General features: G+C 42.3%; 2 protein-coding genes across 3 annotated transcripts; both read left to right on the forward strand.

The window, feature by feature from the left end:
- Positions 1–57,253: 57,253 nt before the first annotated feature.
- Positions 57,254–107,510, forward strand: LOC119649512 (b(0,+)-type amino acid transporter 1-like). 2 transcript variants are annotated; one of them, XM_038051685.1, is made up of 6 exons: positions 57,254–57,456; positions 95,589–95,718; positions 101,469–101,939; positions 106,287–106,557; positions 106,625–107,268; positions 107,328–107,510. In XM_038051685.1, the coding sequence occupies exons 2-6, from the start codon at positions 95,715–95,717 to the stop codon at positions 107,393–107,395; spliced, it is 1,458 nt and encodes a 485-aa protein (XP_037907613.1). In that variant the 5' UTR covers positions 57,254–57,456; positions 95,589–95,714; the 3' UTR covers positions 107,396–107,510. The 2 variants fall into 2 exon arrangements, with proteins under 2 accessions (XP_037907613.1, XP_037907612.1); XM_038051684.1 differs by lacking the exon at positions 57,254–57,456 and adding an exon at positions 81,387–81,851.
- A 4,886-nt stretch (positions 107,511–112,396) lies between these two features.
- Positions 112,397–122,772, forward strand: LOC119648154 (nitric oxide synthase-interacting protein homolog). Its single transcript, XM_038049725.1, has 4 exons — positions 112,397–112,498; positions 121,633–122,373; positions 122,445–122,553; positions 122,617–122,772. Exons 2-4 carry the CDS (start codon positions 121,658–121,660, stop codon positions 122,686–122,688), a joined length of 897 nt encoding a protein of 298 aa, XP_037905653.1. The 5' UTR covers positions 112,397–112,498; positions 121,633–121,657; the 3' UTR covers positions 122,689–122,772.
- The last annotated feature ends 21,407 nt before the right edge of the window (positions 122,773–144,179 follow it).

The following is a 144,179-nucleotide window of genomic DNA, read 5'->3' on the forward strand; positions in this document are numbered from 1 at the left end:
ATATTCAAATTTTCTTATCGAGGATGGCCCAAAACTTTTCGACCGTATTGAGATCCGGGCTCCGCGTTGGAGTTTTCAACTGACTTGGCGCGTTATTTAACAACCATTCCTTTGCGATAAGTGTTTGATATGCCTCGGATGTTAAGCTTTATTGACGGTTGATTTGCATACCTAGGATGTCGCGAAAATGAGACTCCTTCAAAAAATTTTTTTTGTGAGAAGCGATCGGCGGGAAATTTGTAGTTTAGTGTTTTGCTTTTGAATCGTTACATATTAAAGGATGATTGAATTCCTTTGGAAGGATTGTCTCAATTTTAAGATAATAATGAAACTGCCCTTAATCGACTTTAAGTTACGATTCTGAAGTCAAAGAGTATTTAAAGTATCTTTTAATTAAATTTGGGGATAACATAGGAGTCATTTTAGAATACAGACAGTCCTCGTACTTACGGTATGTTAGATAAACGACGTAAGTCGAAACATATTTTTTCATATGTTTACATGTAAAACTCAGGGTTCTCCAAATTTGCAAAGGCTACGGAAAGTTTTTTAGTGTAAGTTCTTTTTCAGAGTTACTAATAGAAGTAGTTATTTTTTGTGACTCGATTGCTTCCTCTTGTACTTGTGCCTCCAAACTCATCGATATTCGGTTGATCTGTAGGTGAAGAACTTTCAGATGGCTTAGAAAATGTGGGCATAACTTTTTCCAAACTCCTTTTAAATTGTTGGGTGTCACCTCATCCCATGAAGCAGCAATATTTTTTACGCATTACAAGATATTATAACTTTTCCAAAAATCTTAGTTCCATGCCATCTTTTTCATTAGCCTTTACAGCCTGTGAAAAAGTTCTCTTGAGATAATAGGTCTTAAAAGACGCTATAATTCCTTGATCCATCGGCTTTGTTTTGAGGACCGATATCGGCAATACGCACAGGATGCCCCGGAGCATTGTCCAAAATAAGTAAAGTTTTATAAGCCAAATCATTGTTTAAACAGTACTGTTTCACTTGAGGTATAAAATGCTTAGTAAACCATTCTTCAAAAAGTATTTATCTAACCCATGCCTTCGGATTAGCCTTCCATATAACTGGAAGAGTACTCTTCACGTAATTTTTAAGAGCTGGAGAATTTTCAGACCTATAAATCAAAAGGGGTTTCAATTTAATCACCTTCAACATTCGAACCCAACAACAACGTCAAACGATCTTTGCCCGTTTCAAACCCAGCCATAGACTTTTTTCCTGCGATATAAAATTACGAGAAGGCATTTTTTTCAACAAACAAGTTGGGAAACCGGAAGCTGGAAAGGTTTTGTGTATTTCTTAGTACGTAGCACGTAAATATATGCATATCTTATGTGAGAGTATCCACTTCGGGTGATATTGACATTCATAGTCTTAAATTTTCAAAGAAGCAACAACTTTGACGTATAACTTTGTTAGTAATAGTACGATGGTAGTTAGTAAGATCGTGGTCTATATTATAGCCTACATTACTGCAAAATTTCGTTGTGCTAGGATAAACTTAAGGGAGGTTTTGCAGCCAATTACTAAAAATTATGGTAATATACTATTATTAAAATTATTTGAATCGATATCGGTATGGAAGGTATTTCGGAACCCAGCTACCATATAGTGGCAGTCTTCTGATTTTTTTCAGATTTTTTGGTTGGGTTGTTTCTGAGAATGGCCTCCTTAAACAAATGATTTGACGTAAAAGGATGTAACTCACTGTATACGTGGGCGTTCACAGTTTCTACCTTTCTACCAAATGTCAATCGCTGTAAACGTCTCGGAGAAGAATGCGTGTGACGGACAGACAGACAGACAGTAAACCAATTTTGTTTTACACAAAACCTTAAAAACCAGTTTCGTCCACGTTAAAAATTTATTTAGGCAAATAGTCTCCACTTTGGATAATTCCCTTTAATATTCCAGGAAAACTCTGAGCGGCCAAATGATTGGCACTACAGTGAGCGCAATTTCTATAGGCACACCCAATTTTTTTCAATTTTGAGATGAAATTCATGTTAAAACAAAGTATTATATTCAAAGTAAAGTGGACACATTTATTTTAAATTATAATACAAACAAAAAATAACGAAATAAATATTATTCTTAAAAAAATTAACAAAAAATAGCATTTCAGTGCGCAATTTCCATAACACTTTTACCAATCGAATAAAAGACATCAATCAAACTTTAGTATTTTGTTTTTGCACCATTATTTCTTATTATTTGAAATATTCTGTTTGGCATTGAATTAATAAGGGTTTTTAGTACATTATCATCGATTTCCCCCCAGCACTCTAATATTTTCTTTTTTAATTCAGCGACTGAGCTAAACTGCCGCCCATTTGCATAAACTCTTCTGGGGATAGTATTCCCCAAAGGTTTTCGATTGGGTTTATGTCGGGACTACGGGAGGGCCACTCCATTATTTTATTGTTTGTTATTTTTCTCGTCTAAATATGGGACAAGAATAACCTCTAACAAATCGGTGTAAATGTCTGAGTTCATTTTTGTGGGTACTATCCCAAGACGAAGTTTTCCATGATAGGAGAAAGCACCCCAAATCATTAAACTTCCACCACCAAAGTTTCTGCTCATACGCGGAGGGTTATCTTTTCGTAGGTCGTGCCAGTAACAACTAAACCCATCGGGGCCATCTAAATTGAATTTCTTTTCATCAGAAAAGATAACTGTTTTCCATTCATCTTCCCATTTCATATGTTTCCGTGCAAAATCTAACCGGGCGGTTTTATGGAACTGTGTTAGGTGCGAAGCTTTCGCGGGTTTCTTGTATTTTAAATTGATATCGGCCTGCAAAATTTGCTGAACACGCCTCTTTTTGATGGGAAGATTCAGTTTGGAAACAATTTCAGCCGGACTTAATTTATTTTTCGTCGCTTCATCCTTAATTTGTGTGATGAGTTGGAAACATTTTTTGTTTCCTTTCGGGTGCTTTCGGGCGGCGTATTTTTCCTCTAATTTGAAAAAATTTCGGGTAACATTTAATGATCTGCCGATTTCCTTTGCTATAGCTCGCATACTGCATCCCAGATTCTTCATAGTGGGTGCTTTTACTCGTTCTGTTTCAGTTAATACTTTTCCACGTGGCATACTGTTGTTGCTATATAAAACAATAATATAAGACTATGGATTTTAACCTATATAACATTAAACAATACTATTACTAATAACACACCGTTTTTTGTACGAAAAGCCCCCTCTAAACAACACACTATACATTTTTTTCGTATGCACTTATAGAAATTGCGCAGTTGAAAACGGATTTTCACCATAAAAACATAGAAATTAGCACAACTAATCAGCTGATCACATTGCAAATGTCAAAACGCCTTCCCAGCAAACTCGAGAACAGATATTAATGCAAGTGGTCATGATACAGCAAGCGTTCTTTGTGCCTTCCTTGAAAATTATTAAAAATGCCATAGCACCTATAGAAATTGCGCTCACTGTAGCAGCTTCTCCTTGCACTCGAATGCTATGTAACGAATATCGCGTTTTAAGGCACATGAACCATCCGCGACTAGCAGGAAAAGATTTTATTTCTTCACTACTATTCTCGCTACGTTTATTTTGCAGTGTGTTGGTGATACTCATCGCCTTATTTTGATTTTGAATCCAAGTGTACAGGAGTTTTTCCATTTCACAAATTAAAGAATTTCTTTTTCGTATAATAGCGCTGTTTAAAAAGACGGAAGGTTAGGAGTTATTCCTACACCGCGCCCCGTCGCACAGTGCTTCGAATGTATGATGACAGTGGACAAAAATCCGAAACTTTGTAATCTTATAGGAAATTTTGAGCTGAACAAAAAAGTTCTTATAAACATGGGGTCGCAAATGCTTTCTTAGAGAGTTATAGTGTAATTTGTCTGAAAAACGCTTGTTTTTCCTGTAGGAAACGTCAATTGTTCATTTAACCTTTCTATCGTATCAATCTCCTCCAAGAAAAAAAGGTATTTATTGACCACAAATGAATTTTTAATTGATTCAGTACTGGTATTGCTGAAAATTAAAAAAAAAAATGTTCAAGCATGAAGTTTTGGTAAATAAAAGTACCTAATTATTGGCAACAATATATTTTAAATTTTCAACTACATAATATAATTAAAAAAAACAAAACAAAGAATAAAAATTATCGAAAAAATCATTATTAAAAAAACAATATACCAAAGAAACAAGATCGGATAAATATACAGTCGAACCTGGATATAAGGAATTGCAAGGGAAACTCACTTAAATTCCTTATAAACAAGTTTTCCATTTATCCAGTTTTCCTTATACAGAGGCTTTCAGCAAAAAATTCCTTTTATCCAGGTTTTTAAAATCACCTGGTGTATTTAGTATTACAGCAACTTTGAGTTTTCATTTAAATACAAATAAATAATCCGCATGATAAATAAAATTAAAAAGAGTATATCAATATCAAAGATTCTTTATTTCATAAGTCGTCACTGTAATCAGTCGAATACATAAATGGAATAAGTGTCTATCTCATAGATATTAAGTTTTGAAAAAATCAAATATTTTTGTTTGTTTATCAGTGACCACATTTTCAACGTTTCTTTCAAGAGCGATAATATTTTCGAATATCTTTGGTTCGGTTTCACGCTGTTCAAAAAATTTTGTTAAAGTATGCAGTGCCTCTAACGCTTCCCTCTTCTTTACAAGTTTTATTTCAAGAGTATCGCCGTGATGAAGATCACACTATCGTTTTCATTGGTGTCACACATTTGGAGGGTGCTCACAATGTCGTCGACTGTTTGCTCTCCTGTAACCTCGATATTTTCATCGACGTTTACATAATCTTCGAAGCTAGGTACCCTCTCACCGGCATTGGAAGTTAATTCAGACCACTCTTGGAATGAAGGCCGTAACTCCTCATGTGAAGAGTCCCATTCGGAATATTGGGGCTCTTGTAAACCATTTATCCTGAACCCTGCTTTCCTAAAACAGTTAGCTATAGTGGTCTGGGTTACAGATAACCATGCTTTTTTCACAAATCTCATTGCGATGAGAACGTTTATTTCCAAGCTACCGTTGCTTTCGAGATTTGTTAAAATATGGCGAACAACCTCCCGACGATAATTAATTTTAAAATTTTGAATCACTCCCTGATCTAGGGGCTGCAGCTTGCTGGTGGAGTTTGGAGGTAGGTAGACAACTTTTATGTGTTGTAGTTCATCTGAGCTGTAATGGGCAGTACAATTATCGATAAAAAGTAAAATTTTCCTATTTTCGAGGCGCATCTGAATATCGATTTTCTTAAGCCATTCCGAAAAAAGTGCTGCAGTCATCCATGCTTTGCTATTGTTTTTGTATTCAACAGGAAGAGTTATCACGCCTAAAACAGAAAAAAATCTATAGTATTTTAACTATCGACTCATAACCTTTATTCTGTTAATGTCATTTATACAGTAACAGCGAACGAAGAATCTTTTACTCACCTGCAAAACATCTGGGTTTCCTTGACTTGCCGATAAGAAAAACGGGTAATTTCTCAGTGCCAGTCATGTTCGCACATAAAAGAATAGTGACACGTTCCTTGCTGTACTTCCCACCATGACACGAAATTCCCTTAAAGGTAAAGGTCTTATCTGGCAAGCATTTAAAAAAGAGCCCTGTTTCGTCTGCATTGAAAATGTCGTTAGGAGAATAATCTCCCAGCAAAGCGGGAAGATCGTTTATCCACTGGCTACATGCGTTGATGTCTACAGCACCACTTTCACCAGAAATTTTTTTAAAAATAAGATCATTTCTTTTTTTAAAGCCATCCAACCAACCGTTGCTGGCGCAAAAACCTCCAATCGTCAACTTCCTAGCAAATTCTTCAGCTTTTTCTTTCAAAATCTGTCCATTTACAGGTACATTCTTGCTTTGGCACTGTTTCAACCACTCCACTAAACACTGTTCCAGATTCGGATATTCCGAATTACGATTTCTTTTTATTTTGCCATGTCCTTCAGAACACTCTTGTTTGATTTTGTCGCTTTCTTTTAAAATACGACACAATGTCGACAGCGGCACGAAATATTCCGCAGATATTGCATTCCGAGTTTTTCCGTTTTCAAACTCCTTTATCAATTTCAATTTCTCACTTAAACTTAAATTTTTTCTCTTGTTTTCGGACATGACAGCCTTTTATTATTAAAAGAAACAAAAGTTATAGCGGCAAAGGAACAGTAAAAGGTTTAATTTGCAAGTGAAAGAATCGTCACCACTATCACCGAGTTTCAAATTAAACTTTGAATAAACAAAAAATTTCAAAACGTGTCAATAGAAAATTGCACGATTCTAAGAAAAAAAAAAGACCTTCCCTTTTTGTCGTTCAGGGGAAAATTCCATATATAGAGGTCATGACAACTGAATAACATAAAAATTTCCATTTATAGAGGCTCCGGAAAAAAAATGAATTCCTTATAAAGAGGTTTTCTATTCCATATATAGAAGTTCGAAAAATTGAAAAATGTTATTTTTTCTTTGAAAATTGAAGGTGCACGAAAAAATGTTCCATTTAAAGAAGTTTTCCTTATATCCAAGTTCCTTATATCCAGGTTCGACTGTATATATACCTTCTGTTCAAAATTGAACCGGACTGTGCAAATAAAACGACAACAATTAATTATTCTTCAATATTTATTTTATCCCCTTCAAAATAATCACCATCGGAATTAATACACATTTTCCAACGTCTTTTCCAATCTTCAAAACACTTTTTGTATGCTGATTTTGTAATGGCCTTTAGCTCCCTCTGCGAATTTTCTTTTATAACTTCAACTGTCTCAAAATGTTTTCCACGAAGCGCCAATTTAAGTTTGGGAAATAGGAAAAAGTCGCAAGGAGCCATATCGGGCGAGTATGGTGCTTGTAGGACGACATTGACGTTATTTTTTTTCAAATAGTCACATACAAGCGCTGATGTGTGGGCCAGTGCATTGTCGTGATGCAGAAACCACGAATTGTCCTTCCATAATTCTGGCCTCTTTCGGCGAATATTTTCCCGTAAACGCTTCAGAACACTCAAATAATATTGTGCATTTACTGATTGACCTTCGGGAAGAAACTCCGAGTGCAAGACACCTTGACTATCGAAAAAAACAGTTAACATCACTTTAACCTTCGACCGACTTTGGCGTGGTCTCTTGGGTTTCGGCTCATCTGGATAGCGCCACTCCGAAGATTGTTGAGTAGTTTCAACATCATACTCGTACACCCAAGTCTCGTCACCAGTAATGATGTGCTGAATGTCCCTATCATCCATAGAAAGCATCTCTTCAGCCACAGTTTTCCGACGTTGTTTTTGAAGAGAATCCAGCAGTTTTGGCACAAGCCGCGCGGTAACCCGACGCATCCCCAAAATATCATGTAAAATGCTGTACGCCGATCCAATCGATATGCCAAGTTCACTAGCTATTTCCCTTACGGTCACTCGACGATTTTCGGATACAATTTTCTTTACTTTTTCGATGTTTTCGTCATTTACCGATGTCGCTGGACGGGAAGCATGGGCCAAGTTCTCAATAGATGTACGGCCCTCTCTAAACGATTTATACCAGCTAAATACCTGCGTACGCGATAGAGCACATCCACCATAGTTATTTTGCAGCATTTTTAATGCGTCTGGACAAGACATTCCGTTTATAAAACAATTTTTTAAACACACTCTTTGTTCAAGTTTTTTATCCATAATGAAATTCGCAAAAATATTTCGCCGCCTACTTTTTGCTAAGCGATTACAAAGAAATGACGTTGCAGATCACACTAAAAATTGACAACTAAAATCATTGCAGTCTTAGATCTCTTCATAAAAAAAAAATTAAACAATACGTCAACAACGGTTAATTTAAATGATACAGTCCGGTTCAATTTTGAACAGAAGGTATACATATCGGAATTCGATATAGAATCGGACGGAGAGTCAGATTTTTCAGACACAGATTAGTAACTAATCTGAGTCTGAAAAATTTTTGTCCAAGAAATCTGATTCTCCGTTCGATTCTAAATCAAATTCTGCAAGAGATCGATTTACTTCTGATTCTGTCAAATTCGGATTAACGGAAATAGGTACTAAATATTCCTCGATACATGAGTTAATTTCAGTGACTTTTTTTTTCTGTTTATGTCTTTCAGACGCGATATAAGGATCGGACATCAGCAATAAATTATTGATTAAATCAGTGCACATATTGATCCTTGAGGATTTTCGGGTGTGATGTAATCGATTGTGACGGACTATTTTGTGTAACGCTTCTAAAGCATCTTCCGACAAATGCCCTATTGGCATAACAAATGACTCTATTATGTCGGATCCGTGTATAAGAAGTTTGTGAAGGCTGCTGGGCATGTAGTACCATCCATATAGCGATAAAGCTAATTCATGGGTAGACCTCAGCAATAGTCGGAACTTATCAATATTAATGAATCTACCTAGAGCAAGTACTCTTAATATTATGGATAAGTTCCTTACGAGTTCGACGTCAATTCCGGTGATTTGAGAAGTTAAGACTGGATTTGAAAAAAATCTCCTCGCAGTATTCCCATCATTTGATGAGCCATAACCTTGTTTAGGTGTATCCACTATAAGTCCCATTTTATCTTTGAACTCTTTCCTAATTCTTACCTTCTCAGCTTCTAAAAGCTTTTTTTTCTCCTCCCCTTTGGCTTGCCACGATTTAAATGACAACCTGTACGCTATGTGAAGAAGGCATTCCATCGATCTTATATATGCATGGAGGGATGACAACCCGAAACGAAAATGCTCTCTGTTAGGGGGTTTCTCATCTATGTTAATGGAATTCATATCTTTTGGTTTGGCCCCACAAATAAAACATCTCGCTGATGCATTAGTATCCGTTAAAACATTACAAACACTTCCGTCAACCATCGTCATTAGAAGAACAAAACTCACGACCAGGGTATGGGTTTTAACAAACAATTTATGGTTGACGAGATTTTCTATTTGTGTCCTTATATGATTTTCTTCACTTATTATTACAGATGAACAATCTTTCGTGAAAATAAATTTAATTGGCCTGCAATAAAATGTTGATCCCGGATGATCGTTTTGCCACAAAACTTCACTAGATTCAAAGTCAACTAGCTTCAAAGGGACGAGTGCTATTAAAAAGAGGTATTCATCGGTGCTCTCATTGTCGAGAAACCTTTGTTTGTACAAACTGTGCCCGCCACTGCCATCGAAACCCCATTTACATATTAAATTAGCACGTATATTTCTATCAAGGTCAAGTAATGTCGAATCTACGGTGTTATTTAACAATTCTTGTAATGGTACACTTGCTGATACGTCTGTAATGTTAATGATCTTAGGCAAAAAATTGTTTTTCTCTTTTCGGAGTGAGTAGAGACTAGGGAAAAAGTTTTCGTTGACATTATTCACAACACTTCTAAGGACATTATACTTCTTGTCAGAAAGGTCAAGGTCTAACTTTAATATTAGCGCTGCAGTCCCCGGTAAAACTTCAGGGTTGCTCTTCTGTTCCTTTGTGTTCTGTGCAGTTGAAGCGAACTGAAGTTCCTCCGCCGAATAATTTTCTACCAAATGCTGCACTCGTCTCCTCTTCGTTCTGGCACAACACTCTTCAAATGACTTTTTCGGCCGGCCACGCACTAAAGTGCTTGAATTTGCTTGCACACCCGTATGTCGGCATACATTTGGTGACATACTCAGGAAAAGTGAGGGGAGTATCCAAAAACCCCTGATTCTTGGCTAAAAACAAGGTCCGATACCCTTTGCAGGAATCATACTTCTTTTGAAGCTCAAGGGAAGTTAATCGGGCCCATTTTGAGAGGTCATCACAAAGTTCCAAATTCCACTTATCTCGAACCAAAGACAAAATTGCCATAGCTTTATCCTGTTTGGGAACGGAGACCCATTTTTCAAAAATGTCCCTCATCAGGATTCTTGAGTTTTTTTCTGAAAATGGGGAAAAAAAATTCTTTAAGGAAAGTCTTGGAAAAATTTGATGTCACACAACGTTTCAGCATGAATCAAAGAAACTTTTTATGCTAAAATCCCAGAACCGCGTTCTGAAGTTTAAAAAACTTTGTCGTTTTAATGCTAGTTTATTATTACTTTGATTCGATCAAAAATGTATATACATACCTTCTGCTAGCTCGCACATAGTTTCCTGGCGCTTTTGTAACGAAAGAGAAGGAATAAAACTCACCACTGTTGTTAAACTGCTTCTTCATTAATCCGTTTCACCGTTGTTTTACAAATATTAACATATATAGGCGAATATTTTCGGTTCAACCAATGTTGTTTTTCTCGCCTTTGAACCTCACAGAGTAATACCCCAAACAAAGAATCCGCAGAATAAAAAGTCGATTTTTTGATTTTTGTCCATTACTCGAAGCACTGTGCGCCGGCTCCACGAACATTGACAAGTCAATTCTCCTATGCCGGAAATCGAAACAATTGACGTATGCTTGAGGAATAGTCTCAAAACATTATTCGATGTAACTTGAAACGACGTAAGTCGAGGACTGTCTGTATTTAATTAAACTACTAATCGAGACCTTTCATTTGATACCCGACATGACTATATTCGGTGAAAAAACAAATGCGCAATCGCCTTTGCATATATGAGGAACCCCCCTTAAGTTCCGTATAGAACGCACTGCATGCAATCATAGAAGTCGATTTTATTTGATTATCTTTATTATGATACAGAAGAGCCATTCTTGGCAGCTGTTTCTTAAAGATAACTTCTTTCAGATATTGGCCAAACTGCAGTTGAGATGGTCCATTCTGAAGTTCAATTGTTCAATGATGCGTTCCAGCATATTGAATGGTATTGGCCAATGACTCGGATAATTTTGACCTCCAATGCCTCAGTCGTAGCCGGCTTAAGCATGAAGACTTTGGACTTTACGTAGTCTCAGAGGAAAAAGTCTAGAGATATGAAGCCACATGATCTAGGCGGCCATTCATTCGCCCGAAGGGTGAAATGAATTGCTCGCCGAATCGTTCCCCGAGCAAAGCCGTAGTTCACGAGCTGTATGTATCTACGTATACTATTTATAGAATCTATCTGAAGGGCCTAACAATAAGTTATATAATCTTACAATGCTATTCTGGACACCACTCGCCAATGAGTTTCTAATTTTATCAAATATTTTTTCCTGATTTCCTGAACAAGAAGATCTCGTCCTCCAGCAAAGGAATGTTTGACCTCGAATCTAACAAATGATGGGGACCCACTATGTGTCATTTGTAATAACTTGTCAAAAAAGATCATCCTAGTTGCGGCAATTGTAAAAAGTACGAAGATCAACTCGACCATGATGTCAAGGATTCTTTTATTGAATATTTTCCAGGATCTAACTAGAGTTCACTGCATAGGCACTCAGTTGGGTCAGCTAAGGAAGGTGGTTCGAAAAACTGTCAAAGAAGTTGTCAGGAGCTGTTTTATAAAAAAAGATGGAAAAGTTGTTTTGGTTAGAAGGAGCAGTGCATTGTAGCTGTTGGAGTTGGGATATTTATCTAAGAGAATACATTGTTAGGCCGCTTTTTGTGCATTGAAATATATCCATTAGGTGGTATAGAGGTATCTGCCAATCACGAAGGACTAAGATTCACCAGAGGTTGAGAGATGGGCTTGACAGTAAGAATAAACGATGTTTGTATCCTGGATCGGGGAGGAGAGAGCCAGTTAATACCGTGAATAGTAGTAAAATTAAGATCTGAGATGATTAGGTTTTATTTGAAACCAAAGTAACTTCACCAAATCAAAGTAATTTTAGCGCTGGAACGGATGGTCTTTTTCTATATTGATTTTGATTGTGTACTTTGACACAACCGTTCGAAAATGTGGCTTGATTATAGAATCATTGAAAAGAATTCGTCGATCGAAAGATTTTTCAAAGTGCTGCCAACGTTATTAGTACCGAAAAAGGAATGTGATGGTCACGTGAAAACAGGGGTTGTTATCGGCAAGATAGTTTAAATGAGCGGATTGGAACGGGAGGCGTGAAAACCATTTTGAGTGTTCTTCGACATTGCGAAGTAAAGTCTATGTTTTGTATATTTTATCTAATATCCAGATGTTTTCTGGGTTTGTTTTGTGCCTGGATCCGTTCGTTTTTATGCAAAAGTATCGGTGAATATCGCCGAATTTATTTGTGCGGGATAACTGAGAACTAAGAGGGTCTTAATTATCATATTAAAGTTAGTATAGGATAGTTAGTAGGAGTAGTTTTAGTAATACATAGTTTAAGTAAGGAGTTAAAGACTCATAAAAGATAGTATTGAACTGACACATATTTAAGATTAAAGACAAACAAGTTATTAATATGAATGAAAATTTGGATGACTTCGTGTGTCTTTAGTCCTGTTAGCTCTTGGGAGCATTACAACGATACAAGTCAGGCGGCAGATGTTAGCGGCTCTCCTTATATGCTCACAGCTGCAGGACGTGATCCAAACATTTTGGATGAGGGAGTTGGATTTTGAAGAGTGGAGGTGTTTTTTTCGTTTGTGGAAAGCAAGCGTCTTCACATTTTGTCGCACTTTTGGAATGCAGTTTGCTTTTTAAGAAGGATATTTGAGGAATGTGGTGATGCTGTTCCTATTCTTGTCAGCCGAATTTTCAGCTAGAAAAGCGTTCGGTTCGGTCATTTAGGCATATTAATTTCTCATCCAAAAATGCTTGGATCAAATGGGAGGAGGGAACAATAGACTAAGAGCTGATTTAACTCAGCGACAACTAATCAGCTTTCATAATCAAAAGTTGGTTAATTAATATTTGTAAATAACACACTAATTTAAGTTTAGGCCATATTTATGTAGATATTTGTTCAATTCCCATGTTTCATCGTGGGAAAACTGAAATCTATGCGGGGCTCCTCTAGGGTAGGGCAGGCTAGTTTGTTTTTAAAGGAAAATCTACGAGATTATTCCAATTTAAGTCCAAAGATTAAGAACGGACTATGTCGGTACTAAGACAAATCGCTTTTTGATGTTGAAAACAAAATAAGGACTCCTACTTCATTGAAGATGTGTAGCGGTTCACAAGCTATTCCGAAATAAGACCCTGGTTTGCTTGCCGTCCCTGTTATCCGCATTGGAGATATTAAGTGGCCATCAATCAGGTTAGAATCCTCTCTTGGTTGTGGGGATTTGTATGTTGCTGTGGCTTGATAGCTTACACAGTCAAATTTATCGCAATGAAAAAAACATATAGCACACACTGACTGTGCTAAGTGGCTCATGTGAACTCTGGGGAAAGGCTGCACATACACGTATAGCATTTCCTGTCTTTTGTCCATTTCGAATTAGACAATTTTTTTACTAGATTTATTGGCGAAAATATCTAGTTTTACATACGTTGCAAGCTTTTCAAATGTTCAAATTATTTGAAGTCGATAAAGTTTAAACTAGTTGAAGTCCTTCAATTGTTTGGGATGAAAAAGTCAATGATTCTTTCATTTAGAGTGGCTCAAAATTATATGTTGGAATACGATGAAACATATTTCATTCCATTTCGGATAAATGGAAACACAGTTTTGGTAGATGGGACTATGCTCCATTAATCCATTACTAAGCTCAGGGGGACCACATGTGACCCACAATTGGCAAAAAAGACGAAGATGACGGTTTTGCTCAAGGCATAAATCAGGACGAAACCGTTTGCACTTCTACGTTTTTCGATTCTGTCAATGAAAACCAAACAAACATTGAAATCATAACTGACTGAGAAACTACCTAACAGTTGCAGTTCTTTTCCTTGAATGGCGTGACAGGCCAAATCGGCCCTTGTCCTCCAGGATAGACTTTCTCCAGCCACTTCGATCCTTTCATCGCGTCTTCGCGTTGGTGTGCCTTTCAAAACCCTGTTGCCCATTGCAATTTTCTTAGCTTTACCACCATCGATACTACTGGGTCATCACCGAGCTGGTACAACTCATGGTTGTATCTAATTCGCTAGTCAGTTCATCTTCTGCCGGTCAAAGTATTCGACGTAGAACCTTATGTTCAAATGTGTCAGCACAGGTCATATTATGGTCTTGTAGATTAGGATCCTATTTGTCCTTTTACTTTGCATTATCCATAGGACTAAGTAGTATGACTCGTTGGTCAACATTATTCGTCGCTGAACTTCGTCCTTTTTCTATGTTTACTCTTAGGTACACAAGGTTGTCCATGTTTTCAAAATTGAAGTCGCGTATTGTCAAGCTTTGTCGTATTGGCGCCTGTCTTCTTGATTGGGTCATGATTTTCGTTTTCTTTTCATTAATTCTTAGGCCGACTTCTTGCGCTACTGCATTTAGTTGTAGGAACGCTTCCTTGGCATCTGGAATTGAGCGTGCCATGATGTTTATGTCATCAATGAATTCCACTATTTGCGAAGATTTCTAGAGCAATGTTTCCGTGCTACCTAACTTCAGCATTACGTTAGCTCGACAACATCTTTACATGGGATTCAGTCCTAGTCATCGTCAGTTCTACCATTCGTACCAGCTTTTCTGGTAGGCGGAACGTGCGCATAATATGATATGTATACTACTTCTCGTTTGATGCTATCATACACTTGAAGGAATCGACCAAGAGCGGATACACATCAATATTGAGCTCGGAGCACATACCTAGTAGTTGTTTGATCGTGAAAATTTGGTCCATCTTGGATCGTCCTTTTCGAAAACCACATTGGTATTCATCAATTAATTTGTCTGTATTTGGCTCTAAAACTTGCAGTAAAATCTAAGGACTAAATTAACATTACTAAAGGTTTAAAATGAGGGAAATACAGTATTTACATGCTATTTTGGAGGGAAAGAAAATCCTTCATTTGTTTAATAAAATTTTAGGTGGGAGAAGCGCTGGGATCAAGGCAGCGCGTAGGATGAGATGTCTTCAGGTAAGGGTTAAGGATTAGAAGCTGGAGAGGCACTAAGAATGGATAGGCTTTGAAAATAGAAAGTGGGAGCAATTACTGGTGTAGAAGCCTACCTTATTATGACGATCGAAGCGGTTTTGCAATTGTAGCGATAAGAAGAGTCGGAAAACAAATGAGTTCACTTTGCAAAACCTGAATGACAAGCGGAGTGGGGTGTATCTGACATTTGGTTAGGAAGTTGACGGGGAAGGGTAGCGTGGATTTCGGGGAGTTTTGCAGGAACTGTGTAGTATTTTGAATGGTTTTCGTTTTTGCCGGAGCGCTGTATTTCCATACGGGGTCAAAAACTTAGGTCACTGGGTGATACCGGGTACCATAATCGCTTTAGGGACGAAAAGCGTGTTTAGCCAAGTGTTCAAGCTGATTGGCGAATTTGAATTTTTCTGATTCGCCTGAATGTATCTGGGTTCAGTCCGATGCTAGCGAGGCGTTCGCGAAGCTAGTCGTTATACAGGGTTCAAATTCATTGGCTGATTGACTTGTCAAATTTGTGGATTTTTTCAATAAGGTGGGAGGACTCTCATGAGTATCTATTTTTAAACGGTCTCCGCTGTAGGACCTTTTTCTATTTAACGTTCTTGAGACTTTAATTGAAAGGTGAAATGAGATTACGATAGTTGAGGAGGCAAGTAAAATCAGCTCATTTTGTACTTTCTGAGTTATTCCAGTATATTGGCGAATTGTGCGGTCGATGATGTATGCCATTGGATATCACACTGTTGGAGGGGAATAGATGTGAAATGAGTCTCGATTTAGGGATCTGGTTTATGTTTCCAATTCATCTTTTAGAAATCTGGAACTGAGGATGAAGTGGCACGGATGGCTCCATCAGGGTGTTGCACGTTAGGGATTACAGCATAAGCACGTTAATAAATGGGACTGTTTCCAGGAAAGGATAGGTGCCAGAATGGCGATTAACAATAATGCAACTCCGATAATGAAGCGGCCCGAGTAGGAGTGACAATAACCCTAATTGAAGGTGAGGAGCGTTGGACTAAAGTGGACCTCGTTGATGTCAGGATGATTGTTCGCTAGAAAACGGTGAAGACTCCCTATTCTGGTTCGACCATGCGTTAATTAAGACGGACGTCTGGCGTTGAGGTCTCCACTCATTAAATACTAAGTTTTATCTTGTGCTTGTGGGAGGCATATAAGAAGTGGATCCGTTGGAAATCGAGACCGTTTAGGGACTGCCCAGGGACAGTAAACGGCGGCAACGACGATCAAAGACGATTGAGTTTCAAAAGAAATAAAGGTGACTTCGAGTGATTTGAAGTTTTTGGCGGGTGGAAATCGCCGATCAGCCATGGAGTAGGATTTGATTCCGAGTGGTTAATGCGGGAAAAGTTGAAGTTTTGGAAACTGTGCTTGTGCTTATCGAGCAATTTACGGAGGTGAACATTGTGGGGTCCGTGTTCGTCAATAAATAACTAACGTTCCTGCGAGCTTGGCTAATGTTGGAGTTGATACTCAACTTGATAGTCCTATCGTCCATTGATGCAAGTCAGAATATGATTCATCACGATAAATATCTGAGGCGATTTCTTGGCGGATTCCAAAAAATTGAATTGGATACATTCATGGGGTTTTGTAAGTAAGCAGAAAAGATGCGAAAGCCCCGATGGGGTGGGTGGTGTTCACTTTTAAGCATTTTTCTTCCGCCTTTTCATTCACACGATTGAGGGAAAAGACACGGAAAATGTCTTCTTCAACTTATCTGAAATCGTTGAGAGGTATTACTACAACGAATGGTTTAATTTTACTAAGTTAACCTTCATATTTTTGAGATTTGCCGGGAATTGCTTTGGCGAAACAAACAATTGGGTGAGAGTTGGGGTTGGTTAGAAATAGTGCGATTTTCACTAAACTTGCTAAGATGCTCTATATCATAGCCTATATTCATAAGGGGGAGTTCTGCAGTCAATTATACAAAATTATATTAGTATACTATAATTAGCTTTATCTGCGGATGGTATTTTGAAGTATTGGTATCATTAAGTGTCAGCTTCCTGATTATTTTCAGGTTCGTCGGTTGGGCAGGTTCTGAGAATTCTGGTGAAAAAAAATTTCTGAATCACACGCAACTGGGAAAAGTGCTTCCGCTTTCTGTGGCACTTGCTTGACGAAGACGTCAGCTTACTCTTTCTGTCGATCAGCTTCTCTCTGGTGGTAATTTCCCTTGCTTTTCGTGTATTGTCATATTTGTGATACCATCTCTCTATGTAATATTTATTGAAAATTCCTTAATTATTTGCTGGTGACATATTGGGGATAATAATAACTATTCCCAATTCTTTGTGACAAGCTGAATTATTATGTGGTTTGTCGGATTTTTATGTCAATTCCGATTTCTATGTTAATACGCTTCATGATTCCGTATGATCCGTACCTTTATTAAATGATGTTTTGTGATCAAGACGTATGTCCACGATAGTCATCTCAGTTCCGGTACTTCTGAAAAATGTTTTTGGAATCAAGACTGGCACTCATAAGTTTCATATTTGCAATCAACAAGAGATTTCTTGGAAGTGGGAGTGGTTAGCTGCTACTACAACGAGGTTGGGCATTTCGTTATCTTACTGTTGTAAGGTTACCCTCTCCAAACCGTCGTTCAAGTAGTTGGTAGCCGAAAACTCTTAACTGACTGCAATAATGTTAAGTCCTTCACCACTCTGAGCAAGTTCAATATTGTCATATCCGCTACCCGCTAATTCCACTCTGTAACCTTTATCTCCATCTTTTCAGACTCGGGGGTAACTGATTACATTAAGCAAGGCGTGGCGTTTCTCTTTTTTATTTTTTCACTTTTGCTTAAATCTGGTATTGTATTATGAAGCAAGAGTCACTGGCATCCTCACCGAATATTTCAAACAGCTTAAATGCCTCAGTTGCGTTGTTCTGACTATCACTCACGGACAATATTTTCTATTTTTGATTAAAATTGTGTTCAAACTTCCGCTTTAGGAAGTGTATCTTGAGCGCTCTACACGGGAGGGACATTCCATTGCAACTAATAGCTGTTATCAGAGCGACATATGACGTCAAAATATCACGTACCGAGGTAAGCTCTCAGAAGGTTTTGAGTTCCAAAGTGGAGTCCCTCAAGGTTGCATCTTGTCACCGATATTATTTCTTCTTGTTATCGGTGACATTCTCTATGTTGCCTGGGCTGGACGACGTGGAATGCTTGAATGGTGGACTATCATATCTCCTCAAACACTCCGACTACGGTGGTGACATCTGCTTGCTCTTTCACCGGTCGTAGACCTTGACCAAATGGTTCTGACAAGTAGAGTTGAATTGAAGATAAATACTAACAAAACCGAGGTTCTCAGTCTGACGAGCCATGACACACTTGCTATCTGCATTAATGGGGGAATATCATAATCGTTGACCAATTTATATGTCTGAAAAGCGTTTTTTTCTGCTGGCGTTGACGTCGAACTTTATGCAGCTTGACGAAATAACAGCGTATTCATTTGCAGATATATGTGTATACTTCGGCGACTATTTGTCGATTTCTTCAGTGCTTCGGTTCGAACCCAAAAGATGTCGAATTTTTATTTCGATTATATTAGCTTCTTTGAGATGCTCTATTTAGGTTTTGGAAATGTTACTATCCCAACACTAATATTAAGTTGGGGCAATTCTGCGCCAACGTTCTCTCTGTGCTACTACATGGGGAGTACATAGCAAGTGATCCCCACTGTAATTCAAAAACTCCAAACCTTCGTTCACATTTATCTGTGAAGTGCCTATCCCCATGGCCTCTGGTCTGATACAATTTCGTACGAAGAACTTTCTTGACGTGTAGGCCAGCGACCCGGAGGCACGTTGATCAATTGCAATGGATAAGTTACGCATCAAGGGGGCCGTCAAATTTGGGCATCTAAAAAAATCTATTTTCGTTTGTGTTGCATGTTTTGATTCTCGACGTTATCAGAAATAGGCCATTTGGAGGATTTTGTGAAATACACTTTCCTTCGTGGGTATATGGAACTTGAGACAACCGCCTCGGATTATTTTAAGCACATAAGTGACATCTCCACGGGAAAACAAGCCGCAGGACAATGGGTTATTATATGCATCCTGGAGACTTCTGGAGGTAGCTAAAACACATTTCCAGAAACCATCAGCATGGGTATGGTTGATGTACTGATATGGATATGAAATATAGTATGACTGGATACCGTCGGTTTAAACTTAGGCTGGTCTGAAGACTTTTTTGCTTGAGTCCGCCATTTACTTAATGCACGCATCACTATTTTTTGAACAAATATCCAATTTAAAAAAAAATGTCGGGTGATTTCGTTAGGCAACTGCTACTTCACCTTTGTCACCCTTAAGAAGCAGTGGCTACAGATGATATTGGCTCCGAATATATTCACTCAAAAACTCGTCCTGGATATGAATTAGATCAACCGAATTTCTTCGGTTAAATTTTAGCTGATAGAGTGGCGCCCTTCCGTTAGTAAGAAAGGGTAAGTTGTTCCTGAAAATCAGTTCTGTGTGCAATCAAGTAGGTAGAAAACTCAAAGCCACTCGTATTCTCAAACAAAAAAGTTGCTATTAGACAATTATTTAATTTCATCCGTTTTCAAACACTAAAATGATTATGAACCGCTTTTTTTGTCTTCCCCATAAATTGTATTTTTACCTAGCGGATCGACTCAAGCAATTGCCAAATTTTTTTATGGTAAACATACGCTACAGCCCATAACGTTGATTGTTTTTGTAGGTACAATCGACATTTCGAGCTAATGTTCGGGTAGCGCTGATGCTGTTCTGAAAGAAACAAGAAATATTTCAGTGTTAAATGTGTGCCGGAAAAACGTCACTGAAAAATTATTTTTCGGTGGTGTTCTTCGTGTAGAAAGTGACAGTCAGATTGCGCAGTTCGCGTTTTCGGCTGTAGATTTCCTAGTGTACTTTGTGTTTGTTTGAGTGATATCACACTAAATTTTCGTTGTCTTTTGGAGATTTTTGTCCGGTCCTTTTTTTGGCATTGGATAGTTGTTATTCGCGACAAGCCTTAATTCGTCGTTTTTTCTAAAGAATTCAGTTATGGAATTCAAATTAAATGGAAGGTGTAGCAGTAGATTGTTATCATCAGGTCACCTGTTCATCGTTATAGGAGAAAGAACTCCAAAATATAATAATTCAGCACCGTATCACATTCTCCCATGACAGTAGGGGAGACCGGGGCAAGACGTGACATTTTGACTTTGTGAATTTTTCCTGATTAAACTGTTAGGAATAGAAAAAAAACAATTACTATTTTTTTTCAATGCTTCAACTCTCTACTTTACACGAAAAAATTGTATGTGTCTTTCCTCTGATATTTATCACGAATTACCTCGATACTGGGGCAAATTGTGACAGTGATTGGGGCAATTCGTGACACTATTATTTAGATAATTAATTGTTGTACCCAAATCTAGCATGTTCCAATGACTTTATGAATTTTATTCCAATTTTACAATGGTAATGTACTGAAAAAACATATATATTGACCAAATTTTACGCTTTTTTTTTTAACGAAAAATGTTTTGGTCATTATCAGATATGTCGTACGTTGTTTACAAACTGACTGATTTTCGAAAGCCTCCTTCCTCACATTCTTGATTTTCCTGAACTTTTTTGCTTCGTCTTCTATCAGTGCATTTATTTCGGTGGAGTCAGTCAGAATTGCAGTCTCTTTGCGTTTTGGATCTTTTTTGTGTCCTTTCCCTCACCCGCTGAGACATTCGATACATTGCTTTTGGTTGACGCCATTGATCGTGATCGGTCTTCTTCACTCCATGTTCTGTCAGTGACACGCTGGGCGATAAATTCGGCAAACTGTTATATGATTGTGTTGACAAAACTAGAGAGCTTCAATAGAGATATGAGATAGGCAAAATTAGAGAGCTTCAATAGAGATATCCTAAATGAGAAGCACTAAATTTGTTGCTGAAGCCTGAGGGTGGTGTCGAACATGTCTCAAAAACAACAAAAAATCAGAAGTAATCGTCCAACCACTCTCGATAAAGTTTGAAGTCGGGACACGGAAGCTGGACGCTTCGGTTATTAAAGGTTTTGTGTATTTCTTCTATAAATACATTAGACGTTGAGTACGCATTTTGCCCCATTAGTACGTAATATATGCATATATTATGTCAGAGTAATCACTTTCGAATGATTTTGACATTCATAGTCTCGACTTTTCAAAGAAGCGACGACTTTGACCTACACTCCTTTTCAAAATTATAACCGCATGATTTACTGAGTAAATTTTTTTATTATGAAAAGATGTGAAAATAACCAAACTTAAATTAAATTCGAAAATGTATAAAAACAAACATAATGTAACAAAAATGAAACCTAAAAATAGCAATTAAGCTTAAAAAATGTGTAAAAACATAACAAATTGAGAAAAAAAGTAAAATTGTCCTTTTTCATAATTATAACCGCATTAATTACCTCGTTACATAAAAAATAAATAAAACAATAATGGGCAGACCTAACTCATGGCTTAATAATCGATAGTGTTTCCTCCCTTTTTAATCACTTCGAAGATTCGATTAGGCATCGAATGAATGTATTTTGAGAGCATTTGTGGTGTCAACTCATGCCATGCTCTTTCAGCTCATTTCTGGAAGAATATTCTTTATCCTGGAAGTCTCCAGACATTCTCTATAGGATTCAAGTCTGGTGAGCAGGCTGGCCATTCAAGTGTGGCTATGGAATTCGCTTCCAACCAGGCTTTAGTGGACCTACTTACGTGTACGCTGGCATTATCTTGCTGGAAAATTACTTCATTGCCCTCAAAAGAGTTTATAAAAGGTAGGAGATTATCCTGCAGAACATTCTGGTACTCCTGGCTATTCATTCTCGCCGATGTAAATGCTAGACGCACTGTACCTTTACTACAAAGGGCTCCCCAGACCATAACTGTTCCACCTCCGAAATTCCTTCTGGACAGATATCGTGGTTCCTTACGCAAATCTCGCCAGTAGCCATCAAAACCATCCGGACCATCTAAGTTAAATTTTTTCTCATCAAAGAAAATTACCTAATCAAAAATAAAAGATAATTTTGCTGAAAACATCCGCCAACAAAAAGGTTATACCTGATCCCAATGTCGTGACATGTTATTTCGGGCGAATTCCAGTCGAGCATCCTTATGATGCTGCTGTAATCGTGGTGCTTTCCTCATTTTTTTCCCGTACGAGATTAGGATTTCGATTTATTTCCCGCCATATGGTCGGAATCGATACAGAAAGCTTACATTCGTTCCTTATGCCTCTTAAACTGTTCGTGGAATTTGAAGTCGCTTTGCTTATGGAACGTCGATCTCTATCGGAAAGCACTCTAGGTCTTCCTTTTCGCTTTTTAGTACCGTAATTGTCCACATTATTTAAATAATTACGAACTACTCGATCCGATCTGCCTATTGACCTATTGACGCTATTTCGCGTTTTGATATATCTTCTTTAAATAAGGCACTAATTTGCCCTTTTTCATAATCGGTAAGCTTAACCCCTCGTGGCATATTTAAAAAAAATTAATCAATGAGCAGAATCGATCAAAAGAAACTAACAATTTTACAAAAATATGTTTTTTCAGCAGCCTACAAACAGTATCAGTCGCGCGCGGTTATACTTTTGAAATAGCACAAAACCGGTTTTCTGTGAAATATTTCTGAACGGTTGCGACTAACACCGTTAGTCGGTATATTTCGAACAACAGACTATTACACTAACTGCTGAAAAAATGAGACAGCTGCATCTACAGTATGCAAAATTCGTATTCGTACACCCATTTTTTTACCTATTATTTGTTATTTTTAAGTCAAATATAACATTAAGAGATAAATAAATTGTATATTATTATAGCAAATGAAGAGGTTAATTCATGTACATAATAACAAGTATAAAATATATTTTAAACTTAATAATAAAAACAGTAATTCATATAAAACTCAAAACAAAATTCGTATTCGTACACCTACAGACTTCAAAAAATGTGCTAGAAATATAGTGTTAGTACTTCGTGGGAAATCCTTTTTGTTTTATTATTGCTCTAAGCCTATTTGGCATTGATTGAACTAATTTTTGGGTTAAGTTCAATGAAATATTTTGCCATTCGGTCTGCAAGGCAGTTTTCAGGTCTTCTTTATTCCTAATACTGTAATTTTTTAGATTCTTCTTGAAAATAGACCATAAATTTTCTATTGGGTTAACGTCAGGACTCTGTGGAGGCGTGTTTAAACACTTTCGACAATTGTAGAGTAGCCAAAGCCGCGTGTGAAGTGCCGTATGCTTCGGATCATTGTCCTGTTGAAAGATATACTTCCTACGAATTCCTAAATTTTGTGCACTCTGATGTAAATTAGTTTTAAGAATTTGCACATATTGCTTCGCGTTCATTATTCCATCAATAAAATGCAAGTTTCCAACACCAGAAGCTGCAAAACATCCCCAAATCATCAACGAACCACCTCCATGCTTAAATGTAGGAAGCATGTTTTTTGGATATAGCCTCGTATTTTTTTCTCGCCATATACGAACCCGTCCGTCCGACAACTTTAGATTAATTTTGCACTCGTCTGAAAAAATTACTCGTTTCCAATAACGAAAATCCTTGTTTAGATATCTTTTTGCAAAGTTTAACCGTTTTCTTCTATTGACATTATTGATAAATGGCTTAGAAGCGGGAGTCCGGCTCTGTATACCGAATCAACGCAAATAATTCCGAACATTTTGGGGTGTAATTTTAATTTGGTACTGGTTTTGCAAAAGTCCTGCTAATTTCACTGCACTTATCGTGTTATCCTGTCGAACAACACGCCGAACAAAGGATTGGTGTCTCCTTGACAAAATTAATCTGTTTCCATTTCTTTTTTTCTTCTCGATTCTACCAGACGAATTGTAAATCTTTACTACAGATTGAATTGTCGAGTGACTCCTATGCATAATTTTTGCAATTTGTCTCAAGGATTTACCATCCTTGTATAGCTGTATCACTATCTTACGATCACTGTTCGAAAATTCACTACCTTTTCGACTCATTTGGAAAATTTGTTAGAGAATTAACTCTTTATTTGTAATTCCCAAAACACTTTAGCTCGAACTGTCAACCACACTTTTTCAAGAATTTACCGTTAGAATTTTACAGTGCAAAATGATTAATATAGTACAGGGATTGAGTTCAAGCCGCTAGTCGGGGTGTACGAATACGAATTTTGCTTCGATTGAATTTGGAAATTGTTCTCTTGAACAAACGGATGTAAATAAAATTTAAGATTAATGTTCTATAACAACTACATACATATTTATGTAAAAAATTGTTATATAAGATTGAATGAATTTTCCTTCATTTCTCAGAAATAACCCAAAAACCCGCAAAATATAGGGTGTACGAATACGAATTTTGCATACTGTATATCGAGAACTATAGAACTTAGAATTTTGCCGTGCGGTTATAATTTTGAAAAGGAGTGTATTATTACTTCGTTAGTAATAGTGCGATTTTCACCACGATTTTCAAACTGCAAAACTTGGTGGTGTTAATATGAACTTAGGGGGGGTTTGCAGCCAATTACTAAAAATTTCTATTAACTTAATTTTAAAGGATATCGGTATGTAGAGTGTTTCGGATCCTAGGCATCATATAGTTGGCAGCCTCTTGTTTTTTAAGGTTTTGTGCGACAGAATGTAGTCACATATCAGATGAAAGGGCTTAATTAGTACATTTTGAAACTGGTCTCATATTTGATATTGGATGAAACGTTGGGGAGTGAGGACTCAAAATATGACCCACAAAAAGTGTAACAGGATAACCGAAAAATCTGAAAAGAATCACAGTGGTATGTCTAAATGAAATCTAGCCTCCAAAATCAATCCCGTTCCGATATCTGCATAAATAAAGTTAATAATAGTACATTAGCATATTTTTGAAATTTTGCCGGAAACCCCTCTTAAGTTCATGCTGGAACTACAAAATTTTGCCCTTGCCACGGGAGTTCCTCTCTCTGCTAAGGTGATTCTTCCAATTTGCTTAAAGCCTTTGCGGCTTACAATTCTACAGGCAATGTGTACTGTGGCAAGACCAGTTTTGTCCATATTGTAGATGGATTGAGGAGGATAGTCTATTCGATTGTACGTGTTTTGTAGATTTTGTGAAAAATTATTGACAGTCACTCTATTGAAGCGTGAGGTTCGGGCACGACTCGATGCTTCCAAAATGCAATCGATCAATGCCCGTTCCTCATCGCCATTGAATATCTGGAATATGTTAAAAATTCTTTATTTTCTTCTTACAAATTTTGAAATGGCTTAATTTCTTTAGAATCATTATGTTTCATCATTTAAAAAATCTCTGACGTCAATCCGGGTAGATTGACTTACATTTTCAGGATGAGTAGCCTCACAGTAGCGGCGTAATGACATTCGACCAACGCCAAACTCCTTCGTGGCATTTCTTACTGCGCGCATGGCATCCTCAGTAGTGATCTTCCACACATAATTTCGCACTGTTAGAACCTTAGACATCAGAGTGAAATTATGCGGTGTTTCCAACGATTAATTAATAGAAGTAATGAAAACTTGTTGTTTCTTTTCCGTTGGTGTAGGTATTTTATTCTTGCAAATACCGATATTTCGGGAACCACTTGTTCCCTTCATCAGTGCAAACAAGTTTGTTTGTTGTTCCCGAAATATCGGTATTTGCAAGAATAAAATACCTACACCAACGGAAAAGAAACAACAAGTTTTCATTACTTCTACCTTAGACATGATTAAAAAATCGGAGATTTTAAAATTTTACTGACATATGAAAACACTTGTTATGCCACCAACAACATACATTGGCAGATGTGCGGGTCAAACTTCATTCCAACCTAGGAGGCCACTGGAACCACCTACAGGATTTTTTTCAGACTTTTAGCCCGCCATTGTGATATTGCGTCATGAGACGGAGTGTAGTATCCGTGGTTTCGCAGCATGCCGATTATTTCCTTTCGTTTTGGTCTTGTGTTGGGTTAACGTGAAAATCCACTTATACATAACACTTTTCCTACTGTTGAACATCCTTTAGAAACTCGATTTTCCTCTTTTTCAAATTTCGAATTCTCTATCTTTCTAGGCTACTCAAGACGCTAATATATTTTAAAAACTCATTTATAATTGATTTTTATTTCCTCTTGAAATTTTTATCACAAAACCCCGTCGCTTTTGAATTTCCCGAAACCTTAAAACCGATTTAAACACTATTTTATTGACATACATAAATTTTCATATTCCAAAAATGATCATTGTCCTTTTTATTGTTACATTCCATGTAAATTGCATGTCCTGGTCATATACACCACATGCCCATGTAGTGTGCCAGCAAATACACTTTGCTTAGCGACATCGTCTCAAGCAATCACAAAGAGTTTATGTATATAACCATTGTTACGAAGTAGCTGAACGCATGTGGTCTGGGATTTTTGCAGGGGTGCGTATGAAGGGGATTGCTTGGAAAAGTACTGCTGGGTCTTTCGCTACTCTTTTTAGATTTTTTTTTTCACTGAGAAGTAGAGGAGAAGTTGATCGGCAGGTGGTCTTCTGTGACTGAGGTGTGCATCGTTGGGTGTTTTATTATTTAATATTTTTTTTTGTGTTTCTAATTTCGAATGAAATTATTTTCATTCGTTATTTTATCGGCCCAGATTCACTGATCTGGTCGAAACGTAATTCTGAGGTTGAGAATATGTGAGGACAATATTGTAAATAATTTTTTCGAATTTTTTGTGCTTCCATTTTGGAGTGTTTGGTCTAGGTCTAGGCAATCTGTCGAGGAGAAAGAGGAAATACATTTATTAATTTAATAGTGTGAGGTCGCGAAAATGCACCGAAATTGGTAATAGGAAAAGTGAAACGAAGAGACAACGTCTATAGTTACCAAATCAATAAGTATTTACTAAAAGGTTTGTACAAAATGGTATTTTCTATTGCGTATTTCGACGACTACTTGTCGATTTCTGCAATGCTTGGATTTTTTGAAGTGTTGATTTGTGAGTCATTTGAGGTGGCTCTTGTCATGAAACCTGGAATGACCTGAGAGCATATGTTCCAAGAGGAACAGGACACGTTCTCGGGTCGGTTGTTTGCGGTTGGCCCCCTTGTGGGAATTTTATGTTGACTTTGTTGTTGCGCCCATATCGCGGGCAGACCTCCTTTGTAGGCTCAAGCGTATAGTTGCGCTTTACAACTCGTGGGCTTCCTCGGTCGCATATTTCTTCGCTGTGCCAGTCGCGGCAGGGCTCTGATACACGATTAGTACTCACGTTAAACTTCCAGGGTAGGATGGAAGATAAAAGAAGGAATGATTGACAGTGGGTACTTTCGACAAAACCGTAAAGAAAACTTCGAACGTTGGGCTGAAATAAGCCTGGAGTTGGCACGCGACCAATTACGAGACGGTTGAATGAATCCGTGGCGCTTGGTAAATATGTAAGTGTGGAGGCAGTTGTACACTTATTGCACTAGTTTGCTCGGTTGATGTATTTCTAGCCCACTAACTATGCGAAAAATGTTTAAAAAAATCCATCGTGGCTAGTTTAAAAAATATTTAATTAATAGGAAAGAAAAAATACAAAAATTACGTGAAATTTAAAATGAAAAAACATTGAATTATTGATTTGATCCTTCCTATGATTTTCTTGATCTGATTCTTTCAAAATATAGCAGCTATGTATATATGGTTGCCATTTACCCCTTGGCTGGGTATAGCGCGTCTCAGCACACGTTCGTGGTATCTGAAAAGCACTTCAGCTTCCCCCACGACTTTCAGAGACGCTTGCACTCTTTCTCTACTGTTCTGCGCCAAGTGCCCTTGGGACGACTCATCCATCGGCCATCTTGGGAGAGTGGATCTCACTGCATGGTGTAGCCAGCAATGAATTGTCATCCCTCCTTAACATGTGGTCTATCCTCTGCCACTTTCGCCTTTCGATCGCATTGCGTACAAGTGGCGGACCAAGTTTTTCGTTTGAAATAGTATTGATATAATATATAATACGGCACAGACAGGTGTTGACGAAGGCTTGGAATTTTTGAGTAACTGTGGAGCTCACTTTCCATATGCTACTCCCATATAACAACACAAAACGAACATTAACACAGAAAACTCTCAAGTTGATTTTAGCGTTGAGACAACTGCATTTCCAGATTTTAGACCAGGCAGCGAAAGCGGATCTAGCGCTGTTAATGCGTCGAGCAACATCGAGTTCGGTGCCACCTTCGGCAGAAATCACGCTTCCTTGATATACAAATTGATCAACGCCTTCGATGCTCTGCACGCTAATGCACATAGAGAGAGTGCGATAATCCGTTTGACGGGTAGCAACTATGGTCTCCTAATATACATTCGTCCCAGAAACCTTTGACTCTATCGAGGGTCTGATTTAACTTTTATCCGTTGTAAGCAGTGTAGCCAGTTTTTGTTGTTGTTGAGAAAGTGAAAGGTTTTGACAGTAAAGTTGTTCAATTTTATACCTTCCTAGTAGTCTATTCCAGCTTAAGGTATGGTTGCGCTAGATAGACATTCTTTAGATCAACAACGGCAGCGGTGGCTACCTGTTTACGGGCTTTTTTGACAACAATTTCGTTCAGGACGTTATTGATGCAATGTAATGTGGACTTGCCGTCCTGGAGGGCGTAAGAGTGTAAGGAGAAAATATTATTTGCCATGAATGTTGAGCTTCTGGTCTTAACTACACTGTTGACAATTTTAATAGGGAGATTGGGTGAATGTTTTGGATATTGCTATGGGTTTTCTTAGGTCTTGAGACCGGCATAGGGCGGATTTCTCTCTATTTAACTGGTGTGCTGTTCTGAATCCAGTAGGCTTTTTTTGAGTTAAGGAAAGCGGTTTTGGGACTAGCAAGAATCATTTTTGAGGTGACAAAGACATTAGGTTGTCAGTATCCGTAGCTGAGGAGTTGGATTTTCAAGGAGCTCTTGTTAGGTCAATGGTGAGGTAGTAACTTCATTAAAAGAAGGAGGATGGTAAATATTATTGTTTGTATTATTGGTGATATGTTTGAGAAAGGCTCCACATTGATGTTAGTCCCAAGTGTCTCGGTCTTCTTTGTTTATGAAAAAGAGTGTTAACTTAGAGAGACAGTTGCAGAGTGCAGTGTTGAAGCCGTCTTTATTGATTTCCTCGCAGTTGTTGTTCAACGTAGACCTTTTGGCTTTGAATACTTCGGCTTTTCAAATGGTTTCATACCTCCTGTATGCCTCTTGATTAGACAGTGAGCTTAGGGTCCTGAGGTTATTTTTTGTCGTGTTTTTTGTCGAAGTGTTTTTTTAGTTCCGGGGCCCCCACCCGTTTTTGTGTGTAGCTTCGTGCTTCTGGAAAGTAGTGTTATGGGATTCTAGCCGCAACTGGATAATCCCGATTTACTGATTAGAGCAGCGTGGCGCGCTATAGCTCTAGCCAGGTGCGGTGGTAAACGCGGGATCAGGGGCGAATAGCTGAATAATTTTGACTCGACTTCCAGTACAGCGTGGGCGCTATAACACTGGCCTGACCCGTCGAGAAGCTGGAAAAACTAAGAAGCTATCCTCCTTATTCCTATCCTGGAGAAGCTGAAAAGTTATTCTCTTTTTGAGCAGCAAGGAAACTGTTTTGGCGCAGTTGGATATAGAATGAATTTTATTTGTAAATTCTCGGCCTTATATACAATTTGAAATGCTAAAACTAATTATTTTGTGGTTGTTTATGGAAACAGAATTTAGAAGGGGTAGTTCCTAGGTTTTGTTTTGGTTTAATTATAGACCCCCATTAGTATTTTTTGGCTACCCCAAATTTTGTTGTAGCCATCGCGAGGGAGTCCTCGCCAATGACGAAACTGTTGATGCTGCGAACGATAGTTTTTTATTCTGACGCCTGAATAGGTCTTCACTGGAAAGCCCGAACGTTAGGATAAGCCCGTCTGAACTCATGTTGTCACTCTGAAAGTGACAGTATGACTTTCGATCTGGACTGCGCAGGTTCACCACGTTTAAAACTTCAGTACCAATAAATAATAATCTTCACCGACAGATCAGTTATGGAAAACGGATCGGGCGTAGGGGTGTTCTCAGCAAATTCGATTATCGAACTGGCTCGACCTCTCGGAAAAATGATGATCACATTTCAGGCGGAGATATATGCCATTTTATTGGCAGAAGAAGAAGATTTGCGGCAAAAATGGAGCAACGGGTAGCATTGTCAGCACTAAACAGCAACGACATATCAAACAAGTTGGTGTGCAGTTGTCAGGTGCTGTTAAAACTGGGCTGACTGAACGAAAGATTCCTGATGTGGGTTTCAGGGAACTCAAACATCGCTGGTAATGAGGAAGCTGACAGACTGGCTCGCCAAGGTTCGGAATCCACAATGTTGGGGCCAGAACTAGCTTTTGGTATCGGGCCTTCTACTGTCAAGTCTACTCTGAAGGGGTAAATGGCAAGGATTCACGTAGCTGAATGGAGAAATTTGAACTTCTGCCGGCAGACAAAAATCTTTGTGAAGGAATCCGAGGCCGCTAGAGCGGCATTTTTGTTATCTCTTAAGAAGTGGGACATGAAAGCCCCTTAAGCTACCACATGGAAAAAATCGGAGTGGTGGTCTCGGCCATATGCAGCCAATTCGAGAATGAACTTTCAAACCTTCCTTTTCAAAAGGTTATATCATTGAAAAACGTCTTCCAAATCGATATGATTTTCATTAATCATGTCTATAATTTTCTTTCAAAGCTCCAGTGTTTGGCTAATCAACTGTTTTGTTTAGGGGGGATTTGTCCCTCAGGGTTTGTCAAGCATCTACAGTGAGCGCAATTTCTATAGGCACACCCAATTTTTTTCAATTTTGAGATGAAATTCATGTTAAAACAAAATATTATATTCAAAGTAAAGTGGACACATTTATTTTAAATTATAATACAAACAAAAAATAACGAAATAAATATTATTCTTAAAAAAATTAACAAAAAATAGCATTTCAGTGCGCAATTTCCATAGGTGCACTTTCATTGTAACACTTTTACCAATCGAATAAAAGACATCAATCTGTTTGTTTTTGCACCATTATTTCTTATTATTTGAAATATTCTGTTGGGCATTGAATTAATAAGGGTTTTTAGTATATTATCATCGATTTCCCCCCAGCACTCTAATATTTTCTTTTTTAATTCAGCGACTGAGCTAAACTGCCGCCCATTTGCATAAACCCTTCTGGATAGTATTCCCCAAAGGTTTTCGATTGGGTTTATGTCGGGACTACGGGAGGGCCACTCCATTATTTTTATATTTTTAGAATCTAGGTAAGATTTTGTGAATCGGGAAGCATGGACGGCGGCGTTATCTTGTTGGAAAATAAAATCTATGTTATTTTTCTCGTCTAAATATGGGACAAGAATAACCTCTAACAAATCGGTGTAAATGTCTGAGTTCATTTTTGTGGGTACTATCCCAAGACGAAGTTTTCCATGATAGGAGAAAGCACCCCAAATCATTAAACTTCCACCACCAAAGTTTCTGCTCATACGCGGAGGGTTATCTTTTCGTAGGTCGTGCCAGTAACAACTAAACCCATCGGGGCCATCTAAATTGAATTTCTTTTCATCAGAAAAGAACTGTTTTCCATTCATCTTCCCATTTCATATGTTTCCGTGCAAAATCTAACCGGGCGGTTTTATGGCACTGTGTTAGGTGCGGAGCTTTCGCGGGTTTCTTGTATTTTAAATTGATATCGGCCTGCAAAATTTGCTGAACACGCCTCTTTTTGATGGGAAGATTCAGTTTGGAAACAATTTCAGCCGGACTTAATTTATTTTTCGTCGCTTCATCCTTAATTTGTGTGATGAGCCTGTTTCCAACTTTTTTGTTTCCTTTCGGGTGCTTTCGGGCGGCGTATTTTTCCCCTAATTTGAAAAAATTTCGGATAACATTTAATGATCTGCCGATTTCCTTTGCTATAGCTCGCATACTGCATCCCAGATTCTTCATAGTGGCTGCTTTTACTCGTTCTGTTTCATTTAATACTTTTCCACGTGGCATACTGTTGTTGCTATATAAAACAATAATATAAGACTATGGATTTTAACCTATATAACATTAAACAATACTATTACTAATAACACATCGTTTTTTGTACGAAAAGCCCCCTCTAAACAACACACTATAAATTTTTTTTCGTATGCACTTATAGAAATTGCGCAGTTGAAAACGAATTTTCACCATAAAAACATGGAAATTAGCACAACTAATCAGCTGATCACATTGCAAATGTCAAAACGCCTTCCCAGCAAACCCGAGAACAGATATTAATGCAAGTGGTCATGATACAGCAAGCGTTCTTTGTGCCTTCCTTGAAAATTATTAAAAATGCCATAGCACCTATAGAAATTGCGCTCACTGTACTCTATTCTCCAGTGTATTCCTGGTGAAGTTCACATGCTTTGTCTGCCTAAACCGCAAACACCACAAGACCATTAGACCACTACCCTCTATTGCAGCTTCTTATGGAAATCGTCGCGGGATACACTATGGAAAATAATTGACCTGGACAATCCACAATGAGCAAGTGGCTTATCTAAAACTGTTGTTTGCAAGACATGCTACAACTTCAGCTCGCGTAGAAACTTCTTGGCATCGACCAATGTTTTTTTTTTTTTTTTTTTTCATGAACGTCTATCGTGAAAACTCGTTCTGGAGGGACGGTCGATTACCTTGAACGGTCTTTCGTAAGGAGGTTCCCAGGAGCCTTCGCGCACGACCAACGGAACTTGGAGAAACATTTTCCACGGTTTTGATGTACCGCTGGTATTGGGTGTACCGTCTCATCTGAATTCGAAATTTTTTTGAGAAATCGCTGATGATTTGTGGTTCGTTTTCCGCTAACAAAAATTATCTCGACATGCGCAATGGAGTTTTGGCAATATTTTAACCAATTTAGCACTAAATTGAAATTCGTATATTTAAAACACGACAAATTTACTTTATTTAACTTTATGACAAGATGCGCGTACATTACTTGCTCACTTATTGAAATTCGTGTGTACGCCGCCGCGGTTGGAAACAGAAGAGCCCGGCTTATTTCCATGCGGTCCTTACTGCCCCAACCAACGGCATTTTTCCACCGCTAATTCTCCACTCCCCCGGTGCGTTCCGAAAATGAGCGAGTGGAGAGTTCCGCGCCATCTACTCGTCCGCATCCGCAACATTCGAAATAAATTTCGAATGCTGCAGATCTTGCCGCGCCACAGAGTTTCGTATATTAGTTTCACGGTTTTCCTTGAAAGCGTGACTAAGTCTTTATTGACAGTGATTCTTAGTGTCTTCCTTGAAAGCGTGACTAAGTCTTTATTGAAAGTGATTTTTGAACTTCCTTGAAAGCGTTCCTTTGTTTTCCTTAATAGAATTCCTAACCCCTAGGAGTACTGTAGGTAGTACGCTTACCTAGTCCTGATTCCTGGCTTCGCATATTATCTCCTTGATTGGCCTCTGCCATCCCACGAGAACGTCGCTCGAGGTAGGATGATAGACCATGTTCGCTTCTTTTCACAACCAACCAGCCTCGTGAGCGCCTTAAATAATGCTGCCTCAAACTGCGATACATGATGGCTGGTTATTGTTATCGGAAGTTCACGAGGTGATGTGACAATTTGGTGTGAGTTTAGTGTGCTCCCTGATTTTCCTTAATTGACGTGGCAGATAGCATCGCGTCAAACCGTTAATGTCTTTGGACATACAGAGCCAGAGATAATTTCGATGGATCTGTCTGGCTCGACCACCCAAATATGCTGCGCCGTAGATTATATAGAAAATACGAAGACTCCGTTTCAGATAAAATTTTCGAAGTTGTATCTCGTAACACTTCCCGGTCCCCGCTCTAATCTCCAGGCACACAATATAACTCCTTAGAGAATTCTATGAATTATGAAGTCTAATTGGCGCACTTGCCTCGGACTTTTTCTTTAAACGCATATACCAGCAGCTTTTGACCGTTCTAAGGATTACTCTTTGCCTTCACCTGAATCTCTAAAATATTTGTCAGCGCTGTAGATCGCCTGTAGCTCGCGATTATGACCTGCTTTAAGCTGCCTAAGTCTTGCGAACTTTTAGAGAAGTTTGAAGACCGCACGAAAATGCTGTTCAATTTCGTCCTGAATTTCTGAGGTGACAAGTACATCGTCACTGTATGAAAAATCGCATTGTAGTCCTCTAAGGGTGGTGTTAGTGTAGCGTTGGATCATCAGCGCCACGTTTTTCAGGCCGAACGTCATACCTTTAAATTCAAATAAACTGCAGGGTTTGAGGCTCGTATGTGATCCAACATCATAAAAATATTGCACCCGTGAAGATTGCTCATAAAGTCTTGGATTGTTACCTCATTCAGTCGGCCAAAAATGCCGCAAGGGCACCAACCTGCTTCCTTCTTAAGGGCTAGGTGCAGTGGACTACTGCATTGGTTATTTGAGGGCCGACAGATGCCTCAAGTCACCATGTTTTCAAATTCCGCCTCAATCTCATGTAGTTTTTTGGATTGAGCCTGCACCCACATTGTCACGTCCAGGAACGAACGGAGATTCGTTGTGCTGTGTGATAAAAGCAGAGGTGTTCCGCGGACGGTCATGGGTCTAACATGCTGCCTAGAACCCAAACAGGATATATGATGGATCACCTGATGCAGCAACTCTGCGGGCTACTTCTGAATTGCGTCATATTTGGGCTGCTCAGCAGCCGTTTGTTGCACTATTGCAATTGTTGATGGTGCTGGATTTCGACAAGGCGGTCCGTGTATTTCGCCAACCTGTCCAAATCCTCCTCTTTGTCCACTAGTGTTAGATCACATCGCTCGAATTCGGCCAGCTGTTCCGTATTAAGTACAGTCAAAACGGCGCTTGAACCGACGAAGTTGCGTAAATTCTTTAGATAATACGAAAGATTTTTGCCCACGCCATATTCATGTAGTAGTCGTCTGAACCGCGTTTCCTCTGTCTCTTCAAGCATCATCAGCTTTTGATCGCCTGATAGGAGTTCATCCTCGCTGGGTCCCCGTCAATAGGTGCAATAGTCGGTAAGAGCTCTGGCTCTGCGTATTGGGCCAAAAACTCGAACTTCGTTTGTTCATCCATCTTTCCACTAATACTAAACGCAGCTTTCATCTGCATAAACCAAAGGCAATCATCGGCTTTGTAAAAGGCCGTAGGATTAATAATCCTCCACCTGCACTTCCAATCGTTCATCGGATCCCTGTCGTCCACAGAAGGTGCTCTGATTCGATTAACTGCTACGCATGTCCTCCAACTATTGCTAGAGGAGTCTGATGCGCTCTTCAGTAACATAAACTATCTACTTAAATCCTCGTAGCAGGGACTAGTGGTGTCTTGTTGAAGTGTCATTTTTTGTACGGGGCACCCTAACCTCAATTTTAGATTAGTTTTTTTCCGATGCTTGTAAAGTCATTGTAAAATTTAAACACGTCGCGTCTCCTTTTTATAAATACATTTTATTTAGCCTATAAGTCCTTATTTTGGGAGCTATTAACTCCCTCCCTCCGCGGGTTTCAGCACCAATTGTAGGGACTCAAGTCGTCTTGATTCGCTTGATTGTTCCATAGCTCATTTTCGGGTGGTTGACGACTGTGCCGAATGATGTTTCGTTGATGGTGGTGTTGTCTTGTGGTCAACTAGTGCCTACGAGAAATATATAGCTATTAAAAGGCATTGACGATTGTTCGCCAGGATATCGATCCTTGCCTGCTATCGCGCATATTGCTTCATCGAATGTTGTTCGATAACCGAAAAGTGTTCGTAATGCGCTTAGTCAGTAGACAACCCCAACATTTTTTCTGTATTATTTTTTCTCTGGACTAACCCCCGCAAATTGAGGATGCATATACTAAGCCCAGGTTAACAGCCTTGGAAACAACGAGGCTGCTGCTTCGTCTTGGACCACCTATGCATGGTTGGCAATCCTCTTTTTAAACTGTTAGGATGAGAGTCCGGGATTGCATCACCTTGGCATCAATGCGGTCACCAAAGCTGTCAACCACACTATTCCTAAAGTTGACACACTATCCTCTTTTTTCCTGCCAAGAACAAAATTCCTCAGCCAAGCAGCCTGCTTTGCCGCGCTGGAGAGCTACAACGATAAATTTACCTTCCTTTGTCGAAACTTAACGACTCAAATTTAAAATTTGAAAGTTTATTTAGTTTCGAATTAGTCCCAGTAGTTATTTCCTTCTTTTGGATATCGGCACCCGCTTTGCCTTCCCCATTAATTTTCCAATGCTGCATGTTGCCTTTGAGTAAATGTAAGGGAATCTCTTTTGTTTTCCAGGTTTTCTTGGCCATAGTTACCTCATCTTCAATTACCTCCTTTTTTGTCTCATCAAATGTTCCATTGTATTTTCGTTTTCTCCATTCATCTTCGCGGTGCTGAAAATGGATACTTTTTGAAGTTTATCCCACTTAGCGGACCATGTACCTGTGATGGATTATGGAGGTGAAAGGGCCCATTTTTGGACTCCATAAATGGAGGTTATTGGGATGCTTCGTTTGGTGTCCTTATTCATATTAATTCGTGCAAGAAAAGAAGGCTCATCTCCATTGTTTTCCAATTTTGTAATTTGACTCTATAATCAAAAAATGACTGACGGTTTCGTCCAGGGCAGAGGCAACTCATCAGACGCCGCCTCACCTCTGCCCTGGGAGCAACGTGATCTGGCGTTTTAGTCCAATATAACTCGCAACCTTGCCGTGTTTTTGCGATGATAAAAGGGGGCATTTTTCCACCTGTTGGCACTTTCGGTCACGCTGCTCCCAGGGCAGAGGGGAGGCAGCGTCTGATGAGCTGCCTCTGCCCTGGACGAAACCATCAGTCATTTTTTGATTTTTAATGCTTGGGGTGCTATGCTCCAAACTAGGGATCCGTGGACTAGAAAACGTGGGAGTAAGTTGCTCCTCATTTAGCCCGGTCCACCATCAAGTTGATGTGGACTTAGGATCCCGCATATCCTAAACAACTACCTGACTATAACTTCCTTTCATTTTCCTTTATCATAAATCAGTTATTGTCGCTTTATATAGCCTTAATTTGATCTCTTATTTTGATTTATAATGCGGAATTTTGATTTTTATTAGTTTAATCTCACGTGAAGTTTGATTTGTTATGAGGTGCAATCGGTGCAGTTGATTGATAACATTCTTGAGTGCACGATATTTCTTATCTCATTAATATATGGTTAGTCTTCAATATTCTTTATCTTAGCCTCTTGTTGCATTGGATTGAGATATTGCCCCGTAATCATCGATATAATGCCGAGGTGTCCTTGGTCTCTGAAAGACGTCTCTGCATCAAATAAGGGGTTTGTTGACATCTTTGGATGCATCACGGATATGTGAAGTGTTTAAAGTGGATAGTTTACATGTAACTCGCCTGGCAAGACCCTTATCCTTTCTTCGTATTTATTCAACGATCTGTGATACCTTATCGTTTGCATTTTCCGTCAACTTCATCCCTTGGGAAAGAATTTTCTGGCTTATTTGTTCGTGCAAAATATCTTATGGTAATATGTGGCCTCTTACGATATTTTCAGGACGGCCCCATTCGTGGGGCCAAGCACTAAAATCGGTAGATTTTATTGTTGGGTTGTAGCAACTTACATCGGGCGCTCGTCTCCCTCCTCCATCAATTCGAATTCCTCTAGCTTGAGATTCGCTAATTTCTTCATCCTTCTAAATTACTGATCGAACCGGCGGTACTAAGGCTGTCGTCATAGGAAATTCTACCTAAAAAACATGTAATAATTTTTCCTCTCAAGAGCTTTAGGTTTCACAAAGTTGGGTTTAGTTGGCGAAAAATTACACTGCTTAGTACACATATAATCGTTTTTTTTCTAGAAGGATTAGCAACTCTCTCATGAGAGCTTGTAATGCTAAGAGTGGAAATAGGAGATCAGGTCGATCATCCTGAGTGGCCGATAACGACCTAGAGGGCAGAGCTACCCCAAAAATCTGAACAAATTGGCTAAATTGACCGTGAAGGTCCGCCCACAAAGATTGAAGCTCTATCAAAGTGCTCGGTCGACACGTTCTTACACGCCTCTGTGCTAGCCAAGCTCAGTAATGTGGGGGGGGGGGGGGGGGGGGGCGCTTTGATCCCTCACGCTTCATTACTAAAAACGAACGTGTCTGTTCCGATGCGTGGGTCCGCAACGGATTCTAAACTCGACACTAATTAGGATTTCGCGACGGCCTATCGAATGAAAAACAGAACGCAAACTAAATTGGAAAATAGAAAAGAGAAAAAAAAACCGGCTCGACCGCGCGCGTGGAGCCGTAAGTCTCCGGACCCGAGTGCCGCGATCAAGAAGGGGAAGATCCACGACGGATCACCGTCTCAATTGCTGTCTCTTCCGCCTCAGATCTTGTACGAGGCGCGGCCTCTGAGGTTCCCACCCTTCCTCGACATCCTCCGGCCAGTTATTCATTTAGAGGATGTCCCTTTAATAGCAATTCTGCGGGAATAAGGAGGAACGAAGGGGAGGAAGTCCTCAAACTACGTTCAGATTATCCAGTCATCATTATTCAAGCATTCAATACATGTTAAAACAAAAATTATTACAAAAAAAAAGGAAATGAAAATAAAGATAACTAAAAGGTAAAACTTACAAGAAAAGAATAAAATAAAATAAAAATCATAAAAATCAGGCCAGTTATTAACTTTGAGGATGTCCCTTTGTCTGTCGCTCCCAAAACTTCCTATTTCCTTCCTTCGATCCAAAAACTTCTCTTTTCTCTGCCTTCGATCCCAAAACTTCTTTGTCCTCTGCCTTCGATTCCAAAACTTCTTTGTCCTCTGCCTTCGATTCCAAAAAAAACTCCTTATTTCGCTCTGTCCTCCAACAAAGGCCAAGCACTACTCCCCGTTCTTTTTCACTGCACCACTTCACTTCCCGCTACATCGCCTCTCTCACTCGCCAGGCAATGTTGCGGCAACATGCGGATGCGGCAAATCATTCGCCTCTTGTCAAGATCAATTCATGCAATCTGCGGCGAACATTAAGGCAATTGCATACTATTAAATGCATTGTTTAAGCAAATTAATTAAGAAAGAGCCGAATGAGATTCCGCTCCCGTCGCGCAGCCGCGGTCACTACAAGCTAGCGAAAGGATAACCGAGAAACAATGCAAAGTTGATCATCTTGTGGTGCAGCAGGATTATCAACATTCGAAATTTATCTGAGTGTAATTATGAAGAACTTGTTAGCACTGATGAAGGGAACAAGTGGCTCCCGAAATATCGGTTTTTGCAAGAATAAATACCCACACCAACGAAAAAGAAACAAGTTTTTTATTATTTCAGATTCGAAATTTATTTCGAATGTTGTTAATGCAAGCGGATAGATGACGCCGCCCGGCGCTCTCGGTGGTTTATTCGAACACACCACGAGAGGGCAAAGCCAGCGATGAAAAGTTCCGTTGTTGGGAGACAAAGGAACCGCATGAAAAACCAACGGATCTCTTCTGATCCAAACACGCTGAAAAGAACACGTTGTGCGATAATTTTAACAAAAAGTAAAAAAATAAAGTTTTTTTTTTACTTTCTTACTCGCAATAGTGGACTTCTTCCTATTTCTCTATATTTTCGTTAACAAGTTGATCACATCGGCCAATGCCAATTCGACATAGAAGCATCAGAAACTGTTACTTCAGCAACGCTGCCAAGAATTTCATCGACATGGGTGCCGGCGTGATTGTTGAGGATTATCGAGGTGAAGTAGGAGTTGTCCTGTTCAATCATTCCGATAAGTAAAAGTGGTGCGCAGGCTTAGAATTCAATAGCACTATCAAGGTCTTTCATCTTAAAGTACTGGCAGAGTTGTTCTTTCAGTTTTGTCAACTTGTCTTCATCTCGGTAGAAAATAAGGATATTGTCCACGTAAATAGCTAAGAGCTGAGCTTGCATGGGTCCATTTTTGATTTTATGAATTTCATCTCTCTCAATTTGGAATCTAGGACGATATTCCATTATCGTCTGCGTGCTTGCCTAAGACGATAAATTCCTTCATTAATTTGCACACGTGTCCGGCGCCATCATTGTATTCTTTCAGTTGATCCACATATGTCTCTACGCCTGCTTCCTTGAAGAAACGCAGTAACTGCATCCATCTGGTGAACTTTGACTTTTTTTGAGCCTGCTAATGCTAAGAATCTCACGCTGGTGTAACGCACTACAAAAGAAAAGGTTTTTGTATAATCCACTCCATACCTTTGAGTGAATCTTTTTGCCACAAATCTAGTCTTGGCTTTGATAGGCTTCTTAGTGTTCTTCCGCTTATAGACCTATCGACTGTCCTCAGGAGGAGGAGAAAGCAAAAAACTTATCCTTAGTTTAAATCTACATAAAGTAGGGAAGTTAAAAGAACCAAGATGTTCTGCATTATAATTTCGGCCTAGAAAGCCTAGGAATCGGGGAATGAAAGTAGACTTCGAGCTCTGCCAAGGGCACGTTGAAAACGTCTGCACTAAGTGTGTTATACTGTGGCGCGGCAGGATTCGCGGCATTCGAATGTTGCGAATACCAGCGGACAGATGACGTCACCGGCGCTCTCCACTCAGTTCAGATCTCGCTACATGAGTGAAGAGCGGAGTAGGTGACGGAAAATGTCATATTTTTTGATGCGCTCTCCAATACGACGCAGGACGGCAGGTGATCTCGGCAGCGGCGGAGCAGTCCATCAGACCCGAGGAAAGTTTAAAGAATGTGCATAGATCCAGATAGGATCTACGCTGTTGTAAGAAGGAAAGGTTTAGAAAGCGGAGGCGGGAGGGGTAGTCCACACGAGGGAAGCTTTTCTTAAAAAAGAGGGAACGGGTGAATTTACGTTGCACATTTTCAAGGGTAAGACAATCACAGTTACGGGAATTGAAGAGAGCTAGAGAGGGTTGGATGGAGTCAAAATCAAAGGAGGAGCGAAGTATAAGGCCTCGAAATTTTGCAGCTCGATTGATGACATCGAGACAATGGGCGTCAAAGTGGAGCTTATTGTTGAAAGTGACTCCGAGGTCTTGAGTGGAATTTAAGCAGGATAAGGAATGAAACACAAACACGAACAAGAATAAGGATAGGAGAATACAACTTTGAGACCGTTGACAATTTCTCCTATCTAGGGTCGAAAATCACAATCGATAACTACGATGATGAAATCCGCGCACGGTTGTTGTCAGCCAACAAAGCTTATTTCAGCTTACAAAGACTGTTCCGCTCGAAACGTCTCACCATAATGTCAAAGCTCTTACTGTACAAGACTATGATCTTGCCAGTCCTCATGTATTCCTCGGAAACTTGGGTTCTTAGCAAGAAAAATTGCGAACTCTTGGCCACGTTCGAGAGAAGAATCCTCCGAAGAATTTTTGGCCCCCTACATGAGGATGGACGATTCCGTAGCCTACACAATGACGAAATCTATGAGCGATACCATGACCGTCCGGTTGTGGATAAAATCCGGCTCAATAGGTTACGGTGGGCGGGTCACTTAATCCGTATGAATGAAGATGATCCCACCCGGAAAGTCTATAAGGGCAATATCTATGGTAGGAAAAGAAGACGAGGCGGACCCTGCCTAAGATGGAGCGATGGCGTGGGCCAGGACGCCAGACAGCTTTTAGGGATATCGAATTGGTGGACCTCGGCGCAAAACCGGGATGTCTGGAGTTCCTTATTAAGGCAGGCCTAGACCGGATATCGGTTGTTACGCCGTTGATGATGATGATGAAGGAATGTCCGTTAAGAGAGTAGGAGAAAGAAGTGGGTCAGGATTTTAGGGAGTAGCACCATAGAGTGACACTTTTTGACGTTTAGCGCTAAACCAATAGTCGAGCACCAACGAACCAGAGTGTTCAGGTTAGATTAAAGGGAAACACAGTCCATAGGCGACGATATAGCGGAAAACAGCTTAAGTTCGTTTGCATAGAGCGAACAGGGACAAGGAGGGGAGGAAGGTGTTGTCAGTGTCCCCATTTATTTTTTGAATGAATTTGTGTCGAAGCTATCATAATCAATCGTTTAACCGCTTCTCGATAAATTATGCATCACTACTGATTGTTAGTGCGCTTCTTTGCACTTCGTAGCAAAGGTATCCTTTTGTCCATACCTAGTGAAAATCAACTTCTATGAGCATTTATCAAATTTCTTTGATTTGTTTTTGCCTAAAACCATTACTTCGCAACTAAATCTCTTTAAATTGGACAAATTTACCTTTTCTTTAGTGAGCATTTCTTCGAAAACCTTTCCAGTTGAGGTTGCTTTAGCCCAGTAACATGTTGGTAGGTTGGCATCAAACATCATACATCGAGCCTTCTCAACTAAAGTTCTGTTTCACCCCCTCTCCAAGTTGTTAGAAGTCACAGACTTCGTATCCCCCCTCGACTTTCAGTAATCAGGGTGTGTCCGAGGCACAGATTTTGGAGGCTTTTAGCGGCACGAAATTTAAACACTTCTTTTGTTGTTACAAAACTGTCACCATAATATATTCTATCAATTCTCAACCATATATGTACTACATTCCTATGCTACTTAAGTTCATATATGTAGCGTTACAATTTTTTACGTTTACTCGGGTCAGCGGACATGACTTTTCTCTTGACACAAAAACTGACATTCCTGACATTTTATTCGCTCCAATCACATTTCAGTAAGTCAGCTGTTTCTGCGGCCATTGAATGCAGCGGTGGAGGTGAATTCATGTTGGCGCCTAGGTTCGCGCCTCCGATGTGCCGCCATAGCCTCATTAGATTCATGTTTATCCAAGAAATTTGTGGAAGACTCACTCTCCACTTCAGTGGAAAATCTGCACCCGGTGTCTATGGCGTGGTCAGCCAGAGAGGATACTACAGCAAATCCTTTGCGGAGAAGGGAGAGAGGCAGATAGTAATTGTGATTTAAGTTTCGGCGCATAATGAGACCTGAGCCTCGGGATGCTCTTCTAGATCCTACAGCACCTTAGGGAAGGAATTTCTTCCCCTTCTTCAGTGCGACCGCAGGCTCGGATCTCGGAAATAATTCAATCAGTAAGGCACAAACACTATCACGCCATATACGCATAGGTTATCCGTTGACCTTGATGCCCGTTATGTCGTGATTTCGTTTCCCGCTATATATCCGGCAGACTCTTCCCCAAGAGTTATCACTACGCTCGCCGACGAAACGCCTCCAGTCTTCCTCTTATGATTGCCTCAACAAGAGGAGGCCATATAAACACTCTGGGTGCAACGAATACACACGTGGTCCTTCGCTTTGCAGTCGGCGACCCTATGATCAAAACCCAATCATCTGAAACACGTGAAGAGCATTTCATGTGATCTAGCACAATAGCTACACAACTTAACATACACTCGTTCAGCAGATATTAATCTATCGGCTTTGATTCTTGCTCCACTCCCTCTTCCGATTCTTCCTACCTGAATCACTAGCGGCACTCATGTCGAAATCGGACAGGTGCACACTTTCCCCGAAACTACCCTAATACACTACTCTTTTCTTCTTCCTCTGTGCGTCCGACAAAGGACTTTTGAGCGCACTCTGTAGGTTAACCATTTTCATGGTGATTTACAACCGTTGCATAGAGACTATAAGTTTTTCGCATACATCAAAATTGTTGCACAGTGGTTCATTTCAGTGCCATAATTCACCGCTTGATTGTTGAACATAAATTTTCTTTTGGTAAACCCGGGCTTTGTGCAAGCCAGTCCATGGTTGATATGGCCTCATCCTCGAACTCCTGCTGAACAAATCGCGAGTTATGATATGCCGCGTTGTCTTGCTAGAAAGTTGCCTTTAAATAAACTGACAGGAGGTTTTCCAGGTATGGTTGAAGGTTCTCTGACAGCAAATTTCGGTTGGCTAAACTGTCAAGGTTCCCCTTGACCTTGACAACCCCCATACCATAACACTATCGCCACCAACTTCTGTACCTAGGATCCAAATCTTTATTGGGAGGAGGTCGCACATAGCTTAGTTTACTGGGGGGAGTCGCAGCTCCGAACACTCAGGTCATTATGTCGCATATAAATTTTGCTATCAGGTCTGCATTAGTTGAACTATGATTCGTCACTCCAAATCACGGACGAACGGTTAAATTTTTCTTTTTTTTTAATCTTTGACATCCTCTGAGGTTGCTCTTCTAAGGTTGATGCATGGTGGTCCTTGCAGAAATAAAAATTTACTTGGAAGTAGCGTTTGTGAAAATAGCAAATACTAAATTTTTATTTGTCTATTTAATTCATTTCCTATCTTTTTTCAATTGAACATGGAATAGTCATGTCGAATAGATTTTAAATAGTTTAGAAATTTAGCACTTAAATGGAAAAAATGGAGATACTAATTATTTTTCTAGCTGTGGTTTGAATTATAAATATTTATGTTCAATATTTGGACCTGGACCTGGATCCTGAGTCTTTAAGGTATATGTTAGCCAATCAAATTAAAATAATTGGAAGATTTTTTCTCTGTGGGCTTATACTTTTATTTTGATGATGTATCGTATTTCCGGAGCCATAAATCCAACAGCGGAAAAATCTACTAATTATTTTGTTTTATACATGCTTCATTTATACATGTTTCAAAGTATAGTAGATATGTACCTAGTAACAACGATAAATATTTATATTTATATTATATAGCTTATTTATAAATTAAATATACTTTTATGGATTATTAATCAATTAAATTACTTATTATGAATGCAAAATCATGTTCTGAAAATGCAAAATTCGAAAGTACAGATTGTTTTGGAAAAAAGTGAACCTATAATAAAGACCAAATATATTTTTATAAATAAAAGTGTTTTTTTCATTTGATAAGTGGTAAAAGATTTATCATCATCAACGGCGTAACAACCGGTATCTGGTCTAGGCCTGCCTTAATAAGGAACTCCAGACTTTCCGGTTTTGGGCCGAGGTCCACCAATTCGATATCCCTCCCCCATCGCTACATCTCAGGCAGGGTCTGCCTCGTCTTCTTTTTCTACCATAGATATTGCTCTTATAGACTCTCCAGGTGGGATCATCCTCATTTATACGGATTAAGTGACACGCCCACCGTAACCTATTGAGCCGGATTTTATCCACAACCTAACGGTAATGGTATCGCTCATAGATTTCGTCGTTATGTAGGCTACGGAATCGTCCATCCTCATGTAGGGGGCCACAAATTCTTCGGAGAATCCCTCTCTCGAACGCGCCCAAGAATCCGCAATTTTTGTTGCTAAGAACTTAAGTATCCTTGAAATACATGAGGACCGGCAGTTTGTAGGTCTCGGGTCGTTTTTCCCATGATGTCGATATCGTCAACATAGGCCAGTAGTTGGGTCGGCTTAAAGAGGATCGTAGTCCTCGCATTTACCTCAGCATCACGGATCACTTTCTCCAGGGTCAGGTTAAAGAGAAAGCATGGTAGGGCATCCCCTTGTCATGGACCATTGTCGATGTCGAATGGTCTAGAGAGTGATCCTGCTGCTTTTATCTGGCCTCGCACATTGATCAGCGTCAGCCTAGTCAGTCTTATCAATTTCGTCGGGACACCGAATTTTCTCATGGCCGTGTTTGAAAGATAGTGCAACTGATGTCCATATTCCAACAGTTTTTCGATCGCTTGCCGCAGAGAGAGAAAATCTGATCTGTTGCTGATTTGCCTGGAGTGAAGCCTCTTTCGTATGGGCCAATGATGTCCTGGGCGTATAGGGCTATCCGGCCTAGCAAGACAGCGGAGAATATCTTATAGATGGTGCTCAGCAACGTGATACCTCTATAATTGCTGCACTGTGTGATATCTTCCTTTTTATGTTTGAGGCAGATGCCTCTTTGCTAGTTGCCAGGCACCCACACCTTGAGCACAACTTGATGAACCACTTGGTGTAATTGGTCGCCTCCATATTTAACCAATTCGGCTATAATTCCATCGGCTCCTGGCGACTTATAATTTTTAAGCCGATGAATTGCACGGACTGTTTCTTTTATACTTCTATATATAATCTCCTCTCTAAACTCTCATTACTCAACTTCCCAACCTCATTCATCTCCTGGCTTTCCTCCTATCTCTCATACCGTTCCTGTAAAGTTTCTTTTCATGGTTATTCATCTCGTTCCTTCTAGCGTTTCCCAGGGCTCTATACTTGGCCCCCTACTCTTCCTGTTTTTATGAATGACATCGCCTCCATCCTCTCCTGCCCGTATTTGCTTTACGCAGATGACCTTAAATTGTTCGCCTCTGTTTCGTTTCCGCTGGACTGTGCTCTCCTGCAGTTCGACCTTGATAATTTGGTTCGTTGGTGCTCAGTCAACAAGCTGAGACTGAATATCAGCAAGTGCCACGGGATGTGCTTTTTGCTTAAACTCTCCAATTTCCTTTTCCTATTTTTTTAGTGGACAACTCCTTTCCTCCTTCCAAGAACTGGGTGTGATAAACTTACGATAAACTTGGTTTCGATTTCCACTTTGTTTGACATCATCAATAGAGTTTCCAAAATGTCTGGGTTTATCGTACGTTTCTCCTCCGACATTACCTCAATTCAGCCGTCCGTAACACTCTTCAATTTCCTTGTCAGAAACATCCTTGAATGCTGTGTAGTCTGGTCCCCCTTCCGCATCCGTGACTGTCGCACTCTTGAAGTTGTACGCAAATTCACCCGGACCCACTTTTATAAAAAGCACTTTACCCGGGTAGACTATCCGTCGCGACTCCGCACCCTTAATCTCCCCTCCCTGCAGCAACGCCGTATCTTCCTTGATATGTGTACTATTTTCAAATTTTGCAACTGCTTGATGGACTGCTCTGCCTACTCGGATATTACTTTCCGCACCGCCTCGCATAACACACGTAGTGTAGACATTTTTGAAGTACTCTTCGCGGAGGTCGAGATTTACTTCCATTCCCCCATCTCAAGGCTATATCGGTCCTACAACGCCCTACAGTTTGGGTCCTATGGCTCTGTCTCCTTCCCTAGTTTTAAGCGTAAGGTAAGTCATTTACTTGCTCCTCCTTCTGAGGACAATATGTAATAAAGAATTTGTTTTCTGTGTATTGTCTTCTCATTAAATAAATAAATTTACTTGGTGGTGACAGTCCTTGTCCGTCATCTTCAGTTGGCGGGACCTCCAACTTGCCGATATTTTGGTTGTTAAGAAGTTCATGAAAATACTCAACCCATCGCTCCAATATGCCCATTCTGTCGGAAATCGGGTTTCCCTCTTTGTCTTGGCATGATGAGCATCGAGGTTTGTAAGGCTTAATTCTGCTGACTCGTTGGTAAAACTTCCGCGCCTGGTGCTTTTTTTTCCTGTACTTTTTGAGTTCACAGATTTGTTCCAAGCCTCCCTTTTTCCGTTTGTGAAGTCGCTTTTCCGCTCGACGAAGTTCGTAATAGGTATCTGCATGTGCCCGCGTTCTTGGAGAGTGCAGCATTGCCCGGAATGCAGGATTTTTTGTTCCGTCGCTAACTTACATTAATCGTTGAACCAGTCGTTTCGACTTTTTTTGCGACTGGGGCCAGAAATGTTTGTGGCCATGTTGACAATTATCAAGGTTGAGAGATGCAAACGTTCGATGAGCACGTGGCTAATATGGCTGAAAGTAGTCCCGACTGGAGAGAAACATGTATGTTTGTGGACCGCTTTCCGCCTAAACCAGGTACTTCCAACAACCATTTCGTGCGACACTGCTACTTTGATAATCCGCAGTACGCAGTAGTAATCTCCAAATATGGTTTTGATATTACACCTGGGGCAGGCTTCGAGGGTCCACTTTACTGTCTTGTAAGAGATATCTTTCTCCGATTCTGCATTTAAATTAGGCTCATTTAAAACTCCTGGGCATTAGGAAAGGCAAGTAAATTTTTTTTCCTAGGTTGGTAGAACTGTCTGTAACCTTTGCCAGGCGTCTGTTTGTCAGAAGGTTTAATAATCTCTGAGTCACGCGTGTTTTTGTAAACAACCAAAAGGATATTTTTCGATTTTTACAATGGGTGATTTTGTTGAGCAAAGAATTTGCATCAAATTTTGTTTGCGGAATGAATATTCTTGTGCGGACACATTGAAAACATTGCGGAAGGCCTTTGGTGATCAAACTATGGCACAAAAAATGTTTATAAGTGGTACAACGAGTTCAAAGCGGGCCGAGAACGCTTTAGAGACGAACCGCGCTCTGGACGACCATCAACGTCTACCGACGAGCGCCACGTCGAAAAATCAAAGGTTTGGGGCTTGAAAATCGTCAATTGACAATTAGAGACCTCGTTGATAGTGTTGGAATATCATTCGGCTCAGCCTAAACCATTGTGAAGGATGTTTTGTGTCTCAAACGCGTCAAGTCCCGATTGGTGCCAAAATCGTCCAGTTTTTTGGAATTTTTTGCATTGGTTCTTTTTGGCAAAAACTCGACTCACATCATTTCGCAACCATGATTTGGCTTCGTGCGACTTCTGACTAACAAACTCAAAAGGCCAATGCGGGGACGCGCTTTTGACACGATTGAGGAGATAAAAACCGAATCGAAGAAAGTCTTGAAGGCTATACCGAAAAAAAGCTATTCCCACATTGCTTCCTACAGGGTACTGTAATCCTGTAGTGTACCGTTACGGTATTGAATGAAGTGCTCTAACACACTTCAAGGCCCTGATCCAATATGGATTGTTGTGCCAATGATTAATAATAATGATAATCGTTGGCGCAACAATCCATATTGGATCAGGGCCTTGAAGTGTGTTAGAGCCAACGATTATTATTATATTTTGAAATTTGGCTCGCAAAGGCAGAATACACAGCCGTTTGCTTTTCAAAGTCAATAACAGCAGGCTTCATTTTTTGGTTGATAAGAAAACCCGAACCCGCACACATAGCTTACGGATAGTCACTATAATATATGTAGTGGCTGTTCTGTGTGCTAAACTGGTCCCTGTCCAGCGTATCTTTTTCAACACTGTTACACCAAACCTATATTGAGATAGGGTAACGACTAGTTGTTTATCAGCTCCTTTTCTGTTCAAGAACCTCACGTTCCATGAGAAGTGTTTTAATAGAAATCTGCAGAGTTAAAATAGGATTTGAGATAGGTGTCTCGATACACACTTCATGCCTCTCAGTGGACATAAATCATGCTGGAGTGTCAAACTAGGAACCAATTCTTCCTGGAGATACCGCAGGGTATTAGCTACCCTTAGGAATCTACTTCTATTTGATGATTTTGGGTATACAGGACACGTAAAGGTTTTCTTCTCACCGAGAAAAAATTTAATTGGAAATTAAGGGTCGCCCATGACTGTGTTCCCGACAACGTCTTCATTTCTGCATGTCTTTTCCAATCCAACGCCCTTATTAACACTCATAGTAACTTCCGATTAGACTGCATCTGTTTTGGATGTTCGTGTCAGCCAAGATCAATTCATTTGCGGAAAATGATATCCATTCTCCTCGGAAACGGCTGACTCAAGGTCGTTACTGACCGTTCCTCAGTCGCTTAGGAAGACGATTTCTAAATAAAAAAAAGAACAATTGCCGAATTAGCAGTGACCATGAGTTCTTGTGTAGGCTGGGATGCAATGCTCAAACAGCATGAACACAAACTGATAAAGATTGTTGTCCTGAAATTGTTACGGCGGTACTTCCAGAAGGTGTCTTGAGATCTAAGTTTCGTAGATACCTAGTTCTCGAGAGACGATTGAAGATACCATCAATCAACGACAGTGGATACAAATGTGTAGTAATGAAAGTTATTCTGCTCAAATAGATATTTTCGATATAGTTTTGAGAGAAGCTGTTGCCCCAATCGATATGGGATTCTAGCGAAAGAATCGCCTTCGATGACAATCGATCACTTGCTAAGTCGATGAGAAGCCATTTGAAGGGCGGCCAAAATAACGATGGATGGCTTCGAATGTTAAATTTAATTTCCACTACATCTGGACCATGGCTTTGGCTTTGGATGGCGAGGTCAAGTTTTTCTTTTACATACGCTTTCCCTCAGGTTGCTTCGCAGGTTCTAATATACGCCTATTAATCCGGCATTATTGAATCTCCCTTTGAAATACTGGCAGCGTAGAGCGGCTAAATCATACTGCTCGCAGCGTTCCAATTTCGACAATCGACCAGCGCTCGATGAAACACATTCGCCTCCTGAACATGGTCATATCACATGCTCCTTTGATTCACTAGATAATTTGAGTGACCTCCTTCATGGTATGTCGTCCTGGTATATCTCTTCTATTATGGTCTCCAAAGACGCATATTTGCCATTACTCAAAACTGATAAATATACACTTTCTTTGGTAGTCACTGACAGTGAAGCGCTTCCTAAATGGTAGCTCGACGCGATTTTCATTTACGTGCACTAGCTCCACTAACGATCCTAGGTGTCTGCGGAAAGTGTTTATGTTCGACGAATGGTATGAGCAGGACACGTTCTTTGACATTCGTCATGCATTACATCCTCCCTCTCTCTGCAACCATTTTCGCAATTTTTGCTAATAGTGCCCAGATGTCTATATTCCTTACATTGCTTATGGATTTCCAATCCAGAAGCGGGCACCGTCCAAACCTAGTCATCTACTGCATCGTTTCTCTGCTACTTGTTCGTTAAGCCGGCAAATGATACAATCTATTTTCACTCCTCCAGTTCTTCCTGTAGTAGGCTGATAAAGGTAGTCGGTTGCACTAAAAGACCCTATTGAGGCTTGTATTACTGACTCCTCTAATCTGGTTAGCTCGAATTTTATCTACAAAACTTCGCAGAGCAAGTTCTTTGTAGCGATTTCATCAATATTTTTGAGTTCAGTGATGAATTCCTGCATGGTAGCCCTTCTACTTTCTTCGCATCCTAAGAAATCTCTAAGCTAAGATCATAACGAATCTAAATACGGTCTTAGATTTTTTAAGGTCCTTTCCAGAGACTTCCTTTCTAAGATCTAATACGGTTGATATTTTCTCCTAGATTGACTAGGTTTCTTATTTACCTCTCTTTTGCTTTTTTAAGTTTTTGTTTAAAAGCAAAAACCTCTGAGTGCCTCCCTGTCCTATTTACATCTTGGAAACGGTTATATTTGTTAAGATGAAAATTGGTATAAAAATAAAATAAATAAAATAAAAACGATGAAGGGGTTTTTTTCCGAATGTTGAGGTCTGGGTTAGTGCTTTACTGAGTAGTTCTTAAACTTAATATTTGTTGGGGAATGAGGGGTTAAATAGTTCAAATTTCAAGTAAAATAGGATTCATTCTCAGAAACTCAACCCAAAAATCTCAAAAAACAAAAAATCTTGATGACGCTTCGATGCTCTTCAAAATATTCATATGAAATTATTATAATAACAGGCTATTGCTACATTTACATAAAATTTTGGAAGTCTACACACGGTCATCCTATTATTGGAAAGTACAATATACAGCATGATATTGGAAATGTTAATGGGAGTCGTGCTATTATTTACAAAGTTATAATTGATCAATGTTATTTATTCCTTGAGAGGTATATCTTTTTGGGAGTGGATCCGTTTTACCTCTCGAAAAATTGTCACCTGGCTGGTTAATTCTATGGTTTTCATAGCCTCTTTTCAGGCTTCTTCTGCCATGATTTTGCGTCTCTTCAAAACGCACTTGCGCCCCCTGGTTTATCTTCCAGCTCAATGTTTTCATGTTTCTTTCAGCCTGAACTATCCTCCACATCAGCTTAACATTTCCTATCATAGTCCATGAATCATCATCATCAACGGCGCAACAACTGGTATCCGGTCTAGGCCTGCCTTAATAAGGAACCCCAGATATTCCGGTTTTGCGCCGAGGTCTGGCGTCCTGACCTACGCCATCGCTCCATCTCAGGCGGAGTTTGCCTCATATTCTTTTTCTCACCCATAGTGTGAGTGACCCGCTCACCGCAGCCTGTTGAGCCGAATTTTATCCACAGCCAGCCAGTCGTGATATCGCTCATAGTCTTCGTCGTTATGTAGGCTACGGAATCGTCCATCCTCATGTGGGGGGCCAACAATTTTTCGGAGGATTCTTCTCTCGAACGCGGCCAAGAGTTCGTATTTTTCTTTGCTAAGAACCTGTCTCCGAGGAATACATAAGCACTGGCAGGATCAGTCTTGTACAGTACGAGCTTTGACCCTATGGTGAGACGTTTCGAGCGAAACAGTTTTTGTACGCTAAAATAGGCTCTGTTGGCTGCCAACAGCCGTGCACGAATTTCATCATCATAGCTGTTATCGGTTGTGATTTTCGACCCTAGATAGGAGACATTTTCAACGGTCTCAAAGTTGTAGTCTCTTATCTTCGCCTCTCGCATTTACATCGCCATCGCGAATCACTTTCTCCAGGGTCAAGTTGAAGAGGACGCATGATAGGGCATCCCCTTTCCTTAGATCGTTGTTGATGTTGAATGGTCTCGAGAGTGATCCTGCAGCTTTTATCTGGCCTCGCACATTGGTGAGGGTCAGCCTAGTCAGTCTTATCAATTACGTTGCGATACCGAATTCTCTCATGGCCGTGTACAGTTTTATCCTGCCTATGCTATCATAGGCGGCTTTAAAGTCGATGAATAGATGGTGCACCTGGTATCCACATTCCAATAGTTTTTCCATCGCTTGCCGCAGAGGAAATCTGGTCTGTTGCTGATTCGCCTGGAGTGAAGCCTCTTTGATATGGGCCAATGATGTTCTGTGCGCATGGGGCTATCCGGCCTAGCAAGATAGCGGAGAATATCTTATAGATGGTACTCAGCAACGTGATACCTCTATGATTGCTGCACTGTGTGATATCTCCGTTTTTATGTATGGGACAGATAATGCCTCATCGCAAGTCGTCAGGCATTGATTCTCTGCCCCATACTTTGACCATCAGTTGATGAACCACTTGGTGTAATTGGTCGCCTCCATATTTAACCAATTCGGCTGTAATTCCATCGGCTCCTGGCGACTTATGATTTTAAGCCGATGAATTGCACGGTCTGTTTCTTCTGTACTTGGTGGTGGCAGTATTTGTCCGTTGTCTTCAGTTGGCGGGACCTCCAACTTACCGATGTTCTGGTTGTTCAGTAGTTCATCAAAGTACTTAACCCATCGCTCCAATATGCCCATTCTGTCAGAAATCAGATTTCCCTCTTTGTCTCGGCAGGATGAGCCTCGAGGTGTATAAGGCTTCATCCTGCTGACTTGTTGGTAAAACCTGCCGTTCCGATTCTTTTTGCGGCTGGGCCAAGTATGTTTGTTTTCGGATTTATGATAACGTTCTTCAAGTGGTTGTGAAGATTGTTTGTTGATGCTTCATCTCCAGGATCTCTGTTGACTGCAGTTATTGCGGCTTCCATTTCCCTCTTATAGGTGTTAGGGAGGGCTGTGCTGTTGATGGTTTCAGTGTTAACTCTCACTTGATTGTCAGAGGGGATTCTAGGTGGTGTTATTCAAGCTCGGAGTATCATGCCAACGAGATTGTGATTCGAGTCTTTATTGGCCCCCCTATATGTTCTGACATTCATCAAGGCTGAGAGGTGGCGGCGTTCGATCAACACATGGTCAATTTGGTTGAAAGTGGTCTCGTCTGGAGAGGCCCACGTATGTTTGTGGACCGCTTTCAACGTAAACCAGGTACTTCCAACAACCATTTCGTGTGACCCTGCTAATTGAATAATCCGCAGTCCGTTATCATTTGTTTTTTCGTGTAAGCTATGGGAGCCAACGTATTGCCTGAATACGGGCCCCTTCCCTACTTGGCTGTTAAAATCCCCAAGTATGATTTTAATATCATATCTGGGACAGGCTTCGAGGGTTCGTTCTACTGCCTCGTAGAAGGTATCCTTCTCCGACTTTGCAGTCTCCTCTGTAGGGGCGTGAAGGTTAATAAGACTTATATTTCTAAATTTGCCTCGCAAGCGCGTATTGCATGTCCCCAGCGGTCACCACGTGGAGGTGGAGATAGGGTTTGGTAGTAGAGCTGTTGGTGTTGGTTCAGCAGGCATTTCCCAGGTTTTATGCTGCATCGTGGGTACGAATCCACGTTTCGCCCTGAGACCTATACTACCCTTTGTCGTCCACCCTTTGAATAATCAATCGTTGTCTCGGCAGGATGAGCCTCGAGGTGTATAAGGCTTCATCCTGCTGACTTGTTGGTAAAACCTGCCGTTCCGATTCTTTTTGCGGCTGGGCCAAGTATGTTTGTTTTCGGATTTATGATAACGTTCTTCAAGTGGTTGTGAAGATTGTTTGTTGATGCTTCATCTCCAGGATCTCTGTTGACTGCAGTTATTGCGGCTTCCATTTCCCTCTTATAGGTGTTAGGGAGGGCTGTGCTGTTGATGGTTTCAGTGTTAACTCTCACTTGATTGTCAGAGGGGATTCTAGGTGGTGTTATTCAAGCTCGGAGTATCATGCCAACGAGATTGTGATTCGAGTCTTTATTGGCCCCCCTATATGTTCTGACATTCATCAAGGCTGAGAGGTGGCGGCGTTCGATCAACACATGGTCAATTTGGTTGAAAGTGGTCTCGTCTGGAGAGGCCCACGTATGTTTGTGGACCGCTTTCAACGTAAACCAGGTACTTCCAACAACCATTTCGTGTGACCCTGCTAATTGAATAATCCGCAGTCCGTTATCATTTGTTTTTTCGTGTAAGCTATGGGAGCCAACGTATTGCCTGAATACGGGCCCCTTCCCTACTTGGCTGTTAAAATCCCCAAGTATGATTTTAATATCATATCTGGGACAGGCTTCGAGGGTTCGTTCTACTGCCTCGTAGAAGGTATCCTTCTCCGACTTTGCAGTCTCCTCTGTAGGGGCGTGAAGGTTAATAAGACTTATATTTCTAAATTTGCCTCGCAAGCGCGTATTGCATGTCCCCAGCGGTCACCACGTGGAGGTGGAGATAGGGTTTGGTAGTAGAGCTGTTGGTGTTGGTTCAGCAGGCATTTCCCAGGTTTTATGCTGCATCGTGGGTACGAATCCACGTTTCGCCCTGAGACCTATACTACCCTTTGTCGTCCACCCTTTGAATAATCAATCGTTGGAAACACCGCATAATCCACTGCCAGTGTGGTCCTGGCAAGGATGATGTCAAACGTGGGAGGACCACGGTATGTTTCCAGGTTGCTTATAGCTAGGGTAGTGTGTTCGATCCTGCTTTATGCAGCTCCAGTTTGGGGAAAGGCATTGCAGGTTGCATGTAACGCTAACAAACTGAGTTCAGTCTAGAAAAGAACAGCCCTAAGGGTGTGCTCGGCATTCAGGACTGTCTCAGATGATGCAGCATTCGGCATCTCTGGAATGATGCACATTGACATCTTGGCAGATGAGATGACGAATATATATAATGCGAAGTCTATCTTTCCTTTAAAGCAGACGAAGAACGCCGAAAGGGAGAGATCTCTAAATAGATGGCAAGAGCGTTGGGAATGCTCGGGAAAGTGTCGGTGGACACACAGGCTCATCCCTACCATCAAGGAGTGGTTGGAGAGACTCAGTTTCTCACGGGGCATGGAGGGTATCGCCAGTACCTGTTCAGGTTTAAACTAGATACCTAACCCGATTATCCAAACTGCGATGGAGTCGGGGGTGGTTTTAGTGGGTAAGAATCCTACACGCTGGCGTGTCCAGGCTAGTGTCTTTTGAAGATTTCCACCTCTTCAAAAAAAAGACAGACAGATGGACGGACAGACAGACATTGAACCGATTTTTTTGCAAACAAAACCTTAAAAAGAACAATTGCTGGATTAGCAGCAGAGCTCAGACAGCGTTAACACAAACTGATAAAGATTGTTGTCCTGAAACTGTTAAAGCAGTACTTCCAGGAGGTGTCTTGAGATGTAAGTTTCGTAGAGGACCTAGTTTTCGGGAGATGATTGAAAATACCATCAATCAGCGACAGTAGATACAAATCTTTAGCAATGAAAGTTATTCTGCTTAAATAGATATTTTCGATATAGTTTTGAGAGAGAAAAAAGTAACTGAAGCGTTTATGCCTCTAACTGTGGTCTTTATTCAGATTGTTCATAGTTGAACGGTTCCCAACTTCGTATGCTCAATATTGAGGACATTTGGAAACATTTCACTTTCCTATGAAAGTGAAGCGAGTTTCTTGATCCACATCCGAGGGACAGGCGTTCCAGCTTTTCTCCTAGCTATATGTATTTTTGTAAATCTTTGTGTTTGTCCTGCCAGTTAGTATCATTTCCTTAGCACTAGTTACAAAAGCAATGAAGTGAAATGTTTTCTCATTGAACAAATGAAGCACAGAAAGGAGCGATTAAGAAGTACTTCCACTTCACTTATCAATATATGATCTCTCATTCACATGAAGCATGTTACCAACGTATCATTCCATGAAGTATATACATATGTGGGTACACCACGTCACAAATGAAATTGAATTAGTTGGATTCATATAAATTCCAGACGAAATAGACCCTTGGTCGGATCTGAATACTGAAATTGTCAATTGAAAATTTGAAAGGCGACATCTAAAATTAAACATTCAATATCACGTTTCTGAAAGGCGATCACTTTTGTTTGCCGAAATGCCATGCTCATGGGTTATTCAATCGCCTCAATTACTTTGGTGAATCAAAAAAGCGTAGACATACGCATGCCGTATTCTTGTGAGTGGATAGGAAGGCGTTCAACCGTGCCGGCGAAGTTAAGTCGAATTTTATGAGGAGGACTCAATTGCAACAATAGGCGGGCTCTTGGAATTTTGGTAAGTAACATTATCAAGATGAAATATATGTTGTTCTGAAGACTCCTCTTGAAATGGGGTTAATAGTTATCCTCTTTCAAGGGTGGGACTCTAAACTTTCATTCAAAGTTAATCTTAGTTCTCTTAACATTTATAAATTGTGAATATAATAAATAATATTCTTTCAGCTTTTCTCAAAACCCAAAAAATATTATTTAATTTAATAAATCTCGAGCATGAGTTAACATCTTTTTCGATGGATGTAGTGCCGGCCGTTGATATCAATTAGTGGCTGAGTCTCGATCCACTCTTAAGAGCCGGCGAAGTTTCGGAGGGGGTTGTTGGGAAATTCTCAACATGGGAAAGCTTCGGTTGCATGGGAACTTGTGCAAAACAGTCCAAGAAAGTGTACCTCGTTGTTATGCGTGCTTTTAGATAAATTCAGTTACAAATTGGATAGCGACGTGGATTCAGTGATTTTTTCTCTGTCCTGATGAATTACACGTGAAATTAGCTCCTACGAAACGCAAGTGTATGGTTCGCACCTTACTAAATCTTTTTCATATCTAAATTGTTCTAGTGATGTTTGATGAATGCATTTTAGTGAGTTTTTCTTAATACGAGTTTCCAGTTCGAAAGGATTTTCATTTCTAATCAAATTAGTCAGGAAAGTATATTTGTGATTGTGAAGTGCGTGTAAGTTCAGTTGATAGTGTCATTAATTAGTGGACATCGTTGAACCCAGATACTCTAGAAAACTGCTGCAAGAAAATTATACAAAGTGAGTAAATCGATATAAAGTCGGGTATAATCAAGTGGGACTTCTCAAACAAATTGGGGGCTCTCGCAACCTTCATTAGATTTACATTAGTATGACCAGGTGCAGTGCACATTTTCCAGTCAGAAGCTTTTCCACGAATGCACAACATACAAGGGGAGTTAGAGGAAATCGTGGATAAAAACAGAAAGATATTGCGCTACATACCATAAAGGCGGGATCTTGATAACTTATGTTTGGTATATAACAAATTGCTGCAATAGTTCACATATTATGTATGTAAAATTATGTATAGTATGATTCAACATGAGAGGAATTACTTGGACGATATGAAATGATATTATGAATCATTAAGTGATAACCTCACTAGTGATATGCTGCTTCACTGCATTCTTATTCCAGAGATATGGCCAGACAATTTTTTTGATAAAAACAAAAAAAAAACAGCCTCTTTAGCAACATCAACATGTTTTGGGATTCAAGTTTAAAATTACGCTTTTCCGTAATTTTTTGTATATGTTAAACGATTTTACAGATATTCCACTGCAAACAATTGATAAGAATGTTTTATATAATAAATAAAAATATAAATCATATCAAACGTCATTCATGGCGTCTTCTTTGCGTGTAAACTCGTATCTACAAAATTATGTATTGGATGCGTATACAAGCTAAGGGGTTTTCCCACGCTTTGGCCCCAAAAAACAATCGTATCTTTGTTAATTTTTGTATTGAATGTAACGATTTAATTCCTTTTGAGTTACATTAATACACTTGTAAAAATCTCCGGTTTAAGTGGTGGTGAAAAATAAAAAAATCAAAAAAAAAAATTATGATCAGTAAACGAGCGCCTTAATCAATTTTTAAGGTTTTGTTTGCAAGACAAAACCTTATTAAAATCGGTTTAATGTCTGTCTGTTCGTCTGTCTGTCACAGGAACTTTTCTCAGAAACGGCTGTAGCGATTGACACGAAATTTGGTGAGAAACTGTGAACTGTGACATGCAGTGAGTGATATCCTTCTACGTGGGGATTTTGGGGGGGGAGGTTCCCATATAGGGGGGTGTACAATTTTTTTTCACCGAATATATAGTCCTGTGGGGTATCAAATGAAAGGTCTCGATTAGCACTTTGCGAAGTTTTAGTTTTGAGATTTGTTAAAAAGGCGGGGAGTGGGAGGGATGGAAGGTGGTGATTTCTTTAAAGGATCCATTCTCAGAAACTACCCAACCGAAAAATCTGAAAAAATGCATGAAGCTGCCTCTATATGGTGTCCAGGCCTCAAAATACAAAATACGTTCACAAGCGGGATCGGTTCGTCGTGATCAGTTTCGCCATTTTATTTTATCAAATGCCTGGTCTGGATTCAATTCCATCAAGCCACCGTTGGTTCGGCCGGCTTTTTGGTGTGCTCCTCACAAAGCGAATGGTGGGTAGGTAGGTATCAGTGGCCGCTCCGAGGAGCCCAATTAGGACTGTGTGCGCCGTTTTGATGCCACAAACTCCTGACTAGTGTTCTGAGAATAGCGAGGCAGAGTCTAGCCGGCTTGGATCTTCACAGCTAGCCCGTAGCATCCACGAAGGAAAGCAGCTCCCCCCATCCTGCAACCAGAAATCTCTCTGAGGTCCCCAAAGAATTGTTTGCCCAGTGTCCGTAGCCTGATTCGAGCTAGGGCTGGGCAATCTCAGAGATAGTGCCTCAGGGTTTCCCTTCCTTCTCCGCAGCTTCGGCAATGCGAATTGTATTGCCCCGTGCAGACTGCCGTAATCATGAATGCATTTGCACGCGTCTGGCACGAGTTCTCGTGATGGGGATATATTATAAGCCGGTCAAAATCTCTTTGACTTGGCGCAGCTCGTAAGTCTTCGCCATCTAAGGCACGCGGCTGCCAGGTAGTGCGAGTAGACTCCGCCCCTGACAGTCGCCAACGAAACACCGGCTGTATTCATCGAAGGACTGCCAAGAGCAGAGCCTCGCCTGGCCAATGCGTTAGCCCGCTCATTCCCCTCTGTGTTCCTATGCCCGGGAACCCAGAAGAAGGTGACCTTTGGCATGCCGCCCAGACGGTTCAGCGCGTCTCTGCACTGCTCCATCAGCCTGGAAGATGTCTTCGCTGAGTATAAGACCTTGATGGCTGCTCGGCTGTCGGTCAGAATGGCTATGTTACGCTCGGGGCTCGAATCTCGTTCCAGCTATCGACAGACTTCCAATATTGCCAGTACTTCCGCTTGGAATAAACTGGCGAAACTTGGCAGACCATACGACTTGAATACACTGTGTGTATTCATGAAAACCCCCGTGCTATCTTTGATCCATTCGTAAAGTATACTGAGTCATAACCTTGCAACAAGTGGCCGGTCTTCCATTTTGCCCTGGTTAGATAGTCCACAGCAAAGTTTCTCGTGAAGTTCAACTTGCGTGTGTCATAGTCCGTGGGGAATGCCCAGATTTCCCAAGGTACTTCGTCTAGGATGTTGCTGTGGCCGTAGAACTTCGCTGCCCAACATCCGGACTCACGTAGTCTGGCGGCATTGCATGCTGCAACGTATTTAACGTGGAGGTCTAGGGGGAAGAGATGCAGGAGTACATTGAGGCAGGACTGTATTAAGCTTCATCTTATTGTATTTTTTCCTCAAAGCCTGCCACCATACAATAGAGTCGTACGTTAGGATCGGACACCACTATAGTGGTGTACATCCAGAGAACCATCCTCGCCTGGCATAGAAGGCTATACAGGCCTTCTTAACCCTGAGTTCTATGTTCAATTTCCAATTTAGTTTTGGATTCAAGATTACACCCAGATACTTTACATTGAAGGAAAGAACCAATCTTTGTTCATTCAGTCGTGGTAGGTGGAATTCAGGTATCCTTGTCTTGGTGGTGAATAGCATCAGTTGCGTTCTGGTTGGGTTTATGACGAATCTACATCTTGCGGCCCACAGGCACACTTCTCGCACCCCTCACAAAGGGAAACCCAAAACTTTTTATATCTGAAGCGTCAATCTTCCGGTTTCCCGACTTGTTTTACATATTTTATCGCACGGAATCTGTGTTAAATTTTGCATATTAAGTTGATAGGAACGATAGTCACGAATGTATAGAATATGTAGTTAAAATTTCAAGTAAATCGGTTGAATATTTTCGGAAAAATTTACAACGCAACCTTCAAATATGTTATTTTGGGGAAAATGCATCTATTCTTTTTTTAACAGAAAATCATTGATAGTTACAACTTAAAAGTTATCGACAATGGTTGCTCTACAGAGAAGGCCTTTTGAATTGTGAACGTTCTACGCTGAGTCTTGCTTCTTTCGAGAAGTCAAAGCCAAAAATCTCGGTTAACACAGGTGGTCGCGGGGCGACTTAGAAAAAAATGGGTGATTTCGGGTCACTGAAACATCTTAACAAAAATATTTTAATCTGTGTAGAATTTTTCATAGATACAAACAAATATTTTCGCCTACAAAACCACAAAATGGCGGTTATTTTTTACGGTTTTGATGCCAACAAATTTCACGTAAAAGTTTGTAGCCCCAATCTTCCCTTTTATAAATATGTAATTTAATGAAATTAATCCATGATCAAATATTTTTTAATCTTCCATGCAAACTAAAAAACATTTTTTTTTTTTAAATTCCATTTGAAATTTAATCACAAAATTTTTAGAAGAATTTTTAATTTTTCCAAAAGATGGACCGAATGCATCCCCTTAAGAAAATTCTTATATTTCTCTCCTTAGCATGAAAACGACTACGGTGAAAAGTCTACACATTTTGTTGAAATAATTTACTTAAACTTTTCTTTATCTAGAATTTATCAGACCTAAAAAAACTTTATTTGGTCATGGGGGGTATATGATGTGCAACTCGAATCTTGATAAGCTTCCTCTATATAGTTAAAAATATATCAAATATGAAATATCCACATTTTTGGTTGAATTTGAAAAGTTCAATGTATCGTCAATGGCGTGACAACTGGTATCCGGTCTAGGCCTGCCTTAATAAGGAACTCCAGACATCCCGGTTTTGCGCCGAGGTCCACTAATTCGATATCCCTAAAAGCTGCCTGCCGTCCTGACCTAAGCCATCGCTCCATCTCAAGCAGGGTCTACCTCACCTTCTTCTTCTACCATAGATATTGCCTTTATAGACTTTTCCAATTGGATCATCCTTATCCATACGGATTACATGACCCGCCCACCGTAACCTATTGAACCGGATTTTATCCACAACCAAACAATCATGGTATCGTTCATAGATTTCGTCATTATATAGGCTACGAAATTGTCCATCCATGTACTGGACCAAAAATTCTTCGGAGGATTCTTCTCTCGAACGCGGCCAAGAGTTCGCAAGTTTTCTTGCTAAGAACCCAAGTTTCCGAGGAATACATGAGGACTGGCAAGATCATAGTTTTGTAGAGTAAGAGCTTTTGACCCTATGATGAGACGTTTCGAGCGAAACAGTTTCTGTAAGCTGAAATAGGCTCTGCTGGCTGCCAACAACCGTGCGCGGATTTCATCACATAGCTGTTATCGATTGTGATTTTCGACCCTAGATCGGAGAAATTTTCAATGGTCTCAAAGTTGTAGTCTCCTATCTTCATTGTTTTCTTTTGACCAGTGCGATGGTCATCAATATATTGCCTTCGAAGGCGCTACTGGTTTCTTTTTTTATTATGGTACTCGACGTATACGTAAGTAGTAGGTTGAACGGTTGGAAGCTTGATATAAGTAAATTTGTCAACCATATACTCCACAAAGAAGTGTACTGGAAACACACAATACACCAGGGAAACAATTCAGCTTAGATAAGTGACTAAACGCTACGGAAAGGGGGTAATTATACCACTGAGTGGACACTACAAATCTTGAATAATCCGAGACCGGTACAAACATTGTCAGTAACAATGGCCCAGCCAGAAAAAGGGATATATGTAAGTACCTCTTATCTGTTGTCCCAAAGAATGGTGGACTGTGCCTTGAGCGTTCTAGTAGATGGGAAGCTACTCAAAAATTGACTGAGACAACGATGATGGCATGACGCACCTGACAGCGATTTGAGAATTTCTGGACTCCACTAACATGTAGACCTACTTATCAAATGGGTGAGAGACTAAAGGAGGCGGAGATGCAATAGGATATTATCAGATTTCTTAACGCGTATTATTATTCATTCGCAGATGAAAAGGTTGAAATCTTACAACTATCTTGCTATCGTTTAGCATAGGCTTTTGGTATGCTTGACTGGCTTTTCACATGCAATGTTATTCACTAGATTGTAATGCTAATCTGCGGTTAATTACTGGGTTAAATATAGTACAAACTAAACTACTTCCTGCAAATAATATATATATGCTAACAAGTTGATCAACATCGTGTATGTATACTCCATGTTTACCTGATGTCTGTAAACACTAATTTTTTGTCTGCAAATTGTGGAATTCAAAAATTGGGTTTCAAGCATGAACAGTTTCCTGAAAACTGTGCTTCTCACATGGACCAATGACTAATGTTTTTAGCAAAATAATTTTGTTTTTTTTTCTCATATTGACACCAAAAAAGATACGATTTCCAAGAATCTATTTACTTTATAATTTGATACAACGGGGACGTGATCCATTAGGTGTTCATATGAGCATATCTTAACTAATTGTCAGTTCGTGAATTCAAGAAATGACATGGGTTGTACTTGGAGTAAATAGCTGACCTGTGACTTATTTTTGATTGTGTAGGTTGCTGTGGATAAGTTGCAATGATTGGTATCATTTCATCGGTTGCAATAGTCCTCCCAATATTATTGATGAATGTTGTGTCCCTTTAAACATGAAAAAATTCCAAAAATGAAAAATCATCGTTTCTTATGTAAAGGCTTTGGGTGTCACATCGATGAGTTTTTGAGATTTTTATATCGATGGTCAGAGCAAGTAACTAAGCAAGACGACATTTATTTAAATTCACTTAAATTGATTTATGATTGTAATACCTCTTTTATCTCTCATATCATGGTTTGGTTTCAGTTTCATTTATTTTTACGCGAACTTTGGGAGCAAAGTCAAGCATCGCCAGAACCTTTTTCGTGAACCTTTTTGACCGTGCTAATATCGTCGTATATAATATACGAGCATGTACATCCGTATACACTGCTATCGAAGATACCCACATCGTACTGTGTCATTTTGAATGAATAACATGTTCCAGAGCAATGATAAATAATATAAGGACCCGCCTAGTGCTAGTTCCATCCTCATTGTGAGTGTTCTCTCCTCCCTTCGCCGATCTTTGATCGCCATTATGGTCACCTCGTTCTCTCTAGTTGTAGAATCTTCGTAGCTTCGAAGCTACTTCGTCTGACGTTCGGAATTAGCTAGCAACTTTTAATAAGTTCGGACGATATACTGAATATAACGTCTGAACATTAGGGGCCTTTGTCCGAATTGATGCTGCGTCTAGCAGAATGGATGAACACACAACAGCCTTCTCGATGCCTTGGGTCTTCCAATATTCGGCATTATTGTCATTGACTGGCAGTATCAGTTTCCCTACTTTCTCGCCCGGATAGCTTAAGTGTTCCTTGAATCGTTGATCTAGCATTACATCAAGGCATTTTATGAAAGTCTTAGACTCTATCACATTTTATCCCACCGGAAACCTTAGAACTTCTTTCAGCCATTGCTGACTAGTACAACCTCAGTCTTATTTTCTGTCGGCTCTATTCCATGTGATACTAGCCATTCTTTGATCAGCCTGACTGATGTTTGGCATGCCCAGACAACATCCTCCACATGTTTGTGTAGTGTCACAATTGCAACGTCGTCTACATAGTCAATAAGAGTAGTTTGCCGCGCGAATTTAATGCGCAGTAAATGATCACTATCATTATCAAAGCAATGAGCCCATCACCGATCCTTGAGGTACTCCGCCAGGTAACAAATATTCAACTGGGCCTACGTCAGTGTTATAGAATCTATATATTTCTATCCCCGAAATAGTCCCTGATGATTAGCTGAATATACGTGGGCAGCTTCAGTTGGCTTAGGTTTCTTATTATATGCTGCCTTTGCGCTCACATCAAAGGTGATGATACCTTATACCTGCAATTGCTCTCTCTGCCAGATTGATCGCTGTGTTGATAGCATTTACTGTCAATGGGCCAGCGCGAAAATCGTACTGTTGTATGAAAAAGCCTCTTGCTTCCTCTACTATTCGAACCAGCCTGTTGTATATAATGCACTCTGATGCTTTACTATACTGTCCGATGCGGCGATGTTTCACCAGGTAATTTGCCACTCTTTGGTAGTAACATCAGCCTCTGCTTTTGCCACTGTTTCGGGAAAAAATCGTCTTTTAAGCAGGTATTAAAAGTAGAAATGAACCACTCCGGTCCCGGTTTTATCGCCGTCTTCAAAACTAGGTTCAGTATTCCGTCCAGCCCGGGTGCCTTTTTAGTTCCTATCTTTTCACAGACAATAGTAAGCTCATCCTTTATTATGGGTAGGTAGGTAGGTATCAGTGGCCGCTCCGAGGAGACCAATTAGCGCTTTGGTGCGCCGTTTTGATGCCACAAACTCCTAAGACCGTGACTATTGTTATAAGAACAGGGAAGCAGAGTCCAGCCGGCTCGAATCTTCAGAGCCAGCCCGTAGCATTCACGAAGGAAAGCAGCTCTCCGACCCTGCAGCCAGAAATCTCACTGAGGTCCCCAAAGAATGGTTTACCCAGTGTCCGCAGCCTGACTCGAGCCAGAGCTGCACAATCGCAGAGAAAGTGCATGAGGGTTTCCCTTCCTTCTCCGCAGCTTCGGCAATGCGAGTTGTAGGGTAAGCCGAGCCTAGCGGCATGGTCCCCTATGGGCCAGTGCCCCGTACAGACCGACGTAATCTTGAATGCATTTGCACGCGTCCGGCACAGGAGCTCTTGTGATCGGGCTATGTTATAAGCGGGCCAAATTCTCCTTGATTTGGCACAGCTTGTAAGCCTTCGCCATCTCAGGCCCGCGGCTGCTAGGTAGTGCGAGTAGACTCGGTCCCTGACAGCCGCCAGCGGAACACCGACTGTATTCGCCGAGGGACTGCCAAGAGTAGAGCCTTGCCTGGCCAATCCGTCAGCCCGCTCATTCCTCTCTATGTTCCTATGCCCGGGAACCCAGAGGAGAGTGACCTTGAGCGTGCCGCCCAGATGGTTGAGCGCGTCTCTGCACTGCCCCACCAGCCGGGAAGATGTCGTCGTTGAGTACAAGGCCTTGATGGCCGCTTGGCTGTCGGTCAGAATGGCTATGTTACGCTTGGGGCTCGAATCACGCTCCAGCCATCGACAGACCTCCAATATCGCCAGTACTTCCGCCTGGAATACACTGGTGAAACCTGGGAGACCATACGACTTGGATACACCGTGTGTATTCGAGAAAACTCCCGCGCCGACTCCATAGGCCATTTTAATCCGTCCGTAAAGAATACCGTGTCATAGTCTTGCAACACGTCGCCGGCCTTCCATTTTGGCCTGGTTGGAAGGTCCACAGCAAAGTTTCTCGTGAAGTTCAGCTTGTGTGTGACATAGTCCGTGGGGGATGCCCAGATTTCTCGAGGTATTTCATCTAGGATGTTGCTGTGGCCGTAGGACTTCGCTGCCCAGCATCCGGACTCAAGTAGTCTGGCGGCACTGCACGCTGCAACATATTTGATGTGGAGGTCTAGGGGGAGGAGATGCAGGAGTACATTGAGAGCATCTGCAGGGCAGGACTGCAGAGCCCCCGTAGCACCTGCACACGCGGTTCTTTGAATCCTATTAAGCTTCGTTCTATTGTATTTCTTCTTCAAAGCCTGCCACCATACAATAGAGCCGTACGTCAGGATCGAACGCACTACAGCGGTGTACATCCAGAGAACCATCCTCGGCCGGAGACCCCATTTCTTTGCAAAGGTTCTCTTACAGGCATAGAAGGCTATACAGGCCTTCTTAACCCTCAGTTCTATGTTCAACCTCCAATTTAGCTTAGGATCCAGGATTACACCCAGATACTTTACATTAGAGGAAAGAACCAATCTTTGTTCATTCAGCCGTGGTAGATGGAATTCAGGTATCCTTGTCTTGGTGGTGAATAGCATCAGTTGCGTTTTGGTTGGGTTTATGCTGAGTCCGCATCTTGCGGCCCACAGGCACACCTTTCGCAACGCTCCTTCCATGATGTCGCTCATAATGGACAGAAACATCCCTGATACTAATATCACCAAGTCGTCGGCATACGCCACCACCTTCACTTCGCTGCTGTCCAATGTACGTAAAATTTTGTCCATTACTTTTAACCAGAGCACCGGTGAGATGGCACCACCCTGGGGCGTGCCTACGTTCACAGCTCTGGTCAAGTGGTTGCCTCCCAGATCGGACTGGATTATCCTGGTACTCACCATGGATATAATCCAATGCGTGAGATACCCCTCCAATCCAATACCGGTCAAGGCTTCCTTGATGGCGTTGGTACTGACATTGTTGAAAGCTCCTTCTATATCCAAGAAGGCAGCAAGGGTATACTGCTTGTACTGCAGCGACCGCTCAACCGTGCCAATTACCTCGTGGAGGGCGGTTTCTGTGGATTTTCCTTTGAAGTAGGCATGCTGGGACTTAGAGAAAGGCGTTCTCTCCATAATCGTCTTTAAGTGAATGTTCAGGACGCGTTCTAGGGTCTTCAGCACGAAAGAGGTCAGCCTGATTGGCCGAAAGCCCTTCGCGGACTCATGACCGCGCCTGCCCGCTTTCGGTATGAAAATCACCCGTGCGCGCCTCTAGGACTGCGGTACGTATCCCAAAGTGATGCAGCTCCGGTAAATCTCAACAAGCCACGGCACAACCCTTTCCTGCTGCTTCTGTAGCATGACTGGCATTATGCCATCTGGGCCTGGAGATTTGTATGCGGAGAAGCTGTTTATAGCCCAACCGATCCTATCCCCGGTAATTACCGATTTGATAGTCTCGCACAGCTGGGGTTGCCGCAAACCCTCCAAGCCAGGTTCTGATTCACAGTCCTCCTCGCTGGAGGGAAAGGGCGTTTGCACCAGCAGCTCCAAGGTTTCACTAGAAGATTCCGTCCAGGAGCCTTCCGACTTTTTAAGGGAGAATGGACTCTTATGTTCCTTGGACAGAATCTTACTGAGCCTCGCGGATTCACTAGTGCTTTCAATGTTCTGACAATAGTCTAGCCAAGACCGCCTCTTGGCGGTCCTGATGGCCGACTTGTACTTCTTTAGGCAGTCCTTGTATGGCTGCCAGTATTTTTGCCTGTAGCAGATTTCTCTGGTCAGCTTCCTGAGATTAGAGAGATCTTCGTTCCACCACGGTGGCAGGGTCTTTTTGCTGTACTTAGCAGGGCACGAGACTTTGAAGGCGGTATCAAATGCCTTCTCCAGAGCCCCGACCTTTGACTCCTTTGTTATACTTAGGATATCTTTTTCGGTCGCAATAGTGCATTTGCTCGGTTCTGGAAGCAGAGTGTTCACTAATCTTCGTAATAAAACTCGGCACTTGATCTACGGGGATCTGATTCCTTTCAACTTAGCCATTATCGCTCTAAAGGCTCCTCCGCACGGGTTGATGGCCTATTCACACCGTTCCTTAAAGGAATTCTATTTACGCTCACTGATCGCCTTCCGCAGCTATTACCGAATAGTTTTATACCTCGCCTTTCTCTGTGTAGGTTCTTGCTCACTATTCCCGCGTTGCAAATTTGTTTCTTTCTTGCAGGCATTGGGCACCCAATTGCCTAATTTCGTTGATCCATCACGGTTCCAGTAATCCGTGTCACTGTGATTGAGATTTATCTAAATAAAAATCATTTGCTTTTTGCTTTGGTTTCCCTCAAAGACAATCGGCATTTTGCGCTTCCTACTTGGTGGCCCTTACCATCAAGATCTGCATTTTTGCACAAAACGGTCTTACAATTCCATGCCGGTAAGACTTATCGTGTTTGCTTGTGCAAGATATAGCTACTAGATCGCAATCCGGACATTTAAAACCTATAACAGAAGATATGTTTTCCTGAATCTTGCAGACAACCCTTCCAGCCAGCTTCCAACCAAGGCAGTTAGCAAACTGATGATTGCCATTTGCTTTCTGCGAGTCCTGTATTGCGTTGATACTCCCGTCTGAAATTTTAAATTGTCGCACTAGTTCCGTTTATATGTCCTTATTCGTCGTAATCTCATCCAGATCCCTGCATTCCACAGTTCTCTCGTGGGCTAAGTGCCTCACCGAAATCTCCTCACCTGAGAATCTACCAACCAAGTTCTGGTAGTGGGGATTCCTTTCATTCTGCGTTTTCCGAAGTTCCAGGAGCAGTTCTCCCTTCTGCGTTCTTTTAATTCTTGCGATATTATTTCCTAGGTCGCTTAACGTTGGATCTCCCTTGACCTTTCCAACAATTTCAGCGTAAGAAATGTCACCCTTGCTCTCACAAATAATCGCATTCGGATGGGGCCTCTTCCGTCCTGTCTCTTTGTCTACACACACATTTCCTTCCACCTTCTGGGTTTTCATTTATAAACCCGACTTGAAATCCAAATGTTATACTTCCTCCGTTACAGCCACTTTAGAGCGTCTACTTTTTTTTAGTGCTCGAAACTTGCAACAGCATACTCCATCCCGTCTCTGCTCCTCTTTACTGCCTTCATAGGTTTCCACCTAAGACTTGCTTGAATTTCTCGATCCATCTTTTTGGTAGCAATAAGTTCTTGCTGCAATGGAGTCACTGTAAGAATTAACAGAACAGCTACAGTCCTGTATTGGTCGTGCATTTATCCGTCGAACCTTATTTGCCCATGGCTTTTTCGCAGGTCTCCTTCAGGCTGTTTTCCACCCTGAGTACTTTAGCCAGTACTGCTTTGTTTGCTATGCCTGGTACAGCCTTTTGCGGCTATTAATACCTGATTGCTCATCTGTTTTCACGGACCTGGCTGGAGGGAGCGCAGCAATTACCACTTCGCCTAAAGGAGTCCAGGTCCGTAATCTTCTCCTTATTACTTGTTGAAGAATTTGCTTCGATGGTCCTATAATCAACCAAAATGGCGTTAGCATCCTCCGCATCCTTAATGTTAATGGTGTTTCGTTTCTTTCATCTATATTTTTGTTCGGGTATTTGCCTTAAATTCAGGCACAGGCTCGCCACAGCCCTGGCAATCGCCAGCATTACCTTCTCGCTTCCTCTGTACTCTATAGAAGATCCTATTCATCCAGTCGTGCTTTCTCCTCTTTGAACTGTGAACCTACCAAACTGTAAACAATTGCCGAAAATTCCATCGGCTTTCAGTAATAATTTCCCCCGCACAACTTCTGAGTTAGCTGGACTGACTCTAGCCTTTCCGCTTGTTTAGGGCATGCTATTCCCACTAAACCGCGGTCCGCCTGTTTCGGAATTTTAGCAAAGTGGCGTATTGGATTCCGAAATCCACAGGAAATGTTTACCTCAACCGACCAGTTACAAAACTACCCGCGTCGCTGGATCGCCCATCCGGAGAGAAACATGTACGTCCCATTGACACGTGCGGGTAGGAAGTCCGCTTACCAGGCAATATTGATGGTTACTGTACTAGCTTGCGTGGGTGTATACCTGGGCCACAGTTACTGCCAATCGGTCTTCACAAGCTAACGACTTTTGGGTTCCCTGTTTCGGATATCCTTCCTATGGCCATTTTTGTCCATGGGTGGAAGTTTTCCCACGACCTGCGCAGGAAAGCGCCACGCATTTTCACTAAATATAGTCATATGGGGTATCAAATGAAGGGCCTTGAAAAGGACTTTCCGAAGCAGGTTTTAGTTTTGACATAAGTTGCAAAGGGGAAGAGTGAGGAGATGAGATCAATTACTTCAAAGACCCGTTCTCAGAAACTATCCAAGCGAAAAATTTGAAAAAAAATTATAATGGGCCATGTACATGGTATCTCCAGCTCCGAAATACTCTCCTTTACGATATCTGCTCTCTTGTTCTCCGGTTCACGGAATTTGCTATTCACCCTATTATCCTGTCTGCTTCCCTATATTCCCCAGCAATTATCTTCGTGAACGGAGGAGTAAATCCTCTTATTAACTTTATTCTTTATAATCAGACTTAAATAATACTCAAATAATCCGTTGAACCAATTGCCGAAGTAATAGCGAAACATCTTACAGATAAAGATGGATTGTTTCCTAAAAGTCTGAATCACTTCTACCAGATATATGACCTTGATTTCAAGCTGCACCCGCTACCAAAATGGACAAAAGCTAAAGAAGAAGGAAAAGAGTAACCTTGACCGACACTATGGAAATTAAGTGTTTACAGTGAAATTGGTGTTGTTCCCCATTCCAATATAATTTCAATCTAAAAATAACGAAAATCAAGTTCTCTTTCATTTTGATTATGGGGATATGAACGTGACTTGTTGACTTAAATTTTATTGAATATTTCTTTGTTCCTACGTTTTATGGCGAAGAAAACATTGAGGAGAAGAAAGCATTACTCTCAGTTGATTGAAAAATGGGCTTAAGTGAATTTCAACTAGAATTTCTGCAATTTTTAATACATATCAATACTTTCGCAAATCATACAATAAAGAACGTTCCATTTAATTGGAATTCAGCCAAGATACTGAACACAAAATTTCGAAAGATTTTTTTTTCCCAGATGAATAATCCTATGGTATTGTAGCGCCTTTGTATTTGCAATGTTATTATTTGATAACAATTTGATTGATCCACTGGATTGGCTACTCTTGAAAATGCGAAACACTTACTATTCTTCGTTAAAGATACATTGTTACCTATTAGTTGGGATTTTTCTCAAAGTGCGGTGTATCTGAGTTCAAAAATGTCTGGTGCATGTAGATTTCGCTCCTGATAGTTGTCAGCGGGACACGAATTGCGTCAGTTGAGGGATTACTAAGAGCAGAACCATGCCTGGCCAATCGTCGGCCTGCTCATTCCCATCTATGTTCCTATGATCGGGGACTCGAAGTGGGTGACTTTGAGCTTGTCGTCCAAGCTGTTCAGCGCTTCCCTGCACTACCTCATCAGCTTGAAGAATATCTCCACTGAGTACAAGGCCTTAATGGCTGCTTAGCTGCCGATCAGAATGGCTATGCTACGCTTGGGGCTCACATAATACCCCAACCATCGACAGGATTCCAGGATTCCGCTTGGAATACACTCGAGAATCCTGGGAGGCCGTATGACTCGGTTGCGTTGTGTGTATTCGACTCCACAGGTGAAACGGATTGGTCGAAATTCCTTCGTGGATTTATAACCGCGCCTTCCTGCTTTCGGTATGAAATCCATGCGCGCTAGTAAAGTATCCCATTGAAATTCCGAATTAATAAAATGTCCTCGCTGGCGGAGAAGTATGCCCGAACTAGGAGCTTGAAGGTCTCACTTAAAGATTCCATCCACGGGTCTTCCGAGTCTTTAAGAAAGGGTGGGATCTGCCTTCTTGCTGTTTTTAGCAGAGCTCGAGACTTTGAAGGCGGTTTCGGACGTCTTTTTCAGAGCCGTGACTTTTGACTAAAGCTCGTTTGTCGTGCCAATGGCTCTGTTGGCTACCAACAACCGTGGGCTGGTTTCTTCATCAAGGCTGTTATTGGTTGTGATTTAACCAGTGCGATTCGATGTTGTTCGTTCTTTCGGTTTTGGTTTTGGCGCTGACGTTGCCACCATGTACTTCGTCTTGCCTTCATTAATGTGCAGCGCAAGATCTCGCGCCACCTGCTCGATCTGGATGAAGGTAGACTATTAATCTTCGGTTGTTCTTCCCATGATGTAGATATCGTCAGCGTAGGTCAATAGTTGAGTAGACTTGAAGAGGATGGGGCCTCTCGCATTTACATCGGCATCGCGAATCAGGTTAAGTTAAAGAGGACACATGATAGGCTAGCTGCTTGGTAACCCCTCCCTGACACTTTCCATGAGAAAATGCGTAAATCGTTATTCCGTTTATATTTCCGGGTTCGTCGATGTGTTGCCAATCCAGTCCGAGGCTCCTTTTGCGCCTTCATAGCGAGTTGTTTTCCTTTTAGGGTTGTCAGTCCTACCCAAACCCCAAACTGGAGGACTAGTTGGTATAATTTGTTCCGTTTTTAGGCGCGGGAGGTCCGCCTTCATCCTTCTCCATCTGCAGTTTTTCGTTAGGAAATAGCTTCCAGCGGTCACTACGTGGAGGTGGAGATAGGGTTTGGTAATAGAGTTGTTGGTGTTGGTTCAGCAGGCGTTTCCCAAATTTTATCCATCCATCCACGTTTTGCCCTGCGACCTATACTATCCTTTGACCACCAGGTAATATTATCCTGGCCATAAAATTACCTCTCGTCAATCATAACTTTTATATCCAAAATTCTCACATAGTACACCTTGCTTGGATCATTTTATTATAAAGAAGCAGGATCGGTCGCAGCAAGCTTTCCATTTAATGGGTAAGGAAGTCCCACGATTTGTCATTCAAGTCCTACATTTCTTTGGTTGCCAATTTTTCAGTGAGTGACTAACGCCATAGTCCATCGGCACCTTGTGGAAGAGTATGGCAGATGAGGGGATGGATTCCATGACCCGATGCTCAACATGTTGATGTACTATATCGTGGTAAAAGGCAATGTAATTTTCTTTTCAGTTCAATCGTGGAAGTTTAAATACATCCAGCATTATTGAAGGAGAGTTCAATGGAGATCCTTGCAGTCACTTTTATAGACTTACCAATATTTCTCAGACGATGGAAGATCTTAAGTTAGCCTCTTTGTGGATTGTCTTTCAGACTGATATTGTATAATTTGAAATTTGTCAACTACTTCTCCAGCTTATTGTACTCACTGACCAAGAATAACCATTGCCGATTGTGTTGCTTTTTTGACAGGCTTAGTTTTTCGTGTCATCGTCCCCTCATTTCCTTCAGATGACGATTATATTTGGTTGCCTAACTGGGCATGTTACAATCTCCCGCTTGCCTTCGAGTTTATCTCAAGGAGAAACCAGTTTCCCTCTGTGCTCGACGAATGGAATGTTCTGCACCGACTAAAATCACTAACACTGGCTTCAGAACACCAATATTCCTCTCTACCATATTCGCCGAAGCATAATAAAGCAGCACGCTCTTTTGAAGTTGCTCGGTTCAGGACGAATAGTTCAACCTACTTAGTTAACGTATCGATGGTAAAAGCCCAAACAAATCGATGAAAAATACCTTTAAATGTTGATTAGGAGACAACTCCTAAATTTACTGTTAATTGCTCGTACGGTGTCTATTATCTAACTGATCTTATGCCGTGTTCTGTGCTCCAATGTGCCATTAAAACGTGGTTTCCGATCACATATCCAAGTAAGGTGTTATCAGAGCCCACCTTGGCATTCAGATCACCCATCACAAGCTCAATTTCCTTTAGGAAGTCCTGAACTGTAATCGTGTAATCGCTCGTAGAAAAAATCCTTTTTCACAATATCGGAAGCCCCTTATGGTGCATAGTATAGTACAATTTTGATGCTCCTTAACCTGAGCCGAAATCTACCAGTCAGAAGCCTGTCAGAAACCGGCTCCCAGGCCAAAAGAGCGTGCCTTGCGGTAGATATAAAAAAGAACGCGACATTAGATTCGTGCCTGCCACCACTTGGCTTTCAAGAGTAGAGAAGCACATTGTCGCAAGAGGGAAAGGAGTACTCTCCAGAGCCCCGCCATCTTACTTCACTTAGGCCGTGAAGGGCATTGAAATTCACGCTCAATTTGGGGAAAGCTAGCATTCTGAAGACCCTCGCTACCGCTACCGTTGTCGAAGAGTGTGCGCGAATTCCAGGAACCAATCATAGTCCGTTTTTGATAAACAAAGGTCGTAGCCATGAGGTCAGTCCCTACCCGAAGGGTTGTTGACGTTTCGGTAGCAATAAATTTGCAGGTTGCTAACCCACAACTATCTATGCCTTTTAGCCCCTCCTTGCAACAAGCAGAGAAGATTTTTAGAGTATTCTTAAGCCCCAACTTACAGCGCGTTGTTTCTTGTGAACAAGTAGCACTAGTACCCCTCTCCCCCCAACCCCCCTTCTTCACGAGCTCAATTCAGCTCTCAGAACTTTTCTCTTTCTTATCACCGTGCGGTGATAAAACTTGGGTGATAACTTGTTTCGTCCAGGTGCTTTGCAAAAGGCTTCAAACTTTGGATAATCCGGATTTAATAAATGATTCGAACCGGCTATTGAGTTTCAAATAGGATTTTCCGCACTTCACTATCCATTGTGGAACTATTAGGCCAAATTAAAGAAAGTTAACTACGTTCCATAGGATACATTTGCTGACACAGTGATTGACAATGCTTCTCCCTCTTGTTCCTGAACCTCACTTGAAAACTCAATGTTTAGATATGGCGGTGTCAAATAACTGGTTTGGTTTCAAAGAGATGCTTGATTACAAGTAAGCAATTCAAGCCACCAACTAACATACATATTTCAGTAATTACGTCCGAGCAAATGACCTGTATCTTCTGCAATTACAAACTTTCCTCCCGATGGAAAGCATCCGTGTATGTTCTCTTGTCCACATAAGTCAGTCCATGAAGCAAAAAATTACTTCCAATCAATTCCATCGATTATCCAGTGAGTCTGAAAATTGCATAAGAAATCGGAGAATACTCGCATCCGCTGCATGTGCAAAGGAATTCGTTTCAAATTAAAGGTATGTCACGTAAATCAGAATTAAGGTTCTTAGTGTGAGAAAGCGCATGTCCAAAGATGATGAAATACCGCGTTATCGTTATGTTAGGCTTGTCCATCGCACACCAAATTATGGTCGTATCTCATACAATCAGGCTGAGCAAAAAACTCCAGTGACGCAAAAGAACGAGTAATTGCAAAGCAATCTTTGGATGTTTCCTCGGATAAGATCCCCGTGGACTTGCAAAAAACGTCTATAGCAAGGCTCGTTTTGGCATTTGAAGGGTCGAGAAATGTGATGCATGCATCTGGTTTGGAATAGGTTCTTATTTTGTGATATTCGCATGTACACATGTTGTTATGACTACATACCTATAATCAGAAGAGGGTCCTAAGAAATTTGATCGTCACGAGAGCTTCTGATCCCATGCAAAAGTGTTCAGTATATTTATATGCATAATGTCTGCTGCCATTCTAATGGGTTCTCCATTGAGACCTTGCAGGAGGGTTGCTTGGTTGAAAGGGCGTGGTGTGGCATGGTTGGTTCAGAAAAGAAAAGGTGTACAAATACTTCAATCACTGAAGTCTCTTCTGGAGTTTTTTTTTGGCAGCTGCTTCGTCTTTCGGTTCAACTCTTGATTTACATAAGCTTAGCTTCTAACACTAATAAATATATATGCATGCGTATTTATACTCCAATTAAAGATACTAAAGGACTTCAGGTTCACGATATTTGTTTGGTTAAAGGAAAAACGACGTTAGGGCCCTATAAAAAAGAAATTTATAACACTTTCAACAGTATAGATTTGAGGACCATTAGAAAATATATTGAATGAACCTTATTAACTACATATTTCAGATCATTGATATAAAATTCTACTCTAATTGGTAGTGAACCGTTTCGTGGGACGCTAGTTAGATGTAGAAAGTGATGTATAATTTTCTCGGTGGATACGTATCTCCAAAAACAAAGTCGCCCCCTGACCTCCGTGAGACATCGCTTTTCGATTCGCTGAACGAGTCCTTTAGTTCGTTATATTTAGTAGCGTTTTGTTGTCTGCGTCAATTGCACTTGGCTTAAGGATACCTTCTTAGCTATTTTGTTCCTGCCATTCCCTCGATTGTCCCACCCATTGTAATTTTCGGGCCTTGTATGATCCAGCTGTCGCTCGCCAGTGGGAGAGCTATCTTGCTGATCGGATAGTAGATACATTGAATAACCCGCCTGAGAATATCAATAGGCCGCCATCAAAAATGTTCTTTTCTTGGGTGTTGCGCAGGTCGTCGATCACGTCCCAAAAGGGCGTCATAAGATCTGGCTGCCTGCGGAATCTTGGTAGCGGATCGATGAACGGGAGGGGTTGAAGGCCCTATTGACCGCTGCGAGTGATGGCGGGCGTGAAATGTTCGAACTTCGATCTAGGGCAAATTCCGAGAAGTGCAGCGCTGATCAGGGAATCGGAAGATGCCACAAAACGCAATGATTTCAGAAGTGCATTCTTTATGGGTAGAGCTAGAAATCTTAAAAAGACACTGCTGCGTCAGATTGTGTGTCTTCGCCTATATCCCCCAGAAGGGCTCTGGTTTACACCAGCACGACTAAGCCACGCGTCTGTCGCGCTGTCTTGGCTCGGTATTGCAGCTTTTCCTGTATCGCAGTTACTATTGCGTTTATCGCATTTCAATTTGTTGCCGATGTTAGCATCTCCTCTATGAGATTTTGAGGTCCGATAATTGCGTTGAGGGCGTCGTTTAATCTCCTTCTTTTAATCGTGAATCTGTGACATCGGAACATAACATGCTCCGGGTGCTCGGGTGCAGCAGTATATTCGGGACAGTTTGGGGACTCATCCCATCCGAAGCGATGCAAGTACTTCCTGTATCCATCGTGTCTCATAAGGAACTGTGTTAGGTGGTAATTCAATTCTCCGTCTTTCCGCTCGATTCATTTCTCAATACACGGAATCAGCGTGCAGGTCCAGCGGCTTTTTTATGAAGTATCCCACCGTTGCTGTCATCTCCTGTACAGCTCTTTCCTAGTGGCTTTTCGAAAGCGCGCAGCCGAATTCACCTTCCTCCGGTAGAGAGAGTGTTCCTCATTCGCTAGATTCTTCCCCGCAGTGACACACACTACCTCACCGGATATGTTTTGTCCTCCATCCGCTGTACACCCTCAGCGTGATTGGTCGGCATTCAGAACTTTCCCTTCTCTGATTCACCATGTTGTCCAGTGCTCTTGCCCAGACATGAGCCACGTATAGCATGTATGGATTTCACCACCCCTGCGATAAGCAGCCAGCGCCTAGATTTTGGCCATTCAATATTTGGCATCATCTTTGCTAGAGATGAGTTAGTCATTGCTGCCTTTTCGCGCGCATAACCCAGATGTCCGTTGAAGCTGAACTTGGCATCGATCATTACCCCCAGTTGTCTAATGGTCGATTTTGAAACGAGTTCATCGCTTCACGAAAGAGTATGCGGTCGCACTCGACTTCGCATCCACATGGACGAGAAAGAAGACTAGAAAGTACATTTCACTATAGTTCTTAACCGTATCGCATCCGGTGAGGTTCCCCCTCCTGTGGATGAAATGGGTAGTCATCGTAACATGCAGATACGGACTGTTCCTCCAAGGAGAGGAGAAATGCACTCAGCACCGTGCCTCTCCGCAGATTTATTTATCGCTGCACCTGCAGTTACTGCAGATCCGCTGCTTCCATTCGTACGGAAATATTCGGAATCCGAGACCTTTCCCAGAGCGTGGAGTAAGGGGATGATCGTTAAGATTCCAAGGAACGACACCTGTTTGTGACAATTGGAGATGTTTCTGGGTGTTCTCTGTCGTTGTAAAGATAATAGCTAAAATAATCCGGAAATACATTAAGGTTGAATTATACAGACACGTAGAGGGAACGTGAAGAAAATCAGCCGGGTAGGTAACGAGTAGTTCAAAACTATTTTTTCCTGAGATTATCGTTGAGTACTGGTCTGTATTTTGTGGAATGCCTTCTGATTCCAACTGATCTAATATAGTTTTGAAGTTATCATCACGTTCACTTTATGGTATATATAACTGCAAGCAGCTGAAACACAGAATCGAGTCGTTCTGTTCATATTCAAAGAACATCTCGAAAGCTTGATCGACAGAGAGCAGGCTTGTTTTCACTACGGATTCTCCTACATTGACCACATCCATCCAAATCATTTTGGTTCAGCGCGCAGCTTAGATCTTCGCTTCACCTTTGCGGTCCAAAGCCGTGTCCGCCAGGGCTGCATCCTGTCATCGGTATTATTTCTTCTTGTTATCAATGGCGTCCTTCATGCTGCTCTGTCCGAATGAACCACTCTCGACACCCTTCTAACCGATTGAGCCACACGCCTCGGAGAACAATCGAGGGATTTTGGTTACATTCTTTTTTATGTTAACAAGTATAGTGATGCTTTCCACAAATGTTCTTCGATTCGATTAATTAAAACATATGGAAATTTCCGTTTTGGCTGCTGACAATGCACTGGGAGAGTAAGATCATGGACAATAGTTTTACATATGACAAATGATAGGCTATTCTCAATCTATTTGCATATAATTCGTCGTCGTCGAAGCTTTACAGCCTTGACTTCCAGTGGTGTCCTTGCTCCAATCCATCGATCGCGTCCTTTAATTTCGAAGTTCGTGTGATACGCTGTCTTCGTCAACGGAATCTACCCAGCGCTTTCGGAATTTTCCTACCAGTCTTCGTCCTTTGGTTCTCCCTTTGAATATCCTTTAAGGTATCCGAGTGTTGTACATTGAACGTAACCAGCCTGTTGCAACTTTCGAAGTTTGATTAATTCGAAGACTTCAGGATCGTTGAATATTTGGAACCACCCACGGTTGTATCTGACTCGCCATTGGTCATCCTCTTGTTTAGCTCCTGTTATTCTCCGCAAGACTCTCATCTCGAAGGTATTGATTATTTTTTCGGAAATTTGTGTTAGTGTCCATGTTTCACATCTGTAACCTAGCACAGGTCTCATTCTGGTTTTGGATACTCGGAGTTTTGCTTTCCTGCGTATGAAGTTGGCTTTTAAATTCGCCAGGGCTGAGTAGAAGACTCCGTTTGCGAGTTGAATTCATCGTTCTATTTCGTCCACCGCATTCCCATATTTCGTCTGCTGAACACCTAAGTATATAAAGTTATCTAAATTTCTAAGTAGTACTCGAAAGAGGAACAAAGATGGCTACGGTTTCGTACCAAGGTAGAGGCAACTCATCAGACGCTGCTTCACGACTGCCCTGGGAGCAGCGTGACCGAAGCAGTTCGCAGATGTTATACGCTCCCTTTCATAATTTGCAAAACACGACAAGAGTGCGAATTATATTCAACGTAAATCCGCCCGCAGTTCGGACCAAAACTTGACCGAAGCTAGACATTTTTTTTGAGGGTTGGTGATTGGTGAGTCCTAAATCTGAATCCACTTGATGCCGGACTGGCCTAAATAGAGAGAGGGCAGCGATAAGGCAGTGCCTTATGAGTTGTCTCTGCCCTGGTACGAAACCGTAGACGTCTTCGTCCCTCTATCAATTTTTGAACTTTGGGTGTTAAACCCAAAAAGAAGAGTCTGTCGACCATAAAGAGTGGGAGCAAGTGGCTCTACATTTGGTCCGATCCGGCATCAAATGGATGCGGACTTAGGACTCCCCAATTCTCAAAAAACATATGTGGTGCTCGTCAGTCGCTATATTTTTTGTTAGGCGTAAGTTTTTACGTGTGCGTCATAATTTTCGTCTTCTTTTCGTTAATTCATACATCAATTTAGTTTGTTCTTTTCTTCTGCTGTTTTTTTGATAGTGCAGTTTAAGTCATACCAGGGTGTCGTCTATAGGCTTCCTTGGGAGATTCGCGAGGATAGGGCCTAATCGTTCTTCTAGTTTTCCCTTGTACTCTTCCGCTATCAAATTGTTTTTAACTTTTCAACTTAAAATTTTTGAATTGGGTTGTAATCTGACTGAATACCATCTGGGACACCCATGTCCTTGTGTGAACACGCGTGTGGGAAATTTTTACTACTTTCAAAGTCAATGAGACGTTAACTGTTGTCATTTGATATATCATGCAGACTACATACGACATTAGCTTCGGAAGTCGACGAGCCTTTTGCAGAGTTACATATTCTGATATAGACGGCGCTGTAACAAGCAGCTTGCCAAATCATCTACCCTACTTAAAGCCGGCCCTCCGTACCCAAACCTTATGGCTAAAGTTAAAGGGAAACTTACCAGCACCAAACCATCAACTATATCATCGGCACCGCTCCCATCATGGTCCGCCACAGGCCAACATGTCATCTGGCCCCCATGAAGAGCAAAGGAAGACGTTGGCCACATGCCGCGTAGATGCTTGAATCGGCTCAGGGCTAGTCCTTTCTTGCCCATCCTGCGCATTTGTTTTGATGCAAAACGTATACAATTTTTCGTGTATAAGTTTGAAGTTAATAACGTTTGTTTAAGGTCCCTATCCACAATGAAAGTGACTTCAAACTCATGTTTCCCTGATAGCTGCCCACAGTGTATCACTTTTGAAGGTGGTGTGCGACCTGGATGCTAAAACCCTGAGTGTGTGCTTGCTGACCTGTAGGAGTAGGTCTTTGACAGTGTCAGGTGGTGCCACACTCCTCCGAGGGGGAGGCACGCATTGGCGCTATATAACTTTTGTTTCTTATGTCACTCTCTATCCCCACCCCAAATTTCATGTCAATCGGTCCTGACTGAACAAATTCGGAGGTTCAAAGCTTTAATGACTCGACTAGAGGTCAATTGCATTAGACCTGAGGCATATCGTGATTTTCATGTAATGTTATTATGACATCCACAAAATTTGCTATTTTGCAACATTTCGTTACGTGTCGTGTCGTACAATATAAGCACATCAATAACGCCTGTGGTGAGTGTACCATAGCCGATAATGCAAGATGTACATGTTGAATTGTTAATACCAAAGCAAATAAACTGCAACAATGTTTACTACTTAAATACAATATTATTTAAACATCCCCGGCATGAGTATGAAAGTGAACGCCATCGATAATAAGATCTATATATTGTTTTCGATATCTATAAAAACTAACAAACAAAGATTGATCTGGTGCTGGCATTGTTGTTGATTATGTCTTTTGATGGCACCAGGCCACATTCTGAATCGCTAGAAGACAACAATAGATAACACTCGTCGCTGATAATTTCAAAACATGCACGTAGACTAGATTATATTTTTATTCAGAATATTTTAGCCATAAATTGCCTCCCCTACTGCGGTTGTTGGGGACTTCACTTATCTGGATGTCAATTTTCGGCTGGTGTGGTGTGTGGTTTTCAATTTCAAGCAAAAAGCAAAAAATTAATGGAAAGTTGTGATAAACACTGTGAAGTGATTGTTACGCTGTTCGCGACAGTTTGTTGGGGTGCAGTGCAAGTGATAAGAGGGTAACATTTGAAAGAAGTTTGCAAAACAAATCGTTCGCTGAGGGCTTGTCGCGTATTTCATCTAAACCTGAACACTTGTCCACGTAGACGTTCTCGTGGATTCTGCATTTAAGATTTGTGTCAATTTATTTTGCACTTTGGTGTGAATTGAAATAACTGCTGAAGAGTCGATACCTTTACTGTGATATGTGCTACCAGGGTGAATAGTGAGAATTTTTCTTAATGTTAAGTGTGTTGTAGCGAATACTGTGTAAATACACTGATCAGATAGTGGAGTCAAAATATTTGCTTCGACAGGTATGTATCTGAGTAAGGTAGTTCTGAGTGTCTGCGCCTTCAATTTCAGCTTTTTTTGTGAGTAATATAAGACTTGAAAGTGAAGTGTGTTACACCAGCCGCTAGAAAAACATGGAGTGGTTCCAATTCGCAGGCAAATATTCAATCTATGAACACTACCATGTACCGCTTTACTGCTTTTTTCATTCATTTCACTATAACTGGTTTTTAATTTATTCGAAATTATTCCATTATATACACTAGAATGTTGCTAATTTCTTACTCTCGCATGTCAACAATTGCACGGAGAATATTACTCAATTTGTAGTAAAACTTTATTCTTGGTGGCTTATTCAATGGAAAAATTACCTTTTAGAAGGCACGAATTCCGAAATTGTCTCCAATATACATAGACATAGGTTCAAGTTCGATAATGTAGATGCATATATTGCTTCGATAATGCAGTTTCAGTGAATTACCTCAAAATAAAGTTATTATTCTCTTGCATTGTGGAATTGACTTAAACCGAAAATGAGTCAGTTGCGGTGCCCTTTGCAGTCAATGCAATCCTACTCGTATCATATTCTGTGCTGTTATATTTGATAAGGAAAATATGATTAGTCGCTGCGTAGTAATATAATGAACCCATGGAAACAAAATACTGAGATTTCTTTCAGAGCTAACATATTCTCCGCTTAGATAAACAAGTTTTTATCCAAGTGTTCATAAAGCAAAGCAATCGTTGTTCCCCGCAGAAGCGCGTTAAATGAGACATCAAGGTGTTTTCATAATACGAGTGTTCACCTGCCAGATGGCACATGATAAACCTTATTATTCGTTTATCTAGGATTTTAACAATAATTTTCCGTTTTTATTTCACAATTTCCATACCTTCCTTCATTTAAATGCAATATTTAATACTTCAACTAATTAAATTTTCTTATGGCTTAAACAATCCAACCATTGGTCTCTTTCCCTTAAATTTCATAGTCCTATTTCACTTAAATCATTTCAAATTTTAGTTTTTATACACTTGCTCATATTGCACATTACTCAGGCAGCCAATTGTTCGTGGCTGACCTGTCGCATACAGCAGCAGCATTTTCAGCAGTGTATATTACTGTTGACGCTGGGCCGGTATGGTCTTTTGAGTTCAAGGCCATGGACTGGAAACGCAATTAGTGGGACCGAGGCCGGCTGATCGATGGACCGCTAATGAACTGGGCGACCATCGGTCCAGCTCATTTGCTGGTAAGCGTATTTACTGAATGCAGTTGCATTGCATTGTGTGAAAATTTGTAATTTTGTGAAAATAAATCCGTGAGTCGAAAGAAGTGAAATCATTCATATTTAAGCGGTCAATGCGAAACACAGATTGGAGCCAAATTCTGGGAAATCATCTCCAGTGAACATGCATCCGGCGGTAAATATGTGCTACGTGCCATGTTGGTTGATTTAGAACTCGGCACCATGGATTCAGTACAAAGCGGACCATTCCGCTACATTTTCTGATCAGATAATTTCGTATTCAGACAATCTGGTGGTGGTAGTAACTGGGCCAAAGGACACTACACAGAAGGGTTGAATTAGTTGATTCATAACGAAAAGAAAATCGCGAATTACAGAAACGTGAGTTTTCGAAAATAATTTTTACTTCACTGGGTTGCATCAGATGTGATCAAAGGGAGGCCCATTAAAGGGGTGCTTTTTTTCTGATTTTTCTGGTATCGGAAAAGCTCTGCGGAATTTAGCGGAAAATAACGATCGTCACAGTCACAGTCGTACGGTCGTGAATGAAGTGCTCTAACACACTTCAAGGCACTGATCCAATTGGAATGTTACGACAACGATTTTAGTAATATTATTATAAAAGTACAGATTCGCTTAGTTTTCCCCACTCTAGAGTGTTAAAAGTACAGATTCGTTTAGTTTTCCCCACTCTAGAGTGTTCAGCGTGAAAAATCATGCCTTCGCCTACTGTGATGCACGGGGATGCTAGATGGAAGCATATCTCCAATTTATGCATAAATAATCCAAATTTGTGTATTTACTTTTCATAGCCACAAGCAGTGCAAACTATAATAGATTCTTGCGCATTAATCGCAAAAGAAATCACAGTAACGGAAGGGCTCGCGAGGAACGATTTAGTCCCGCTCACCTCATACAAGTGTGTTGCTAGTTAGACTGTTTCGCGTCCGTCAAGACTCGGGATCCTAACAGTCATTGAAATGTTTTTTTTTCTTACGTGTTTCGTGTTGAATTCAAATGTTTAAGGAATTCTTTAAAGAAGCGCAGTCTTCGGGTTCGGCCCCAAAGCTGAGGGGGTGTGGCTTTGTTTGGATTTGATGTTTAGAAATAATGCTTTTCAGCGACTATGTAATAACCAATAAGATGAGGCATTTCTCATCTAGACTCGAGAGGGAAAGAGATCCTAATAATAGCATCGAAAACGTGACGCCTATTTTTGAACACTTGATCCACGCCAACGTTCTAGCTGCTTCTCAAGCTGCGAAGAAGATACTCCCGACTTTCGCGATGGAACCAGTTGCGTTGTCAGTGGACGGGCTGCGCGTTCTAGAAGACTTTTCGGCGAATGACCATCAATACATCGGGTTAGAAGTTGTTGACATTATCTCTCTATCAGTCCGACAGTCTCTCTACGCGTGGAATGTTGCAAAGGTGAACTTCGGGGAAACTTGTCGAGGTGGTAGTACTGCAGCCGACACTGTCGTAAATTCAGTTACGGTAACGACAGCCTACGTAGCTTCAACGCCCTGGAGGATACCGTACATTCCCGACCTGCAATGTTTATATGACCGGCACGCACCACAATGACAAGGTACGGATCAGCAAAAAGGAGATTTCATAGCAAAACTTGCTGCTGGATACGAACTAGGCAATGAGGTGGTTTTGGAACCATTGAGACTCGGTTGTAAATTGATCTCCGGAAAGATCTTGGCTCAGCCAAAACTCTGTTCACTGAATCCTAAAAAGAAAGACCCGTTTCGATTGCAAACAACAGCGTCGAAGAAGCATCCTCTCCATAAAAAATGGGAAGGTGCGAGGACCTGAGGGTATCCCGGCAAAGGTGCACCAGCTGGAGTTCTATCATCAGTAGGATCTACGGCGGATTCACCGCTTACCTCGAGGAAGTAATTTTCCTTGTCGCTGGAAAGTGTCAAGCTGGCGCAGATTAGCTAAGACAAAAGAGAATCTGATTTGCCGTCTACATACCGATCATTTTGTATGCTTGATGAAGTCGGGAAAATGTTGGTCAAGGTCATGACGAGTACCGAAGCGATATGTGTTGCCGGGGAGTTATTCTCAAGATAGCGTGGTTTTAGAGAAGAAAGATCCATACTGGACGTTATCATGGAGGTTGTGGATGCTATTCATTGAGCTGAGGTGCAGAACCGTTTATGTCGACTTCTCGTAATTCTGGATGTCAGAAATGCCTTCAATTTCCTTGTGCAAGTACAGAGCCGGCAGAGTGACTTCCTCCAGGAGTGACTCCTGGTGAAAGTGCAATGAAAATGAATCGAACCGCATTTAACCCTATCCGTGTGAAATGAGCCTTAGGATTGAATTGGCCGAATTGCGACATTTCATATATCCAGGGTGATCACTACGTAACCCTCGCTGACACTATATTTTCCATGCATGCCTGGCCAAACCAGAAACTAATTTAATGTTAGACTTTCGACCGCGCATCACAAGATTTTTCCCAAGTGAAGTTTTTATTTGGCGTTGGAAGCCTGTAATTTTGCTCTCACTAGACGTTTTTAGCTCAAGTTGAAGACCATTTTTTGAATCCTCCGGGTTCCAAGTCGTCCATATCTGGATTAATTTTGGTGTTTCCCCAGGCTGTCCGCTTTCCTGTCTGCCTGGCGAGGGACTCCATCGCAATTTGGACAATAGGGTGTAGAGATACTGGGGATATCTTCCATGACCCATGAAAAATTGTGTAAGGTTAACAATTTCTTGACGATAGGGATCAGCTTGTATGTCCACCGACCTTTTGCTGAACGCCCCCAAAGTTCCTGTCATCTATTTATAGATCTCTTTCTTCCGGCGTCCCTCGGTATGATATATTGTCACAAGCATACGAGGACGTGTTGTTCAAAACTTAGCGGCGACCGAAGTGATAATATGATTGCCAATTTTAATGCGAGCAAAATTTCGACTTCACAGACGGAAAAAGGAAGCCTGGGAGAACCAACAAGTCTGTGAACTAGAAAAGTACAGGGAGCAACCGCACCAGGCGCGGAAGTTTTACCAACAAGTCAGCAGGATGAAGCCTTGTACACCTCGATGCTCATCCTGCCGAGACAAAGAGGGAAATCTGATTTCCGACAGAATGGGCATATTAGAGCGATGGGTTGAGTACTTTGATGAGCTACCGAACAACCAGAACATCGGCAGTTGGAGGTCCCGCCAACTGAAGACGACGGACAAATACTGCCACCACCAAGACTAAAAAAAGATAAGTCGCCAGGAGCCGATGGAATTACAGCCGAATTGGTAAAATATGGAGGCGACCAGTTACACCAAGTGGTTCATCAACTTGTGCTCAAGGTATGGGACAGCGAATCAATGCCTGACGATTGGCAACGAGTCATTATCTGTCTCATACATAAAAAGGGAGATATCACACAGTGCAGCAATTATAGAGGTATCACGTTGCTGAGTACCATCTATAAGATATTCTCCACTATCTTGCTAGGCCGGATAGCCCCATACGCCCAGAACATCATTGGCCCATACCAAAGAGGCTTCACTCCAGGCAAATCAGCAACAGCATAGCCAGCGCACTGGTCAAACACAAACACGAAGAAGAATAAGGATAGGAGAATACAACTTTGAGACCGTTGACAATTTCTCCTATCTAGGGTCGAAAATCACAACCGATAACAACTATGATGATGAAATCCGCGCACGGTTGTTGTCAGTCAACAGAGCCTATTTCAGCTTACAAAGACTGTTCCGATCGAAACGTCTCACCATAGGGCCAAAGCTCTTACTGTACAAGACTATGATCTTGCCAGTCCTCATGTATTCCTCGGAAACTTGGGTTCTTAGCAAGAAAAATTGCGAGATTCCGTAGCCTACACAATGACGAAATCTATGAGCGATACCATGACCGTACGGTTGTGGATAAAATCCGGCTCAATAGGTTACGGTAGGCGGGTCACTTAATCCGTATGGATGAGGATGATCCCACCCGGAAAGTCTACAAGGGCAATTCTATGGTAGAAAAAGAAGACGAGGCAGACCCTGCCTAAGATGGAACGATGGCGTAGGTGAGGACGCCAGACAGCTTTTAGGGATATCGAACTGGTGGACCTCGGCGTAAAATCGGGATGTCTGGAGTTCCTTATTAAGGCAGGTCTAGACCGGATACCGGTTGTTGCGCCGTTGATGATGATGATGAAAATTTCGCTTAGGGCGCTTGGTAACGTGGACTGCTTCGATTTTTTTCTCCACAAATGCCAGTCCAGCACTCTTCAATTGGGTGGTAACAGCACTAATTGCTACACATGAATATAAGTCGCAGTCCCCCACCTGCTTTGCAAATGCAGCCAATGTTATATGACTTCCCATGGAATCGAAAGATTAAACACAGACAAGTGGCCCTGTGGGTCATCCATCATCAATTACCGGGAGTTTCGGTATTAAGATCCATCTCGTCGAATTGGATGCATTTCTCACGTCCAGGGGCACTACCACATAACATTTGCTGGTAATGCCCTTTCCGTGAATCACACTCTCGGCCAAACCAGTAACCAATTTAATAGCATCGATGGTTGATTTGACTTAACGGAACCCATACTGCTGATCAGAACGGTCTCCTTGGCTTTCAATAACCTATCTATCGAGCTATGTATTGTAAACTACCTACTCTAACATTTTCTCATAGTATTTAGAAGAGATATGGGTGTATAGGAGGATGGATCACCTGAAAGCTTTAGGGAGTAGTACCAGTTTTCATGCTGCAGAAAGTACCCCTCAGACATGCATGCTTCGAATAATTCATGTTCATGCTCATGTTGTTCATTCATGTTCGGCCTAGATTTCACGACGAATTTATTCGGTATGCCCTCTAGTCCTTGAACTTTGTTGCCGTTCTGTGGTTACTTCAGGAATTTCTGTCACATTCAGAGGGTTCTGTGAAAGATGTCAGCTCCTTCATTCTGGGGAAAAGGTCCTTGCTTAATTTTCAACAAAAGAGCAGGGTGAGAGATTCGTGGAAATTGCTGGCCTCTGAATCATCCTATCATGATTCTATAGGTGCTCCTCCCCGGGATTACATCCGCCTCTCAGCAAAGCTCCTTATTAAAGCATCGGGCCTTGGCCGCTGGATAGCCAGCTTGTTTTTGCAGGTTCCTATGCGCCGTTGCTCTGAACCGGTGGCAAACTGATCGAAGGCTGGCCATTTCATTATTTCATCAATAATTGGGTCTTCTACTGAGGAATGTGCATCTCCTAGCCTGCGATGCAGCATGTTGCATAGAAAGCCCTTTCCTTCGGGCCGCCTTTCTTAGTAGGTTGCTCCATGCGAACTTATATGCTTTTTTAGGCTAGCCTGATGTCTGAATGGCTCTTTTTCTGCATTATTCTCCTTACTTCCTCATTCGAGAGCCTATGTGTTAAAATCAATGGCAATTACCTGGCATCGAAAACTAGGTAATCTAACATATCTTCAAATTCATTTGATAGTACAAATTCTACTGCAAAAAAAAATCTATTGAAATATATCTTTTTATCACTTGTTCCGCTATCAATCTGCATAGCTTTCTGCAACGGATATTCCGATAGAAATTGCAATTGAAATCATTCACAAAAAGCCGCATCTATTCATTCGGCATTATCGACAAGAAAAGATTAATTAGACCCAATTTGTTATTTCTTGGACATTCTCAACTCAATCAAATAGCACGGAAAAGAGCACTTAGATGTCGTTTCAAGTTGGCGATCAGACCATTGAGAATGAAAGATGAGTAATTTTACACTTGGCCATATCATGCCCGCCGTCAATTAGAGCAGGAAATTCGTTATAATTATCTCATTAAAAGCTCCAGATCACCCGTTTTTGAGTTTGGTGTAATATTGTGTATACAACCATAATCGAGGCGCCTTTGACTAATTGAATTAGTTACGACCGCGAACTCCTCTTTGTTTGAAGTAGGGGTCACCAAGCGCGCTATTTGATAAGAGGCAATGCGTAATCTAATATTGTAATGAAATGGAAAACGCCTCTGATTTCTGTTCAACTTTTGCTACATAATAATTGAGCATGTTGTTGATCTGAATTTTGCTGGTTTTTCTTTATCTCCATGACTCTGGGGTTTTTTTAACCATGTTGATAATTGACTCCTTGGCTATGGACCCATACCTTTACATTTTTTTAGCTCTCTTTATTTTCACGCTGCACCCTTAGTTTACATAAATAATTACTCTTATATAACACACATAAGTGTATCTACACCAGAGATTCAACAAATATGTATCTCCCTACACGACATCCCCTGCTTATTTTCTAGCAAAAATCCATAAACGCCGCACCCCTCATCCCACTGTTAAGTTCTTTGAACCCCCCAACAAGGAAGGCATTTTGAGGATTGGTTGGCTCTGAATGAATGTCGGCTACTATACCTTGAAGTCGACATTCATTCAGAGCCAACCAATCCCCAAAATACCTGCCGAGCATACCCCATGAAGGCAAACTACCTTAAGCTAATTGCATTAGAGGAGCGCCAACAGCCACAAGCAAGAGTGAAGGGAAAACCGATTTTTGTACTAATCGTCTTGCGGTTGTAACTACCCTGGGAACAGTTCTGTGTATATTCATCTTAAGGAGGCTTATTGAACATATCTTAGTTGAATGAGCAGCGAATAATTTTGAGCTAAAACAATTAAGTGGGACAATTTCTTGTAAGATTAATCAGTGAAAATGGGGGAAGAGCTATATGCCAATGAAAATATTAAGTACACGTTTCTTAAGTCAACCTTTTACCTATTAAACATTAGCATTTTAGATTGAATGAATTGGGTGGGGTTTTTTCGAATTCGAAAGAAAATTTTGGGGCTGAAAAAAGATAATTTTGGGTTTTATTCCATTAAATAGTAGAGTTGGCTTGTCTGAACTCGCTACTCCAGCCAGTTGTTAAATGGTTCCATTAAAGTCGAGCGGGTTTCAAGTCTTATTTTAACGAATCATCAAGCTATGTCTAGTTTCTAGCTGACTTGGATGTTGAGGCTAATTTTAGCTAGCCAGTCTTGAGTGGAGCTGACAGCAACATGGAACAGATTTTTTCGACGATGAGCGTGATGCCCTGTAATCCGTGGATGCCTTCATTTCGGGTGGGGTCGTAGCGAGCCTTGCCGCTCATCCGTGTAACATATTCCCATAATCGCTAGGCAAACTCGATCATCTTTTGTGGTTGTCCAAGACTCGGAATCATAGAGGATGACATTGAATGACCTTACCAAGGACTCCGGATTTCATTTTAAAGGGCTTCTTTTCTGCCAACTTCAATGATCTACTGCTGCAAGCCGGTTCCCTACCAAAGCAATTCTTTATACCTGCGCTGGATTATTTTACCTCTTCCGAAGACATGGTTGAGTACAGCAGGAGTAAAACCAGCTTATCCCCGGCGTCTCTCTCGTATGTGAAAGTGATGAAGGATGGCAATCACCGAATAGCTTCCCTCAAGGTGACGTATCTCCATGACCTAGCCCATTTTGGTCAACCTTTTCGTCGCAAGAGGTTTTCATCAAACCTTAACTGATGAGAAAAGTTCTGGGTGCCCCCTTACTTTACCGGCCAACATAAATGCAGCCTTTATCATTTCATGTTTTTTAAAATCAAAATATGAGAAGTCTAAGAACCAAGATCTAGTTTATCTGCCTGGCTTTCTTGCACCACATCATCTGCATTTTTGAAACCTCAGTAAATAACAAGATTTTGAATTCTGAGCTCCTCGGAATCTTCTCTGCCCTTCGCCTAAACAAAGACCCTCTGGCCTTGGATAGAACAACGGTCGGAGGTGTCGTGATCGTTGTTAAGTCTCTCTTCCAGACCAAGCCCATCTTTTATTCCTTCTGTTCCTCTTTCGAATGTATTATCCTATGTATCACAGCAAGGAAAAAATAAAATTTTTCGGAAGTCAAAATACATGCTCTGGACCTCCATCACTATTTGGACAGTCGGGTGGGATGTCCAATTCAAACCTGTGCAGGTACTGTCGATATCCTCCATGCCCCGTGAGAAACTGGGTAAGATTATAATTTACCTCATCGTGTCGTCTTTCCAACCACTAATTGATGGCAAGATGAGCCTGTGAGTCCATCGACTTTTCCTCGAGTGTTTCCAACGCTATTGCCATCTATTTACAGATCTCTTCCTCTCGCAGTCTTCGCAGACGAATACCAGTCTGCGATACGGGAAAGATTGACTTCACATTGTGTATGTTCGCCATTTCATCTGCCAAGATGTCAATGGTCATCATTCCCTCGATGACGAACGCTGCATCATTTGAGACACTCCTGAAAGCAGGGCATACCCCCAGGGCTGTCCTCCGGTAGACTGCACTCAGTTTATTAACATTAACTGACATCCGCAACGCTTCACCCCAAACTGGGTTGCATAGAGTATGATTGAACTCACCACTCTGGCTATGAGCAACTTAGACCTCTAAGGTATACCGTGGCTCTCCCACGTTCGGCATCATCCTTGCCGAGCCATATTTGCAGTGGATGCTTTGTCGCAGATATGTTACAGATGTTGCCTTTAATTGAACTTCCTGCCTATCATCACTCCAAAGGCATAATTTCTTTTCCGGGCTTGATTTGGACCGCTTCCGTTTTTTTCTCCATAAGTATCAGACCAAAGCTCTCTAGCGAACCCTTAACAACACTGATCGCTTCACCTGAGTATAATTCAGCAGCTTCGAGATGCTTTGCGACAACAATCATCACTATATCGTCGCTAATCCATTATTGTGGTTTCCTCCGGAAGGGGAAGATAAATTATATCTTTGTACATGGTGTTCTCCAGTAGTGGGCACAATATGGAGTTCTGTGCGGCAACCGCAGAAACAACGTACTCCTGGGGTCTGTCATTGGTGTCATAACTATCAACGATAGTAGCGATAGGTGGGAAGGCCAATCTTCGCCAGGGATCCCCGTATTGACTCCAATTGGCCGAGTTGAATGCATTTTCCACGTCCAGGGTTAGTACCACGCAATGTTTGCTGGTACTACCCTCCTTGAAAATAGCCTAGTTGTTAACGTTGGAAAATACAAATTTCGCCAGCAGCAGGGAGAAATTTCTAGCCCATTCCATCACTTCTGACGGCATTGAACCCGACTCAGACAAGGTGCAAGCGATTGTGAGCTTTCTTTTGTCAAAAATAATGACCTCTCTGTCCCGCATTTTTGTACAATACCCCTCCTTTCTCCCATTATCCCATTGGCAACCATGACACCAAAGTTGAACCCGGTCCCAGTGGCCTCTCTAGTTTTGTTTTGCTAGCTATCAATCTATTTATTTCCTTTCCTTTCTGCACAATTTTTCACAAAAGTTACGAAGGTTGTTATTTCCCCTGCCTGTGGAGGCTCTGATTATCCCTTCACACGAATGGCGTTAACTGCTACTAACCTACTAGACTTCATCAACTTTTTGGTCAAATATCTGAACTATTAGCGGAAAGTGCAAGTTATCACCTGAATTTCTCTAAGGCCTTTGATTCTTCTATCCAAACTCACCTCAATTAGCATTCCGCTTTCACGCATTACATGGCTCACCTCATACCTCTCGAATCGTTTCTTTTTTTCTTCCCATTTGCCCTTTTGTTGCTTTACACCGATGACCCTGAGATCTTTTCATCTGTGGTGTCCCTACTAGACTGTGTGCCTCTACAGCCGAATTTCGCCACTCTTGTTCAAAGGTGCTCTACTACTCTTTAAATCCTCTTGCAAACTTTCACGATTCCAGATTGTCTGGCCTTCATTGCGTACTTTAGCCCATGTAAATAAAATGCTGACGTCATAATTAACGAGGATAATTGACATTCGAGTGAATTATTAAAGTTTCGTTTATCAAGAATCTACTTCTTCCCAGTCCTTGTTAAGGCTTTGTATGAAATAAAACCTTATTAGAACCGATTCAATGTCTAGCTGTCTGTCTGGATGTCTGTGTGCCACCCCCTAAATGGTTGTCACGAAATTTGGCGCGAATATGTGGTCTGTGAATCCCTTTACATACAGCAATTGGCGCCAGTTTTGTGTTGAGTTTAAGGGGGCTTACCATATATGCGAAAGGAAATTCAGAGAATGTGGTCATGTGGGGTATCAAATAAAAGGGCTCGATTATCGTCGCTTGGTTGAAGGTTTGTGATCGATAACGAGAAGTAAAGGTATCGGTGTCAAAAACCGACCATGCTGTACTCTGTTATGAACCTCTCCGTTTCTCCTGCTAGAGCCTCCTAGGTATACTCTCTGTTGACGGTGTCGAAACAATTTTTGAAATCAAGCGATGATCTAAACTGCACACACCATTTCACAATCATTTGAAAGGCCTTACTGTGTCTGTCGTTATTGTTTCTAAGGCTTAATGCTCTAATACTTTACGTTGAACTCCTCAATCCTTTAGGTGGTAATCGATTTCCAGCGTTCTGCGTTCACCTACGCTCGCAATCATTAAGATCACTACCCAGCTTGTTACATTCATTGATTCATGTCCACTTTTCCACTTTTGTTCAGATCTTCTGACATCCTTTTTGGACGTGGTGATCTACGAGTTTTTGATCGTTGTTGGTACAGTCACCAAAACCACTTTTCCTTTCATATACTCGGGTGATATGTTAGAGTAAGTCAGGGCTCAACTTGATGCTTAGATCTTCCATTACGATCACAATGTTCCTTAAGGGAGGACCTTACATTAAAGATTTTCCTTGGTGCGTAATACTGCGCCATTGTAATGCTCCGTAATCTGAACCGGAATCTCGCAATCAAATTCCTTTAAGAAACTGGCCCAACCTCATGAGAGCGTGTCTTGTGTTAGTCGTTAGTAGCAGTCTCACATCGGGTTCGCGTCTGCTATCACTTGGATTTCTAGTGTATGAAAACACAGCACCTCAACTGGGAGAGAAGGACTGTCTGGAATCCCATCACCTCATTTCGTTTAGACCCAAAATATCCAGTATACATCGCTAAAACCCTAGCTTGAATGGAAATAAGCGAACATTCCGGGGGCCACTAATCTCGTATTGTCAAAACAGCCAATAGTCAGTCTCCTTCCGAGGAGTAGTTGTAGTCTCCTTCTTTTTCAGTCTTCTTCCGGTTGAGAAGCGGGGCTGGCTCGGATCGGTTTCGTCATTTTTGTCGATCAAAAGTCTGATCTGGATGGAGTCATGAGACTTTCAAAACACCATCCCGTGCATCAAACCATCGTTGGTTCCGCCGGCCTTTTGGCCGTTTCCCGTCGACTTCGATGTTCAGACCAATTTTGGCAAGTGAATTCTCGTTAGCGGTACGAGTGCAAGGAGCTATCAGAAAGAATCAACTTTGAAAGGGATGTTTTTCATTTCAAGGTAGGGAAGCTGCCAACAACGAAAACACTGGGCAATATACATACAAGTCAAAATATCATGACTGTTCACGTGGGAAGGTTGTGTGCAAGGGAGAATCAATAAGGGCTTAGGTACGTGTCAGAAATGTCATTACAGATGAAATCATTACTACTGATCACTTCCTGAAACCACTTCGAAAAAATTTCCTGGAGATTCCCAAATAAACAGTTCCAAAACAAAAATAGAAGGTAAATGCCCCACAAACTATTTCTTTAAGTGTCAAGCCATTGGTTGTAAATCAGCTATTTTGTGATTAGCCGGTCGATCGCTTCCCTAATCGATTTCCGTAAAAAGAACCGCTTCCGCTTCATACGAAAAGTTCAAACGCAATTTTCTGTAGCCGCCAGGTACAGAGTCATATGCACATACATATTCGTATATTGGTTTGACCCGGCCTGGCTTAGGAAAAATGCATTTAATGGTTCAATAACAACACATAACAACATAGCAAGTAACAATTTTACTTAATTGGAGTAGGTTAACTTTGATATTGCAACATGGGGGAAGGATACGTGCAATAGTAAATCGTATTATGAAAATAATCAAAATGCTGCGGGAGGAAAGGGAAATGCTGTAAACAATTGAATGCATTGCTAGCCTGGCAAAATAGGAAACCGAAGATGATTCGCGGGTGGCGAAACTAACAGACAATACAGGTGCCGCAACCAATCTTCAAGTTTAAATTGTAAAGTTGTCACATTATCATTACTCGAAATTAATCCATATCACAGCATGCCTGACCCTGATTTATTTTTTCATTGAGATCGTGACGAAGAAACTCTGATTATCTGGAACCATTTCATTACGTCACTATGAACCAGATACGCTTCAACAATGTTACATTACTACCGGGTATAATTGATTTATTGCATTCAAATAGATTCGAAACACTAGTATCCAAGCTGATTTATCTAATTTTTTTAAATTTGTATTTTCGAGATAAAAGTAAGCGAATGCTTAAGCATTTATAAATGACAGAATAGTATTAACGTATCACCTCAACAGGTACGTAGTACCATCGTGCAAACATAGTGGAGCCTTTTCCCGATAAGATAATTTTTTGTTTTCTAATCAAACCCCTGAAAGATAATTTCTGTTATAGTTTCTCAATGATTTTTATTTTCAGGTGCCTTATTCCGTCCAACAATGTTGCGAAGAAAGTAATTACGTGAAATTTGTGGCCTAAATTTTATTATACGCTAAACGTGGACCAGTATATCAACCGTGACCGGGTGAATTCGCCGAGAAAAAAATGAGTGAGTAATGTGAAATATAATTTAGTTTTTTTATGGTTTTGTTTAGAAAATGTTGCTTATGACCACGTGTAATTTTGTGGAAAAATATGTCCACATATTTGTTTGTATGAAACCACGTCTTTCCAGTAAAAATTCGACCTAAAAATAATGAGGAGAAATCAAAATTGTTGTGATAAGAAATCATTTTACTGATTTCCGTTTTAATAGGTTGTGATTAAATTTTTTCCAGTGATTTGATTTTGTTCATGCTCAAATTGCAGCTCAGTATATCTGTTTCTGATATTGTTCGAAGAAAATCGATATATGTATAGTATGTCCTTTGTAAGTGCAATAAGAGCACCTTATCCCACCATAATTTTTTTCCAGAAAGGTTAAAAAGGGGGGTTTTGGACAGATCCAAAACCAATCTAGTCAGGTTTTTCTGACTCTTCTTTTCTGACGTTCCATCAAAACAATTCCTTAAAACTACAACGCCATAACCGTTAATCAGCTCAAGGATTCAACTAAAGTTTAGGGACAAACAAAAGCAGTAAAAAAATATAAGGGAGAGGCATCATGGAATAATAATTTCCCAAAACCGGAATATATCCACCGCTGATATCCTTCAAAGATGAAAGACCAAAAATCAAAAGAGGGACGAACACGACGACGGTTTCGTACCAGGGCAGAGGCAACTCATCAGGCGCTGCCTCACCTCTGCCCGTCCTGTTTTGCAAATTATAAAAGGGAGCGTATAACACCTGCGAGACCCTTTGGTCATGTTGCTTCCAGGACAGAAGTGAGGCGGCGTCTGATGAGTCGCCTCTTTCCTAGTACGAAACCATAGCCGTCTTGGCCCATCTTTTGATTTTTGAACTTTGGGTGTTAAACTCAAAAAAAGGAGTCCATGGACCATAAAGAGTGGGAGTAAGTTGCTCTCCATTTGGTTCGGTCCGACATCAAGTGGATGTGGACTTAGGGTTCCTCAATCCCTAAACAAAAATTAAGGTCCAATTCGATTCAACATTTTTGAGATACTTTTAAGGTTGCTGCTAAGTTGTATAATAAATAACGCTCTATAAATTACCACAACAATTTTCTCATTTTATTCATCCAAACACTTATGTTATCTCAAAGTTGCTCTAGTTTTATTGAGGCTTATCGCATGAAACGACATTTTTTTCAAATCGTTCATCAAATAAGTGTTATAATTACTAATAAGTTATGACAACTGGCTTTACTCTAATACGTCAATCTGAAATGTTATTTTTCAAGTGGTATAACCTAATTATTGGCGTATGTAATGATAAACTACTTTTTCTCTCAATTATTAAGAAGAGGTCTTACTACACCCTTATAACTTTACTATTTACTGGCTTACAATTAAAAAAAAACAACATGTGATGGGATGATGTAGGATTTCTTCAACCACCGTGTCACCTGAGAAATTGTGTTAAAATTATTTCTCAATCATGAATCAGTGTGCTGGTCCAACATAATTTTTTAGTGCTGTCTGATTTATGCTGCCATTTATTGTAATATTTATCCCAAACGATTTTGGAAGTCTACAGTAATATCATCTAAAATTGTTCTTTTTCTTCCTCGAATTGCGGCTTAATCACAAGGAAATCTATAGATATATTTATTTAATGTTGTCCTCAATGCGTTGCACATTCTCTACACGGTATGCCGAAGTCATTTTTTTCGGATTTGTGGCTCTGGTTCACGTTTTCGCCCAGGCAGGAGCTGTATAAACCAGTGTAAATTGCACTGCACTACAAGCAGCTTCCGTTTTTGGGCTCCCGATATGAGATACCCTTCTTGTTAGACATGAGCATGGGACATAAAAACCCTAGTAAGACTTTTAACGGGACACTGCTCCTTAAACTACCACATGAAAAAAATCGGAGTGGTAGTCTCGGCAATATACAGCTAATGCGAGGAGGAAGAAGAGACGGCCCTACATTTCCTATGCAGCTGTCCGGCCTCTTCAGACCTCAGACGAAGATATTTTGGTAAGGTTTCCTTCAACGAAGAGTTTGCGCATTCTCTGTCCCTGGATGGTCTCAGATTTGTGAACGTCTGTGAACGCCATCGGCGAGAGGCCGATGAATATATCATACGATCTCCGGGGATAGCGGCCGATTGCACTAACAAAGGTCTGACTGCTTGGAGTTGCGGCTCCTTCCGCTAAACTAAACTAACTAATTTAGTAGCAATATGTGAATTCCCTCCGTCTTATTGGGATCATATTCTCGTTAGGGATAAAGAACTCGTTTACTCTATCAAGGGTAAGGTTGACTTTCAATTCGCGGAGGGGGAGGGGGATGTTTTAAATTAAATTCTCTTTTGAACGCGCATCGCAGAACAACTACACTTAAAATAAATACTTAAAATAAAATAAGAGTCAGAAAATGTGATGCGAAGAGAGTATTTTGGCAGACGGTACTCCTTGAAACATTCCGGGGGAACGGGAACATGAGGTTCATTGTCCTCTTGCTACGAAAAAAGTTCATTACTAATTATAGTCTCCCTTATTAATTCGTATATTCCGTTTGCAGTTACTTCGGAAAGGTAAATTTCTTCTTCTTGCTGGAGATTCTAATAATGGGGCCTTCCTTTTGCCCTTTGGCAAAGCCTTTTCACTTGGTGGCAGGACGACCCCAACATCTCAATTTCTTGTAGTTCTACCAGTTGGTTTCCTGCTGTGCGCCTCGATTATCTGTTAAAACAACTGTTCCACTTATCCCATCGTCGACTTTTTCAGGTCATCACCCCCATCCAAAAGCCATCCAAAATGTAGACGCTTGTTTAATTTCGGAAATAGCTTTCGTCACCTTTTCTTCCACCTAAAATATCAAGAAAAATATTAATCTGGGCGTTGTGTACATTCACCCGCTAGATTATTCTTCTCCGTCAAGGAGACACTAAAATATGTACGTTAGATCGGCGACCGTTCGGAGAAGGGTCACGTCTCCAACGTTAGGGAGTACCAGGTCTAGCTTCGCTACCACAAGTCTATTAGACCACTACCCTCTATTATAGCTTTTTATGGAAATGGTCGTGGGATATTAACAATTAACGAGTGGAGTGTCTGAAATTGTTCTTAGGAATGCATGTTATGACTTCGCCGTGAATTAGAAGTCTTCATCCTAATGACATTTTTTCATCTTTACTGGTTTCACATTCCTCCAGAATTTTCCAAGAAATCTGCATTTCACTCATCAGTTATCTTGAGATTGTGGGTTTCATGTTGTAGCCCTTTCTTCATTGTAATCCGTCACTTTTGTAGCTTGCTAAAACCTGGCCCACATGGCGACACAACTCTTTGTTCAAGATTGTGTCGAGCAGAAGTGCCTCATTGATATAATACAGTCAAGGTGGGGTTTTAAATTTTCGAGCAACTATGACAGTCATTTTCCGTAGCTGTAATAGCACATCAAAGAACATCTTAAAAGCTTACTCGATAAAGAGCAGGCTTGTTTCCTTTCTGATTCCTCCTGCATTGACCACATCCACACGCTATGGATCATTTTATTCACATCTACGCTTCAGCTGCTCTTCATTCGAGATAGCTTTTGACAGCGCGAAGAGGGAGTGTATCCGGGGTGCTTTACGCAGGAGAGGCATTTCGGAGAAACCAATAATTATTATTAGAACGACATATGATGGCGCAAAATGTCACGTGCTAAAATCGTGCGTAAAATCTCAGAGGAATTTGGGGCGGAGTCCGCCAGGGTTGCATCTTTTCACTGATTATCTCTTCTCGTTATCAGTGGAGTTGCCTTCCCCGTAGGACGTGGAGAGATTCAATGGACCGTGACATCTTTCCTTAAACACCTCGACTACGTTGACGATATCTGTTTTGCTCTCTGACCCTGGTCCATAAGACCTTGATGCGATGGACAGGCAAACTTTTATGGTTAGGCACCCGTACAAAGGGGCGTTCTACTGAACCGAATGTTACTCAATGTTCAGATGGTGCACATTCCCTAGCGACTTAACTTCTGGTGGAATACTGAATTGCCCAATTTTTCCCATTGAGCCGGATAATCTCCCAAAGGGTGATAGGTAAAACTTGAAAAGAACAAGGCGGTAAAGAGGCCCAAAAAAATTCAAGTTAGTAGTTCAGCGAAGTAAAGAAAGCCCTTAAAAGACTATGCTTAGAGATGAATATACGTTCTTATATGTTTCTTAAAGGTTGTGATAGGATCCCTGGAAAACCATACGAAGTATCCCGTGCAATAATTTCATAATCATTCAGGGATTATCGTCTCAGTAAAAAGGGAATCGTGCCTGCTATAAGATACTTGGGGGTAGTAGTACTCACAGTAAACATGGAAAATTGCTGGATAAGGGCAAACAAAGCTTCAAGGCCTTCACGCGCGTGTATTGCAGAGGAGATTTTCCTCGAGTTACAGAAGTACCAGAGGCTTGTGCTTATACCTAATGGTGGTAAACCTTTAAACCATCCCATTACTGGGCCACAAATCTTTTAAGCACTACGTGGAAAATGCTACGTAAAGCGGATAAAGACTACTCTGATTAGCTGATGGTCTACAAGACTTTCAGGTTGGTAGTCCGACTTCGGTGAAGTGATCTTGTTAAGTGCTGTAAGAAATAGTTAAGCTTTTATTAATATTGGGAATTTACCTTTCATCACCAATTCGATATCCCTAAAAGCTGACTGGTATTCTGATCTACGCCATCGTTCCATTTCAGGCAGGGTCTGCCTCGTCTTATTTTTCTACCATAGATATTGTCCTTATACCCTTTCCGGGCTGGATCATCCTCATCCATATGGATTAGGTGACCCACCCACTGCAACTTGTTGAGCCGAATTCACCTTTTAACTTATTCAATATGTACAAGTTAGCTCCAGCAGTATGCTCTTTACCCAGTACATATTTATTTCTAGTGGTTACTACAGTCCGATCAATTCTTTACAGTTGTTGTTAGTGGTTTTCAAGTGGAATCTATTTGAGGTTTTTTTGATTTTCTGACGTCGTTGGGAAATGCCGTTCTTTCGTATTTACAGCGCTCATCAGATACTCCGAGAGAAATCTTTGGAAGTGGGGAGGGGGGCGGGGTGGTTTAGAATTTGTCCTGATTATTTGTGTTGGCCTTCTTGAGTGGTTATCACGGCTAGAGTTCTTCGTGGGCTCAATGTGGGAAGTTACACCTTTTAACTTGCGGCAGAGCTGCCAGGTAAACCTCAGTGGTGTCATATTTTTATAGTCACAATTTAATCCCTGTTCGACAAGGACCCCCAAAGGGTTTTGGGCATTCTTGATTTTGTGATGTTGGTTCATGTACAGTTATCAAATCGTTTGGCCAAACCTTCCGGAGGTAACTTGGAACATTTACCTTTGATAGTGGACGAAATCTCTAGTTTGTTATATTTTTCTCGAGTTTCTCCCTGCTATCTACTAGTAGCCTATGCCGAAAATTATTGCTCTATTGATACTGAAAAACGTAGCATCATGTTTGAAACAAACTGTCGAGATGATGTCGAAACTCGTAAAACCATAGTACGACATAAGAAAACGATACCGTTTCAGTAATATTGGTAGACCATGTGGTCCCCTACAGAATTGAATAAAACAGGTTACCTTCCAGTAATCTCCTGATGGTTTCTGTTTTGATTTTTTTTTGTTCGTCAAATTTACTACCATTGAAATTATCCACCTTAATATCTAGTTTTAAGCAAAATTATTGCATTTTTAGTATTTGAATTTTCTAATCCTCTTTGTTTTTTTTTCTTTGTACAGCTGAAAAAGTGGCCAAGCCCGTTGGGCTACAGCGTCGGCTGGGCCTTCTGGCCGCAGTTAACATTATTATTGGTGTTATGATCGGATCTGGAATATTCGTATCACCAACAGCAGCCTTAAAATACTCCGGAAGTGTCGGCCTTTGTTTGATAGTGTGGGCAGCCTGCGGTATTGTCTCACTGCTTGGAGCTCTCTGTTTTGCTGAACTGGGAACAGTAGTGCCAAGATCTGGTGCTGAATATGCATATCTTCTGGAAACTTTTGGCAAACTACACAAATTCTGGGGACCTTTACCAGCATTCATTTGTGCATGGGTCTACGTTGTAGTGCTTCGACCTGCTGAAGTAGCCGTCATCGTTCTAACGTTTGCCGAATACTCAATTCAACCACTGAGGCACATATTGAAAATTGATAACTTGCCAGAGGATGAGCAGTTACGAGTCATCAAAATGATATCCATACTTGGTTTGGGTAAGTAATACCATTGCCTTTATATTTCGAATTCAAGAATCACCGAACGTTTTGGGTGTCCGTTTTTTGATTAAGGTTTTATAAGCCAATGAAAGAAGGGAGAAGTAATAGGGTAGGCTGAAAAGTAATGTTTACATGCTTGTAGACGGATAGCGAAATCAAGCTAATAATTCCAAAGTTTCAAAATCACATATTTATTTTTCGATATAGTGATATAGCATGACTGAATATTAAAACTTAATGGTGCATTGGTAGATTGTTTGATTCGTGCCCAATTTCGATTTCTCCTTTTTCCATGAGGCTTAGATAAGTTCAGTCACGTTCCGCAGCCTTTTGCCGCCAAATGTAAATTCATTCATGCCAGTTTATAGTATTGTTGTATCACAAAATGATAAGACGTAATCACACGTAGAACTCCGTTTATTTTACTATTTTATGGTTTAGACATAAGCGTGAGCTTGACTTCTAAGCGTGACTTTTGCAGTTGAATGATAATGCTCAGTTAACCTCCGGAATTGTGTATTCATATATAAAAATTTATCAAAATGAAAATGTAAGAATACGGTTTTTCAGTGCTACCATTAGAACCTGCGTCTATCTTGATCTCGAACTAACTATTTTTTGTATGAGTAGCGTTGGTAAAGGAGTGTTCTACTAACGCAATGCTCTCCTGCCTTAGAGTGTCCTCAAAAGTCAGGGAGCGCCTTCCACCAAAGGGAGGCGAAAGGAGGAAAAGAATTGTTGGTATAAGGAACCCTCCACCACCTGGTCCCTCCACCGGGCGAGTTCTATCTTCTTTGTAACAAAAAGTACCCGAGCATAATGCTTAGCACGGCTTCATCTGATAATATTGTCCGGGGGGAGCTGCCCTGTGTTTGCATGAAGTTCTTGACGAATCCCATCCCACCTTGCACAAGAAAAAAGGTGTGGTAGGCATCGCTCTGTCCCCCCCCTCTCTTGCACAGTCAGAAGATCGTACTTTTCTACCTTGTGCAGATAAGGCTGAAAACCTCTGTGTCCATTTAGAAAATGGGTATGACAATAATCAATTTCGTCATGCTTTTGGTTCAACCATGGGTCATTTACCTCCTGACTCGTTTTGCGAAGAGAGTTGCAACTCATTTAGTGTATGTTGCCGTTCTTCATGCATGACCAACTTCCTTGACTCATCCCTCTTGAGCTTGCAGATGGCTTTACGTTCCGTCGTAAGGAAGGCAGACGTCACCCGCAAAGCTCTCCGTGTACTTGCGCAAGGCACGGACGATGAACCTCCTCACCAAGAGTGTCTGATGGTCCCTTTGCGCCATAGAACAGAATGGACTGCTTTGCGCTTATGAGAGTGTAGTGTTTTTAAATCTTCTTACACTGACTTAAAGCTGCGTTTTGTTGACATCGTCTTTTTTTCTAAAAAATCAATTTAAAATTACTGCAACATCCTTAACTTTTTAGAATGTGCTTTTTCTCCAATCAACTTGGCTCATTGTCAGATAAGCGGTACATTTTTAACCACTCGGTTTCCGGGCATGGCCACGCAGTCTAGAGATTTCAGTGGCCACCCGCTGTGGAGAGCTCTAGTGGTGGCATCTGTTGTGTGGTAGCTGCACTTCCGCATCGGAAATTGAAATTCAGGCTGTCGCGCCACAAGAGGATATCTCTTGCGATTTAAAGCGGTTGGTTTCGACTTTATAATCTACTAACTTGCTGATCGTCATGGAACGTAGGGCCGAAATTATCTCTTTAGTCAAGATGACTATTACTTCGGCTTCAAAACGTGAGGCTAACACAATGGGCATTCATGCATCGGTTCGCCCGTCGCTTCAATATGCCAAGTCTGCTTTGCTGTTCAATAGTGCGTCCGGCAACAAGTGCATCCCTCTGTTACCACCAATGGATCTTCATCCTCCTCTCATCAGGGAGGAAACTCAGATAATCCCTCAATATCGGCGGTTGGCAGCCCCGTAGAATGATTTTTTTAGTGTGGCTTACATATCTTTCCATCTTACGGAATTGAAGGCATTTCTCAGTGATCAGGGTTTCCGCAGAGCCCCGATTTTCCGAGTAACAAGTTTATAATCACGGATTCCTATTTACTTCGCCTACTGCGTCCTGTCAGCATACAACATTTGCTTCTGTTTATCGCACTGAGGAATCTCCTGCTAGCTCATATGTACTCTGTCATTGTATTGTGTACCTCCTCTCGCGCGGAACGGCGGAGCTCATGACACTCCTTCCCCTAACAGGAGGCTTGTCGCAACTGAGGTCAGTTACAACGACGGAAGAAATTAGTGAATAATTTCCGCTTGAAGGTGGAAAAAGGGTTTAGGGAGCAAGTTTAAGCTAGAGCCAGAAAGCACGAGATGACAATTGAGAATGCAAGGACCTAGATGAGATTACTCTAAGGAGCGATATCGATGTTATATAGCATAGTTCAGGGCGCTATCGAAAGGATGAATATGGCCTTTGAAAGTGCACAGACCACTATTGTTAGCCAACATGATGGATCGAAAACGTGTAGAGAGTGCGGAGAGTCAGGCCACCTCATGAAACATTGGATCCGAGAACAACAAGGCATATTGTGCAGGGAAGAAGGAAATGTGGATGACCCGCATGCTGTAAAGATGGTAGACGTCTCGCATAAAGAAGAGAGTCGAACGGTACATGCGAATAAAATTGATACAATCAAATCAAACTATTCGACAGTTGAATGTAGACTTGGCGGTAATTAGTGAACCGTATCGAAATTACGGTATCACTACTCGACTGATCGATACGTCCGGCAATATCATGATATATGAAATACAAACTATGCAAGAAACAATGGCATTACCGGGAGTTGGAAAATCGTCCATATTAGATAGTGGCTTGACTTCTCCTAGTGCAAAAATGGGTGAAATACTAGGGGATGTAAAACAGTTTGGTGCTAGGTGTTAAAGATCACAAGCCTAAACTAATTGCCGTCGATTTCCAGGGACCAAATCTTAATCGAAATCTTTGCAAAGCTGGACGAATTCGTCAACCTGACCTGCCTCTTGAGAGGAATGCTTTTGCAATTGAGTAGGACTACACCTACCGCGAATATCAAGCCATCTTTCTCGATATTGGAGACGGAGAAAGCTGAGCAAACTTTAGAAGTCGAAAAGTTACAATGTTTGGCTAATCTACTGTGACTTTCGAGGCCCTAAAAAGTGCGTCAGATGTGTCAGTGTATAATCGAGAAATATGACACTAAACCAGTGGAACAACGTTGAGATCACCTCGTTTGCGAGCGGGTAGACCTTGTGAATGGGCAAGGTAAGGAGTGTTTGCCGCTCAGTGAAACAGGCAAAAGTTTGACCTACTGCCGAAGCCTCAAAGACCACCAGACATGCCTAGTTCATATCGTCCTGCTTGTCTTTTAGAGACAATGGAATAGATGTTGAAGAGAGTGCTATACGAAAGAATGTTCCCATGAAACAAGTTTGTTGATGATCTATCAGAGTAACAGTATGGATTTCGGCGAGTATACGACCGATGCCGCAGCAATAGTTGTGAATCTACGTCAGAGGTGATGTCAGATGAGATGGTAAGTGCTACGCAATGATGAGACTAGATGCCTTGAATGCTTATAATTCAGTCAAAAGGGATTGGATTCAGGGCACTTTAGCTGTGCTGAGTGTAACTGAATGCTTGGTTCCGTTAATTGTCACTTTTCAGAAAGGCTTCTCTGGCACATGGCAAAGTCCACTCTCATAGCTGATGTTCCTCAAATTCCGTACTGGGACGCCCACTTGGTCCTTGCGCTTCGATTTGGACGAGTCTCCCGGCTATTTCGAATGCGTTGTTAGACTCCAGGACCCGGCGTACATCATGTTCCATTGTCCGAAATTCATGCAGTAGAGAAGAAGACTGAACGATGCCCTTAACATAGTCATCGGAGTCAAAACCTTCGTATAGGAGATGGTACTACCTCAGAATTCGCGTTGGATATTTGTCACCTTGAAGTTAGCCAGAGCCCTCTCCTGAAAGTAATATTTCACAGTGGTACGGTATCGACATGGGCGGAAGAATGGGGATGGTTTTAGTGGGACCTGACTATAACCAGGCGTAGCAGGGTCTTTAACATATTTCACCTCCATCCTTAAAAAAGCGCGTGTCTTTTGGGTGAGCAATGTTGACTGACACTTAAACCATTTGGAGTTCTTCTGAGTACATACTTTGATTTTTATTCTTCCGGAAACGTTCCCAGGCTTTGTTCTTTCGACTTGTTCTTATTCGCTAGTTTTAAGTTTAGATTTATTTTGTCATTTTATTATACTTATTTTTTGTTTAACCGAATAAATAATCCTCTATTTCGCTTACCTTTCTCAGGTATAATTACATACGTAAATTTAGTTAGCGTAAAACTCTACATTCGTATCAACAATATCTTCAGTTTCTGCAAAGTATTCGCGTGTCTAGTTGTAATTGGAGGTGGAATTTACGAACTAGCTGTCGGTAATACGGGTAACTTAAAAAATGCATTCCATGGAACCACTAGCAGTGCAGGACATATAGCTTTGGCATTTTACAATGGACTCTGGGCATATGATGGATGGTCTAGTGTTACAACCGTAACTGAAGAGATAAAAAGACCTGAAAAGTGAGTGGTACCTAAATAGTATGAATCCTTACCTGTTACTTAACCATTTCCCTTTGATCCTTTACAGAAACATCCCACGATCCATCATCATAGCTGTTCCAATTATAACTGCGCTCTATGTCTTCATGAATCTCGCCTATATGACCGTCCTGACGCCAACTGAAATGATGAACGCCCCGGCAGTTGCAGTAGCATTCGGAGAGCGCGTTCTTGGCCCGTTTGCATTTATTATTCCTCTGGGAGTTGCACTTTCTACATTCGGATGTGCCATGAGTATTCAATTTGGTGTTACTCGGCTATGTTTCGTGGCAGGTCGTGAAGGACACTTTCTTGAATCCATGTCGTATGTTAACATGAGGCGATCGACACCCTCACCAGCAGTAGCTCTGCAAGGAATACTTACTTTAGCCTTCATATTGGCTGGGGATATTGAAACTCTTATAGAGTTCGCGTCTTTCCTGATTTGGTTCTTCTACGGATCTGCCGTGGTTTGTTTGCTTGTGCTAAGGAGAACGCAGCCTGACACTCATCGACCGTATAAAGTGCCATTGTTTGTCCCAATTTTTACACTTGGTGTCGCGTTGTTCTTGTCGATTACTCCAATTATTTCGGAACCGTCGTTGAAGTTTTTGATTGCCATTGGCTTCATCGTGAGTGGGCTAATGGTCTACATACCGTTTATATATTATCGAAAAGAGCCAGTATTTATGGGTAAGGGTATAGTGTTAGTTTCTTCTGAGTTGAGTTTAACGTCCATTTCTTTCTTCCAGATAAATTTACGTATCTTGTCCAAGTGCTTTTCGAAGCTGTGCCAACTGATATTAGTAAGGAGCTTTAACATTAAAATATTTTAGGATACCTAGATTAGTGGATAACATTTGTCCAGTTCCATTTTTTATGACATAAGAACATGTACAATTGATATTTAATGATATATTTTTTGATTTTTCTAAGATGGATTGTTTTACTTTCTCCAATTTGCGTGAGTTTGAACTTAGTTTATCACGAGACTGTAAATCAATATCGCGTGCAACGACTCTACATTATTTGCCAAGGCCACGACGGCTATTTCAACGAGGAACCAGGTAAGAGTAGCTGTCTCGAGGAGGCTTGCAAAAAGATTGTTTTGGGGCTGAAATGAGTCCAGTGCCTGTATGCCGAGAAACTACTTCAGCACGACCAAAGTCGCAAGATCTTTCCACTCATCGAAAACTACCACATCTTCCGAAGTAAATTAAGTGTCCAGGCTGCCAGGGAGTTAGACGAAACCGTGCTGTAGAATGAATGCCCCTCAATTCTGAGTTCGGTGAGGACGAAAAGCTGAAATTCGTTGTCTTCATTGTGTACTTGTATCTTCCTATCCACAACTAAAGACTAAACGACAAAGTAGAGTTGCCACTTCCTCGAGTCGAAGGCAAGCTCATCCAAAGCACAGGACAGAAGAAGGGGTTGCACTAAAAACAATGACTATCTCCACTTAGAGAACCTAAGTTCGCGTCTGTTGAGAAACACTATAAAAAAGAGAGTTGCATGATATTCAGGGTTTGGACGCGGTTCGCCTTCGAAGGGCAATCTTGCTGCTCCGCGGGCTGAACAGCACTACAATGATCAGAACTAGGTCATAACCAGCAATTCTGCGTCGGAAGATCTTCCGAACTACCCACTGGATTAGCTTACACCTACTCCGCCGACGCCTGCAGTCGAGTCGCAGAGCTACTCTCGGTCCCACAACTACCAAGTGTGTGGGCAGCCAGACCAAGGAACAAGTGCAGTGCAGAGCCGGTCTGACAACGTGCCTTTAGTTACGTATCCGCCTAGAAGTGCCTGAAATCAAGCAAACGTCCGCAAAGTAACCAGATTACTAAGGATTACTTCGTACATATTTAATTTCCTGCTTACTTAATTTCGATACATATTACATTAGATGTTTAATTTCGGTACGATACACCCTGTAGTAGGTTGCAGTCAGAACGGCGCAATCCGATGGCCTGGTTCCGCCGCTAATTGGAGGCGTGATTTGCGCTCGCAGGCGTCACAACGGACGCCACGCAGAGAGACCATTGGGCTAGTCGCGGACGTGTTGGAAGACGACTGGCTAAAGGGGCAACTCATACGCCGGCTGTCAGTGAATGAGGAAGCGAAGTTGAATCACTTACTGAACGAGCTGACGCTGGGCGACTGTACCTTCAGACAGCTGCTTCGAGAAATGAGGTAGTTGGGTGGGGATAAAGTCGGCTCGGTTCCTGGTTGCAGCGGCTCCCGGAGAGCACCCGCGCTATCTTGGGATACGCGGACTGCGGGTCGCTGGAGGTGCTGCCCGCCACACGCGACAAAGTTCTAGAGACACACGTCGGGAGGTCGAAGATCTCAAGTCACTGCTGACGACACTTGTGGACGCGGTCTCCAAGCTTAAGGCCACTGTAGGTACTTCAGGAGGTAGATCTCGATCGCAGTCACGGTCGATGTCTGCTTCTCGAAAAAGGCGTTCGGGTGCTCGCATGTCGGGACCTCACCAACCCCGAGAATTTGCTGGTACCACCGCAAATTCGAAGCTAAAACGACTAAATGTACCACCGGATGCAATTTCAATACAACAATATACTAGGCTCGCTGGGTGCCTTGGCGACGGTTACCCGAAGCGCAGCACCACATCGCCTTTAAATTTTCGGCCCTGTGAGCAGGCGTTCCTTTGTGGTCGACACGGGTGTGGAGGTTTCGGTTCTCCCCAACCCCGCTCAAAGATTTTAATACCGCAAAACTTGCGACTGCCTACCTCGAGCTCCCTTCCTATCCGCACTTAGCCACAGGAAGGTGGATGTGAGTCTCGGATTGCGCCGAACGTTTTCATGGCGGATATTAGCACCCCCATTTTAGGCGGAGACTTCCTTCGTCACTGTGGGCTGACTCGCAGAACAAAACCTTAATAGACCCCGCAACCTCTTTAAAGTCAAACAAAAATTTCCACCTACGCAAACGACACTCTTTCCACCCGGTTAAGCGCGATGTGCAGAATCGCATCAACACAATCTTCTCAAAGGTGCGTCCCTTTTGACCCCACAAGTTAGCTGTTGCAAAGAAAGAGTTCAATAATCTCATGAAACAGGGTATTTGTAGACCTTCCAATAGCTGTTGGTCATCTCCATTGCATATGGTCGCTAAGCCTCTATATGAGCATCTTATTGCTCAGGTGTGTAATATATTCTCCTGAGATTCCCTACTATTCTCTCTACTTCAGAATTATCCGCAGTGTCGAATCTTATTATTCTATTATATGATTCGACCCAGAGGGTTCCTCCGACACCTTCCATGTTTCGACTAGACCATTCATAAGAGTACTTTCTAGAGCTATGTCTAGTTCTTCTTATCTAGTGCTGGTCACGAATATTGGCGTATTTCCTGCATATAGACTGCTAACCTATTGATAATGATAAATTCAAGAAGGTATTCACCTCTTCAGTTGGTGGCACTGCTTCCCCAGATCTCGTTATGTGTGTTAATGGTAGAGCCTTCCTCCCGCAGTGCTTCATCAATCAAACCATTACTTTCACTGGGATGTGGGTGCCTTCTCGTTGCGACGGCTGCCGCTCGAGTTCTCCTCCCGCATTCCAAAGAAACTTGGTCAGTCACGGAACCTTCGGCAGGAACCCTGAAAGGCATATATATTGGATTTCGGAAAATTATCTGCATTCTTTTTTTGCAGACCACGAATCTGCTCCCGATATACCCTGGGCTCTTGAGCCAGCACTAATCTAATGTTGTCCTTTAAAATTTCCCTTGCAATTGTTGTAGATGGGACTTGTGCATGGTGCACATTTACCTGGGGTATCTTAGCGCTAATCAATGGTTCAATTACTGCTTCGAGCTCTTCCGCAATGTCGGAGTGTCGCCCTTCTCCTCCGAAATGACCCTTTCTTGTGGCACACTATCCGCCTTGAGCCTTAGGAGATCTAGATCTAGGTCGTTCATCCTCTCTTCCTCAATGGCTCTGCTTGCCTGCTGGGTATATATATTAATCAATGCCGTCGAAGTTGTGACTATCAAAGCAAATGGGAAGAGTACGATGGCCAATCAGGCTGACTGGTTTGGTTTGCTAATAGTTATTAGTTTCTCTGGATTGCCCTTCCTGTGTAAAATACTTTAGACACGCTCCTTTTTCACGCTATCGAAAGGTTTCTCGAAATCGTTGAAAAGTAGTTGAAACGGCGATCTCCTCCATGATACGAAGGGTGGTAATGCGTTCTAGCCTTTCAGTCCAGAAAGGAAACCAGCATGATTTCTGTCAATCGCACTTAGGGTGTTCCTTGATGCGTCTAGCATATATTTTCGCAACAACAACAAGTTCGCAAATACCCCTTCAGTGGGCCTGATGAAAGGAGAGGGGGGGGGGGGGATGTGAAAAAGCCGAGATTCCCTCAGGCCCGGAACAGAAATTTCAATGAATATAAGGGATATTAGGGGGCCAGATAATCTTCATCAAAGACCCAGACACCGCGCCTGGTTTTCCACATAATTTTCACCCCTGGCCCGGATTTTTCTCTATGACTCTGCCCTCCAGTTGTCGCACTAAAGACGTGTATCCTTCTTCCAACTTTTTACGACCCTTCTTCCACTCACCAATGTGATTATATAAACGAGCGTTTTCCACCCGTTGCCGTTTTTGGTCACGCTGCTTCCAGGGCAGAAGTGAGGCAGCCTCTGATGAGTTGCCTCTTCCCAGGACGAAACCGTCAGTTTTCTTTTTTTTTTTTGTGCAATTGGGTGATATGCCCCACATGAGGGGATCAAAAAACGTGGGAGTAAGTTGCTCTCCATTTGGTCCGGTCCAATATCAAGTGGATGTGTACTCATATCCTTCATATCCTGTCACCATATGTTTTCCTGGTATATCACGCCCACCACATGTTGATAGTTCCGCTTCCTTCCAACTTGGCAATTTCAGAACTATGGTGCTATGCCATTTCGCCGTATCCTCTGTCGCGCAGACCATCAGTATCAGACCTGGTCGAAAGCGTATGCCGGTAAAAGTTTAGCACTGCATTCTTTACACATCTGCCTGGATGCTTAGGTGATTGGCTGAAAAGCTGCGATTTAATCCTTTCACGTAGGAATTTCTAGAATGTCAGGTTTTGTCGTTTGTTCCTCCTGTTAATTCATGGATATTCTTGCAACGGCTATCTTTTTTTAACAGGAGGAGGATCCTGATTTTTTTAATTCAACTTTTGCAACGACCTGATCGAGAGTTTGGTACCTTCTGAGATAAAATACTTTGGCTCGTCTTAAAATCTTTCTGTTTTGGAAGTGTTGCTGTTTTAATTTCCATATGCCTGGATTGTTGTGCGATTATAAAGGAAAGTTACTAGTGCATTATAAATTTATATATATGCGTGTATATTATATGCCTAATTGGGCTTTCCCTTCGTTTATTGTATTATGATAAATAACTAAATAGATGAATATTGCTAGTTTTAAGGATGTTAACAAAGTTTTCGGTAATGAGCCTTGTTAAAAATTACTTGAATGCGTAGAATGATGTTAACTTGCGAACAATCGTCTTGAATGTGAAGATGTGTCTGTGCAGAGAATTGAAGCAATGCTGACATAAGAGTCAAACTTGATGTATGTTTTCAAATTTTAAAATTTTAAACAAACTACGTAACGTGTATATACCCACCTAATTATCGCATCGTAACAACATAAACGTAAGTTGTAACCGTAACTTCCACAAACACTATCTTAGATGCTTTGTTAGGTTCCAACATTTTCTAGCCACTTCGTGTGGGTTAAGTTCAGAAGAAGAAGGCACTTGTTTGAACATAAATTTGTTTATCAGCTGATAGATGTCAATTGGTCGTAGACAGTACTTTGAAATCCAGTGTCGGAAGTGCAGCTTTGGCTTTTTGGGGACTTTTGGCTTATTTTAGCTTAGTTACCTTCCAGCAAGGTAAGTTTTCGGTTTCCTAATTGCATAGCAAATATGTGAGTGCGTAATACAGCGAATAATTTGCGAAATAAATGGGGAACAAATCATTTGAAAGTGGTGCAAATATGGTGTTTCCTAGAGAATAGTATTATCTGAAATAACAATCCACTTCGATGTTGGGACCAATCTAGGCAAGTGAATTCTCGTTAGCACAAATTGCGTGACCATACCATCGAAGACACCTTTCGCGCAGTTTTTCCACGATCGGTGTAACTCCATATCGATCGCGGATATCCTTATTTTGGATGTGATCAAAACGTTTGAGGACACTAGTCACTAGTCTCAATTACCGCAAGGTACTTTAACTTTAATATTAATTTCTTTGCAAACCACACTTTTAGGTACACCGGAACATAGACTTTATTAAATAATTTGTGTGACTTTATTAAATAATTTGTGTGACTTTATTAAATAATTTGTGTGACTGTATGCTCGTTAGAGGCAGAAGAGACTCTCGCTTCATGTGTTTCTTTTCTGCCCCTAACTCATGGCACACTTTTCTCGCCGGTCCTCCACTCCCGTGGCGAGCTCCGCAAAGTGGATAGATCCGCGCCATCTATTCGTTCGCATTCGCAACATTCGAAATAAATTTCGAATGCTGCGAATCCTGCCGCGCCACATCACTCTGCCCCCAGATGAAACCTAGGGGTTTCGGCGACTGATCCCGGAACTTCGTTCGCCGTCAATCCACAAAACGGACACGACGCTGCTTCGGGGCGGACACGGGTTTCAGCCTGGACAGAGAGACCGCCTTCCTGCGTCCACCGATCTCGAGCTGGAAGAAATGTTCTCCCCGCTCGAGAACGCGGTACGGGCCCTCATATGGAGGCTGCAGCGGCTTCCGGACGGCATCCGTCCTGATCAGCACATGCGTGCATGTGTCCAGTTCCTTGGGCGAACAAGCAGGCATGGACGAGTGTCGAGTGGGTGGTGGCGCCTTGATGCGTCGGAGATTGTCCCTCAGCAGACGCACCAACCCCGACTCCGTGAGACCCGATCTCTTGTCGAAGACCGGATCGCTTGGGAGTCTTGGGTTCTCCCCGTATACCAGCTCTGCGGGGCTGGCAGCAAATTCCTCTCGTCGGGTTGTACGTAGGCCGAGTAGGACGAGAGGCAAGACTTGGGACCAGGACGGATCGTCACGTGCCATAATGGCGGCTTTCAGCGTCCGGTGCCAACGTTCTAGCATCCCATTGGATTGCGGGTGGTATGCAGTAGTCCGCTGGCGTTTAAAACCAAGGAGTTTGCCTAACTCGGAGAAAAGGGGGGACTCAAATTGCATTCCCTGGTCAGTGATGACCACTGCAGGGACGCCAAAGCGAGGTATCCACTCTCGACAGAGGGCTTCGGCACATGATTGCGCCGTAATGTCTTTCAGAGGTATTGCCTCAGGCCACCGGGTAAACCTGTCGATGATTGTGAGACAATACCTATAACCGTGCGAGTCTCGCAAAGGCCCTACTATGTCGAGGTGTATCGTGTGGAAACGCTTGGTAGTGCGGGGGAATGAGCCCACTTCTTTCCTTACATGCCTGGAGACTTTACACTTTTGGCATGCGATGCACTCTCTGGCCCAGGAATTGATATCCTTGTTCATGGAGGGCCAGAAATATTTTCCGGTGACTAACCGGTTTGTTGTCCTGATGCCGGGATGCGCCAAGTCGTGAACTGCGTAGAGCACTTCCTTGCGAAATGTGGCCGGAATGTATAGCCGAGGTCCCTTTTCCGAGTCTTCGCAGCAGAGAGAGAGGTTTGAGCCGAAGATGGGCAACTCCCGAAATTTGTATTTGGGGTTGGATTTGAGGCTCTGAAATGCTGCGTCATCTTCCTGCGCCTTGGCAATAGCCGAGAAATCGAGTGAGGCGGGGATGTTAACCTCGGAGACACGAGACAAAGCGTCAGCAACTATGTTGTCCTTGCCGGACACGTGCTGGATGTCTGACGTAAACTGGCTTATAAAGCTCAGATGACGAAGCTGACGAGGGGACGCTTTGTCGGGCTTCTGTTTCAAAGCATACGTGAGAGGCTTATGGTCCGTGAACACTGTGAACGGCCTGCCTTCTAGGGAGAAACGGAAGTATTTGATGCTCAAATACGCGGCGAGTAGTTCGCGATCGTAGGTACTGTAGTTCCGTTGAGCGAAATTCAACTGCTTCGAGAAGAAGCTCAACGGCTGCCAAACTTGATCCACCTTTTGGTGAAGGGCAGCACCTACTGCGATGTCAGAGGCATCAACAAAAACGGCTAGGGGTGCATCTTGCAGAGGGAATGCCAAGAGTGTAGCGTCGGCCAATTGTTGACGGGATTTGTCAAACGCGCAGATAGCCTCTTCAGACCACACGATCTCTCGTGTGTCCTTAGTTTTGGGGCCAGACAAGTACGCGTTCAAAATGGACTGGTGATGGGCGGCCTTGGGCAGGAAACGACGGTAGAAGTTCAGCATGCCCAAGAACCTCTTCAACTCCCTCACTGTCTTTGGACGCGGGAAGCTTGTTATCGCTTGCACCTTGTCTGGGTCGGGCTGTATTCCTTCAGGGGAAATGAAATGGCCGAGGAATCTCACTTGTTTTTGGAGAAATTTGCATTTCTCAACGTTTAGGACTAAACCGGCCTCAAGGAGACGTTGAAAAATGCACTCGAGATGGGCTAAGTGCTCAGACTCAGTGGAAGAAGCGACGAAAACATCATCCAAATATACGAAACAGAAGTCGAGGTTTCGCAGGACTGAGTGAATGAACCTTTGAAAGGTTTGCGCCGCATTGCACAATCCGAAAGTCATGCGGGTGAACTCGAAGAGTCCAAAGGGTGTGCATATTGCCGTCTTTGGAATGTCTTCAGGAGCTACTGGGATTTGGTGATAAGCCTTGGTTAAGTCCAAGGTCGAAAAGATGCGGCAATTCGCGAGGTGATGCGCAAAGTCGTGGATGAGTGGAATTGGATATCGGTCAGGAACAGTCTGTGCATTTAGCCTTCTGTAATACCCACATGGGCGCCATTCGCCGTTTGGCTTAGGGACCATATGCAGTGGGGAAGACCAACAGCTGTTTGAGGGCCTGCAGATACCCTGTTGAACGAGTTGTTCAAACTCTTTCCGTGCAATTGCCAGTTTCTGGGATGGTAGACGACGCACCTTCGAGAAGATCGGGGAACCAGTAGTGATAATGTGGTGCTGCACATTGTGCTTCATTGGTTTGGAGAGACTACACTTGGTAGTAATCTGGCTGAACTTTTGGAGAAGTGCCCGAACACGAGAGTCGGTAATGTCTTCTAAAAGAACGGAAAGATTATTGCCTGGGTGAGATACCATATGTCCCGACGAATTAAGGTTGGTCGTGGAATCTATAAGAGACTTGTTTTGCAAGTCCACCAGCAATCCATAGTGATACAGGAAGTCTGCGCTTAGTATGGGGAAGCTGACATCCGCCAGGATGAAACGCCACGAAAACGTCCTACGCAAGCCAAGACTCACGTCCACTTGCCTATACCCGTACGTGTTTATGCGGGAGGAATTTGCTGCCGCAAGTTTGGGCGGTTGTGGGAAAAGTTGATGTTGCCGAGGTACCGGAAGAACCGAAACCTCCGCACCAATATCGATGAGGTAGCTGCGCCTGCTGAGGGGGTCGAAAATAGTTAGGCGACGTGGCGCTGCGTTCTGGGTGGCCGTCGCCAAGACCCCCCGCGGACCTAGTTTTTTGCGGTAGGAGCGAATCTACACGGTAGCGTACATCTTGTCGCTTTATCCCCGAATCTGCTGTGGTACCAGCAAATCCCTCGGTCCGCGGACTGTCCCGACGACCTGCTACCTGATCGCCCTTTCCGGGTGGCAGACCGCGAGCGTGCTCGCGATCTGGCGCCCGAACGCTGAGCGTCCAACGTCGCCCGCACCTCGGCCACACTGGCTGTTAAAGCGGCTATCTCGCGCCTCAAGTCACCCACCTCATCCGACGGTGGTTGAACGGCCGCCAAGGTTGGGCGTACGTACACCTCCTGCACCTGGTCGGCCGTCGCTGCCAGTTCCTCCAAGGAACCGGAGACGCAAGCGAGGATCGCCTTCGATCGCCTCCGGGAGCCGTCGCAGCCAGAGCGACTTGATCAGGTCATCGCCAATCTTGCTCCCACCCAATTGCCTCATTTCGCGAAGCAATTGGCTGGGAGTTCGATCACCCAACGTTAAACCCGCCAGCAAGTGGTCTAATTTTGGCGACTCGCTTGCCGACAGGCGCCTGATCAACTCGCTCTTGAGCTGTGTGTACGATGCCCACTTCACTACGTCGGACACCAGAAGAATAGACTCCTCGTCCAGGCCGACCACCGCGTAGTTGAAGCGGGTCGCGTCCGATGTGATGCCGGACATTTGGAACTGCGCTTCCAAATGCACGAACCACAGCTCCGGGTTCCGCCGCCAAAACGGAGGAACGTGTACGGCGAGGGCGGTCACTTGCGGGTCCGATGGGCCTGCCGCGTCTTTACTGTCAAACGACATCTTGAGTAACAACAAAAAAAAAAGTAATAGTTTTCAATGAACACCCGGTGAGTTTATGATGAAGCGCGGTGAATTTTGCTCGGACACGGCAGGCCGCACCCACAAATGCACGCACGAACAGAGAAATGACGACCAAAGCGGACGCTCTCCAGCGCAGACCAAAAACACCACCAAGGAAACGGAGAACCCGCGATGTGAAACACCTAACGCCGTCTCTTGCAGCGATTTTCAATTATTATTATTGAAATATTATCACAATTTTAACTTTTAACAATTAAATTTGAAGATTGATTGCCAAATAATCTATAACCTAAGTTGCTGCTGCCAATGTTGAAAGGTGGTCGCGCTCGTTGAATTTCTGATGCGGCAATAATGCTGGTGTCAGCTACGTTTGAGATGGTGATGGCTGCGGCGGTAACGATGGTGGCTGCGGCAGTGATGCTAACGTCTGGCGCTGCGGTGCTGGCGTCTGGGGCTGCGGTGCTGATGTTTGGTTAACTTGATAAAACGCGCTCGAGATCAGAGGAACAGAACGAGTCATCTGAGGTATCGGCTGCACAGGTTGTTCAATAGTTATGTTTACAGGTGAGGGTCCAGCCTCTCTTTCTTCACTTTGGATACTGATAGTACTAGGGCTTTGTGCTCTTCGGGGTCACCAATTTAACTTTAATATTAACTTCTTTGCAAACCACACTTTTAGGTACACCGGAACATAGACTTTATTAAATAATTTGTGTGACTTTATTAAATAATTTGTGTGACTGTATGCTCGTTAGAGGCAGAAGAGACTCTCGCTTCATGTGTTTCTTTTCTGCCCCTAACTCATGGCACACTTTTCTCGCCGGTCCTCCACTCCCGTGGCGAGCTCCGCAAAGTGGATAGATCCGCGCCATCTATTCGTTCGCATTCGCAACATTCGAAATAAATTTCGAATGCTGCGAATCCTGCCGCGCCACAGCACCGTTCATTGTATTTTGTAGTCGGCCAACACTCCGAACCATAGAGAGCGACAGGACAGACGACATTACGGTAAATTTTAGGTTTAAGACGTTCGTTGGTACTTTGATCATAAAGAAAACCAGTTGTGGAATGCCACTTCATCCAGGTTGCGTTAATGCGTGAAGCAATTTCATAACGCAGTTCTCCATTGGCTGATAGCGTTGACCCGAGGTATTTAAATCGCTCAGTTCTGGGCAGATCACTGCCCATCAGTGATTGTGCCTGTTTCGTGGGAATTGTGTCTAGTACCTCTTTTCTAGTGCTCGTTACGAATGCTGCAATTATGTTATATATTTCTAACTTATTGCTAAGAATAAATGCAAGAAGGTACTCAGCTCTGCGATTGCTGTCGCTGCTACTCAAGACTTCGTGATGGGCATCGCAGCGGAGGAGAAGTAGTAACTCCCTCTTCTCACAGTACTTCACCAGTTTAACAACTTGTTCCGGTGGAACCAGGATGTCGCCTAATGGGAAGTATCTCGATGTTACGACTGCCTCTCGAGTGCTCCTCTCGAATTCTAATGAGACATGGATAGCCATGGATAGTCAGGAACTCTGAAAGACATATATATTTTAAATTACGTTTAAGAATTATGCATCTTGGTTTTTCACAAGAGGAGTCCCAAATTGCCTGCATGCTTCCTTCTTACAGACCGCGAATCTGCCCCTGTATGCCTAGGGTTGCTGAGCCAGCGCTCTTCCAATGTTCTCCTTGGAATTTGCAGATGCAGCTTTCGCATAGTGGAGGTATATCTGGGCTATCTTAGTGCTGGCCATTGGCTCCGTTATTGTTTGGAGCTTTTCTCCACTGTTGGAGTATTGGCCTCCTCCTCCGACATGGCGCTTTCCTGCGCGTCGCTGTCCACCCTGAGCCCTAGAGGTCTTAGGTCTAGGTCGTCCAGCTTCTGCTCTTCACTCACAGCAGGTCTACTTCCCCGGTTGATCTAGTCCTTTCTGTCTCTATGGCTTTAGAGACTTCTTCGGGGACCTCGGTATGCTTTTCACCCGGTGTCTCCTCGGCTTTTCCCTATGCACATGCATAGGTATGTTGTCAAATTGATAGTTGAGGAGTCGTGAGGAGGATCGTGAGGAGTCTATGTCTGTCCTTCACCTTGCTTCTGAAGACTCCATAATCGCGTATGGAGCTCTTCATTCTAAGCGATTAGGAGGCACATGAGAGTTTCCGTCTCTATTATCGCGGCTTTTGGGAGAAAAACTGTCACCATGTGTGCTCCTGGTATATCATCCCCAGCGCATGTTGACAGTTCTGCTCCTCCCCGGCTTGGAAATTTAGGAACTATGGCCCTAAGCCACTCTGCAGTGTCTTCCGTCGCGCAGTCTACCAGTATATGACTTGGTCGAAAGCGTATCTCGGTGAACACAAGTTTCGCAGTCCATCTCCTGCACATCTGCCTGACGACAAGCTCTTCGATGGTTTCCTGCTCCTTACGAATGAGTATTTGCTTCGAAAACATTTTTGGCAATATGACTAGTCGAATGCCCTTTACCGCACTAGCATAGCTAATGGCGGGCTTCCTGATTGCTGCTCTCACCCCTGACCTGCCCGGGGTTTCTCCCCGCTTGGGATCAGGATTGGCTTTTTTAGGAGCATTTCCTTCATGCAGGCTAGCCTCTGCTGCTTCCCGCTTTCTTGGCTCCGATAAAGATGGGTTTGCTCTATCCTGAGCCTTCTTAAGGCTTCCTCTGGTTTCAGGCCTTCCTTCAGGTACCATGTAGTACCTGCGCCACTGAGACCTGTCTTCTTCCTGACGTCTGATATATTTATCTCAGGCATGCTTTTGCTATTCCCTGCTTTTTGAGCAGTGGCGTTTGTTGGTTGTTGTTCACCCAGTATACCAATGTTGACCTTGGATCCACTGCTTGACGTCCCAACTTCTCCCTTCTTGGGTGTAATCACCTGGCTCAGTATTTCGGAGATGTGCCTCCGCTTGGTTAACCAATGTGTGTGCGGTACGGGGTCCTGTTTTATTGGCTGTAGTTTTTTTATTTTTATTACTGATACTCATTTGATTGCCACGAGTGTGGGGATTAGGAGGTCCGTCGTGCCATAGCCCACCTGAGCACGGTAGGATCTAACTTACTCAATGAGGCGACCAGGTACCAGTGAGGCTCCGTTCGAATACAGTCAGTTATCCCCAACTGCAAACTACCCAATGAGCATGGTTCGCATGACACCCTGGATTGCGGGAGGTGTTTTTCGACCCATAGCGTTTTGTTAATAGTAGAGTTACCTCGTACAGGATGTGACTATCATCACTCACTAACGGTCTTGGTAAACGAGAGGTTTGGCCCCTGAAAGAGGCAGCTTCCCCTCAGAAAGAGATAGGTAGGCCTCAGGGAGTTATATTCTGCGTCAGCCTAATTGAATTACTTTGTGTCTGGCTTTGTACAAAACGCCCGTCCGAACCTATGCCGGTTAGAGCTGTGCTCTTATTTCGCAATTTTGTAGATCTACCTTGGATGCAGGCATGCCGCGCATTAGATAGATGAAACATTGTTTCCACATTCAGCCTTGAATGAATGTCTAAATCACGCTTTAGACATAGAGGAAGTAAGATTAATTGGCCTAAACTTTTTCACGATGTCATAGCCACGTCCGTATGTCTTTGGTATGAAAACTACACGCACAGGTCTCCAAATGCCTGAGTGAAATGCAATCGATAAACCAACACCAGCCATGGAACAATCCTTTATTGCTGTTTCTGCAACAAAATTGGTATTATGTCGTCTAGCTCAGAAGATTTGTATACTGATAACATTTGTGTGTTTACAGATTCTATGTTCTTTGCCAAACTTTGTTCTTTAACCATTTTTCGATTCGGTACCGGGATCGAGTTCACCATTTGGAGTCTAGAGGTTCTTAAATCACCATTCGACGTGTCGAGCTATCACTTTTTCAGTTGAGCAGTGCGTCGTTTCCATTCATATTAGCTATAGTCATTATCACCGCGAAGACGCTCCTTGTGCAATTTCTCTAAGATGGGCTGCAACCGTATATTGATCACGTTTCCATCCACCGCGAAGCGGCGTTCGTTTTCTTTGGTAATTGGCTAGCACTGGGAACCATAGAGGGCGACAAGACTAACAATATTATTTAATTGGTTCTGCTGGGATCTATGAATGCTGTTAGAGTAAAATTAAAATATCTAGCTGTGATCTGGGAAAGATTGATCGGATACTCTTCGACGAAGCATAGTATTACGAAAATGCTAATTACTTCTAGACACTTACTTGGAGCAAGAATCCGCCTCAACTAATTTGATTATCTTTTTTTACCGAAATGATTCCCTAAAAGTTACCTAATTTTACTATAATTGTTAGATAGTTTAATAGAGCAGTCACTCGATAGAAAAATCACTTAATTCAAAACCTTGGCATTGTTAACATCAAATGAAAATCAGTTCTGACTTTACATATTTGAAATAAACTCAAAAAGGTTATCGAAAGTGCTTTCTTTGAATTTCTGGCGACTTATCCATCTTCACCTGATAATTCCCAAAGTATGTTTCCTACATTCAACCCCATAATTTTCCACTTTTATTATAATTTATATTAAATCAACATTTCTTTCTATACTTTTATTTTATTTCAGTTCATCGCGCTTTATATCTACAAAGATGACACGTCACGCCCGTAATTGTACTGCAGGAGCAGTTTACACCTATCACGAGAAGAAAAAGGACGCGTCATCGTCGGGTTACGGTACGCAGTCTCGTCGCATTGGAAAAGATTCAGTAAAAAGTTTCGATTGCTGTTCATTAACACTACAACCATGTCGTCATCCAGTGATCACAAAAGACGGTTATCTTTTCGATAAAGAAGCTATTCTTCAATATATCATCACCAAGAAAAACGAATACAGTCGAAAATTGAAAGAATACGAAAAACAACGTAAAATTGAAGAAGCAGAGGAAGCCCAGCTTTCCGCTGTAGAGGAGCAAAGGCGTTTGGAAAAGTTCATTAACACTGAGAAGAACATCGTCACAAAGTCCTCACTTGCAATTGGTTCTAAAATCGATAAGAGCCAGTTTCCCAGTACGTCCTCTTCCATTTCAAATATGTCGAATGGGAATGACAAAAGTTTGCCCAGTTTTTGGGTCCCATCGCAAACGCCCTCCGCAAAAGCGGCTAAAGCCAAAAAACCAGACCCGACTATTTATTGCCCCGTCTCGCAGAAACCTCTGAAGGCTAAAGATCTAATTGACATCAAATTCACTCTGGTTGATGACAAAGACGATAAAAGGTCTTTGATACTTAAGGAGAACAGATATATGTGTCCAATAACTCATGACATTCTGAGTAACTCAGTCCCGTGCGCGGTGATTCGGACCACGTAAGTTAGCCCGCGGATATACGAATTGTATACATTTTTAGTTACACATTTCTTGTGTCTTCGAATTTCAGGGGTGATGTAATCACGCTCGAATGCTTTGAAAAAATAATTAAGAAGGACTGGATGCACCCATTGACTGGGGAAAAGTTAACTGAGAAGGACATCATCATCCTACAACGGGTAATTGACAATTTTGTCGCAATTTTGCAGAATTGGTTTTAATTTCATTGATTTTTGTTACAGGGCGGAACCGGCTATTCAACTACAAATGAGAATTTGGAAGGAATGGAACAGAAACCTGCATTGCAGGCTTAATTCTAGTCGTAAGAGAAACCTGTTTTTATTTTATTTTTGTATTGTACTGTACAAAAGCAACATTGTAATTTAACGTGAAGGTTATTTAATTTTTTTTTGTTCAAAATATTAATTTTGAAGGGAGATAGCGATAACGCTAGCTTTAATATATCCCTTTGAGCTGATTCGGCGTTTTTTTAGGGGTCTGTTTTGAAGTTGTCTGCAAGTCCTGAATCTTTCGGCATTGCCATTGGTTCGTTTTGCAAGTGACTTTCAAGGTGGATCTTTTTTTTTCTTCAGTCTTTGTCCCATTCATAAGCGAGGTCGGCTCGTCGTGATCGGTTTTGCTATTTTATTTTATCAAATGTCTGATCTGGATGCAATCTCGAGGCTTTCCCCATCCAACGTATCAAGCAACCGTTGTTTTGGCCGGCCCTTTGGTCGTTTACCATCGACTTCGATGTTCAGACCACTTTTGGCAAGTGAATTCTCGTTAGCACGAATTGCGTGATCTTACCATCTTAGCGCCTCTCCCGCAACTTTTCCACGGTGCAACCCTAGAACGATCGCGGATATCCTCATTTCGGACGTGATCAAAGCGTATCACGCCACTAGTCGAACGTAACATTTACGTCTCTATTACCACAGGACGTCGTTCATTGCCTTTTATAGTTAACCAAAACTCAGAACCATAGAAAGCGACAGGACGGACAATAGTGCGGTAAATTTTAGATTTGAGATGTTCGTAGATTTCATCACAAAGAAGACCAGTTATGAAGCGCCACTTCATCTAGGTTGCGTTAATGTGTGAAGCAATTTCATAATGTAGTTCTCCGTTGGCTGAAAGCGTTGACCTTGAGGTATTTGAATGGCTCAGCTCTGGGCAGGTCACTGCCACTGACAGTGGTTGTGCCTGTTTCATGGGGATCGATCGTCAAAAATGCAGTTTTATTCAGATTCAATATTGCATGAGACGGCTAGGTTGCCCGAGATCATTTTTGCTATTAGATGGTGGGAAAACGTCATCTGCATAAAGCAGTGTATAGGGCGTTTGATGTCCTGCGTGACAGTGTACATAACAAGAACAGAGAGAAGTGGCGAGAGGGGGTTTCTTTGATGAACATCAACAGAAAAACGAAGCGGTTTTGATATACACGCCACACTTCAAATTTTACTTTTCAGGTCATGGCATAGCAATTGAACTCAGCACTCAGCTCAGATGAGTTCGTGTGGAACACGGTGAAATGCTTGCTCTAGATCCAGAAATGCAATGTAAAGAGGGCGATGCTTCTTATGGTGTTTCTCCATGAGTACGTGTATTGTGTCAGTTGTTCCGCAGTTCTTGCCAAATCCGGCTTGATTCACGGTTATTTCAACGATTTCGCGAATATATCGGGATCAGACGGTAATTTGAACTCTCTGCTGGAGTACCTTTCTTTTTCCATATTGAAACTGTGGTACCTTCTCGCGCAGTCAGATGGTGTTCTACCTTCTTGAATAACCCGGTTAAAGAATATACTGAGCCACAATGTTGGGTCCCAGTTCTTCGCTTTCCAGAGCTGAGATGCAATGTCGTCAGGTCCTGTTGCTTTCCTCGATTTCATTCGTTTTATTGCCTCCTCGACTTCAGTTGCGCTGACAAGTGGAACTGGTCCAAATGTCGGCAATGATTGTGGAAGTGGAGGATGAGCAAATTCTTCAGTTGAAATCCGTTCGAAGTATTCTCGCCTTCTATCCGTCGCGGCTCAACGATTGGTAAGTAAAGTACCGTTCTTGTCATTAAGGCAACAGAAGTGTTCGGTATCCTGTGTGCGTTCATTTCGGCTTTTGGTAAGTCGATACAAATCTTTCGCCATCCCGAGATTTTTGTAATGCTCCGCTCGGGTGACAGCGATCGCTTTCTTTGCTTCCCGGTTGGCATTCTTATAAATTTTCCAATTGGCCAGCCTTTTATCGTCGAAAACTTAGGGTAGAGGCGTTTTTTTTCACGGACCTTCATTTCAACATCATCATACCAAAGCCAAGTATCTCGGTTGATGTACCGCTTACCTGGCTTGGTGACTCCGAGAGTTGCAGAGGCCGCTTTATAGATCGTATCTTTCAGTCCAGGTTTCACATTCGTAGTGGTTGAAAATCGCGTAAGTGAGATCATTTCTTCTTTCTTCTCATGGAATCGCCACCATTTAATGCGCGGCGGACCAGTGCGTTGCTCACGCTGTTTTATGGGAGGCTTAATTCGCAGGACGGCAATCAACGGCCGATGTTGAGGTGCGATGGTCTCATAGGCAACGACTTTGCAATCAGTGACGGTGGTAAAATGTCGCCGTCTTATGAGAATATACACGATTTGCGATTTGCTATTCTCACTATAAAATGTAGGAAGATGAGACAATCGTTTGATGAACCATGTATTCATAAGTACAATGTCATGGGAGTCCGCAAAATCGATTATCCGGTCGCCAACCTCATTGCGCTCCAAACCCCTTTTCCCATAGTACCCCATGGTCGTCGGCAATGATGGTATAGTCGTCAGCGAGCACGTTGCGGGTCTTTTCATCCAGAAGTTGCCAGAAGGCATCTTTCTCGGCATTGGGTCATCAAATCGTTCGACTTCTTTAATGGCATCACGGAAACCCTCTGAGATGGCAATGCCAAAACCGTTTTGCGTGTGTGGGCTACCAAAATAGAGAAGTTTATAGCCATTTTTACCGCGTTCGCGTCCAATGCCGCAGCTTTTGGCACCAGACCATCGGGTTTCTTGCAGAGCGCAGATATCAATGCGCTTTTTCTGAAGGGTTCTTGCGAGTTCCTCGGTCTTTTCAGTTATGGTGCCAACATTTAGCATGCAGACACGTATTTGTTTTGCTTTTGCTCGGTTTTCAAGGTAGATGAGACTGTTTTATTGTACGACAGTGACCAGCAGCCCTTTTCCCCATTAATAAATTGCCTATAGATTGACGGCGAAACTGCCAGGCGATGCCCAAGTATATTTGCGAATATTGTGATGTGGGAAGCTGGTGGGACTTCAATTATGCTCTTTTTGAATGTAAAGTCAACCGACCACTGGCATCACGTATTCGATCAAAAAGGGTCTCGCGATAAGCTCTAGTTATAGGTGGCAAAATCCTTCTCGTCATCGCCATCTGTTAAGTAGTGCGTGATCCGCCATTAGTGGAACGAAAAACTCCTGCACCGACTCCACAGACCATCTTTAATCCGTCTGTAAAGAATAATTTATCATAAAATCGTTGGATTCCGACTCTGTCCTGGTTTAAAAGTCCACAGCAGAATTTCGTTTGAAGCTCGATTTGCGCATGCGGTAATCCATTGGGAATGCCCAGAATTCCCGAAGTACTTTGTCTAGGATGTAACTATGGCCATCGGGTATAGGTGGTTGTTGGTTGATGGATGGACTCTTGTGATATACCAGGGAAAGAGGAAAAGAAACAGGATATGCAACCATCAGAATAAACAATGCAGGATCGGTTACAGAGGTAGAAGACGAATCATGTATTGAATAAAAAGTTTAGACAGAAGTAACGTGTGATTTATAGAGCCGAAGGCGTTCGGAAAATCTGTACATATAATCTGCGCTCCCTGCCGAAAATTTGGACATTTGGTCATAAGGTTGTTGCGGTTAATATCTTAGTAGTTTTCGCATGTTTCAGTCTTTTCCAAATTTGTGTAAAAACAGAAATATGATCCGCCAACCGCTCTAAGACCTTATTTATTCGTCGTACTCGTACGTAGTAAACTTTTTGTATTTTTGAGTCTTTTAGTAGTAGTAGTAGTTAATAAAATATTGCTTATTATTTCCTAGTGTTTTTATTCAAGTTCATTTATTTTAATGCCCTTTCGGCTCAATGATGTAACTAGTGCTCAGTCGTTGAAATATCTCTCGGCGATTTCGAAATATGAGGAGACAACCATAATAGTTGTTCAGCTAAAGTTTACTCGCCATTTTTGTCTATAGATACAATCAAAGCCCTTTCCATAGGCTAGGAAAATGATAACTTTGTTCTGTTAAAAGAAATTAAAAAGGCATTCGAAACCGTGTTCAACATCGGCGACAAAGTTATCAATGAGGCTCTCAACGAAGGATGGAGTACGAAAAGGTGCTGCAAATGATAAGTGACAGACTGTAACCAGCGGAAGATGGATGGATGAGGAGGGAAATGAGAGACTGAGGGAAAAATCCATCCATCCATCCATCCATCCATTAAACTTAATTGAAATAATGAAAACTTGTTGTTTCTTATTCGTTGGTGTGGGTATTTATTCTTGCAAATACCGATATTTCGGGAACCACTTGTTCCCTTCATCAGTGCAAACAAGTTTTGACACCCATTGCCTCGAAGTCACCAATCGAGCAGCAAAATTATCAGGCTTTATATTTCGCTCCTCCTCTGGTTTTGACTCCATTCAGCCCTCTTTAGTTCTCTTCAATTCCCTAATGAGAAATACCCTCGAGTACTGCTCCGTGATCTGGTCACCCTGCCGTAACTGTGATTGTCTTGCCCTTGAAAATGTGGAGCGTAAATTCACCCGTTCCCGAAAGCTTCCCTCGTGTGGACTACCCCTTCCGCATCCGCCTTCTGAACCTTCCCTTCCTACAACAACATAGATCCCATCTGGATCTATGTACATTTTTTAAATTTTCCTCGGGTCTGATGGACTGCTCCGCCGCTAACGACATCACCTGCCGTCCTGCGTCTTACAACACACGTAACGCAGATATTTTCTATGGGCCCTTCGCAGAGCTTGAAATTTACTTCTCCGATTCCTAGGCTTTGTCGAAATTAGAACGTACAACAGCTTGGTCCTTTTAACTCCTCTACTTTAAGTAGTTTGAAGCTTCGGATAAGGTTATTGCTTTCTCCTCCTCCCGAGGACAATAAGTAATTGGAGTCTACTCTGTTTGTTGTTCGTTAAATTAAATGAATAAATAAATTACTGTGCACTGAAATGGATGTTGATTGACTTACTAATATGTGAACTGCAAAATCTTCAAATACATATCTGAACTTATGCGGATGACAAGGCTCTGCTTGTTGTTGGTCAGGCATGGACTTTCAGTAAATCCAAACAAAATTACGCTGGCATTATTTACAAAAATGGGGAAAGTGAATGGTCTTCGCCTTCCAGAGATGAGAAGTACAACCCTTAATTTTCCGAAGAAGTGTAGTATTTGGGGGTTATTCGTTATTGTCTTTGGAACAAACATGTAAAGTTAAAGATAAAACAAGCTCTCACGGCTTATCGACTGTGCAGGACCTTTGGCTCAACAACTTATCTCAGATAGTACTGGCCGATGTTTGCTTATGAATTTATTCAGAATACTGCAATGGAAGCGGCTCATGGACTTCGATTAGATTTATGAGAAAATAATGGTCGCGAGGGACACAGAGGATAGGAAGAGTTATTGGGAGAACTGAATCCAGTTTTCGCAATGTCTTCTGTCTCTGTTGTTCTGTTTGGTAGAAGATATGTAGTTCAGAGTGAAATTATGCGGTGTTTCCAACGATTAATTAATTGAAATAATAAAAACTTGTTGTTTCTTTTTCGTTGGTGTGGGTATTTATTCTTGCAAATACCGATACCAAGTTTGCACTGATGAAGGGAACAAGTGGTTCCCGAAATATCGGTTTTTGCAAGAATAAATACCCACACCAACGAATAAGAAACAACAAGTTTTTATTATTTCAATTAATTAATCGTTGGAAACACCGCATAATTTCACTCCATTAAACTTAGTTATAAGAATAAGTCTCAGCCAGCAGATGATGTTGGGAAAGGGATAGGTTCCAAATGCAATGCCGGCATTTATTAATGTTTGGACTTCGTTATCAGTGACTTTATCAAGGATTGCGGAGCTTTAAAATGAACAAAATCCATCGCAGTTTCGGGACGATTTATATTTTTTTATTGTCAGTTGATGAATCTCTATAGTGAACCAGAATGTGCGAGGTTAGATATATGGTTGTTTTTCACCCCTTGATGGGGTATAGCGCGTCAACCACACATACGCGCCATCGCTCGCAGTTACGTGAAATGTGCTCCAGCTTTCCCATCAACTTCTCGAGATGCTTGTACTCGTTGCTCCACTGCCACTTCCTATCACATCGCATAGGAGTGCTAAGCCTGTGCGCCGACCAAGTTATTCGTTTGAAATAGTGTCAAGCGAGCTTGCTCCGATGGTAGGACGCAGCCAGGTATTGACGAAAGCTTGAAGGTTTTGAGTAACAGTGGAGTTTACCTTCCATGTGCTACTCCCATATAGCAATACAGAAAGAACATCAGCACAGACCAGTCTCCATGTGATCTTAGTATTGACAAAACTGGATTTCCAGATTTTAGACAGATCAGCGAAAGCGGATCAAGCGCTGTTAATGTGAAGCATATTGTCATAAGTGCGCAGGAAGGAGAGGAGCACTCTCCAGAGTTCCACCATTTTACTTTGCTTAGACCTAGAATGTCCAGTTTATATCTTGGTCAGGTTGGAAAAAGCGAGCATTCTGTGGACCCTCGCTACCGTTGTCGAGGGGTGTGCGCACATTCTAGAAACCAATCATAGTCCGTTTTCGATTACTAAAGGTTCTTGCCTTGGGGTTAGTCATTATCCGAGGCGTGGTTGACGTTTCGGTAGCAATAAAGTTTCAAAATTTACAGGTTGCTAGCCCAGGAATTTCTATCCTTTTTATTCGCCTCTTACGACGAGCAGGGAAAACTTTGAGTGTATTCTTAAGTCCCAATTTACAGGGGTGAGTCAGCCAATATAGTTTTAAATTCGACGTGAGTTGATAAGTCGGAAGATTTGGCTGAAACTCTAAATGTTCCGTACTATCTCTTTTAATAACGTTCAAGGCCGATATATCGATAAATGAATGGAATTTATGGAAAATGAGGAGTCACAATTCGTTCAATTTCGAAGTTTTCTGAGGTTTCAGATGAAATATTTATATGCGCCGCATTCGGGCAAAACCTGTTGAATCCGTGATTACTCTTGAGGGTCCATACAATAGTCAGGATTAGCCAGAACCGGAACAACTTGGATGCTGATCAAACTCTAGATTTTTAAAACGTTGAATACTGATATTTTCGATTTTTTTGTTAGCCGGATCTGCGGGACACTCTCCGGGATTAATTTCGGGATCGACTGCCAGATATTGATCTTTGAGAGCGGATCCGAAGCCGGATCCAAAATAAGCGGGGATCTTTCGCGAATTTTTGCCGAGACATCCGACGTCTGGTGTCAAGACTTCAGCAACCGCCCAAGGAGGTTGAATTGGTTGAAATCTGCAACGCAGCTTGTGGCCCAAAATCATGCGGGCAACCTTCTCCATTTACTTAGCTACATTTCGTGAGCTAAATGGATGAGTTGAAAAATTTGAACACCAGCAAGAACGTTTGGCCGTACGCCTGATGGTAAGGTTTCAAGATCCAAACCGTTACTCGCCGGAAGCGGCACCCGGGAAGCGGAGGTCAAAGTCATACAGCCACGCGGTCGCTGCGGTGTCCTGTGGTGGGCTGGATACCAGTGGCAGAATTGCATGGGGGATTTACGTCGTTTTTGCTACTGCTGTGGAACTTCTAACATCATGAAGCCACAGTGCCCCCACTGCGCGCTCCCAAAAACTCGTTCAACTGGGGAAGGGGGCAGCAAAACTCAATTGCCACCACAACCTTAGATGTCCGGTTCGCCCTTCATGTTGAGGCGCTCCAACGAAGCTTTTATGACTTACCCGGATTTGACCCCCACATTTGTGTATCTCTTTAAATGTATCCTTTTATTTTTATTATTTATTTTATTTTATCTTTTTATATTTCATCATCATCATCAACGGCGCAACAACCGGTATCCGGTCTAGGCCTGCCTTAATAAGGAACTCCAGACATCCCGGTTTTGCGCCGAGGTCCACCAATTCGATATCCCTAAAAGCTGTCTGGCGTCCTGGCCCACGCCATCGCTCCATCTTAGGCAGGGTCTGCCTCGTCTTCTTTTCCTACCATAGATATTGCCCTTATAGACTTTCCGGGTGGGATCATCTTCATCCATACGGATTAAGTGACCCGCCCACCGTAACCTATTGAGCCGGATTTTATCCACAACCGGACGGTCATGGTATCGCTCATAGATTTCGTCATTGTATAGGCTACGGAATCGTCCATCCTCATGTAGGGGGCCAAAAATTCTTCGGAGGATTCTTCTCTCGAACGCGGCCAAGAGTTCGCAATTTTTCTTGCTAAGAACCCAAGTTTCCGAGGAGTACATGAGGACTGGCAAGATCATAGTCTTGTACAGTAAGAGCTTTGACCCTATGGTGAGACGTTTCGAGCGGAACAGTCTTTGTAAGCTGAGGGTAACTGCAGTGCTCGAAGTGCGCTTTGGCTAATTTACTCTCTTTTAATCTACTACTTTGATTTGAGGACTTCCTCCTCTCCATCCCCTCTCTAATTCGCAGAACTTACAATGACAAAAGGCATCCTCCATTTTTTATGGCCTGTGAATGGGTAGGGACGTCAAAGGGCGTGCCTCATTTCATATCTGAGGTAGGAGAATCATCGATTGAGGATGCAATTCATCGTGGTCTTCCTTCTCGATCGCCTCAATCATTTCCGGAGTTTTATGGCTCTATAAGTGTAGTCGAGCCGTTTTTTATCTTTTTTTAAATTTTCAGTTTTAACTCGTGTATTGATCGTTCGCCATATTCCTACTCCTCCTATTCCGATGTCCTACATTTGTTCGATTTTTAGGTTCCGGTGCGGACCCACGCATCGGTTAAAGACACGTGAAGTATTTTATTATGACACGTGGGGTTTGAAGTGTTCAAAAAGACCCCACAACATTTCCGACGGAATACGGGCGGACCTTCACCGTCAATTTCGACAACTTTTTAGGTTTTTAAGAGAGCTCTCCTCTCTAAGTCGGCTCCATCCATTAAAGTCGTTACAATCGGTTAGTTTCAAAACACAGTTTTCTCTACGAGGATAGGTTGATGGTGCATCGCCCAATCCCTAACCTGGGGCGTCAGAATCTACTCTGTTTACCACCCCGTGAATGCTAAAGTAGAATGAAGATGGGGAAGAATTGGACTCTTCAAGAAAGTAGAGCTCCCTACAAGGAAAACCCAAACATAATTTTTATGGTCAAATAAATGATTCCCTTGGTTCTCAAGAATTTTACTCCCAGGAGTACCTTTCAAAGTACGTTGCATTCGAATGGCTGCTTCCAGCCTATCTACATAGTGCAAACCTACAGTTTCTTAGCTTTCGTCGATTGCCACGCGTTTCCCATGTATTGCACAATAGTGCATTGCTGCCACTTTGCACTTGATGGAAAAGCTCCCTGCATTTTTGTCGTCATTATCTTTTTTGCATGGACTAAAACCTATAAACAAAAACGACTGGAAAAACTTATTCTCCGATTTCAATTACCGCGTTCCGAGCGTTCTGATGATGATAAGAGCGCAAGTTGTTTGTATAATGCTGAAAGCCGAGCTGTTGCGGCTGTAGCTTCGCCAAGTTGTGCGCGAGACTTTTAAGGAAAAATTGCAGCAAACAAGTTCAAGCCGCGTTCGATAGCGATGGAAAAGTTCCTTCCCGGAGACACCTTTCGTTTTCGGGGATCAGCATCCTAGTGTTTTCAAAAATTTGGCGGTTGGCTAACTGGCGGTTTGTGCAGGGTTCGGAGTGTTAGTGCGAGTGTGCGTCAATAGAATCAAATTCCAGCTAGACACTAAGTGAATTGCATCCAGTGCAATCTCACCCCCTTGCCTCGCCAAAAAGGTCTATTGGACAGTGCAAATGTTATTGCCTTAAATTACTCCACTTTGCTGCTAAATCGCGTTGATACCCACGAGGGCAGCACTGGGAGCCTACGTACATCTGTGTGTCCACAAGCCCGACCACAAGTGATACACGAGACGGAATTATATTTATTTTCAAGGTAAGAGCTCCACAATGACATAATACCTGCGCAGTTGCATCATTAGTGCTGCGATTACGCGGATAATTGAACGCGGCAGAATGCAGTTGTGCATTATCACTAAATATGGCGCTTCATGATAAGTTCGGGTTTATTAACACTCGTTCGATTTTCGTAGAAATGCGTTTATATTAAAATCATTTCAGCACATTATTTAGGAAAGGTTCAAAGCCTAAAGGTCGCATGAAAAAAAACCTGGACTTTGCGTTAGCCGACGCTATTCCGAGAATATGAAAAATATGCCGATGTCTGACCAATGATTACTTTGAGAGTTTCCTGATTCTTAGGAGAGTGAGAAAATAAATATTCTGGTTTGAAGAGCTATCTTCAGAGAGAAGGGGGGGCGTGTCAGAATTCTAATAACAGAGAAGTAATATTGTATTATCATAATCCGATGTCCGGGTACTGGGATCCAATGTGAGTGCTTCAAACTTTTGGAAACTATCCAATTGAAGCAAATCAAATACGGTGGACGGACCCTTGACGTTTCAGGGTCCTTTCCACTCTACCTTCTCGTTTCAACTGAGTTTTCAAAGCTGCACCATGAATCGTGCTTGTTACTCCTTTCGGTGGCACATTTGATGTTGACTTGGTGCAATCAACACTTCCAATCATCTCGATCAGACAATCTCAATTTCCAAGTTCTTATTTTTATCCGTGCCAATGCACTTGGACCAACATGTAAACCAGCTGTGGCTTTCACTCTCCTGTCTAAAAACATTTTGGGGGATCCTTGGCTCTGAACTGCCGAAGGCCAGAGGTGCAAATCCTTCCAGTGGAGTTTTTATTTTTGTTTTCTTCTTCAGCCTTTGTCCCGTTCATAAGCGGGGTCGGCTCGTCGTGATCGGTTTCGCCATTTGGCTCTATCGAATGCCTGATTTGGATGCAATCTCGGAGCTTTTAAATCCCCATCCAGCGTATCAAGCCACTGCTGTTTCGGCCTGCCTTTTGGTCGTTTACCATCGACTTCGATATTCAGACCACCCTTGGCAAGTGAATTCTCGTTAGCACGAATTGCCTGACTATACCATCGAAGACGCCTCTCTCTCAATTTTTCCACATCCGGTGCAACCCCATAACCATGGCGGATGTCTTCATTTCGGATGTGATCAAAACGTGTCCCGCCACAAGTCCAACGTAACATCTTCGTCTCCATTACCGCAAGACGCCGTTCATTGTCTTTTATAGTTGGCCAACACTCAGAACCATAGAGAGCGACAGGACGGACGATATTGCGGTAGATTTTAGATTTGAGATGTTCATTGATACGTCGATCACAAAGAACACCAGTTGTGGAACGCCCCTTCATCCAGGTTGCGTTAATGCTTGAAGCAAGCAGCAGTTCTCGATTGGCTGATAGCGTTGATCCGAGGTATTTAAATCGCTCAGTTCTGGGCAGATCACTGCCATTGATAGTGATTGTGCCTGTTTCATGGGGATCGGTCGTCAAAAATTCAGTTTTGTTTAGATTCAATCTGAGGCCAAAATGCATGAGGCGATCATTCCATTTTTGGACAAGTTGCTCGAGATCATTTTTGCTATCAGAGGCTAGGAAAACATTATCTGCATAAAGTAGTGTGTAGGGCGCTGGATGCTGGATAGCCCGTGTGACGATGTCCATAACAAGAACAAAGAGGAGTGGTGAGAAGGCGCTTCCTTGATGAACACCAAGAGAGACACGAAGCGGCTTTGATACACCCGTCAGTAGTTCGGCAGTTGTTGACGCCGCTCCATTTACGGTTATTTCAACGATTTCGCGAATACGGCTGCCAATAATGCTTTCAAAAATCTTCATGGTATGCGAAAATAACCGGATCGGGTGGTAATTTGAACATTCTGCTGGATTACCTTTCCTTTTCCATATTGGAACTGTGATACTTTCTTGCCAGTCAGATGGCGTTCTTCCTTTCTAAATGACCCGATTATAGAATTGACTGAGCCACAATGTTGGGTCGCAGTTCTTCGCTTTCCAGAGCTCAGGTGCAATGCCGTCAGGTCCTGTTGCTTTCCCCGATTTCATTCGCTCTGTTGTCTCCCCGACTTCAGTTGCGCTGACAAGTAGAACTGGTCCAAATGTCGTCAATGATTGTGGAAGTGGAGGATGAGCAAATTCTTCAGTTGAAATCTGCTCGAAATATTCTCGCCATTTATCCGTTGCGGTTCGACAGTTGGTAAGCAAAGTAGAGTTCTTGTCGTTAATGCAACAGAAGTGTTCGATATTCTGTGTACGTTTGTTATGGCTTTTAGCAAGTCGATACAGATCTCCCTCGCCATCCCGAGTGTCCAGATTATCGTAAAGATTTTTCTAATGGCTCACTCGGGTGACAGTGACTGTTTTCTTTGCTTCCCAGTTGGCATTCTTCTAAATTTGCCAATTAGCAACGGTTTTATCGCCGAGAAATTTGCGGTAGAGGCGTTTCTTTTCACGGATCTTCATTTCAACATTATAATTCCAAAGCCAAGTATCTCGATTGATGTACCTCTTACCCGGCTTGATGACCCCGAGGGTTGCATAGGCTGCTTTGTGGATCGTATCTTTCATTTGGCTCCACGATTCTTCCACATTCCTAATGGTCGGTAATCATGTGAGTGAGATAATTTCTTCTTACTTCTCACCAAATCGCCACCATTTAATGCGTCGCGGGCCATTGCGTTCATCCCGCTGTTTTATCGGTGGCTTAATTCGCAGGACGACAATCAACGGCCGATGTTGGGGTGCGATGGTCTCATAGGGAACGGCTTTACAATCAGTGCCGGTGGTAAAATGTTGGCGTCTTATGAGAATATAGTCGATTTGAGTTTTACTGTTCCCACTATAAAATGTATCTGGAGCCGCAGCCCTGGCCTTCTGTCGCCTTATTCTTCGGGGAAACAAATATTTTCTGCTGCATATAATATCCTGCTCTTCTCTCGCTATATACTATAAAAGATGTAACATTTTTGTGATCTTTACCGGTGTGTTGCGCCTCAGAAGTGATTTTTTCTTAGAGATCTTTAAGGTATGAGTCATTGCGAATGTAGACTAGCAAGATTTCCAATCTGAGCTTTTTGCAAGTGTTCTAACTTTTTCTTAATGATGAGGAAGTTGTTGGATGCTCCAATTGCTGTAAATGCAGCGCATGTATGTGAGCCTTTTCTATGTGTGATGAAGAACGGAAATGCACCTTCAATCCCTCTGCTCGAATCAGTCTACCGTGAAGGCCTGAGTGGCTCATCAGCCATTTGACCGAAGCATGGTCAGTTACCATTTCGAAAGCTGTACCTCTTATGCACCGCCTCCACTACTGCCAAATGCTCCTGCTAAATGGCAGTGTAGTTTCGTTTAGCCTGAGTAACCTTCTTCAATGTATACTCCTAAAAAAATTCCCTCTCCTTTCGCTATCTTTTGCATTAGTTCCGCGCTTATGCCATATTGATTTGCGTTACGATAGGTGACGAAAGGTTTGGAGAAGTCAGGACTAGGCAAAACCGACGCTGAAGAGATATTCATTTTCAGAGCGCCAACGGGCCAGCTAGTTTCCTCAGACCGGAAAAATGTGCGCTTTTTTTGACACATATCTCTGATACTACCCAAAAATTGCAAAGAACTACCGTAGTTGTTTAACCGTTTTCGGACGCGGAAAATCCGTGATCGCATATGCATGGACAGGATCGGTAGAAATGGTCCCATTACCGACGATGTGCCCTAAGTATCGAACCTCCTTCATACTTGCCTGGTTCTTCAGGGATTGCCAATTTTCAGGGTTCCATGCTGGTGCTCCCCTGTGTCTGCATAAAGCTGCTGACGAAAGCCGTCCCACCTCTCACAAGAGAAAAAGGTGTGTTCAGTGTCGTCCGCCACTTCATTGCAGAACACACAATTAGGAGATTGCGCTTCCCCAATCCTGTGTAGGTAAGACTGAAAACCTCCATGCCCGCTTAGAAGTTGGGTAAGGAAGTAATCAATTTCACCGTGCGTTCGGTTCAACCACGGGTCTAAATTGTCGATGAGCTGCGCAGTCAATCTGCTCCTTGGTTCTTTTTGCCAAGAGAGTTGCCACTCGGCAAGGGTGCGTTAACGTTCTTCACGGGCAACCACCTCTCTTTAGTTCTCCCCCTTACGGCGGTAGATAGGTTTGCGCACCTTGGCAAGGAGGGCGATGGTGATAATTCCCGCGATCACCACCACGGTCGGTTCGGAGATGGGGCGATAAGCAGACGCCACTCGCAAAGCTGCCCGCCTCTGCACTTGAGCAAGGAGCTTACGATGCATCTCCTTATCAAGGGCATCAGCCTATACTTCCGCGCCATAGAGCAGAACCGACTGCGTTGCTCCCATAAGGAGACGTCTCCTAGTAGATTCAGGACCCCCAACATTCGCCATTAGCCGACTCCGCTGTCCGCTGCTGCTTTAATTTGCTCGAAGAAGCTCATCTTCGACTCGAGCATTAAACTAAAGTATTTAACCACTGGTTTTGACTCTATAGTCAACTCGCCGATCGATATGGGACGCAGGGTCGGGATTCTCCTTCTGGTCAAGATGATTACTTCGGTTTTTTCCAACGCAATGCTGAAACCGTCAGCAGTTATCCATCCGCCTACCCGGCGTATCAATATGCCAAGTCTACTTTGCGCTTGTTCAACAGTGCGTCCAGCAACAAGTGCCGCAACGTCGTCTGTATAATCGACCAGGTGCGACTCTTCGGGCATATCGAGTCTCAGCAGACTATCATGAGAAGCGTTCCGGAGCTCCGGCCCTAGGATGGATCCCTGTGCTAATCCCGCCGTTTTCATCCTCTTTTGGCCCTCAAGCATCTCATAGAGCAGGAAGCGGTCTTTCAGATAATCCCTCAATATCCACAAGCGATAGCTTGGCACGTGAAGTGAGTTTTCTAATGTGCCTAGCATATCTGTCCATCTTACGGAATTGAAAACATTTCTGACCTCAAGCGTTATGAAGAGCATTATCCGTCGAGATCAGCGGCTGTGTGCCTCGGCTCGATGAACCGTATCTACGACCTTCATAATAGCATCCACTGTGGACCTTCCTGATCTGAGCCCGAACTGCCTTGGGGATAAGTCCCCGGTAGCGCGGATCGCTTCAAGCGAGGTACTCCTGACAAGCTTTTTGAGCACTTTCCCGGCCGTGTTAAGCATACACAGTGGTCGGTATGCTGACGGGAGTTTCGGGTCTCCTTTACCCTTGCTGATCAGCGCAAGTCTGGCCACTTTCCAACGACAGTGAAGTCCTCGGTGTTTAACGTAGGTACCTGTCTTGAGATTTAATCCTACGGCCCTCTTCAGACACGGATTGATTTTGTGACCATAATCAGAGCCCCGCTGAGACAAGCGCAACGGTACCAATCTATACCAAGTGCATGGCTTAGCATTCATACTGGTGGATGCAAGAATTACCTAAATCTCTACCGAACTATGGAGTACGGCACCCGTGTTGATACGCAAGACCACGTCGAGGCCCGAAGGTCTCTTCTCGCTTGAGCACAACCACAGCCACCATGAAACTCCCACAAGGGGGCCAACCGCAACCAACCGAGCTGTACTCAGATACTCTTGAAGTATAAGAGTCCAGGGGCTACCTCGGTTCCCATGGTACCAGTATACCCCTGGTAAGGTTTCGTGACCGAAGCCACTTCAGATGAGTCCCCGTGTAGACTCGGGTCTGAACGCCCTTGCTAGGCCTCGGAGCATTCGCCTACTGCATCACGGCCGGCAAGCCAATGCGATACAGGTGTCCCGGTGCCACCACGTGGAGGTTCTCCTGGGCCACTTGGTTTTGGTTCAGCCGACAGGGTTGCCGCCCCGTCTTCCTCCCCGCCACCTCAGAGCACCACTTTCCAACGACAAGGAAAAATGCCCCCTTTCAAGCAAGCGTTGAACGCTTCAAGCAATAATTCTGTCCTTTGGCGGAACACCAGTTTGTAAACTTCCACCGGGATCGCATTAGGACCTGGCGCCTTCTTATTTTTCATAGTAAGAACCACTTCTTCGAGTTCTTTCATTGTGAAAAGGGGGCAATCGTGGACGCTTTCCGCGCTATTGACATCAACCCATACAGGATGTCGGGGGAACAATGCCCGTACAATACCGTTCCTCTTCCAGTACTTAGTATGCAGGGCCTCCGCAGAGCCCCGATTTTCCGGATGACAAGCTTATAGTTAAGTCCCCACGGTTCCTCATTCACCTCGTTAATAAGTTCTTCCAACCGCGAGCTTTGCTTTTATTTATAGCGCTGCGGAGTTTCCTTTTTGCTTATCTATATTGTGCTTTTATGACACATGCCTCCTCCTTGGCTTGCAAACGTTGTGCGAAACGGCGGAGCTTATGACACTCTCTCTGCAGGTCGGCAATTTCTGCCGTCCACCAGTACATAGAAGGCTTGCCACGGCTGGGGTCAGGTTCATCACTGAATTTACGACGGTGTCAGCTGCGACGCTACCACCGCCCGGAGCGCCCTGCGTGTTCCAAGAGCTTCGATGAACTTCCCGATGTTCACTCCCGCGACATTCCACAGGCAGGGGGAGCGCCGCGTTGGTGCTCGCCTGCAAGTACCGTCAATCACTTCAAACGCGATGTACTGGTGATCACTTGCCGAGAAGTCTTCTAGGACTCGCCACCCGGCTACCGATGATGCCAGAGATTCTGAAGCAAAAGTGATGTCAGGAATGTTCCTTCACAGCCTGGGCGTCGAAACGTTGGCGTGGATCCGGGGTTTAAAACTACGAGTCCGATTCTCGCTGCCATTTTCAGAATCCGTTTCCCTCTGGAGTCTGACTGAGGCATGTCCCATTCAAGGGCCCTGGTATTAAAATCCTTGCCTAGTAGAATTCGTCCCCCGTGCTCGAAATTGCGTCCTTTAGAGCATCAAGCTGGCTTCGAAAGGCTGACATCGTCTCTTTCGGCGTCAGGTAAACGCTAAAAAACGTTATCACTAAACACCGGATCCAGACAAACCCGTTTCCTCGGCCTTCGGCAAAGAACATGAAGTCGAAAGTCGTTCCGAAGCCAGATGGCAGCGGTGCCCCATAAGTCAAGATGCCATGAGGACGGATCCTTGTTTCGGTATTGCTCGGTAATCAACACTAGATCAGCATTTACTTCCGCAGCGAACTGTGCTAGCAACTGGTGAGCGGTTGCACTCCGGTGCATGGTAACTTGCAAAATGCGGATCATGCCTTTCGCACCCTAGCCCTTTCCAATTCCCCCATGAAGATTGGAAGTGTGTGCGACGCTCTCACCAAACGCGCCATGATCCCTGCAGAGAATGCAACTCTGGCTTTCATTGCAGGTCTTTGTTTGATGGCCTACTTGGCAGCATCTCCGGCATGCTGTCCTCCTGTCCGTTCTCTTGCAAGCTGCTGATGTGTGTCCATAGTCCAGACACTTGTAGCACTTGGTGGGGACTATCTGCATTCGTACCCTACATACTACCCATCCCATTTTAATTCTCCTGCAGTTAAGGAGTTTCCTCGCATATTGCTCGTGGACTTCCAGCACGGCGAGTTTTTGGCCTCGAGCATTTACAGAGGTGATACTTATCCGGGTTTTAGTACCTCTGGGCATTCACGCCTTATCGCCTCCTCCACTTCGACCTTTTCTGTCAGGCAGTCAAGATTCCGGATTCCTAGAGAGCACAAGGGCTCTAGGCTGGAAACAAGAGCCTTCTCCCCTATTAACCTCTTGACCGCTTCGCAGAACGTACTCTTGCTAGTCACCTTTGGGCCCAGTTTGACTTCGCCGCTCCTCTTTTTCCGTATGGAAGACACCTTTGTTCCGTTGTCTTCGGGTTTCATCCTGTGGCGGACTTCACTAAGGACTTTCGCAAATGTCTTGCCTTCCGTCGGTAGAGTTGACGGTCTAGTCCTTCTTCGTTTCCTCATCTTTTCTGCTCCTGGCTTTTGGTTTTCAGTCTCCTTCTCTTTGGGCAGACGTGATCTGGCGGCGTAGTTCTTCCTTCTTTTTTTGGGCCCTGGAAACTACTTTGATAAAGTCTTCTTCAGGCACTTCGTCCTCTATCTCCTTTTTCGCCAGTTCGCTTTGCAGTGGGCTATCTCCGGTCCGTTTGACGTAAGGAGCGTTCTCAGCGAAGAGTGCGGCTGTTTCTGCTCTCCAATCGACTTGCGCTGCTCTCCACGTTCGTCTATAGAAGGAGATGCGGTTCAATAGTTCCTCCAGTTCCATCAGCCCGTTTTTGACGCCTTTGCTGACTGCATCAGCAGTTAAACCTAAGTTTTGTCAAACAAAAGAACAAGCTAGAATGGTGGCCGTTCAGTCTTTGTACCTAAGTTTGAAGGATGAAATTATGGTGTCCTTCTGCCTCGCCCAAATTAACACAGTGAGGAGTTAACAAGGGATTGGCAGAGGACTCTGCAGGATTTTTGTGTTCTTTACGGGTGTTGCTGATTCTTGAATTTCGGTTAAATTCAGTCAAATGAAACCTTTTTTGCAGAGCTTCTAGGAGTCTGGAGAGGAGTGTCTCAATGCAATACGAACATAAGTAATATAAGTAAATATACACACGCGGAAGCTTATTCAAAAAGTAAGTTTACTTAGACTCTTCCTATGATCGCAACTTAAAGTGCATAAAAACACAAGTGCATTTGTCCATAGCAACTGGGTCCGCATTAGAGGCCATGTTTAACGATCCCTACCTTCATTTCACAACTTGCTAAATTACGCAGTTATTGTATCACTTTGCTCGCCGTTTTATTTACTCAGTAATGTTTTCATCTAGCGCTGAATTAATAAATCAGAGACCGAATTGCATGCGGTTGTAGTAATGCAGAATATACGTGCATCGATATGTATGCATGCATGTAAAGTGCAATCCGCTGAGGAGTCTAACCATCGTCATCGACTGCATTCAGCAGTTCAAGTCGGGCTTTTTGAATCTAGCAATGACACTGAAAGCATTAGATTACAGCACTTGGTGCAGTTCAGGGTCAGCTGGTGACGTAGCAATCTGATGCGATGTTGATAGTCTGTCGAGATTGATAATCTTATTGGACGCTTAGGTGCATAGGAGTGCCTCCTTATATGTGCGTTTGTACTCTTGCATCAGAAGCGGAATGCATCCAATGCAAGTCATGAATTCATGATACTTGCATATGCAAACTAAGGGCGCAGAAACTTATGTGATATGTAATCACCAAGTAAGAGAGCCCCTTTGTTGATATAGGGAAAAGGGGGTGGTAGACATATACGTGCGGAAGGTCTTCACTCACTTGCACAATTCTAGATAATCTGCTTAGAGCTTAAATCTTTTTATAAACAGAGAGAAAAGGCAATACCTTCACGAGACTTCTTTTTCAATTTATACTTAAGTATGTTACGTAAGTATTGTGAATGTGAATACTAATTTGTATATAATCGTTTCCAAGCTTTATAGTTGCTTCCGAAGCTTCAGAATTAATTTATCTATTGACGAATCGTGATTTCAAATCTTGCTGTATAAGCTTCCCGTCTATAGGAGTATATTCAAACGTTTCTAGTTACTTTGCTTTACTCATTTCTTATTTTTTACAGCCTTCTGTCATGTATGGCCTGGTCATTGCTACGAATGGCGCAAAGTCCTCTGGATTTACAAAATCAATTGTATCAGTCATCATTATCATCATCAATGGCACAAGAACCGGTATCCGGTCTAGGCCTGCCTTAATAATGAACTCCAGACACCCTGGTTTAGTGCCAAGGTCCACCAATCCAATATAAGCTTTCTGGCGTCCTTGCCGACGCCATCGCTCCATCTCAGGGAGGGTCTCCCTCGTCTTCTTTTTCTGCCATGTCCTTGTTGCCCTTATAGACTGGATCATCTTCATTCATACAGACTAAGTGGTGCCCACCGCAGCCTGTTGAGCCGGATTTTATGCACAACCGGACGGTCATGGTATCGCTCATAGATTTCGTCATTGTGTAGGCTACGGAATCGTCCATCCTCATGTAGGGGGCCAAAAATTCTTCGGAGGATTCTTCTCTCGAACGCGGCCAAGAGTTCGCAATTTTTCTTGCTAAGAACCCAAGTTTCCGAGGAATACATGAGGACTGGCAAGATGACAGTCTTGTACAGTAAAAGCAAAAGACCCTATGGTGAGACGTTTTGAGCGGAACAGTCTTTGTAAGCTGAAATAGGCTTTGTTGGCTGACAACAACCGTGCGCGGATTTCATCATCGTAGCTGTTATCGGTTGTGATTTTCGACCCTAGATAAGAGAAATTATCAACAGTCTCAAAGTTGTATTCTCCTATTCTTATTTTTCCTGTTTGACTAGTGCGGTTTGATGTTGTTGGTTGATTCGTCTTCGTCTTAGGTCCACTGTTGACTGCGGTTATTGTGGCATCCATTTCCCTCTTATAGGTGTCGCGGAGGGCTGTTGTGGATGGTTTCAGTGTTAATTCTCACCTGATTGTCAGAGGGGATTCTAGGTAGTGTTGTTATTCGAGCTCGTAGCATCATGCCAACGAAATAGTGTCCGAGATCCGAGTCTATATTGGCCCCTCTATATGTTCTGACATTCATCAAGGCTGAGAGGTGGCGGCGTTCGATCAACACGTAGGCAATTTGGTTGAAAGTGGTCCCGTTTGGAGAGGCCCACGTATGTTTCTGGACCGCTTTCCGCGGAAGCCAGGTACTTCCCACAACTATTTCGTGTGATACTGCTAATTAAATGATCCGCAGTCCGTTGTCATTTGTATTTTGGTGTAAGCTATGCGAGCCAACGTATCGCCTGAATACGGGCTCCTTCCCTACTTGGCTGTTAGAATCCCCAAACATGATTTTGATATGACATCTGGGACAGGCTTCGAGGGTTCGTTCTACTGCTTCGTAGAAGGTATCCTTCTCCGATTCTGCAGTCTCCTCTGTAGGGGCGTGAACGTTAATGAAGCTTATATTATTAAATTTACCTCGCAAGCGCAGAGTGCATAGCCGTCCGCTTATGTTTTCAAAACCGATAACAGCAGGTTTCATTTTTTGGCTAACTAAGAAACCTACTCCGAGTACATGGTCTACTGGATGGCCACTATAATATATGGTGTAGCGGCTCTTCTCTAGGAAACCGGTCCCTGTCCAACGCATCTCCTGTAACGCTATTACAGCAGCAGTATATTGGGACAGGTCAGGGGTGTCGGCTAGCTTTACAAGGAGCGCACGTTCCATGAAAAAATGCCCAAATCGTTATTCCTTTTTCGTTGCCGGCTTCGTGGTTGTGTTATCCGTCCAGTCCGAGGCTCCTGTTGTGGGTTCGTAACAAGTTGTTTTCCGTGTACCGTGCTGGTGCAATTGTTGCCGTTTTTAGGCGCAGGAGACTCCCCTTTTCCGTCTGCAGCTTTTCGTTAAGAAAGATCTCCCAGCGGTCACCACGTGGAGGTGGAGACAGGGTTTGGTAGTAGAGCTGCTGGTGTTGGTTCAGCAGGCGTTAAAAATGTGAGTATTTGTTCTTCGTTGGAATGACGCGACGGGTGTGATGAAACTTGAATGGAACCTGTAAGCAGTATTCAATGGAGTTGACGTTTCTTCGTAGGGCAAAGTGATA

The sequence above is a fragment of the Hermetia illucens genome, chromosome 2, assembly GCF_905115235.1.
Source record: "Hermetia illucens chromosome 2, iHerIll2.2.curated.20191125, whole genome shotgun sequence".
Classification (NCBI taxonomy): domain Eukaryota; kingdom Metazoa; phylum Arthropoda; class Insecta; order Diptera; family Stratiomyidae; genus Hermetia; species Hermetia illucens.

Coding starts and splice junctions, on each gene's coding strand:
- LOC119649512 (XM_038051685.1), top strand. Junction 101,940..106,286: donor GATATCCATACTTGGTTTGG/GTAAGTAATACC, acceptor TACCTTTCTCAG/GTATAATTACATACGTAAAT. Junction 106,558..106,624: donor GAGATAAAAAGACCTGAAAA/GTGAGTGGTACC, acceptor GATCCTTTACAG/AAACATCCCACGATCCATCA.
- LOC119648154 (XM_038049725.1), top strand. CDS start 121,658: ATGACACGTCACGCCCGTAATTGTACTGCAGGAGCAGTTTACACCTAT. Junction 122,374..122,444: donor TGCGCGGTGATTCGGACCAC/GTAAGTTAGCCC, acceptor TTCGAATTTCAG/GGGTGATGTAATCACGCTCG. Junction 122,554..122,616: donor ACATCATCATCCTACAACGG/GTAATTGACAAT, acceptor TTTTTGTTACAG/GGCGGAACCGGCTATTCAAC.